General features: G+C 34.6%; 9 protein-coding genes, 1 long non-coding RNA gene and 1 pseudogene across 12 annotated transcripts; 5 read left to right on the forward strand and 6 right to left on the reverse strand.

Annotated features, from left to right (window-relative positions):
* Positions 1-28,435: 28,435 nt before the first annotated feature.
* On the forward strand, positions 28,436-30,503 carry LOC133288661 (isoflavone 2'-hydroxylase). The gene is made up of 2 exons (XM_061486477.1): positions 28,436-29,326; positions 29,716-30,503. The coding sequence occupies exons 1-2, from the start codon at positions 28,436-28,438 to the stop codon at positions 30,319-30,321; spliced, it is 1,497 nt and encodes a 498-aa protein (XP_061342461.1). The 3' UTR covers positions 30,322-30,503.
* A 9,257-nt stretch (positions 30,504-39,760) lies between these two features.
* On the reverse strand, positions 39,761-43,046 carry LOC133288660 (uncharacterized). Of its 2 annotated transcripts, none has more exons than XM_061486476.1 (4): positions 42,946-43,046; positions 42,110-42,377; positions 41,432-41,598; positions 39,761-40,134 (listed from the first exon to the last, which is right to left on the reverse strand). In XM_061486476.1, exons 2-3 carry the CDS (start codon positions 42,312-42,314, stop codon positions 41,447-41,449), a joined length of 357 nt encoding a protein of 118 aa, XP_061342460.1. In that variant the 5' UTR covers positions 42,315-42,377; positions 42,946-43,046; the 3' UTR covers positions 39,761-40,134; positions 41,432-41,446. The 2 variants fall into 2 exon arrangements, with proteins under 2 accessions (XP_061342460.1, XP_061342459.1); XM_061486475.1 differs by having other exon boundaries at positions 39,768-40,281.
* Positions 43,047-47,049: 4,003 nt separating this feature from the next.
* On the forward strand, positions 47,050-49,655 carry LOC133288653 (peptidyl-prolyl cis-trans isomerase FKBP13, chloroplastic-like). The gene is made up of 5 exons (XM_061486463.1): positions 47,050-47,496; positions 47,606-47,698; positions 48,229-48,289; positions 48,376-48,444; positions 49,442-49,655. The coding sequence occupies exons 1-5, from the start codon at positions 47,155-47,157 to the stop codon at positions 49,504-49,506; spliced, it is 630 nt and encodes a 209-aa protein (XP_061342447.1). The 5' UTR covers positions 47,050-47,154; the 3' UTR covers positions 49,507-49,655.
* A 2,000-nt stretch (positions 49,656-51,655) lies between these two features.
* LOC133288639 (CLAVATA3/ESR (CLE)-related protein TDIF-like) lies at positions 51,656-52,012 on the reverse strand. Its single transcript, XM_061486450.1, has one exon. The coding sequence runs from the start codon at positions 52,010-52,012 to the stop codon at positions 51,656-51,658; it is 357 nt and encodes a 118-aa protein (XP_061342434.1).
* Positions 52,013-54,188: 2,176 nt separating this feature from the next.
* LOC133288674 (peroxidase 7) lies at positions 54,189-55,854 on the reverse strand. The gene is made up of 3 exons (XM_061486491.1): positions 55,552-55,854; positions 55,124-55,466; positions 54,189-54,595 (listed from the first exon to the last, which is right to left on the reverse strand). Exons 1-3 carry the CDS (start codon positions 55,852-55,854, stop codon positions 54,189-54,191), a joined length of 1,053 nt encoding a protein of 350 aa, XP_061342475.1.
* A 3,697-nt stretch (positions 55,855-59,551) lies between these two features.
* LOC133288667 (uncharacterized) lies at positions 59,552-62,575 on the forward strand. Of its 2 annotated transcripts, XR_009748384.1 has the most exons (4): positions 59,552-59,648; positions 60,662-60,964; positions 61,705-61,795; positions 62,316-62,575. It is a non-coding gene; the product is annotated as an uncharacterized LOC133288667 (long non-coding RNA). The 2 variants fall into 2 exon arrangements; XR_009748383.1 differs by lacking the exon at positions 59,552-59,648 and having other exon boundaries at positions 59,687-60,964.
* Positions 62,576-66,281: 3,706 nt separating this feature from the next.
* Positions 66,282-70,216, forward strand: LOC133288640 (LRR receptor-like serine/threonine-protein kinase GSO1). The gene is made up of 2 exons (XM_061486451.1): positions 66,282-69,738; positions 69,840-70,216. The coding sequence occupies exons 1-2, from the start codon at positions 66,282-66,284 to the stop codon at positions 70,208-70,210; spliced, it is 3,828 nt and encodes a 1,275-aa protein (XP_061342435.1). The 3' UTR covers positions 70,211-70,216.
* A 1,455-nt stretch (positions 70,217-71,671) lies between these two features.
* On the reverse strand, positions 71,672-73,897 carry LOC133288668 (uncharacterized). The gene is made up of 3 exons (XM_061486485.1): positions 73,750-73,897; positions 73,512-73,649; positions 71,672-71,941 (listed from the first exon to the last, which is right to left on the reverse strand). Exons 1-3 carry the CDS (start codon positions 73,838-73,840, stop codon positions 71,925-71,927), a joined length of 246 nt encoding a protein of 81 aa, XP_061342469.1. The 5' UTR covers positions 73,841-73,897; the 3' UTR covers positions 71,672-71,924.
* A 4,344-nt stretch (positions 73,898-78,241) lies between these two features.
* On the reverse strand, positions 78,242-79,118 carry LOC133288641 (uncharacterized protein At2g29880-like). Its single transcript, XM_061486452.1, has 2 exons — positions 79,017-79,118; positions 78,242-78,910 (listed from the first exon to the last, which is right to left on the reverse strand). Exons 1-2 carry the CDS (start codon positions 79,116-79,118, stop codon positions 78,278-78,280), a joined length of 735 nt encoding a protein of 244 aa, XP_061342436.1. The 3' UTR covers positions 78,242-78,277.
* Positions 79,119-82,057: 2,939 nt separating this feature from the next.
* LOC133288643 (uncharacterized) lies at positions 82,058-85,894 on the reverse strand. Its single transcript, XM_061486453.1, has 6 exons — positions 84,818-85,894; positions 84,596-84,708; positions 83,387-83,962; positions 82,611-83,094; positions 82,303-82,523; positions 82,058-82,208 (listed from the first exon to the last, which is right to left on the reverse strand). Exons 1-6 carry the CDS (start codon positions 85,892-85,894, stop codon positions 82,058-82,060), a joined length of 2,622 nt encoding a protein of 873 aa, XP_061342437.1.
* Positions 85,895-97,732: 11,838 nt separating this feature from the next.
* On the forward strand, positions 97,733-117,904 carry LOC133288629 (uncharacterized; annotated as a pseudogene).
* The last annotated feature ends 12,364 nt before the right edge of the window (positions 117,905-130,268 follow it).

Here is a 130,268-nt window from a genome sequence, read left to right on the forward strand (position 1 = left end):
GAAGAGGAACTTTTACCTGCCAGCGAACTTAAGTCTGAATTTGGGGGCTTAAGCGTCCTCAGGCAGTGGCTTTTTGTAATTTTTGGAGTATTTGGAGGCTTAACTCAACACCTACTTATTTATTTGAGTTCAGAAATATTGTAGACACTACAAAAAAAAAAAGATTGTTTAGCCACATTTAAAAACGTGGCTAAATTTAACAAAAAATGTGGCTAAACCAAACTACCACACTTTTGCCAAATGTGGCTAATCTTGGCGGGGCATTTATTTGGCCACATTTCTTTCCTCACTTTGCCACTTGCTGTCATGAGTGTGGTAGCATTATATTTGCCACGGTTATTTTTATATTAGCCACATTATAAATGTGGCTAATTTGTAGGGAGAAAATAAAATAAAAAAATACATTCTTATTTCTTTTATAATATGCCTCTACCCAAATTCTAATTTTTTTTTTGGCTATCAAGTAAAAAAACAATAAAACAATTGAAGGCACTTAATACAGAGCATGGTTTAATTTCTATCCTGAAACTATCTAGCTTATAAGGAAACAAAATAAAGCCCTGCGAGAAAAAATTAGCATCAACTCGGTAAATTCAGCAACACGTCATCAACTCGGTAAATTCAGCAACACGTCAAATCTTCTTTATGGTTCTATAATAGCGTTGCATTGTCAACATTTCGATTGTATAGAACTCACCCAAAACATATACAAAAGTAATGGATCACTTGGACACTCAAAATCTATGATTCATGTAAAATAAATAAACAATAGCCATTACATTTAGAACAAATTATAAAAAATAGAAAACTTACATACTTAATTATTTCCAAGTTGTTGGTGTAATTTGATAATTAATTCAACTTTTTCTTGGGTGTAGTTCCCATGTTTTTGATCTGGCTTCAAGTAATTCAACCAACGAAGTCTGCAACTTTTCCCACACCTTGTTAAACCTGCAACAAAATAGAACCGAAGACTCATCCGCACGTATATATAACAGTGTTAGTTACTTATTAACTACACTTCAAATAATCAATCCCAGATTTTAGATTTCTTATTCCTTATTAACAAAGTTGAAACTATTCAGGAAGGGATTTCATGATCATGGTAATTCAAAGGCAAAGGTAGGCCAAAAAGGACTCAACTCTTGGCGAACTTGTAACATATGCACATCTCTTTATCAATAAAAGAATCTCCTATACACCTTGGGTAACAAAAAGGCTATATGAAACAGGGAAGAAAGAAATGGATACCGCCCAGAAAAAAAAATGAAGAAAAAAAATTCTTTTTACCCCTAAAAGAGGGAAACAATATATATCAGTGTCACATGTTATTACCGCTTCAATCACACAACATGTGCACTCAAATGGATAGGGCTATAAGGATCCATTAATAGGCTTATCTTCTAGCAAAACTTCCAACCAAGCATGTATTGATTTTGCAATGGAGTCAAGATTATATCCTCCTTCTAAAACCAGTACAATCCTACCTTCCGCCAAATTCATCAACTGAAATATAGAAGAGACAAGCATATATAGCAGTGATTGATATAGTCATCAGCATATCAAACTCTACACAGATTTTTTTCCCCAAAATTTAATATCAACGAGAAGCATGTTATAAATATTAAAAAAATGACAGCATAATTGAAGGAAAAATAATTGCCAATCATGATAACAAAATGAAAATAATCAATGCATATATATATATATATATATATACACTGTACACAAACATTTAATTTTCCCTTTTGCCACTAACTACTTTTATCTCCAGAATGTAACAGTTTTATCAAGAAAGTAGCATACTAGCATTGCAATAAATATACGAAGGAAGAAATCATGAAAAGTCAATCTTTAAAATTAACCTTTTTCGACATAACAGAATAACCAAATGGTGTGACACGACATCCTCCTAGAGGGTCACCAACAGCTGTAACATTAAAAAAAGTAAGTAGTTAATACACTTTAAAAAATATTAAATTAAAGGAAATTAAAGAATCATGCATTGAAAAAATAAGTGGGAAATTAAAGGAAACAGATCAATGGCTTTAATTACATTCCTTCCTTCTTTCATTTGATTTGTATATTCTTTCCTTCTTGAACATAATAATCATCTGATATTATATGAAAATTCCATCAGGGTAACTTCAATAGTACTTCATAATAATTCCACCAGCGTGACATTGACTTTAATAAAAATAAACATAAAATCATAAATTTAAGGAATAAAATAGAAGAAAATAAGCTCTTACAGGTTGTTGAGGAGTTTGTATGGCCTGAACGGAAAGTGTATTATGGAAAGAATCCTTGTAAATATCACCTCTACAGCAGAGCCAGCAGCAAGATAAGCAGCTTCTGATGAACCTTCATTAAAATACAGAAAAGCATAAATATATTTGAATACAGAAAAATAAACTTTATTATCTTATCTAAATAAATTTTCATATTTTTTCATTTCCTTTTTCACCTACTAAACATGATTTAAAGAATGTTATCAGTTTGAAACAGAACGTTATCTTCTTCTTCCTCTTCTTTTTCCCCTGGTCGATTGTCGTGTTTGTCCAATACATGACATGAATATTTTGAGAGGTAGAGGTTTCAGATATGACCGATTTCAGATTAAATCACACGTTATTGTAATTCTTTTTGAGGAATCTTACATTGTACCACATTTTGTTCTTAGTCCTTTGAGGACAACAAAATGCAAAATATCTTTTTGTTTCCACGTAAAAAGTCAGACAATTTCTTAGCAAACAAAAACTTTAATTTCAATATTTTATTTTATTTTATTTTATTTTTGGTCAATGCTTTCAGTATTTTTAACTCCAATAATTTGGTATTTATCACTTATAATACATATTGTACCCCTTTTCCCATTTCTCCAATTTCATTCCTCTCCCTACGAGGCTCCTCTGAGTCAAAGCAAAAGCTGTACCGATTTATCTTTAGTTTCGTTGGCCAATAAGTGCAAACTAACAGTAAGATCTACTTAGGTTTGCATCATTCTTTGTGTTCCTGAAAATTTCGCCAACCTTTAATAGCAATAATTCCTTCTGGGGTTTACAAATCCTGTCACTGTGACCACCTTTCTCACAAAATCAAAGTTGGTATTAGAAATTTGGCCAAAGAAAATTTTAGAAATGATGCAAATAGGTGGAATGGATTATTTGGTTTACGCACAAACCTTAAGTCCATTTAATCTGCAGTGAATTGTGTTTAATAAATATGAGATCGACAAGATAATGCAAGATTATTTGGTTTTTAACAATGAGGTTTTGTTAATAATTTCAATATCCCCGATATAGTTGTCTTTGCTAACACTTCAGCATCTACAGATCGAAGAGGATAGGAGGACATACCTTGACTCTCACGAAACTTTAAGAATTTATCTTGATCAAAGTTTAATCACTTCACTTTGAAACCCCGAAAGGCGACCTAGAAGGGTAATAAAACAGAGGTGCAAGCATTTGTTGAGTAAGTGGATAGCAGAGCTACCAAGTGGCATGGAAGATTCATCTACATACCAGGTAGAGATCAGCCAATAAAAAGTTTCTTCAATCTCTCCCATTCCTTTACACCAGATGCAATCATCATTTATAACAAAGGAGTTTGTTAACAATCTCCAAGAGAAAATAAGGAGACAAGTAAACAACCCTCTCCCAACAAAAGGAAAATAAACTTTGTTCAATAGAAAGATATGATAGCCCCTCCCTCTAAAGAGCAGTCGATTTGGATTAAAAAAATATTTCATGCTTGCATACCTTGAATATAAACATGAGAAACCCAACCACCTTTAAGTGGTAACAAGCAAGTGAAAGATCCCTCAATATACGCACGAGAGAATTAATTGCAATCTGAAATCATAAAGAATATATGATAAATATCAAAACAAGTGGGAACAAATCAAAACATTAACAAGGAATATTAACAGTCATCGTATGATGCAAAAGAAGGCCACAAGTCCATGGGAAATTTATCCATAGATTGAATCTGTTGATTTGAATCACTGGCAGGGCTGTAAACTTCTCCGTGAGACCCTGACAATGTTTTTGATTTTGTTTATGCAAATGAGGGTCCAGAGCACCCATAAATCCCAAGAACCTGGCAGAACCCAAGTATGTTTCCTGAATTATAAAGAAATATCTAACTTAATTCTTACTATTACCTTCAATATTTCCCGTCCGGTGGACCACACTAGTTGGTTACCAATAAATATAAAAAACAAGCATCCAAAAGAGACACAAATTTACTAACCACCCTGGGAAGATCTTCCACGGTTACAAGGACTCTGCTAACGATTCCAGTATTGGCATTAACATCAATAAGTTTGGCCACCAGTGCCTGATATAATTTGAAAACCACTGAGAAGATACCAAATAAAAAAGAACAAGAATGTATCTTTAACACTACAACTTGTAAAACCTTATGAATTGGAGCAATGTATGAAAGTATTAACCGTTCACAATTCCTTATCAAATAGCCAATTAACTTTGCACTTTCTTCTTTGCATTTCCTGTCTGCACTGCTGAAGTAGAAAGATAATAAAATGGACATGGAATAGAAAAGTTCTTTGTTCTACCAATGCAACTGATAACAATGAATCTTTTGATATATCTACATAATCTACCAATAAAATAAACACTTTAAGGTATTGCAAACATTAGTGATTTTAAACTGGAAAACATGTGCATGCCTTCAGTAATTTGTTTTCTTTTAGTTAATTTATTCTTTTGGACAAATCTTATAAGGGTGATTCGAATGCATGTCTTGGTGGGCTTGAGGCCATGTTTGGTTCTTTCTCGTGTTAATTTTGGTTTCTTTTTGTTAGTTACTAATTGGTTAAGGTTTACTAGCTTTCAACGGGCCACATATTCATCTATATTTGTTGAGAATGAGTTTTAAAGTTTTTGGGCTGAGGGTTCAAAGCCTGGTATGGCTTGAAGAATTTCTTATTTTTTATTTTTTTTAAAGTCCATGCAGCTTAGTAGTAAGTGTTGCTGACAAGTATCAATATGACGCTTTTATATGAACTCGTTAGGTATTCAATCTTGTAGCTAGGTACAGTGGTGGACCCACTCGCGGGTAATTGGCCGCAAGTGCTGTCATACAAAATTTTATTTCATTTTTTTTTAGTTGTAGTTGTTATTTGTTTCTTGGTTCAATATATATATTAGGAGTAAATACTATTTTACGTTTCTAGCAAAAAAATATGATCCCCATTTTAATCTCTTATAAAAAAAAAAATAGTCTCGAGGTCTTTAAAATTTTTAAAGTGAATCAATTTAGTTAACATCGTGGTCTCTCACAAATTCAAAAAAGACATATATTAATCTCTCAAAAGACCAAAATTGGTCCACTTTGAATTTCATAGAAACCAGGTGACTAATTTTTTATTTTTTTATTTTTTTTTTTTTTATAATGGACTAAAGTGAGGATCAAATCTTTTGTTAGGGACAAAAAAGATATTTATATTTATATTAGTTAGCAACGTACATAGATGATTAAACAACGTAGCAGCGCAAATTGATTAGAGAGAAAATTTATTCTTCCTCTCTTGTCATGTACCCATTCTCATGCTCTCTTCATCCTTTGTTTCTTTTTTTATTTTTATAAAAAGAGAGGATTGATTGCAGGTCTGACATTCTTAAATAAGTTAATATCTAGAGACGAGGCTTTCACTGTGATTTTGCTTGCCTTATGTACTAGTAGTGTTGACTTTTTTATTCACCACTATAAAATAGAATGATGACCCAATGGGTGCAGCTCAGTTGGTAACTTGGCACTGAGTTAGTGAGGTTGGATATGTGTTCGATTCCCGCTGAATGCATTCTTGGGGAGGGGGCTGAACCTTTAGCCATCATTGTTCCCCCGCACTCCGGATTAGTCTCATAGCCGGCTCAAAGAGTCGAAGCTCGTGGGGATACCGGAGGGAGTCAACTCGTCTCAAAGAGATAATTAGGGTTGGGTAACTCCAAAAAAAATAAAATAGAATGATGATGTATGGTAAGATTTAGGCGGAGAATAATTGGTCAAACTATTGCCTGCAGCTAGTTATGGAAGCAACTAGATTATGAGCGGGTTTAACCGTTGATTTAAACTTTTTTTTAAAAAAAATTTCGAGGTGTGCTGACATAATTTTTTTTTTTTTTGGGTTCGTCACTGACTAGGTAGATCTTTACGAAAATTGGTTTTGGGTTTAAACGTGTGAAATCAATTCAAGTTGGATTTGGTTGTGAATTTATTGGGCTATGACTGCTTTTCTCTTAATAGGATAATGAAAATTTTAAGGGCTAGGCTTGCCTTGCTTACTCAAGTTGTTGGGTTGAAAGTTGAAACCTATGTTACTATGCTTGGGTTTTTGTTATTTCATTAATTTGCAGCTTAAATTTGAAAGAAAAAATTAATAGAAATAGATAATAAAATAAAATAAAAATTAAAAGAATAAGTTCTTCATCATTAGTTCTTCTTTCTAGTTTTGGTGGGTAACTAAGTTGTAGAAAGAGAGAGTTGTTATCTCATGGGAGGAAAAATGATTTGCAAGAAAAAAAAAATCCACCTTGACTAAATTACGAATAAAAAAGGGTTCACTTCAATATTTCTTCCACAAAAGAAAATTTCATATTATTTTAAAGGATTCGTTTGTTATCATGTTATATAATAAGAACACTTTATCTGCACACAAAAATTAAGTGTGGGTCTCATGTTTAAAAAAAGTCATGATAAGAAATAGAATCCTTATTACAGGAAGAAACAGTGTCATTCCTACGACATGATAAACTGATATCTCTATTTTAAAAGTTTGTAACTTTTTTATGAGTTTGTAATTTACATTCATAAATTTGTAGTTTTTTATGTATAACTTTTCAATTTAACTTGTAACTTTTGTCTAAAATTTTATACATTCATTGATAAAAGTTATAAACTTGTAGATGAAAGTTACAAATTCAAGAAAAAAAAATAAAAAAGTTACAAACTTATTAAGAAATAATAATGCTTTTTTAAGATGAAATATCAAAGTAAATATCATAAAAAAAAGTGCTTGCCTATTCGCTAAACTATCCACAACTTTTTTATGTTAAAGAAAAAATGACCACTCATAATTGACCGTGATGTTACTTTTTTATTTTATTTAAAAGTTACTTTTATAACTACCAAAAAAAGAGAGTTACTTTTATTGACTAAGTACACTATGAAGTCTTATTTTAATTATTATATTCCTTTATTTTCCATGATGATGGCGGTTCTATGTTTTGCCAAAAATAATATAGCAGCAGTGCAGCACTGTATTTGACGAGAAATCCATTAGTATCCATAAATGGTAGTTGATACTAGTTGTTTTTTTGTCAGTCAAACTAACTAGCCACCAACCAGCGGAAGCTAAACCAAGGTTTTTAAAGCGTCGGGATGCATTGACACTTTAAAATTCCTAATATATCTTATTCAACACTTTTTGATTTTTTTTTTTGATATTTTGACATTTTCCGATACTTTAACATATATTACAGAGATTTAAAAAAAGATTTAAAGTTTACATTGCATTATTTTTAGTTTCAATAATTAAATTTGTTAACTTACAATTAAAGTTTTATTGAATTCAATATAAATATTTGAGATATTTTATATTTTTTTGCAAAATCAATGAGTATTATAAGTTTAACTTATTTTTTTGTTAAATTATTGAATATTAAATATAACATATTTTACATAAATTAAAAATATTATTTAATATCAAAATGTATCCTAACGTGTTAAAATTTAACATTTTTTAGAATTAACGTGTCGAAGTATAGTATCATATTATGTCTCGTATCCCATATACTTGAAAAAGGGTATTCTAATATATTATAGAATTGTAAATAATCTGTACAAAGGGTTCTCTATTTATAGAGAATATTTGACCTACTTTTAACCTAATGGGTTTGGCCCAATACAACAAAGGGCTTGGCCCAATACAACAAAGGGCTTGGCCCAATACAACAATAAATGACTAAATAAAAACTAAATAATAACTAAATCAATATTATTTACAACACTCCCCCTCAAGCTGAGGAATAAATATTTATCATTCCCAGCTTGCTAGTAAGTTCTTGAAATCTGTCTGAAGGAAGCCCCTTTGTTAATAGATCAGCCAATTGACGCCCAGTGGGAATGTATAGAGTGGTAATCAACCCGCTATTAAGTTTCTCTTTGATGAAATGGCGGTCAACCTCAATATGTTTAGTCCGATCATGTTGAACTGGACTATGAGCTATACAAATAGCGGACTTATTATCACATAGCAGCTTCATAGGTCCCTCACATTTTATTTTGAGATCATCAAGAACAATTTTCAGCCACAGTAACTCACAAATGCCTTGAGCCATAGCTCGAAATTCAGCTTCTGCACTTGATCTGGCAACCACATCTTGTTTCTTACTTCTCCATGTCACCAAGTTACCGCAAAGAAACATGCAATAACCAGTGGTAGAACGACGGTCAGTCACGGATCCAGCATAATCAGCATCTGTGTAGACTTCTAAAGATAGATTGCCATCACGTCGGAATAACAATCCTTTACCAGGAGTACCTTTAAGATACTAAAGAATTCTCTCTACTGCCTGCATGTGTTTTTCTTTTGGATCGTGCATAAACTGACTGACAACACTAACAGCATAAGCTAGGTCTGGTCTAGTATGGGCCATATATATCAATTTCCCAACTAGCCGTTGATATTGTCCTTTATCAACTGGAGGACTCTCTTCTTCATAGCCCATCTTGTGATTCTGCTCAATAGGAGTATTAGAGGGTTTACACCCGAGCTTTCCTGCTTCTTTGAGAAGATCAAGAACATATTTCCTCTGGCTGATAAAAATTCCTTTGCTTGAATGAGCTACTTCTATCCCTAGGAAATATCTCAGTTTCCCAAGGTCTTTGATTTCAAACTCAGAGGCAAGCCGTGTTTGCAGAATCTGTCTCTCCACAAAATCATCACCTGTGATAATAATATCATCAACATATACAAGGAGCACAGTAAGCTTCCCATTTTGGGAGTGCTTGAAGAAAAGAGTGTGATCTCCTTGGCTCTGTCTGTATCCTAAGGTCATCATAACCTTAGTAAATCTTCCAAACCAAGCACGAGGTGACTGCTTCAATCCGTACAAGGCCTTTTTTAATCTACAAACTTTATTTTCTCCCTTCACAGAATCAAAACCAGGCGGGATTTCCATGTAGACTTCTCCTTCTAACTCACCATTGAGGAAAGCATTTTTCACATCAAATTGATTTATATCCCAATTGTAATGGGCAGCAAGGGATAACAAGATTCTCACTGTATTCATCTTTGCAACTGGAGCAAAGGTTTCTTCATAATCAATGCCATAGGTTTGAGTGTAACCTTTGGCCACTAATCGAGCCTTATATCTCTCAAGAGTGCCATCAGAATTATATTTCAGGGTATAAACTCATCTGCACCCTACTGCTTTCTTTCCGTTGGGTCTATCAATAACCTCCCATGTTTTATTTTTCTCCAAAGCATTCATCTCCTCTTGCATGGCTTGAGCCCAATTCCTATCTTTCAAGGCTTCATGTACTGATTTTGGGATTGCAATAGAATCTAGTGCTGAAACAAAGCTTTTGTGCTGCACAGAAAGATTAGCAGAGGAAACAAAGTGAGAGATAGGGTATTGAGTACAAGAGGGACAGGAGGAACAAGTTTTCTTGTGACAAGATCTTTTTCCTTTTCTAAGAGCAATAGGTAAGTCATCAGAAGTAGAAGCAATGGGTAAGTCATTAGAGATATCAGAAGAAATAGACAAATCATGAGAGGAAATAATATTAGAATCAGAAACAGGAGATTCAGGACTTACCAGTGGTTCAGACGATTGAGGTTGCTGGTGAGACAGTATGGGTTGTATCTCAGGTGTATTTGAAGGTTCTGACACACCAGGAGCAGACACACTAGGAAGAGAGAAGATTGATCCAGACTCAAAGAAGGAAGGGGACGAGTCTTCTGAAGAACTATTCTCCCCCTGACGATGAGGACCCAGGAAATAAGATTCAGATTCTTGAAAGGTGACATCCATAGAAACAAAAAATTTCCGACTTGGTGGATGATAACACTTGTACCCTTTTTTATAAGGGTTATAACCAAGGAAGACACACTTAAGAGCCCTAGGATCCAACTTACTCCGATGTTGTTTATGAACATGGACAAAGGCAACACATCCAAACACTCTTGGTGGAAGGCTCTGCAATATGGGAACAGAAGGAAAGAAGGAAGTCATGGAATGAATAGGACTGATATTGTTAAGGACCCGTGAAGGTAAACGGTTGATCAAAAAAGTTGCAGCTAATACTGCTTCTCCCCAATAAGAACTAGGAACAGATGTCTGAAAAAGTAGTGCTCTAGCAACTTCAAGAAGGTGACGATTTTTCCTTTCAGCAACCCCGTTTTGTTGAGGGGTATCAACACATGTGAGCTCATGAATCATACCTCTGTCTGAAATGAATTGTGACAGGCGTTGATTGACGTACTCAGTACCATTATCAGATCTGAGTCTTTTAATACCCTTACCAAACTGAGTCTCAACCATGTGATGAAACCGAATAAATATCTCTGGTACTTCAGACTTGTCTTTCATCAAGTATATCCATGTTATCCGAGTACAATCGTCAATAAAAGAAACAAACCACCTAGCACCTGAAACACTGTGCACTTTAGAAGGGCCCCAAACATCAGAATGGATAAGAGAAAAAGGTTCTCTGCTTTTAATAGTGCTAGAAGGAAATGACACTCGATGGTGTTTTGCAAATTCACAAACATCACAATGAAAGGTCTCAACCGACTTATTGAGAAACAGAGAGGGGAACATAGACTTCAAAAGACTAAATGGTGGATGCCCGAGACGCTTGTGATGGAGCCAAATCATAGACTCTGCAGTAGAAGGATGACGTGTCATTAATAACTGATTTTTGCTAGCATGGTCTGGAAGGAGATGATACAACCCATCATGTTCATTAGCAACTCCAATTGTCTTCTTCGTGGTAAGATCCTGAATAAGACAATGAGAAGGAAAAAATGTGATAGAACAATTCAAATCAGTTGTAAGTTTTTGAGTGGAGATAAGATTAGTAGAAAGCTGAGGAACATAAAGAACATTTTTAAGAAACAAGGAAGGTTGAATTTGAATGTTACCAGAACCAATAACTGATTTATGGGATCCATCAGCTACGGATATAGTATGACTACCAACAGTAGGATGATAAGAACAAAATAACTCAGTACGACAAGCCATATGATCAGTTGCACCAGAATCCAAAATCCATGAGGTTTTAAAATCAGTGCAAGAAGCAAGAAGAGATATAGAACGTGTGCTCTTACCAGATAAGATCGAAGAACTATCATGCTCAGCCATTCTTTAACAAAAAAAGTTAACAACCAGCGATAAAATCAACCAAACAGAATATCAAATGACCTCTGATCAGAAAAATAATTACAGATCCAGACAGAAGACAAGAAGACGAGAAGAATGGTGGTGGTCCGGTCCAAAAACACGGCCGCACGCGCCTCCACGCGCCGGAGAAAGGAGCTGCGCGTGGGATTCACTCGCCGGGAAAGGGGCGGCGCGTGAGAGCGCGTGGATGGGCTTCGCCGGCTGAGATTTTTCTGGTGTGGTCGTCCGGTGAGCGCACACCTGTCTGTGGGTGGTCGCGGTTGAAAAGTCGCCGGAAAGTGGTCCAAACGGTGAAGACAGATCTGATTGGAGGCGATCGGAGGTGTTTCGGTCGTTTGTGGCGGAGGAACACTGCGTAGAATGATAGATCGGAGGAAAAATAAGGTCAACAATGGTCCCCTTGGTCCAAAAGGTCCCCGGAAAAATTTTCCGGTGGCGGCTAATGGCGGCAAGAGGCAAAGAAATTAGGGTTTTGTTAAAAAAGAAGATAATATGTGCGGAAGCAAAGCCCTCAGATCGAGAGCTCTGATACCAACTTGAAAAAGGGTATTCTAATATATTATAGAATTGTAAATAATCTGTACAAAGGGTTCTCTATTTATAGAGAATATTTGACCTACTTTTAACCTAATGGGCTTGGCCCAATACAACAAAGGGCTTGGCCCAATACAACAATAAATGACTAAATAAAAACTAAATAATAACTAAATCAATATTATTTACAACACATATTAACGTCACTAGGCCTTCACAATAGACCGGGAGTTACTAAGGATAACATCCCAAGTCTTGAGAGGAGAAAAATTTTGGCGCTCGTGGACCACCAACAATGGAAAAAAAAAAAAAATTATTTAAATTCTTCCATTTTTTTCATAATTCTTTCTCTATTTTTCTCATTTTCTATTTTTAACACAGAACATTCAACATAGTACTTCCGGAACAATAAAAAAACTCTCCTTGAGGAGCACGCTTCCAGTTTTGATTTCAGAGTGTGATTCAGTAGTCAAAAGCTAGGTGTCCCTCTTTGTCCTTTCATTCTTATGCTTGGACCATGTTTCGAGCCCATTAGCCCCAGCATGGCAATTTGACTCTATCATGGAAAGCAAGAACTTCCCCTTTTTTTGTGGTTTTCCTGAGCCTTGGGTTGTGAATGAAACTGATTGGAGTGACCATGTAAAATATGAAGATGGACATGCTATTTGGTGGTCCTCTGTTTATATGCTGCTATTATCTCTTCGCATGGCAAAATTGTGTATTTTTGCAAAATAGTTCTGTATTGAGATCCATTACTTGGTAGGGGTGACAAAATATATCAAAACCCCCAAAGTCAACTAGTGATACGACACATTAAAATGCATATTCTGTCGATTCATAAAATAAAATTTGTGGTATAAGAATTTGGGTAGATGATACGAATTATTATTATCTCATGTCACAAGCTGACTCGTGTGATTAATGTGTCAACCTGCAATTTTTTTTTCAAAGGGTCAACTGATCATGTATTTTATTCTATTTATTTTTTTTTAATTTTTGCTGGTTCATGTCCGATTTTAAGTTTTGACCCTTGAATAAAATGTGTCGTGTTAGAGTTAAACAATTTGATGTGCGAGTCAAACTTTAACAAAACATGAACCCTGATGTTGTTGACACATTTTGTAACGCCTACTATTTGGTCACGTGAAGAGATAAACTTCATAATTGTTAGTATTTATCTCTTGATCATTTTTTTTACTATTTTATAAAGTAATTTTGAAACTCAATTTTAATTAATTTTGATATCTTTTCCTCAAAGTTTTTTATGAAAATATTTGCATATAACGTTGATAGTTAATAATATCATTAATTACTTTTCACTCAATATAATTTTACAATTGATTTGATATATGATTTAAACTATATTTTTTTGGGTAATAACTATTGATTTTTTATTAGATGCTGAAAAAGTTCTCATATTTTAAATTTAATAATTATATGATTTGATTTTGTTTTATTTGTTTGCTATAAAATTTAAACGCATTTCTTAACTTGAAATACACATATTAAAGAAAAGAAGTTATTGTGAACTTTTTTGGATATATAAGTTATCGTGATTTTTTTTTTGGTATCCTAGTTATCGTGATTTATTTTGACATGTTAGGTGAATGTTTTTAAAATATAATAAATATATATAAATTTTACTCTCTTTTTTTAATATACAAAAATAGTTTATAATTCATTTATAATTATATTTTGATAAATTTTCTCTTAAAGCTATGATGAAAATTATTTACCTATAATGTTAATATTTAACAATATCATTAATTGTTAATTATTTTTAAATAAAGATAATTTTATAATTAACTTGATAATTAATAATTAATACTATTATTATATGCATCTCAAAATAATGTGTAAACATTACCTCATTTTTATCATTAATTTCATTAACATTCATTGAGTGCATTTTAACGTTCCCACAATTTTATTTTATTTTTAAGTTGGGAATAGAACTGATTAAAAATAATATTTGATAATTCTTTTTTTCAGATAATGAATCAATTATCCGGGAACACAAATTGACAGAAATAGAAAATAACTTCTTCTTTTTTTAATAGCACACTATTTATTAAATACGAACATCATTGAATGTGTTATTAACATCATATACACATTATTTATTAAAAGCACTATTTATGGATATAAGAATAAGTTATATATATATATTATAAAATATATTAGTTATACATTATTTTTAATTTTGACAAAAGCTAGTTTAGTTTTACTTCACAATCTATTTGAATAGTAACTTGTTTATATATTTTTTTTTTAAAAACAACATGCAAAAGTCCCCTTGTAAATATTTATAAACCTAAACATCTACCATTAATAAATTACTTAACTTTTTTTTTTGAGATACTCCAATTGATTCATCGCTTGACGACTAGTCCGATTTGGGACGAGTCCTGAAATTAAGACTTTAAACTCATATCAAATACGGTACTGAAAAGGATCGAATACAAGCTGTTACCCTTACGTGCTAAGCTACCATCATTTGGTAATTTAATTAACTTCTAAAACATAAGCTTCATTACTTTTTATCTATTTTATTAAAATGTTTATTATTATAACCAATAAAACAGTTCGATCTCTATTGAAAACTTAAAATTTATTTGATTCATCACATCATATACTAAACTAGATCTCTATTTATTATGTTATATATTCATAAAAATATAAATATGTATCTTTTGCTAATAATATCATTATAAAAAACAAAAACATATTACTAATTAAATATAAATGAATTAAATAAAATTATCATATATATGATTCCAATATTTTTATGATTATAATTTTCTAAATTAATACTAAAAAATAAAAGATTATAAATATATAAAATAATATTATTTATAATTCATTTTACTAATATAAAACTTAAGTTCAATATAAGAAAGAAATCTAATATTTTTATTTCTAATTTACTAAAATGAATATAGTTTTGAAAGGTGAACAAAGATTAAAGAAAATAAAAAAGATATAAATGAAAGGACTGAAAATAAAAAGCTATAATAAAAAAAATAACTTTTTAAAAGATGTCTTTTGACAATTGAATGGGAAAGCATTTATATTATAACGTAACTAGATAGTCCACACCAAAAAAAAAAAAAAATGTAACTAGATAGATAAATTACTCTAGTACTGTTAATTGATCACCAGCCTGAACCTACCTACCACTTGTTTTGGAAGTTAGCACGTTTATCGTGCCAAATTTTTTTTTATTAATTGTAATTTAAATAAAAATTACATATTTATTGTTGTTTTAAAATTATTTATGCATATATTATAATGTGTCAAGCTTAAGTTGGATGTGACCTACGAGACATTCATGCCTAACTTAGGTGTGACTCGTATGGTGTTAACACATATGGCACAAAAAGTTAACAGTTTAACTGTAAAACTTCGGAAGGTCATAACTTTTGACTCAGGTAACCAAATTAAGTATTTTTTTTATTACACGTAACATTTTGAGATCTACGCAATCACACATCATTTGTCATATTTTATCTCTTACAAATACGGTTCGAATTTGCAACAATGGTACTACTATAAAAGTGCCACAATATAAAAGTGTGCGGGAGATTGATGAAAATATAATGTTATTTAAGTTGCATTAAAATATGCAAAACTTTTGATGTATTGCATTATAAATATGTTCTTATGCTGTGAAACATGCTTTGATAAGAGGGTTTGAGGTAGATTATACTATTACAGACGCCGAATAATGCATTATTATAAACATATATAGCACTTCAAACTCACTTATTAAAGCATGTTTCAGAGCATAAAGTCCAACAGAAGAATCTAGGAGTCCCATGAAAAGCCTGCAATTAGATGCCCCTTTTGGTATATTTTATTTTTTGTGAATGATGTTATTTAAATATTTATTTCCCAACATTAACAAATAATCGTTTGAAAATTTTCCAGTGCATAAATATCGAAAAGTTATGTGGAATAAAAAGTCACTTGATTCGGACTTTCGAGCCAAAAAAAATCACCTGTTAATTTTGTTTTAAAAAGGGACTGCCAGAACGAGACCACGTTATGTTATAGGGAAAAGTGTGTACCATTTTATAGGACACAAAATTGTGTCATTTTAAGTGATAGAAAAAGATAGATCTCGAGAGAGAAAGAATGGGGGAAAAAGTTTTGAAGGTGGGGTCTACCTATTTGTGAGAGTGAAAAGACACAAGGTGTGTCATTTAAAATGACACACTTTTTTTTCTTATATTATATCATTTTTTAAAAATGTTTTTAAAAAAATTACTTCTCGCTCCCGCTCTCTTCCACTTCCATTGTTGTTCTCAACAAAGACAAATAACACACACATTCTCTCACTATGTGAGCGAGCTCCTATCTTTATTCAATAGATGTTTGCTTTTTGTAGTTTTTTTTACAATTTCAAGATTTTTTAAAAGAAGATTGTGTTTGGCATTGGTTCAAAAAGAACTCAGAGGCTTCTGAGTTTAAACGCTATTATAATACAATTGTTGTAAATTCGAACTGTGTTTGTTAAAGATAAAACATACCAAATGATGTGTTATTGCGTAGATCTCGAAAAGTTATGTGAAATCAAAAAAACATTTACCTGATTTGGATATCCGAGTCAAAAGTTATGGTCTCCCGAAATTTTTCGGTTAAACTGTTAACTTTTTGTGCCACATGCCAACACCAGAAGAGTCACACCTGATTTAGACGTGAGTGCCTTACGGGTCACGCCCAGTACACGCCTAAATAGTTTTAAAACAATAATAAATTCGTAAATTTTTTTTGCCAAAATATGATTTCCTCCTTCTTTTTTTAGTTCAGATTTCGTACAATTTCTTAATTTTATATGCTATTAACCTATGTTGCATCGATACCGACACGAGATACGAGATACGACACGACACGCTGACATATTAATTCTAAAAAATATTAGATTTCGACACGTTAAGACACATTTTGATATTAAATAATAATTTTAATATGTATAATATGATTTATATTTAATACATATAGCAATCCATAATAAGTCATATAACTAATCAAATATTTAAATTTTATAACATAAATTTGAAAAGATAAATTTCTATCCCTTAAAACATAAAGTCAAAAATAGAGTTATTAATTAAGCCACAATTAATGATCTGTGCAAAATTTTAAAAACACCTAAGAGCATGTACGAATTGGGTTAACGTGGCATACTCATCTTCCAACTAGCATTGAATAACAACTAATTTTTAATAACAAAAAAAGGGAGAAAAACTATGGATACCTCATTTTTTAGCATCCAGTGGACGAGGATAAGGCCAAATAATAAAAAAATAAACTGTTTTGTTTTCTTTCTTCGTTTTTTTTTTTTGTTTTCTTTCTTTCACTTCTTCTATTTCCTTCGTTTAGTTTGGAGGTTGACGATGGCGGTGGCATGTGCCTCTTTGTTATTTGATGTCTTGAAGACAGCGCAGGTGTCTGAGGAGCGGTGCAGTATGACAACGTCACTGTCGTCAACCAGTGGGAACAACGGTGTGTCGTTGGAGAGATCAATGGTGGATGATGAAAGTGGAGAAAACGAGGATGAGAGTGCCTACAGTGGACCCTTGCACGCTATGGAAACCTTGGAAGAGGTTCTTCCCATTGGCCCACATATTTTAATTTTATAAGAATTTCAAAAAAATCACCTTTTTACGCCTTGACGTGTTGAACACGGTCAAAATCGCGTGTCTAGAAAGTTAACGTGTTCCAAATTATTGACCGCGTGTCGAAATGTGTTGGTGTCCAACACGTGTCCCACACGTATTTGTTCTAAAAAAGAGCGTGTTGGTGTTAGGGGATGTCAATATAAGTTTTGACACGGGGGTCGACCTGCGACACGACACAAAAATTCGTGTTCGGGTTGACTTGTAAAAAAATTCGTGTCGTGTTCGTGTTAGAAAAAATGACACGTAAAAAATCCGTGACGTGTTCGTGTTGATGTATTCGTGTTCGTGTCGACCCGTATTTTTTTTAAATTATTTTATTTTTAATTTTTTTTAATATCGATCCATTTTTAAAAAAAATAATTGTCAATTACCTTTTTGACCCTATTTTGCGTGTTATTCGTGTCGTGTCGTGTCAACCCGCAAAAAATTCGTGTCGTGTCAGTGTTGAAGATTTTGACACGAATAAAAATTTGTGTCGTGTTAGTGTTTATGTATTTGTGTCGTGTTGAATTCGTGCCGTGTCGACCCGTTTTGACACCCCTAGTTGGTGTATCAAGATATTAACTATAAATTTTGAATTTTTTTATTAATATAATATATATATATATATATATATATATATATATATATATATATATATGGAGGTTTACATTTCTACAGCTGTTGTACGTGCAGCAATCAAATACTTGTCATATATATATTTGAAAGCATTAAATGCGAGGAATCATAACCATACAAAGGATTAAAACATTAAATGTGGAGAATCATAACCATACACTTGTTATTATTGTACGTAAAGCGGCTGCAGAAATAATTTTACCATATATATATATGAGGCAGTATCTTTTGACACTGGTGTCAAATTTGAAGTTTGACACCTCATCTGAGAGCCGTTAGATCAAAAAAGATCAACGACTCTGATTTGTAAGTATGTGACACCATTGATCTTTTTTGATCTAACGACTCTCAGATAAGGTGTCAAACTTCAAATTTGACACCGGTGTCAAAGGATCCATATATATATATATATATATATATATAGAGAGAGAGAGAGAGAGAGAGGTAGGATCCTTTTGCACCAGTGTCAAATTTAAAGTTCGACACCTCATCTAAGAGTCGTTAGATAAAAAAGATCAACGGCTCTGATTTGCAAGCATGTGATACTATTGATATTTTTTGATCCAACGGCTCTTAGATGAGATGTCAAATTTCAAATTTGACACTGGTGTCAAAGAATCTTTTCCTATATGATAGAAGGGAAATTATTGTCGCATTTTACACGAGATAGCTATCTTATGCTACTCTCACATAAAAAGTTGTGCCACTATTTTTTCCCTTTTTTTTAATAGATGGTGGGCCCCACCACATCATATGTATATGATAGGAGATACTTATCTCCAATAATATGATAAAAATAAAACTCGTAATAGAATAGTGTCTCACTCTTTATAATGTGATATTAGTTCATGGATTACTGGTCTAACTATAATCCATCCTCTAACCAAATCAAATTAACGATAATTACATATTTTTTTATTGTATGTAATATATATTATACTGATGGAGTAATATACATTTACAATTAAATATTATAATAAAATATTGAAATTCAACAACAAACATAACAGTTATTAGTCAATAACATTAAAAATTATACTATGAATAAGTGGAAACATGACATAATTAATACTTAAAATGATAACCTCTAGTTCTTAAAAAAAAACACTAAAACGACGTCGTAAAAGCCAATTTGTTTCTGTTAAAAATTTCTCCAATCTAGCTTGATTGGCTCTCTACTTCATTGGTTTTGGACTTATTCTCGACTACTTCTTTGCATAGTTTATTTTCTGAGTTAAATGAAGCAACCCATTGAGTAATTCACCATTTTTTTAGTTGGACTGGTCGATTCAATCAATTTTTTTAATCGTTAGTTCTTACATCTAGTTTCAATCGTTAGTTAAGTCGAAAAAAACAAGAGAGATAATAATTTGTCATCGGAAAATCTATTTGACTAAGCTACAAATAAGAAAAAAGGATTTTACTTCGGTACCGCCTTAAAAAATGAAAGAATGATGTCTCAATAAATTCGTAATTTTTTTTTACGAGTCTATAATTTTTATTCATAAATTTGTGATATTTATCCTTCATAACTTTTCAAGTTAAATAATAAATTTTATCTGGAATTTTATATACTTACAAAGAAAATTATGAACTTATAGACAAAAGCTATAAAATTATAAAAAAAATTACAATTTATTAAAACATCATAATTAAAACAGTATGATATTTTCTGTTTTAGAACGATAATAAAAATAGATCTTTGATTATTGACTATAAACTATAGACAACTTTGTTATATGAAAAAATGTTTGTCTTTTTAAATGATATAACTTGTGTCATTTCAGTCTCACAAAAAAGTGGAACTCACACCTTTATTATTTTTTGTCCATTTTTTCTCTCTCATGATCTATCTCTTTCTCTCACTTAAAATGATATAATTTTACTTTCTTTAAAATGACAAACATTTTTATCTTGTTTTGTTATATATATAGATAACTTTTTGTGCAATGTAAATTTTTTCATTTGATAGTTACTTTTATTGACCAAGTGCATTATAAATATTTTTTATTCTTTTATGTCTCCATTTTCCACAATGATGGCGGTTTTTTATTTTACTAAAAATAATATAAATATTGCAGCACTATGTTGACAATAAATAAATAAATATCTATGAGTGGTAGTTGCTACAAGTAGCCAAAACGGATATCAATCAATGAATATTTTAAACTAAATATCCTCCTACCATCTGAAACTAAAATGATCAGCTCAGAGCACAAATAAACTTGTATTAAAATGCACCACGAAGGCACCAACCGAGCGAGTCAGAGTGAGAGGTTTACTATTCAGATTTGTATTAGCTCTTATATGGATAAAATACAATAGTTTCGCAAAGGGTTAAAGTCCAAAGACTAAAGGTGAAAACAAATAAAGGCTTAAGCAATACACGATATTCCTATCGAGCATAAAAAATTGGAGCCATTGTGTTCAAACCGCCTTTAATATGACTTCAACGTGAAGGAAGTGATCAAATATGTAAAGAGCAATTGCGCCATAGAACCAATACATGAAAAACATCACCAGCTTGTCACTACTCTATTAAGATAGCTTGACATAATGAGATAGGGCCAGAGCGACACCAGTTGAACCTGCAGCCCATCTACAGCCAATCAGAAGACATATCTCTTGTCAAAGGCTGCTTCCGATTTTCACTATATAAGCAAAGGGTAGAAACCCAGGTATGATAATCTAATTCAGTAAAAATACCATATAAGTCTGACTTTGATCCTGACTTGAGCGTCAGAATGTCATTGCAAGTACCCCAGTCAGGATCATCGTGCCAAAAGAGAATCGTACTCATCGTATTATCATCAACTATCAACAGCCCAGAAAACATATAACCCAACCCAAAGTCTTCTCACATCAACCATGTGTGATTAGGCCCGGTACATATTGGCCAGCCCATATTGTACTGATCCGATCAAGCTCTTTAGGTAATTAAAAGTTTATTAACTCATGTACAAAATAAAAAAAAGTTTATCAACTGTGTTTAATCTTAACAATTGAATCAATGAACCTTCTTTAGTCACTAGACATTACAATGTTGTAGTTTGGAACAATACAGTTAGTTTTTAAGAAAAATAAAATCAAATAATAAATGGAAAAAATATGAATCGCAATAAAAAGTTAAAAAACCAAATTTAAGGCATGTTTGAATTCTGTTTTCAAAAATAATTTTTTGATTTTCAGAAAAAATATTTTTTTTATAAGACTTGTTTTGAAAAAATTATTTTAAAAATTAAAATATTTTTTAGTTTTTAAAATCAAATTAAAAAATATATCTAAATGATTTTCATTTGTGTTTTGATTTTTAACTTTAAAAAAAATATAAAAAATTTCTTTTTCATTAGTTATTCTACAAAATAGTTTTAAGGAAAACAAAAATACAGTCAAGCATTTACGAGCAAAATTCTTAAAATCTTGTAAATTGTGAGCAGCCAGATCCAATTTATTTGGCAACCAATGTCTAAATGTACGACAGTACGAGCCTGCTTTAAAACAAAGCATTTATGACTGAAGATTTTTTTCTTCGAGTTTCCAGAAGCAGGCGGCTCCGTAGCTACGCCTCTGTTATTTATTTTTATTTTTAAAAAAATATTAATTGTAGCGGGGGACAATGTCGTATAAATCATAGACCCGTTTTTTGTTTTTTTTTGCACATGCAAAGCCAGCCGTCGTGTCTAGTTTTACTTGTGAATACACTTAAGACACAAAAATTGACCTACTATACATGTGACAGTTTGATCCATTAGGATGGCATTTTTATAAGGGCTTCTTATCCTTAGTCACAGAAAATAACACAGAAAATAGTTGTTCAATGCATTGTTTTTCTTGGTGAGTGGATTCAGTTAATTTATATACTACCACAAGACACTCGGAAGTTTCTGAGTTGTGGAAGATTAAATTTTGTTAGAAGAAAAATATTAATAACAATGTGATCAACCAGTTCTTCATTTGTGCACAAGTTCATAATTACATAGCCTTGGCCATTATAATCAATCACAGATTCACTGTTTATTGTGATCTTACCTATATATCAAGAGTCAATCACAGATCGAACATGCTATATATTACAATACGGGAAAAGAATTGGATTTTTCTTTTTGAATAAGAAAAGTAATTTTAGGTTAGTATTAGTGGGTTAATTGAACACATTTCGTTGTTCTTATTCAGTATTACAAAATAAGATTCTAGATTTTTAGACTTTTACTATTACAAATATAATCTGGATTTATACACAACCTTTCGGTGGATAAACAGAACACAACCCTGCAAGCACTCTGTAAGAAATTTAAAAATGTGAGATTATTTGAAATTAGAACACCAAAAGAGTTTATGTTTACTTGTTGAAGACATAATTCTTGATTTCTAGAAGATTTTCTTATTTCTTACGTGTTCTTGATCAATGCTCCTGCAAGGCTGAAAAAAACATAATCTTTCTCTGCAATTCACACCATTCCATGATCATAATTGTTGATGGGGCGAGTTGTGAAATGACATAACAGTTGATGGAGTGAGTTGTGGAATGACAATTTTTCAACACGCTATGAATGCAGAAGGGACCTATCCAAACTTATTAACCCCTACTCCTCTTCCCATTATGAGCCAATGAGTTAAGCCTATACTGTTAGGCCACACTAATATTCAAACACAAAGCAAATGATAACTTAATTAAATGAGCTTTATACTTCACTCATATGGATCATGTCTTAATCTATTTTTATTAAAATAAAAAAAATTACAATTGATTGAAACTCACAAAAAATATAAAAATTCTAACACACTATGTATAAAGAAAGTCAAAAAAGAAATAAAAAGACAGAAAATATTCCAAACTATCTCGTATTTTAACATCAGCATTTGAAATTTATAATGAAACGGAGAAAACATGAATGCGGCAAAATTGGAATGTGAAGGCAATAACTTTGACCTTTCGTTGTCATGGATGTCATCTAGCTAGTAGACTCGATTGAAATGAGTAGATAGATAGAGTTGTATCAACTTGTGAATTGATACAAATTTACTTGCCAAATGCTTTGTAGGTTAAGACTCTTTCCACTCGCCTAATTAATCTTATATGTCAATTTTTTAATGATACTTCAATTTTTAGTATATTATCTTTTAGAGCAAGACATGACATTTTTTATTTCTATTTTATTTTACCAAGTCTTTTTTCAAGTTTTAAACTCATGGGTTTAACCCATTATAACCTAAATATATATAAGTTAAGTCAAAGGAAAAAAAAAATTACAAGCTCAACTGAACTCACATTTGTCATTAACAGGTTAGATTGAAAAATATTCCAAAACCTAAGTAACCAAAACCAGTTTATCCCTAGAAATGAATAAAAATCTTAACCTTCTGGAAATAAGAATTATTTTCAATTCAAAAAGAACTTTTATTATCCATTTTTTCTTCTCCTCTCTCTCTCTCTCTCTCTCTCTCTCTCTCTCTCTCTTTGAACTCAATGGCTAGTGATCCTTTCTAGAGTGTGAGAATATTTTCTAAAAAAGAGTTTATAAATTTCCTTTGTTCACTTTGCCAACGGTTTGGAGGCAACACTTAATTTAATATTGTCCGTTCAAACTATGACTGTTCAAGAATTCAAAGTATTTCCATATATTATTCACCAAAAGTCCCCACTTTGATTTACTTCACAACGTTTTAATTAATTGCAATGGAATTTGTAAATTCTATCCTTCACTTTGCCAACATTTGGGACCAACATTAATTGAGTTGTCCGTTCAAACTATGACTGTTGAAGAATTCAAAATATTTCCATATATTATTCACAAAAACTCTCCGGTTTGATCTACTTCACAACGTTTTAATTACAATAGAATTTGCATTGTGAAATAGGACGGAAGCTACGAGTAATCTGCTGACGCTAATGCATCTGAATCAGTGATTTCTTCTTTCTATAAATTCCAATTTCCTGTCTAAAATCGATTCCATTGTCTGAAGATATTTTTGGACGAAGGATACAAGAGTTTGAATTTAAAAAAAGTAAAAAAAAAAAAAAAAGAGAGTAATTTTTTTAATTTAAATATAAAACATTTGTAAAGAACCAATTCAATCTAAAAGTTTAAGTCGTTGGGTGATGTTACCTTAATGAATTTTATATTTTTTTAACACGTCCCCTCACACGAAAATCCACTGGCCTTGAAGAGTAGACAATGCACAGGCCCACCTACCGTGCTAAGAAATTCTACAAGAGAAAGTATAGAGCGGTGAGAATTGAACCCGTGACCACTTGATCACGGAAGCTTTGATACCATATAAATAATTAATTCAACCCAGAAGTTTAAACTTTTGGGTGAGGCTACCTTAATGATTTTTATACTTTCTGTTTAGTCCTGGAAAGACCGTATTGCTATACCGCAGGGTATGCGCTCAGAGATAGTATATATCAAGTGTATACTAGGCTTATAGCCGAGGTCCCAATTACTGCGCACAAGCAATAGGCTTATAGCCAAGGGGTGGATGTGTGCACAGTGTGGACAGTATTAGTAAAATAGGTTCTAAGTGTTTACCTAGGGTTCTTAGGCTCTTATTTATAGAATTACCTTCCTAGGATTGTGCCTTTTGAGATCCCCCAATTGTAGTAGGATTCCACCTACTTCTGTTGGGATGTGATCCTTATCATATACTCTTTGGCTGTTTGAAGTTGTTGAGATGTTGCTGATTCCATATCTCACCAGATATTCCAGTAGGTAGTTGGGATATGATATGCATATCCATAACATTTTCCTAACAACATTATTAATGCAAAGTTTTTAGAAATTTTATATAATAATATATTAATATATCATTAAAAAGGTTAAATTTCTTTAATAATTTAACAATACATAATTGATAATGGTGTAATCTTATATTGACAGTGTATTAAAATTAATATTAAATAAATAAATATTCACATATATAAAAATTTTAAATACAAAATTAAAAGGTAAAATTATCATTCTCTTAACATTCCACTTACATAAGCCATCCTTTTCCTATCAAAATTAAATGATAACTTCTATTGTTGAAAGACTTTATTTTAATTAGCGCTAACAGAATTTTTGTCAAAGAATACGTGTCCCTAGATATTCAGCATGATCTCGTAATATCTAAATTGTGGTAGCTCAGTTGGTAGCAAAGGAGCTGAATAACTGAAAAAGAAAGCACCTCGGTTTGATCCCCATATCACATGCAACCTTTGGGAGGAGTGTAAACATGTTCATTCCTGACTCACCTAGGAGAGTCAAGTCATCTCAAAGAGATAATTAGGGTTGAGTTAACTCCAAAAAAGAATATATTATGATCTTGTAACATCCCCGTAAATATTGCGTAATTTTAATTCTTTAACAGGGTGAGATTGCATAAAGATTGTAACTTTGTATGGATTCATTTTGATATAACTAGTGATTTGTATGGCTGAAATTTTAGGTTTTCCCAAAAACCGAAAACCAATCAAATTCAAACCGAATAAAATTGGATTAGATTGGATTGAATCAGATTTAAAAAAAATTCAAATCGAATGGATGATTAAATGAAGCAAAAAATATGTTTGCTTCAAACCAATCCAATCCAAAATGCTAACACCCCTATATCAAATCGGTGAAATATGTCTTTGATATCCAAAATTAACAAATGAATTATTGAAATCCTTACTCGACAGAACATTTTAAACCATGTCAACTAATTGATTTCCTAACTTAACAAATATCAACTGAATCATTTTATACTCCAAGTTTTCTTTAGTCAAATATCTGTTAACAGATATCGTTGAATAGGATGCTAGGACTAGGACATGTAAATCGCAACCTTGTTATTACAAAATAATTTCATTTCTGGTTCCAAACGATAATCCAATTTATGCAGAAAGTGGTAAGGTATTTGGGTTCGCTTAAGTAAGGACTCGAGTTCGAGACCTTGTGTATGCAGAAAATCTTCGTTGGGAGACTCACCTGGCAATGCTAGGTAACCTACCCGAGTCAGACTGGACATAGTCGGGGCGAAACTCCAGAAACCAGTGGAGCAATCCAAAAAAAAAAAAAACCCAATTTAGCAAGGAACTTTTTCAGCCACAAGAATTTACACATCTCAATTTTGCACTACTTCGAATTTGATCTTGACACTAGATAATAACATCACTTTTTTTATTTTATTTCTCCATGAAAGTATGTAACAAAACCCCATACTTTTGTAAGACACTTGTATGCAAATCCGTTATCACTAATCAACGTCAAAGAACAAGGTTTTCCTTAAAGATAACTTTAAGTGTTAGAGAATTCTTAATATTGCATCCATACGATTCTTCCATAGCGTATGCATGAATAGGCACATGTTGCGATCACGACAAATATACTGGTCGTATGAGTAATATAGTAAAAAGGAGTGGGGTTGTCGTTCCCGTAAGGATTGATGTACCAAACACTAACTAATCCATGCAACTAAAGTTGGATTGATCTTTAGGGTTCTCTTGAGAATATAATTTTAAATTAATTAAAACAGAATTATAAAACTAACAAGACCAACAATCAAGAAAGAGTTGAAACGAAATAAAGCAAGCGTAGCTAGAGTGTTCATTTCCCTAATTTCTTCCTAATAAATCTATCTTTTCCTTAATAAAACCTCAATCTCTTAGTAATTTAATCCTTTACTCTATTCAAAACCCTAATTCCTTAGTGATATTTCCTAGAGCAAGCATAAGAGTAAGGATCACACGTCATAGAATTCGTAAGCCTATGCCTAGATCATACAAACCCTAGAAATTAATCAATCATAATCAAGAACCAACATTCCTAATGTCATGTAAGATTCATGTGTTTATCAATGAGTGACCAGTTCATAAACAAAGCTAATCGTGGGAAAACAAATTAATTGTATAACATAAAATAAAATTACAAGAAAGGAATACATAAAATTAGGAATTCATTGGTTCCATCTAATTCTAACTACAAAAAAAACCTAATATAATATGGTCAGGAAAACTAAGAAAAAAAAAAAAAGCATAACAAGAACTCATAGACTGATCTCCACGCGAAACATTGACCGTTCTCTCGCCTCCTTCGCTTTAGAACTGTGCTCCTCTACCTCTCCCGTCATTTCTGCTGTCCAACAGTCCAAGAATCCATAGAAACAACCATAGGCACAAAGCCAGAGAAGAATTGTATATCACTATATATCTTCTTCGCCTATGCAATCGTCTTGAGAGATAGCTGCCGAATCATGACAACAATCACCCGCACACAAATGAAGTGTAAAAATGTGTTTATGGTATAGTTCATGGTCAAATTTATAATTTGTCGTTATTTTAACATGCCTCTCAGTATAATTGAGTAAACCAATTTACCCAAAATGATCAATATCAATCAAGTGCAATTAGTCTTTAGCAAAATTCTCTCTAATAACTAATAATGGATAATGACTCGTGTTTCTTTAGATATTTATAAATTTTGTTAGAAAAATAGCAAAAAAAAAGAAAAAGAAAGAGAGATAAAGTTTAACTAATTGGAATTTTTAGAATTTATTATCTTTCTGACAAATCTCTCTATATTGAACCTAATTTATTCAAACATAAAACATTACACGCCCCTATAATCACCACCATAATTATATTTATTTCTTTTACTTTTACTTTTTCATCCTCAATATAATTTGTGTTAAAGTTTTATGTCTATATAATGTTTTCCCACTAATTTTTTATCTTCAAGGAAACCAAAAAAAAAAACAAGTTCAACAGATTAATTGGTTGGGTTTCTAATTTTCCTGTTCAAGTAAGCCGTGCAAATGAGGAATAAATTGTTGGTGTTCCTGTCGTACTAAAGATTCAGTACATTCCATCAATAAAAATATTATATGTCAGCTAAAGTTTTTTTTTTTTTTGCTAATTTTTTTTTCTGGGCACCTAGGGAAGAAAACAATAAATGCAAAGTAGGCACGTGTTCTTCCTTTTTGGTCAAAAGCTGGACTCGTGGGTTGATTTTGAAGCAAAGATTGACTAGTCAAGCGCAGCCCAAGATTATGCTCTCTCTCTCTCTCTCTCTGTGTCTGTGTGTGTATAAATGCATGCAAGCTTTGGTATCACTCATCAGATGCATGCAAAGTGATTTTAGCAAGAATCAACTAAGCATTGCATTGCCACAACAAAAACACTAACTACAACAAGCATCATCAACCATGGAGATCCTTTCTTTGTTTTTATACTCTCTCTTTTATCTTGCTTTGCTTCTCATTTTCAACCTTCTCCTCCAAGCAAGAAAATTCAAAAACTTGCCACCAGGTCCACCTTCTCTTCCCATAATCGGCGATCTTCACCACCTGAAAAAGCCACTCCACCGTACTTTCAAGGGGCTGTCGGATAAATATGGCCATGTTTTTAAACTTTGGTTTGGTTCACGTCTTGTGGTGGTTGTTTCTTCACAATCCGAATTCCAAGAATGTTTCACAAAAAACGATGTTGTCCTTGCAAATAGGCCACGCTTTCTCTCTGGAAAGTACATCTTCTACAACTACACAACCTTAGGATCCACATCCTACGGCGACCACTGGCGCAACCTCCGCCGTATCACCTCCCTCGATGTTCTTTCGAACCACCGCATCAACAGCTTCTCTCCCATAAGAAGGGACGAGACACGGAGGCTGATAACAAAGCTATCTGAGGGCGCATCCAAGGACTTTGCAGAAGTTGAACTGTCTTCAAGGTTCTATGACATGACTTTCAACAACATCATGAGAATGATCTCCGGAAAGAGATACTATGGTGAAGACTGTGACATGGCGGATCTTCAAGAAGCAAGCCAATTCAGAGATATGGTATCTGAGTTGCTTCAGTTGTCAGGTGCTAATAACAAGACTGATTTCATGCCTTTACTTAGGCTTTTTGATGTTGAAAACTTGAAGAAGAGGCTTACCAATATTAGCGAAAAAACTGATGCGTTCTTGAAAGGACTCCTTCAAGAACACCGCAGCAAGAAGAAACACCCAAATACCATGATTGATCATCTCCTAAGTCTGCAAGAATCACAACCTGAGTACTACACTGATCAAATCATCAAAGGCCTTGCTTTGGTACGTAATTATTCCTAGTGCCATCACTTTTTTTTATTAATATTACTGTAACATTGGAATATCGATAAAGTTGTTCCTTGTGATTGGAAGGTCACAAATTTGAATAAAACACTAGGGTAAGGATGAATAAAATCGAGCCTCGCCCCTATCCTTGTATGTCCCTTTTATTAATATTTAATATTTATTAGGCTATTAGATATAAGGTTTATATGTATTGGATAAAAGTAATTAGAGGGTAGCATATGATATCCTCTGTTTATTCTTATTCCTATCCCTAATATGGTTGAGAGAATACTCATTCTTGTTTTCAATGCAGTCAGTCATATATAACTATCTATGTATATTTTTTACTTCATTTGAACAAGTTGAGTTGGAAACTTGCATTGCAGGCTATGCTCCTTGCTGGAACCGACTCTTCTGCTGTTACTTTAGAATGGGCAATGTCTAATGTGCTGAACCATCCAGAGGTATTGAAGAAGTTAAGAGCTGAATTGGATACCGAAGTAGGACAAGATCGCATGGTGGACGAGTCAGACATTCCAAAACTCACTTACTTGAAAAATGTTATCAACGAGACACTTCGGTTGTATACACCTGCTCCATTGTTATTACCACACTCGAATTCAGAGGAGTGTGTTATTGGAGGATACAAAGTTCCACGAGACACTATAGTGTTAATTAATGCTTGGGCAATTCATAGGGATCCTGAATCATGGAGTGAGGCCACAAGTTTTAAGCCAGAAAGGTTTGAGAAAAAAGGAGAGACAGAAAAGATAATTGCATTTGGGATGGGAAGAAGGGCATGTCCTGGAGAAGCCTTGGCTGTTCGTGCAGTTAGCTTGACTTTGGCATTATTGATTCAATGCTTTGATTGGAAACGTGTCAGTGATGATAAGATTGATATGGGAGAGCAAGATGGGTTCGTCTTGACAAAGTTAGTCCCATTAAAGGCCATGTGTAAATCACGTCCAGTCATAAACAAGGTTATAGAGTAATTCCTCATCCTCAGATCGAGTGGAGCTAGTTGTGTGAGGATATATATATCTATAATAGAATGAAATTTGTACCTTTTTTTTATAACCAATTAAGGTAGTACACATACATATGCACAAATACTGGGCGTGCTCAAATAAGTGTGTACCAGGGTCATCTTTGGGTACTGATTATGCAAATAGTGTCATGATATGAACTTTGTACTACTGGATTTAATTTTCACAAATAAATTTTCTTAGCTTCTTACTTTAATTCTGAAGTTTCTATTTGAGTTCAAATTTTTATTCCTTGTTTACAGAATAGGAGGTGATGTTTGGCAATTCTCTAATGTAGTGTTTGGTTCGGGAGAAATTTTTTTTTACTAGAGAAATGTAATTGATAGAGAAATGGTTGAAAAATGAGTTTGGTAGAAAAAGGTAAAAAAAAGTTATTTAGTTGACCGAAATATTACAGGGAAATTTATTTAAATATGCAAAATCTATGTTCGGGAGAAACTTTGCACCTGTTTTTTCACTTCCTCAGTTATCTCAAAATACCACATCTCAAGTGGTATTTTGTAACAGTGAATTTCATCCAAAAATCAACACAAAAGTCATTTTCCCATCTATCCTATTTGCCTAGTATTTTTTGAAGAAACCTGAACCAAACGTGGTATTTTCCAATATCCACTTACACTTTCCTATCAATCCCAAAATAAACCTTCAACCAAACACTACCTAAGTATATCACCAAGATAACTGTGAGGCAGGGAAACCCGCAGGTTCCACCACGTGCCACAAGTTGGGAAAATTATATGTTTTATCACAAAAAAATATCTTAAGACAATTAATATATTCAAGGGTTCTCACTTTCATATGGTCTAATTAACTCATAATCATGTACAATAACCATCATGGATGAGGTGTAATTTAAATTTACCTATGAACCTTAATTACTTAAATTTATTACTTAGTTAATGCGCTACGCCACTTAAAAAATGATGAAAAGCCTCATTTCTAGTTATCTACAAGATGTCATAAATAGGAAAGTGTCATTTTCCTTCTTAGACATTCTTAATACTTTTTATTGGGAAAATGCCATGTCACGAACATGTATACTTTTTCGATTTTAAAATTTTGGGTAAAATTCTTTTAATCCTTAAAGATACACTTTATTTCAGTCTTTTAAAATTTCTCATTAATTTAATTTCAGTTTAAGTTTTTAGTAGTTTAACCTTTACAGTTTCTATTCATTTCCCCATAAGGCCGTTAGTAAAAAAACTGACATTATAGCATACCAAAAAAAAAAAAAACTGACATTATTGCTTGGGTGGATTATTGGCGAGTGGTGGCTGGGACGCAAAGAAGTGGGAGGTGTGCTGGTTTGATTGGGTGTGCTCCAAGGGCGGACCTACATGCGGGGCGTGCATGGGCGGCCGTCTTTCTCTAAAATCTGAAAAAAATGTCTACATCTTCACAAAAATACATAGTATATTTCATTTTTCATAACTGGTGGGTTACTTTAGCAAAACTAGTATTGTGTGGCCTTTGGATCTGAAATGAGTTGCATTGATTTCATCTTGTTGATGATCAGTACAGTATTTTTGTTCAAAGCTTTCGACTTCACTTTCTGAGTCTCCTTCTTTTGCTTCATTTGATACCCAAAATTTGTTAGCATGAGAATTGAAGAAGCTTGATATCCATTTTCCTGTTGTGAGTATTTTCACTTTCTCTTTATAAAGTTTTGATCTTTTTGTAGTTTTATGCTGTTCGAATGCTAAAAAAAAAACCGAAAGTGAAAGAAAAAAATAGGTATAAAATAATTATAGTTTGCAATAATTTTTGGAATTTATTTGTTTAGCTTTATGGTGTTTGATAATTGAAGTATATGAGTCCGTAGTGATGTGGGCATTATGGATCTTTATGATGTTAGTTTTAAGTGCTCGCCTGATTTGGGTTCTACGAGTTTTTCCCTCTTTTTGGATTTATTTTAGTTATGTGATTATATTTGTTATTAAAATTATTTAATGGGTGCATCTCTTGAGACCGTTGTACATGTTTTTTGGTTTAAGATTGTGTGATTCTTCTACTTTTCATTGTTGACATGAAACATGACAATGAAGTAATTGATGTTAAATTCGTCAATTTAGTATACTTGTTAAATTATATTTTACTTAAAATTCTATAAGTTGGATTTGTTAAATTTTCGCCCCCCTCCGTATAATTTTCTGGGTCCGCCACTGGTGTGCTGTTGGCTCAACGTGCGTGTGGTGTGTACTGAGAGTATGACAGTGAAAATACATAAATGGTTAATTTATTTATTAATAATTAAGATATATATTATCATATGACCCATATGTTAAATGAGGCTCCCTCTACTTCATCAATCAATAGGTATTTTTAGATATAAAACATTTGTTGCTAGTGGATTTGTACCTACTTTTCTTTTCTTTTTCTTTTTTATGGCTAATGCAGCCCTCAACCGATGACCTGTAGAATATTTTCCAACCAACGGGTTATATATCAGAATTGTCGTTGCTCATGAGGCCAAGGGAATGGTTTATGTACGCGGTCACATGGATACTCTGCTCATTCCCTTAGTATAATATAAAACAATAATGTTTCTCATCCCAAGGAAAGACAAGATCAATGTAATATTTATGATTAACAGATTAGGTGCGAAGTTTTAAAGTAAATCTTGGTAAATGAATGTCATTGCTTTTATTTTAAAAGTTTTACAACCATAACATTTGAACTTCAGTTTTCAACCAAAGGTTTATCGACACTCCAAGAAATTATCATCCACTTATCTACTTTTCGCTATTCCGGGCGTTTGCTAAAGCCCACCGTAGTTTTCCTGCTTGTATTGCGTATGCCAACATAATGCTAGTTGGTTTGCACTTTTTTTTATCGCTTTCTTGAATATCGGTGGGCCAAACAAGAAAGAAACTATTTTAGAAGATTAATTGTATAGAGATTTGTAAGTTTGGTCTAGATTAATTGTATAGAGATTTGTAAGTTTGGTCTAGATTAATTGTATATAGATTTGTAAGTTTGATCTAACAATATTCATTTCTTTAACTTAAAAGTTTTACAAATGAACCAATCATAACATTTGAACTTCAGTTTTCAACCAAATGTTTATCGACACTCCAAGATATTATCATCTATTTACCTAGTTTTCGCTCTCCCTGGTATTTGTTAAAACCTCCCTTGACTTTCATGTTTGTATTGCGTATGCGAAATATGTTAGTTGATTTTCATTTTTTTTTTTTCTATCTCTTTCTTGAATATCATTGGGGTGGGCCAAACACGAAAGAAACAATTTCATAATATTAATTGTATCCAGATTTGTAAGAATGGTAATAAAATCTCTTAGAGTTGGTTTGATTAATTTTTTTTAATATTAAATATATATGTGCATGGCATATAGAAATAAATTGAAGTATGGTCACATTCAGAGTTTAATAGTAGCTAGGGATGTTATATGTTGTATGATAAAAGAGATAAAAATGGGCATTTTCCTCAAATCCCAATAATACTCTAATTTATCGAACATTTCCTTAGCTAGAGAATGTTTGCAATGAAGCTATGCATCCCGTTATTCGTATACCATTTCATTATATATATTCAACAAACGTGGAAGCTCTGGCGGTTAATATTACGAATGTTTCATTACAAAACTACTATACGAAAGGAAGCTCAACATTGTATATGTAACGATAAAAAATCAATCACATGCACAATCGAAAATAAAGTAAAAAAGGATATACAAAAAAAAAAAAAAAAAATAATAAAGTAAAAAAGAAGGCAAGAAAAGCAGGATACACGAGTTATCCTACTTCACCCCAATGTATAGTTGCATCCAGTTAAGTTTATTCCCAACTACACTTGTTACAATAAACTCTCTGATCAAAACGGAGAATAAATTCATATTTCTTTTCCATGAATTTTGTTCAAGACTAGGGACCAATTCATTGATAGAGAAACGTGTATATATATATATATAGATTTGGAAAATTCTAAACCGCAACTGTTATTTATGGATCCAAACCCAAACTACTAAGTAAATGAAATTACAAAAAGCTCAGGACCCACATTCATATTTCTTTTAACATTATTTTTTAAAATCTGAAAGAGTTGACTTTCATAACGTCTAATGTTCAATTAAAAGATTCTATCATATACATCATACTGATAAAGTTCCATTCATTTGCCGGCAACATCGTTGTATGGGTGAGGCATTAAATTTGAAGATAACAATGTGAGCAATCTATATCTCACATCTGTTATGGCCACGGGTAACGACATAATCTTCGTTGTACTATTGTTTAACTTTTATGATCATTTCAGTATCAGATATATGTAATCCTTAGCTCTGGCGATTGGAGTACTTCTGTTTTTAGCATATGTCTGTTATATATATTTCGTCATTCTTAAATATTTTACTCCCGGAAAATGAACCTATCTTGGCAATAGCAAAGTCAATCTATCATGTCACAATAGAAAATAGAGATATGGATTGTTTCGGTTTGCTTTACATTATTATTTTTTTGGTATAATCTGTAGGTATCCTTATTCAAATTTTTCTGGTCATTTTATCCTCGGAGTATGTACCTGAAGGCTATTCCCTTATTAGAATAGCGGATGCATTGAGCTTTGCTGTCAGAGGAAGAATGGGACTAATTCCTCATTCGAGGAGAGATGCACATCCTCCGGCCCCAAGAGATTTTTAAAGAATTTGCTTGAGGCAAGGTTTGAACCCCTGATTCAAGCAACCATTGGGAGCTCAACAAGGTTTAAATTATTTATATAAGTTTAATAAAATAAATTGTCCTCAACTAAATATCCAAAGCACAGACATAGCATGCAGATAATCAGTTTCAGAGCTACAAGTCCTTTTATCATCATCTTATTCCATTGTCAATTAAGAGCCGATTTATCATTTTTTTTAAAGTTAAAAGCACCTGATGCTTACCATGGCCATAATAGTCGCTTGATGATATAATAGCTATTATGCTCATGTAATTAACAAGTTATTCAACAATATGACATATAGTTATTCAACAATATGACATTATCTATTTTATATGACATGCTATCACATCAATCATGTTATCAATCATATAACTTATCTGTTCATAAGCAATTATAAAATGAACTTTAATCCATGGTTTTCTAGAGAAAAATAAAATTACAAGCCAATATTTGATGGCCAAAATATTCTGTGACTTGCACGATTATTTTCCTCCTTCATTCTGAGTCCATAAGGTTCTAGTTAAAGCCTTTTTGGAAACCATGGGCTTAAAAGCCCAAAATACCAAAAACTTGGCAAGAAACCATAATCTCTTTCTTGGAAACCCTAGCCGTTACGTCAGCTGGGGTGTTACCGGAACTAATCTCAGTAAGAAAATCTAGAGGTAGGACCGCCATGAAGAGATGAAGCTACAGCCACCGGAACCACCCTGATTAGATGTCACACGTGTTTCATCTTAACCGGTGTGTGGCTCCCACGCGCAGCCACTTGTGGCAGCACATGAAGCCTCCTCCTGGCCAGATCCGGTCGTCTTCTTGTTTAGTTTTCTGTCCTCTTTCATTTCATGTGGTTGGTTTCTCAAATCGACCACCAAAAACTCATGAACATACCCGAAACGGTGACGAACGTCTTTCTTTTTGCATCTTCTTGATCTTCTTTCGTTATAATTTTTGTAATACAATTAAAAATATATAAAAAAATTGAAATAAAATTCAAGGAAGAAATCAATCGATGGGATTAGCCTCCTTGTTACAACCTAAGAAAATATATTCAAAAATCTACCATGAATTAAAGTCAAAAACCAAATAAAGGATACACATAAAAATCATATGACCAACAAATATAGAATCTTAGGTGCCATATTTCATAAAACAAATTAATTACATGATAGTGAAACTAGATTCACATTCTTATGTACAACCAAGGCTCTGATACCAATTGTATGAACTATTGGATTTACGCAGAAGCAATTTAAGACCTGATACACTTATATGCTTACCGAATCATCATCGTCTCACAAACACACAGGTCATACCTCTTGGATCGCAGATCTATTAGCAACCATCTTGTGTGTAACTCCTTTTCACGAACTGATCTCCTCTGCATCATGGCAAGAACGAGCTTCTCATAGAGGTTAAACTGGGATAGACCTTCCAGATTATGTCTTAAGGGGAAATGAGTGATGAGTGGGCACTCTCTCATTTTCAGGGGAATCACCTTAGCTCAGCCTCTGCAATCACTAAATGAAGACCCTTGAGAGGCTGATGACTATAAGTGTAGAATATATGGGTTCCAACCCTAGCCTTAAGCTGAACGTGCTCTATGTTTTTTAGGCTTTTCTTACACACTAGGCCCAATTGGGTTTTAGTGAAAGAGCAAAACCTAACAATAAAAGTTGGACCGATGATCGACCTGATTGTGGTACCAGGTTAGATGATCATTGGTCTAACATGTGGGTCTTTGGTTGAACCGCATGATTTAAATTTAGAGTAAATATATTTTTGGGTCTTTAACAAAAAATGTGGTTTTCACTTTAGTCCTTTACACAAAAAAATTAGTCGGTTGGTCCTTATGAAATTCAAAGTGAACCCATTTTAGTCTTTTTGAGGGTCTAATATGAGTCTTTTTTGAATTTGTGAGGGACCACGATCTTAACTAAGTGGATCCATTTTGAATTTTTTAGGACCTTGAGACTAATTTTTTTTTGTAAAGAACTAAAATGGGGACCGTGTTTTTTGTTATGGACCAAAAATGATATTTACTTTTAAATTTATATAAAAATATATAATAAAAGTAACAAAATATCACAAATGAGTCATTGGCAAATGGTTGTTGTCTCTTATTTAATGCAAATGTTGCATGGATTCAACTCTTGTTTGATGCAGATTATGTGAAAATATGTTTTAAAAAATTCCAAACTGGTTCAACTATTAAACCCGCGGTCCGGGTTTTCACCAGTTGAACCCGGGTTGTATGACACTTTTCTTGTACACCTTGACACACCTTAAAGTTTGTTTTTTTTTTCAATGAAAAAACAGTATACAAAAGACAAATAACAATGAACTATTGTCAGTTGAACTAAAAAAAAAAAACTTTTATAATTGTCTTTCGTTAGGTAAAATTGAATTATCCAAAAAAACTCTATAAACAAATTAAAATTATAAATATCAATAGACCCAAATCATAAAAGCAAAAAATTCAAAGCACTAAAGACAAACAAACAGAAGCATAATTAGATATTTTCCACAAAGGCGATCATGAAAGGCAGAGTAGAGGGGAAAAATACAAAAAATACGCTATATAAAGTGAAGAAAATTAATACGGACAAACACAAAAGTAAAAAATAGAAGCTCCATGCTTAAAAGAAATTTAAAGTAATTCAAAAATTGTAGTTCTGGTGACGAGCCAATTAGATCCTAAAATTTAACTTACCCAAAGGGTATTGAGTTCGAATCCTCGAAGTCGTAATTCTTGAAGAGGGCCGAGAGACGCAAACTCGATATCAAATTACTCGGGTTCATTAAGACTTCAGACACTTGTTGGTATTTTACTCAAAAAAAAAAATACAAGAGAAAAAAAAATTATGTAGTGCCTATATAAGGGGGCGTTTGGTTGAGGAGAAATTTTTTGAATATTAGGGAAATGTAATTGATAGAGAAATGGTTGGAAAGTGAGTTTGGTAGAAAAATGTAAAAAAAGTTGTTTGGTTGGAAAAAAATTTACCGACCAAATTATGTAAGATTTATAAAATCTATGTTTGGTTTCAGGTAAAATATAGATGGGGAAATAAGTGATAATTACGAAAATATCTCTGTTTTTAAAAATTTTGGGAAAATAAAAAAATTGTAAATTAGAGAGAAACTTGAAATAGATAAAAAAAAAATGGATCCACTGAGGTGCATCACATGGTGGAGTTCTTGCTACACGAATTCATTTGAACGTTGCAGGTCTTTCAGGAGTACCAAGGCTTGATACTGGACCAACAACTGTGTTCATTTCAGGCCAGTTAAATGCAGCAATGGAAATCCTCTTGTTCTCTCTGAGTTGACAGTTGCTCTATGTTCAATGCTCCTGTAAATCCCATTTGTAAACATTTGCGAAATGATATTTATGATAAGGGACAAAATTTGTTGTGCGTGTAGTCCATGTACCTGTTCATGAAGATAAGCTTCTGCACTCAAACAAAGACAAGAGTGCTGCTGACCACACAAGAGCGTTGTAGTCCATGTACCTGTCTTCGAGAATCAGAGGGTATTTTGGTCTGTTTTATTTTGTCATTTTCCAATTTACCCAGCTATTCACATAAAACCACCACCAACTTCAGATTCTAAACAGTGACAATGACTAGCTTTCTATGACCAAATGGAGAAATGCTATGCAAATAGCATAGATGGGGAACTTCAATGAATCTCTCTACCAAACAACGACTTTCTGGATTGCTACCTTCATTTGCATGGGAAAATTTTCAGATCTCTTCAACCAAACGTCACCTAAAGGAAAGGAGGATATCAGTTGATTGGGGAAGGAGAGGCTCTTCATTCTTAGTCTGAGTTTTTATGTTGCTACCCTTTACAATATGTCATCTTAGTAGGTTTGATAAGCTTGAAAGAAAGTCTAAGTCTTGTATTTTTTAAAAACTGCCCAGACAAGACCAATACTTTGCCTAAAAGGATTGGGAATTTCGGAAAACCTTCTATCTATTAGATTGAAAGGCATGGAGGTAATATTTTATCTTTTTAGAGAACATTAAAGTCTTCTAGATTTTTTAATATTTATTATTTATTTATTTATTTGAAAGAATTTCAAGGGAAGCCTATTCTACTTCTCGTAACGTGGTTCGTCCGCTGATACGTACATTTTTATCTCACATTCTTATCGTGGTTAGAACTTAGAAAGATCACCACCGTCCACCACACGTACAAAAGTGAAAAAATAAAGAAAAAGAAAATGATAGATGATGAAGGGAATATCCAAGTGATAATATATGAGGGATGTAAAGCAAAATATGTGTGTATACTCTTACGTAACCTAACTCACTTTTCTCCAACTATATTACTGAAATGCAGGATCTTGATATATTTACTGCCTTAAAACTAAGGTTAATAACTTTGAATTCTTGTATATAGATTACATATTAATTCACGATAAAACTTTTTAACATGGCAAAAGCTAAATTATCCGCTTCATCGATTACCCAATTAATCAAATTCGAAATTTATCATATACCCACATAAAGGCAGACTAGATGACACACTTAAAAAGATCGTAATCAATGGCACAACAAAGTGAGAGAGAATGAAGTTGACAAATATAGTGAAAACAATTCTTATCAGGCATCAGGTGCATCATCAAACATCTCATACCATCCAGATAGTATTACCTCATACCACAAGAATAGCCAGTTGAATCCAAATTAGTAAGATGACAATAACACATTACTCAAGTCAAAAACTCTAAATTAATTCAATGTGATTATGAGGATGGAGGGACTTTAAAAGCAATCAGACCTCTCATTAAAATTACATTTTGATCTTCTCAAAGCTACTAACATCTAGGACAACGTTTTCAACTGATGATAAACATCATTAAAGTAACATAAGGCTGGCAGGTTCTTCAAGTTCACATTCATAAAGGAACAAAAGACTGAAAACTACAATCATGAGAAACGTAAACCAGTCCTATCAAATTCCATATTTAAGAACAAGGTTGGTGCAGAAGTTAAACATTCTATCCTTCGTGTTCAGAGCGAGTCATCAACATTAACCACATCCCCAAACTAAAATTGTGTTGTACCTCAATACCTAAGTCAACAAAAAGGTCTTCAGCTCATAATGAAGAGATTTGAATGGTCTTCATGTATTTTTTTGTTTTTTAATCAAAATTAGAACAGTCTTCATGAGTCAAGCTAAAAGCACAGGAGCTCTTAACTAGCCCACCACCACCACAACCTACATTAGCAAATACAAAAACCAAGTATCAAAGCATTAAGTGTCAAACAGTCAATCCTCAGATCTCATACTGAAAAAATTTGCATGATGCTAAAACATAAAAGCTGTGCACTGTTAAAGATGTTCATGACAGAAACGCCTCAATCATTAATTACCAAAATAAAAAGCAAAAGGATATATACATATACATATACACAGACACACACACACATATATATGTATAAAAGATTAAGGAAATAATCAAAACTGAGTACTTCAGTTAGATAAACATTTTAAAGCAAGTTCCAGATTTGATACGCAAAGTAATTAAGACCAAGAACACTAAAAAGAGATATCCTAAAACCTCCTACTGAATCAGCCTAATAATCCTCCAATTTACCTAAAAAAGAAAGTATCAAATGCTTTTTTGGGTTCCCATTCCCAACATATTAAAAGTCTCAAGTTTTTCAGTACTTTCTGATTTAGACAATCAGGAGGATTTTAAAGTGATTCTTAGGAGTATTTAGCATTACTCCACTAGTGTTCCAGATAAGCAACTCTAATGCATAAGGAGTGGGATAGAGGCATAGAGCCAAATGCAGTGCAATAAGGAAACACTGCTAGTTCCAAAAACTTGTATCTATTTCGGCTACTTAATTACATGATTCACATTGTCAATAAGTACTAATGATAAATGCAGTGCAATAAGGGGAAACTGAATGTGGTAAAGAATTATGTCGGTCACATACTTATGCTAAGCAATTTTGAGGTATAAATAGCAATAAACAGCTTCCGTAGACATTTAACTATTTCCAGGCCTGAGGCTCATAGCATCATAGCATTGTGGTATGGAAGCAAGGATACCAGTGTTTAGGTGTTATGAGAAAGCCATTGGAGGTCTAAGCGTGAAATCTTGAGCTATATCAATTTCTGGAGCTACATATGTTTCGGAAATTGCAATGGTCATAACTTATTTCACTACTTACTAGATGATGTTTATTACAATATTTGTTTCAGTGTTAATTATTAAAAACTAACCATTTGAATAACCAGACATTCCCAAATATAAAACTGATGGTTATATTACCAAAGTAAAAGGTAAAATCATTTAATATGCAAAGGCAAGATACAATGTAAGAATTCGTGTTGGAGATAAATGAGATATCATTACCATTCACTGTTGGAGTTATATTTTACGGTTTCTTCCGAGCTTTCCCTTGAATCCCTTACCATGGCGTTTGCTTTTAGCAATTTTCAGTTTCTTTTTTAATTTCTTCCCTATTCCACCAACAGGCTTCAAGGAAGCCATGCTTTGACTGCCTTCAGCCATATCCACATCTGGCAAATTAAAAGCAAATACAGTACATTAAATTGTGCTTGCAAGGCAACGAAATGCCAATACATGATTTATTTAAAATAAAAAGTATAAATTTAGGATTCTTCTTTCACATAACAATTTTCTTGTGCAAATTTTCACCAGAACGTTTAGTTGATTCTCAGAGAGATCACAAACAAGAAGCAGGTTAAAGCAAAACCATCTTTTAAACTTAGTTCCAATCAGCATATTAGTGGCAGTTCACCAAATAGCATAGCTCCTCTGGAGTTTGTAAGAACAGAGTCTACAGACTTAATACCAGGCTAACAAACGCATTGCAAACAGGAACAAGGCAGTCACAAATAGTATTATCATCAACTTCACTCCATTTAATGCATTTTGACATATATACAAATAATATTGTTTCAAAAAACCAACATAAGATTAGAACTTCTCATCAAAATTCACATCAATCGATTCAATCCACAGATTCCATATAAACAAAGAAGCAGAAGGATGATATAAAGTAAATACCGGCGTTGGTGCTGTTAATGGAGGTGGAGGCAGAGGCGTCCATGGCAGTATTTGATGGGGAAGAAACAAGTAGCTTAGGTGCAGCAAGGGCAGCTTCTTGGGCAGCCAGCTTAGCAGCTTCTTTCTTGTCATAGTAAGGCTCAACAATCTCCCTCCGAATAGCCCTCAGCCTCTTCTCCCTCTTTGATCTCAACGACTTTGCCATTCTATTGTTCTCACTTTCACCTTGCTATGTTTAAATGTGGGGTTCCAGGGTATTCCTTAGACCCTGTTTGGAATTCAATTCATCAGTATTGAACAGCAAAATTTATTCAAATTTTAATGTTTGTAATCGATTTTAAAATTTATTCAAATAAGTTTCAGACGTATTGAACAGCAAAATCAACAGGTTATCAAAGCAGATAAAAAGCAAAAGCAAGAATCACACCAAGATTTTGAATTTTGATTGCCAAAGTTCTTTTTATTGAACAAAATTCTGCATAATAACTTAGCTGCAGTTTGGGTAATTAACGAAAAAAATATTGCGGAATCCAAAGTAGCTCTCGTATATGGTCAAATGAATGAACCACCCCATATGATTAATCAAACTAAATTACATTGGCCACATGTGGAAAACCCATATGTAGCCAACATAAAATTTTAGTAGTAAAGCAAGAGAGGAAAACCCATGTACCCAAAACCATATCATCAAACTTTACACAAACCAATCTTAAACTCGCTCAACAGTGTGCAAATTAAAAAAAAAAAAACACAAACACAAACACAAACACGCACAAAAATTGAACATGAAACATAATAAAAAGAGAAAGAACAAAATTACAACGTTGTTTCATTACCTGCTTTGGTTTGAGGAGGTAAAAGGATTTAAACTGCGGCTATGGACTCTGCTATATGAAGAATGAGGCGCGTGGTTACCTAGGTTACATATCAAAGGAACTGTGTAGTTTGTTTGTATTACTAATAGTCGAAACCTAAGAGGGTAGAATAGTCATTTGAATCTATGAATTTTTGGTCAGTGTGAGATTGGGTTGGGCTATTGAGATGGCTTGGATCGGCCTCTTTATTTTTTTTGGGTCAAATTTGTTTCAGGAACTGTATTAGATTAGGATTTAAAAAAAAAAAAATTAAGATAAAAACTCTTATAGATTTTAAAAAATTATTTAATATTGGAGGAATTTTAAAAATTTTGTTAAAAGATTTTTTTTACGATCAAGATTTCATAAGATTGAATTTTAAAGGATTTTAATAGAATTTATAAGATCTGAAAGGATAATATGGATTTATAAGATTTTAAAAATATATAGGTTTTTAACAAACATTCAAAATTACAAGAGTCAATAAAAAAAATAACAAAGAAATGTAATGTAATCAATAAAAAAAGTAAATACAATATATTTTTCTCAATCAGTACAACATAATATACTTTTTAACAAACATTCAAAATTACTAAGCAACAACTTTTCACATATCTAAAGTTATATTAGTCCTCTATGCATTAGCATTTTCTTGTTCTTGCTCTTGGGTTTGACCAATGGGTTGAAAATTATCTTCTTCATTTGGTATCAAAGCTATGCATATATGATTATAAGATCCAATTTTTTAATTATTAAAATAATTCTAAATTTGCATATAGAATCTAAAGTTCATGATAAAATTTCGTTTGGAATTTTTTGCAATTGATCTTAAAAACTTTGGGATTTTTGTTCTACAGGGTGAGAGTTTTCTAACCATATATCATATGCATATTTTCATTGAATATTCTCAAAAAAATTTGAATCCGAATTTTTAGATTTTATTACATGAAAGCAATGGCGGACCTGCTTGGTCGCTTATGTCCGCAAGTGCAGACATAAATCCCTGAATTTGTTTTTTTTAAGCATAGTAGTAGTAGTAGTAGTAAAGTATAATGTTGGTTAGATTAGGCTTTATTTGGATATATAATGAGGAATGAAATGGAATACGGTGGGATGCAATGAGATGTCATATATTTTATTGGATATTTTATGATGTCATACAACAAATTATACGTGATCGTGTCCTCAATGTTAGGCACGCTGCAACACACGATCACCTCGATATGCCAGAGGATATCGAGTCGTACCCTAGGCAGGCTGGATTTTATCACGTTGCGCGTCTGCGCAACCACGAGGTTGATGTATTATTATTATATAAGCTGCATTCATAGTTGGATGTTTTATAAATTTTGGTAAATTATTACTATTTCGTAAACAAATTGATCACTCGCTTATATCAGCCCTTGTTGAGAGATGGCGGCCAGAGACGCATACATTTCATATGTCGATGGGTGAGGTGACAATCACGTTGGAGGATGTTCATCATCTACTGGGGTTGCCCATGAATGGAGAGGTTATCTGTGACCGCGTTGGAGCCCATCCTTTCCAGCAGCTGATTACTGATTTGTTAGGAGTTCAGCCCGGGCGGCAGCGAGATTTTCACAAGAACCAATTGTCGCTGACATTTCTTCGTCAGAGCTTTCAGCATTACGCAGACTATGCTGGCACTGAAGCTAGCCGCATGAGATACACGCGTGCCTTGATCTTGCGCATATTGGGGGGATGTTATTCGTTGAGACTGCATCCAGCTTCGTCCCGACACGATATTTATTATTCCTTGACAATTTCCAGCAGACAAGGATATTTTCTTGGGGTTCTGTCGTACTTGCTACCTTGTACAAGGAGTTGTGCAAAGTCACATAGCCCAGTCAATCCGCCATGGGAGAATGTGCTTTATTATTGCAGTTGTGGGCATGGAAGGGGTTCCCTACCATCTCACCTGGGGTCCCTGAGGTCATTGACCCCAACGCTATATATGGAGTCAGGTAATTGTTTGTTTGCATTACCATGTTTTTCTTGCAATCTGTATATTGTCTTTGTTTTATAACTGCATATTGTGTCCATTATATAAATTGGTAATATTGTTTGCGCAATATTGTTTGTTTGAATCGGTTCACACAATGCAGTAGACTGCTCCATTTCGAAATCACCATCAACATCTGTATTCGATGAGTCGCTGTCAGGGACAAGACCTTCATCAACCTCTTCCTCGGAACTATTAGTACGCCACGAGGGATCATATATGTCATCGGCAGGAATCACATATAAAGGAATTGTTAGTGGGGGTGATGGTGGTGGGGGTGACACATGCATATCATCCGAATTTACTTGCAGCTCTCTGTTAATGTCTATGGAGTAACTGGTAGGGACAGAACTTTGAGTACTTGCCTCTCCACCAGTGTTTAGTTCCGCATACAACTCGATGTATGAGGACTCTCCATGCTGTCGAAATGCATCAACTACTAATGAGACATCTTCATCCTCGATAACCTCCACAACAATCCACTGCACCGGGTTACCAGAGGCGCATCTAGCAATCAGTCGAGACAGGGATTGACCCTGTTGTAATCTCCACTTCTTGTATATTATTTTCTTCAGCTCATATTATTTGCATTGGGGACTTATGCGGAACATCTTCGTATCTCTTTCAAACACTTGACCGTTTGGTCCAAAATATCTTCTCCCATTGTAATATAAAATGCATATTAAATCATTGCTACTCTCACTCATTATGTACTGAAATTATAAAGAATAACAAAAAAACAGTGGATCTTTCAAAGAAAAACGCAACAGAATGACAAAGTGTGTGTGGGAGGGGAAGGGGTAGTATAAATAACACTGAGTTTGTTGTACAGGCCAGCAAACTATAACTGTCGGTAGGTAGTTCGCTATCTTATGCGGTGAACTTGTAGGGAACTGCCACGTGGCACAAAGTTCATTACAAGGTACTACGAACTGTGTCAGTTGTTGCCACTTGGCATCTAGTTCGCTGGCCCATTCAGCGAATTATGGGGCTGTTGCCACATGGCACATAGTTCGCTTGGACCCTCAGCGAACTAGGTGCATGTCAGACACGTGACACACCTAGTTCGCTCTAAGGGGCAGCGAACTTGTCAAAGCTGTCAGCATTTATTGCAGCCAAGTTCGCTACTCCAGGTAGCGAACTTGCTGTCCACCAGGAACGTGACACATTAGCAAACAAAGTTCGCTGCAGTGCCTAGCGAACTTGCTCACGTGACATATTGAAAAATAATACTGTTGACATGTTATTTAGGTAAAAAAAAATTGGAAACAGTGACATTTTGATCACGGTTCCCGAAAACCGGGTTGTCTAATATCCCAATGCTGGTTTAAATAATACTTGTTTGACTATTTGATTTTTTTTTTTAATTTCAGAATTTATTTTTAGAATTAAAAAAAAGAATTTTCATTGTTCTCAAAATATTTCTCTAATCTCACTCCGCCCTCAGTTTTCTAGACTTTGTTCTAATGAAATTGAAGGTTTAATTTGATCTTCTACCGGATCATTTATCGTCCTCTCTTATTCAAGTATTTGAACCTCTTATATAATAATAATAAAAAAATTATATTAAAAATGAAATTATTTTTTCTATGTCAGGATAATTTTGGAGATTTGATATTTTTAATAATATAAATTATCTCTTGTATAAATATAAAATGGCTTTACTTATCTCATGTTGTAGGAGAGAATTTATTTTATGTTATAAGATAAATTAAGTGGGGCTCGCTAATTTTTTAAAAAAGAAAAAAAGAAATAAAAATGAGACACATCTTTTTATGTGTGAGTGTAATAGGAGAGATGAATCTTATGTAACATAAGAGTATAATTTTCCATATAAAATATGAGTTATGTAAAGAGCAAAAAAAAAAAAGGAAGATTACGGCACTTAAGATAATTTTAATGAGGGAAAATTGTTTCTCTCTTGAATAATATAACTAATGTCATTTCATTCTCACAGATAAATATGATTCATATTTTTATTTTTATTATCTTTTCTCTCTTTTATATATATATATATATTTTTTTTCACTTGTTTGAAATCATAGACACTTTTCCATTTTAATAAACATAATTTTGGGTTTGTGATTGATATTTTGAGCAGTACGACGGAACAATTAGAGCCACAATCAGTCATTCCTTCCTAGCGAAATCCGTGCCATATCCTGGAGATGAAATCACTGGCACCATATTCACTTGGGACTTGCCTGACTTCCCTGCAACCCCAAAAGGGTAGTAACTATTCATCACCTCTTCCATTCTCTGCTGTCCAAGTCCAACCACTAGTACTCTTACAAAATGAGACCAACCCAACCACCCAGTTCAAGAGAAGAGATGCAATAGGCCTTTCCTTAAGTTTTGGCCTTCTTCATAATTTCTTGCAATCACAACCCACGTCAGCTTCAGCAGCTGAAGCAGTTCCATGTGAATTAACAGTAGCTCCTTCAGGCCTTGCCTTCTGTGATCAAATTGTGGGAACTGGTCCTCAGGCTCTTAAGGGACAGCTTATTAAGGTTACCAATTTTTTTTTTTTTCACATGCATGATACACATGGTGTCTTTGGGCTTGGACAATTTGGTCATTTGTTGTCACTGTCTTTTGTTTTGACCAATATCCTATCAGGCACATTACGTTGGGAAATTGGAAAATGGGAAAATTTTCGACAGCAGTTACAATCGTGGCAAGCCACTTACGTTTCGTGTTGGTGTTGGAGAGGTATGTATGATAAATAATTGTTAAACTTTCATCCACTATAATTGGTGTATTCAGTATAGAAAGCTCTTTTGGGAATTTAATTGGTGTATTCAGAAAAGGGATTGCTTCGGAAGAATAGTTAATAAGAACCATAGATTAAATTTTTATTTTTTTGAAATATATAAAATCCTCGCGGCTTAAGTTTTTGGGTTAAATTGGTTCTTTATATGGTATCAAAGCCTCGGTGTATCGGGTTCGATCATCACCGCTCCACTTTTTTTCAAGTGGAATTTCTTTCTTTACACAGGTAAGTGGTCCTATGCATTGTCCACCCTTTAAGCCTAGTGGGCTCTCGTGTGGGGGGCGTGTTGAAATATATAAAACCATTAATGTAGCCTCACTGTCCGCTTAAGCTTTTGAGTTGAATTGGTTCGTTACAATTTTATTTTTATTTTTATTTTTTTGTTTGAATGAGCCCTTCACTGGAAACCACCCATGTACACTTCTGCATAGCCATGTTCTGGATTAAAAATTATTCATGAATCGAATAGGTCATCAAAGGATGGGATGAAGGCATTTTAGGAGGTGATGGAGTACCTCCCATGCTTGCAGGTACATTATTTTTAAGGGAAAAAAAAATGTAAATTCGTTGTTTTATAACATGCCAATGTAAAATTACTTATTCTTTTCTAACATAGGAGGGAAACGTACATTGAAGCTTCCCCCAGAACTTGGATATGGCTCAAGAGGGGCTGGTTGTAGAGGAGGCAAGTAAATTTTTTATTTTTATTTTCCGTTTTGGTCCTGCTAATCAATACTTTTACTTTGACATTAATATCACAAATTTCCTTATGTATTTGTGTGGAAATTAAAGATGAAATTTTGTTTGCTCTTGGTTGTTTTGCACTGTGTGGAAGTAGTAGGTCTTATAAAGATGAGAATGATTATATTGACAAATTTTTTTTTTACAAACTTACAAATTACACTATGTCTGTCCGACCGATAATACTTTATTCAAGAGTATCTTACCGGCCAGACATAATATAGTTTGTAAACAAAGAATTTGTAAATATAACCATTCCATAAAGATCATGTTAGTGTTTTAACTTCTATTGGTATTAATAGTTGTTGGAATTCAAGTGTGAACGACAAAATCTCACATGAGGAAAAATTGAGTTAAGTAAGACACGTATAAGTGAAAGGACCGGAAACCTAAAGTCTTAAAAGTTATGAGGTGAGATGTAGTGTTAGGTAATAAATGGATATGCTTAATTTGAGCGTGACGATTGGGGCACTAATGAAATATGCGGCAAGTGACATAACAATGCAGAATAGGAGAATAGATGGATTTATTGTCCGAAAAAAGAAGAAGAGAATAGATGGATTTAATGGCAGATCTATTTTCTGTTTTCTTTACCTGTCCACTTAGAAGGGCAGGAGATAAACAAGAAAATTACAAACTCATAATGAGAAAAAGGAATAAAGAGCATTGAGACCGTAGAAAGATGATTATAAAACAATATAATGGAACTTATATACAGCAAATTCTGTATAGAACCTTGAACCAAGGAAAGCATGTCGATCTGCACTAGGCTAGCTATATAAATCTAAATTAGTACTGTACCCGTGGATGTGTAGCAGTTGAACAGAATAGTAGTAATCGAAAGAATTATGCATTGCCTTATACTACGGAGTACTTTTTACACCTTTTTTCTGCATGAATTATTCTTCACCAAGCAGAAATTTATACCTAATTTTATGCAGGTTCATGTGCCATTCCTCCTGATTCGGTACTCTTATTCGATGTTGAGTTCATTAGCAAAGCCTGATTTACAAAGCCACGCGCGTCAAACTACCTTCCTTTTTCTTGGAGACTCGGGCTTAGATTTATATTGTTTTCTAATTTATGTTTGTATGTGTGACTCTGTGTGTGTTTTCAATCATACAGCATTTATTTACTTTTTTTTTTTTCTTTTCATTTCCCTTAAGATTTACATGTTTGGTGGCTTTGATAATACATCCATTGCAAAGTGATAATAATTTCACCCCCTTGGAATCCATCCATTGATTTCATGGAGGGGCAATTCTAAAATTAAACATTAAAGTAAAACTAGCATGCTAAATTCATGACTGAATCGGCCCAGGCGGGAAAAGGGGTCCGATTAATCCCAAGTCAAGCCATGTGACAATTATCCATATCTGACCCCAAAGTTTCTCTTTAGAATTCAAATCTTTCTTTTTCATATTGTCACTTGAGGCAACCCTCCATATTATGATTGAGTAGTTAATGTAAAGAATCAATCCAATCCAAAAACTTAAGTTGTTTAAGGATTTCTTTAATGGTTTATATTATATTTTAACATGTCCTTTTATACAAGAGAGTCAATTTGGTTTGAAAAATGGATGATGTATTGGGTTTAGTCTAAGAAATTTCACAAAGAAAATAAGGGATGACGAGGATCGAACTTGAAACACCGTGGTTTAGATACCATGTATCATGCTTTGTATGTTTATCCATTGTTGATTTTATAAACTGTATAACCGGAAGTCCGACAGTTACAAGCTCCAGGAGATCCGTACTGAAATTCCTCCATAGTTTAAACAAAGAAGATGAATAAAAAAAAAAAAAAAAAGGGAAATAACCAAATAAAGATTACAGTCGGTGAAAAAAAAAAGCTGTCAAAGCACTATGATTGCTTTTGGCAAAGCAGACAACCAGTTCTTTTCGACTCTCTTTTGTTTGACAAACATTCTCAAGAGCCTTAGTCTAACAAAAACAGTGACGTTGAGTCCTAATAACAAACTAAAGTGACAACACCCCCTTCAAAACAAAAGTGAAGACCAAACAATGCCTTTGCCTGTAGAGAAGAGCGTATTTCCTATTTCTGTGTTCATAACTTTATAATTGAACCTAAATTTTGGGTTTGAAGTTCACAAGGCATTGAATTTGGTTGAAAATGTCCTTCCATGAATTGCATCCAGTACATTTAACATCTAGTTTGGTAAGTAGAACTGTGACAAAATGTTTGAAACGTGAATGTGTTTCATCCCACAAAGTGTAAAAGGACAAGTTATGATGATTATCACTTTGGAACTTGGTGGCTTTATACCAAAATTTGAAATCATGATTCTAGAGTGTACAAATGTAGCTACCAAAAATCTAATACGTACACCATCTCCTAGACAAGCAAAGCCAAGAAAAATTAGCCAACAATTATTCCAATTAAGTTTGTTGTCAGTTTCTAATGATAAACGAACAAGATAGGGGGTATGTACTACCACTATCTAACAAGAGGTAACAGACAATGTACTGATATATATATATATATATATATATATATATATATATATATATATATAAGAATTGGGTCACCCTGCCACGGTTTTAAAGGAAAGGGACAAACGGTACTAAGGGAGTTCCAGAGAAAGTGATGAGGGTATTTTGGGATATTGAGGAAGAAGGATTTAGACCCTTCAAACACTACTTTGGATGCCAAATCCTTATGAACTTTTTCACGCAAAACAATGGTAGTTGAGGGAGGTTTCTGCCTCCTTTTCTTCAATTCCATTTCTCCTTTTATTATTGTGTGCAGTGAGCAACCTCCTCGTCTTAAACAAAAGCACCAAAAACCATTGCAAATTTGAATCATCATGTCTCTTGCCTCGTTGCTTTTTATCCAATAACATAACATAATGATAACAAATATAGAAGATCATATACACATATGCTCTCATGTTTAAATAATTGGTGCATGATCATGCTATTAATTTAAGAACAACAATTGTGAACAGAGACTGCACTGATATCAAACCTCCTTGATGCCTTAGAAATCCAAACTAATCCTTTTCAATAGGACAAAAACAAAACCCAAAAAAAGGAAAAAAGAAAAAAGAAAACTTGAAAGCAATGGGTGGCAGTAATTTTTTTTTCTTTTTCCTTTTTCTTTCTTGTGGATCTTCTTTCTTCTATTACTGAATTTACCTGTTTGAAATGGGGTTTGGACCACTGGGGACTTCATGTGCACTGGCATTGAAGATCTTGTTTTGCCACTGAAATGGTGGCCTTGGGGATCTAGAATGTCCTCTCTTTGGACCCTGCTGTTGATCATGAGCATGAATGCCTTTGTTAGCATCTCTTAGAGCCATATCCTTGGAATTTTGTGTACTACCACCTTCTCTAGCTGAAGCAGTTACCATGGTGTTCCTCTTCTTAGCACCCTCCTTGGTAGAAGTTAAAGGAGATTCTAGCATGGCCATAGTGAAGTGAGAAACTAGGAGCAAAGAAAAGAAGATGGCCATGCAAGTGGAGAAGGAAGATGCTGTATCACCAGCCATGCAAAACTAAGTGCCTTGTAAAAATCATCCAAGAAACGTAGCTGGCTAGCTTATTAGGTGTGTGATCAACACTTTAAAGGGATAACGGTTGAGTATGTGACTATGTCAATATGGTGAAACTTTTTGGAGCTCAAGGTGACAAAGAGAAGGTAGATTATTGTTTGGGGAAGATAGTGGGGCTTATATATGACAAACAAGTTAAACTATATATAAAAGATGGAAAGAGAAAATCTCCAGATTATATGAAAAGGGAAAGCGAGGATTGATGAATATATATATATATATATATTTTTTATAGACAAAGGCCTAAGCCCACACAAACAGAAAAGAAAACAGCAACAAAGAAAACCTAAAGATTACACACCATATCACGTGGTCTACTAACAGAAGCTAAATCAGCCAGCCGCAAAAGCCTAATGCCAGGAGGAGGATTTGACCAAACCATATTAGAAATCTGTTGTGGAGAATCTAAAATATAGTTGGCCAACCAATCAGCACAAGAATTCCCTTCTCTAAAGGTATGCCTGAGAGACACAGACCATTTCTTTTGCAACCATATCCGTATAGGAGTAATCAGATGACACTCACGGATTGCTACACCAGTATTGGATAGCATAGTGATAATACTAGCAGAATCACTTTCAAGAATTATATTACGGTAACCAGCAGCCCAAGCCAACTCCAAACCCCTCAGGACACCCCAAAGCTCAGCTTTAAAAGAATTACAACACTCCAACCTATAAGCAAATTCACCCAACCACGTACCATGGGCATCTCTCATCAAACCACCACAAGCTGCAGAACCAAGAATACCACGGGCTGCCCCATCAGTGTTAACCTTTATCATTCAAGGAGGAGGAAAATGCCAAGAAATATCAATGCTCATAGATCTTTTCTTAACAAACCGATTGGGAAGATTACAGCCAGCAACCTTAATATCTTCAATTAAATTCTGAATTATCCAATTTCTATTAGTAACCGAGAGCAAAGAGGACCCATACAAGACCTCATTGCGCCAATTCCAAGATTTCCAACAAGAGACAAAGAAACATGACAATCAACTAACAGCGCCATTATCATACATTGCCATTTTGAAATTCAAATCTAACCACACATACAAATCACCAAGAAAGAAACAATGCAAATAATTATATGGAATATATTTATTATTGAAAAGAATATTTTTATTATTTATAAATATCCATTTTCTTATTTTATTAGGATTTAGGTTATGGGCTAAGTCTATTAATATTTTTATATATTGTAATCTCTTATATCAATTCAAGTACAAACTTTTTTTTCAATTTTTTTTTCGTCTCTTGTTTTTCTATAATTTGCGTCGGCATATTCGACTTCTTTGTAATGAGTGGAAATGTGATTGCAACCAGGGCATTGCCATCTAGATCTAAAGTAAATATATATACTACACACACAGGTGGCTCACTGAGACAGGACATAGCAAATGATATCTAAATATACAGAAATTCTTAGGTAAGTAATAAAAAATCTTGCTATGTCACCTCAATCATGACATTAAAATTGCTATTAAAGTAAAATAGAGTGATAATTCACATAACTAATATGATCCACATTAATTTATACAAAATGAGAACTTTTCTTCTTCTTGTAAATAAATTCAATAAGTAACAAGGAGGCAACAATAAGTTGTAACAAGAAGACACCCAAGAGCCACAAACCAATGCACCACAAAATCTAGGACGGTGAAACCCTTACATATATATAATTTTTTTTTCATGACCTTTTTTTTTTATCAAATTCATTCAGAGTTACCGCAACTTCAATTTCACTATTTTTATTTTAAATTATCATTCATCTTTTAAGTCCTAATTACTATACCAAATTCAGTTACCAAAATTTTAAATCTCAATACTATTAAAAGTGAGAAAAAGGTTAACCATTTAAACAATTTCAAGTAGGGGAGTGATACGTTTACAACTTTTTTTTGTTTATAACTCTTACAACCTCAACTATGTTCTCTCGGGAGAACATTCTCCAATAGTGTTCTCCCGAAAAAACATAGTTGATGTTGTAAGGATTGTAAACAAAAAAAAGTTATGAATGTAACCTACCCTTTCAAGTATTAGTAAAATGCATGAAAAAAGAAAGCAGGATAAAGACCCTAGTAAAAATAGTTGAAAGCAGAAACAGAGAAATATCAATAAGCATTGACAAAATTGCAGTTGGTCCTAATTTCCCCTTCATCCTGGCCCGTGAGAACTTCAATGTTACCAAGCTTTGCCATGGACACCGCAAACTGGTGCTTGAAAATGTAAGGCGCGGAAGCTAATGCAGAAACAATGGGAGAAGTCCTTGGATCAGAATATAACAACTGATCTGTTGATAACAACCCCTTTTTCTTCTTGAGATTTATGTAGTACACAGGATCAAAGGCCCTTGGCGTTGTAGCATCAAGATCCACAACCTCTGAGGCCCATCTACACTTTCTTTGCAAGAAGTTGAGGTAATTGGGATCTATAGATGGGTCTGGTTTCCCAGTTCCTTGGTAGTTGTATAACCTATCTTGAATGGATCCACATGAAGCCCTTCCAATTGTATGAGCCCCTATCACATTATACATACATACATAGTTCATAATAATTTTACAAGAAGATTTTGAAGGAAATTGGTGCCAATTCATGTACTTGTAACTAATAAATATTTCTTTCACATTATATATATGGGTCATGGTAAATCACACTATTAAATCTGGGTTATTAATCCTACTTTTATCTATCGATTCTAATTTTTTTAATTACGTGATTCATTAAATATAAATAGATCAATGACCAAGAATAAGTGTAAGACTTTTTATTCCTATACCAGCATAAGAAGAAGGTGCATATATGGGAAGGATATTCTTACGTCAGTATAAGAATAAGAAGTCTTACATTAAATCATTATTGATTTGCTTCCATCTAACGGTTCAAATATTTAATAAACCAAACCGTTAGATATAAATAAAAATCAACATCCAAGATTAAAAGTGTAATTTACACTGTTATAAATAGAGTAATAATTTGAGGAAGATTTTGCAGGAAAATTAGTGTCAATCCATGTAATTGTAATTAATAAATGTTTCATTTAGTTTACCTGAGAGAACAACTAAGTCAAGCACATTCAGGCCCTTGGATTGGAGAAACTCAACCAAATAAGTAATGTTTTCATGACCCATGGGCACCATTTCAGCTTCCTTGGCAATGGAAACCAGCCCATCTTTCCTGCCATAGGGAACTGCCCAATATAGACCACCCAACTTAACAGTAGCATCCCTAGTAGCAGCAGTCAGAATGTCTGCACAAGAAACAGTCTTGGGGCAATTCTTCTCCAACTCTGCCTTGATATCATCAATCACTTCAAATCCTCTCAGTGTCTTGCTTACTTGTGATGTCCTCTCACTTCCATCATGGTTCAAAAGAATGGAGGCATCACATCCCTGTATGAATATAGCACAAATGAGCACTACACAGAATCAAAATTACCCACTTTTGGAGAGCATAAATATATTATTACTTATTTACCCTGACAGAGCAATCATGGAAATGTAACCTTAGGAGACTAGCAGCTAAAGTGTGATCCTTTTGAATCCATTCAATCACTTTCTTGTGCAGGATGGATTCAAATTGCTGACAACTTTTTTGGTAGTAACCAAAGGATAGGAGATTATCCAAGTTGGTTTCCTCTAATGTTGGCACTTTGAGAGTGTAGATAATATCCCCTGGGGAGGAAGTGAATGGCACATCATAATCTTGAGGAGGATGTGCCGAGGCTGAAATGGTGTAAAGAAGCAAAAGAATGAGCAATGAGAAGGGTGAGTTGGACATACTCACTCTGTGATATTAACCCCCGACACCAGAAATTGGTTGCTGAGACAACTTGGGATAAATGTTGAGGTTTAGGTGATTTATATATAAAGGAAGACTTTGACTTCAACATTGCGAATCTGTGATTATGTTATTAGGCTGGACAAACGTGGGATGCACCCATTGAAACATAGACGACATGCAAGCATGTAGCAAACAGGTTCTTTTGATTGATCGTTCTCCCACTATTATTCAATGTTTATGACTTGGAATGGCTGCATATTGCATAATTATCATTTGGTTTTATTGTTTCATTCAATGCATTTAATTGATTTAGAAGTTTGCCCCTTTTTGTGTGTTTGTGTGTGCCTGTTGGTTGACATTGACTCAAGTGTTTGTTAATTTTCTTCTTTTTGTTTTTTTTTTTCCCTTTTTTCTCTAATTAAAAAGTATGCAAACTAGTGGAGTCCAATCTAAAGACATACACTAAACCAATGTTATAAAAATGGACCGGTGATTGATGGGATATTGGGTCAGTGGATCATTGATCTAAGAGGCAACATGGGACTTATGTATGTGCTGATGTCTGCAATGGCAGATATTAATATTTTTTTATTTATTTTTTTCGGTGGATAAAAGTGATGATTTATAGTGTAGACACAGTCTTGTTTGCCATCAGCAACATTGGAAGGATTGAAGAGGAACTGGAACATTTACGTGGCAATAAACAAGGTGAACGTAAGATCTTTGAGAGGATACGATTACGATGTGTATAATGATCTCGGAGAGCCTGACATAAGTGACCCGTTTTTGGTGGCGACCAACATCCATATACTAAACGTTGCAGAATCGAAAAATCTTATTGCAAAACATGTATATCTCTCACATGAATTCACAATTCATTTAGTAATATATAGATCAATTTTTTTAAAATAAAATAAAAATATATTATTAAATAATAACTTAAGCTTTTCTAGGCTTAAAAAATTAAACTTATTTTGAATATAATCGTTTTATTGTAATAGCTTATTTAACTCTTGATTACTATTTTTTTTATGTTTAGTTGAAGTTTTTGTCTTTTTATTTTTTAATACATTTAAAATTTTTATTAAAAAAAAATTCGGGACTGCACCCTCCACTAAATATGCACACACAAATACAATTTTCTGGATCCGCCACTGCTAATAGGTGAGTTACAGGTTTAACCGTTTGATTGGAATTTTAAAAAGTATGTAATAAATATTATAACTGTGATAAAATATCTCAAGTGAGGAATTATATAGTGGTTGTTGTCTTTTATTTCATACTATGTCACAAGGGTTCAGGTTCAAGTTTTTGATTTTTTAAAAAACACCAAAATCAATTCAACCATTAAATCAGTCCGGGTTTTCATCGGTTAAACCTGGGTCGCAGGCAGGGGCGGACCGAGGGGGTGCTAGGGTAGGCGGTCGCCTCCCTCAAAATTTGAAGAATTTTTTTAATATAAGTATAATGCAAGAAATTTCTATTTTTTCTCTCTATTAATGTGAAGTAGTTTTCTCCCATCGCAGAGAGTTTATAGAGTTTATAAGATCTGTTTACAAATTACACTAAGTATGACCAGTCATACACTCTTGATCAAAGTATGACGGTCAGACACAGTATAGTTTGTTTGTAAGAATTTCTAAACGAAAAGCTTGTAAATATAACCTTCCCGTTAAATTATAGTTTAAACCTCAACTTGAAACTTACAGTTTCAACTTTTATTATGCTTAGATGTTAACACAAATCTTCCCATCCATGAATAAAAATAAGAAGTTCGAGAGTCTTATGAAAGAACGAACCTTATTCTTTCGATCCCTCTCCTTTTCTGATGATTCGTGACAGAGAAGGAAGTGAGGGGCAAAAGGGTTTTGGTGATTGTGCTTCTTGTCAATTTGTCTCTTCTGATTTATCTTTGACTTTTTTTTCTCGTTGGGCTAACAGTGAGTAAATAGAAAAAGAGGTTAAGAAATGAGAGAGGTCTTCTTTGAATTATCTATTTAAATATAGTAATTAGTTAATATTTTTTGTGAAATCTAAATCTTTGCTCTCTTCTCTCTTTTTTTTGGTTTCTTTGCATAAAAAAATGTTCATTTTAGGGGTTGAAAAGTTGTAGTTTTTTTTTTTCAAATTGATAGTAGATTTTACTGTGACATCTTTCACCTCTCTCTCTCTGTCTCTTTCTTTCTCTCTATAACAAGTTAAAAGAGTATTTATGAGTTATGTTCTCTGGATTGGTGTTTCGGCCTCATATATATTGTGGTTGAAGAGAGGAACAAATATTTAATTTTTCGTATTTTGACCTCTCGTATATTAGAGAGAAACAAATGTTTAATTTTTAGCCCCCCACAAAAAAATTCCTGGGTCTGCCACTGGTCGCAGGCGGGTCACTCGTTATCGATTCATATGCGTATATGGTTGTCCATGACTGATTTTTATAAAGGTTATTTTCTTATTGAGGTTGTTAATAAATAGAAATATAAGTATAAATGGCTAAGGAGGAAAGACCTAACTAAATAGTAAGTGAATGGATTACCAAAAAAAAAATAGTAAGTGAATGAGATGAAGGTGAGTATCGAAATAATGAGATCTTCTTCTGTGCATAGGTAGTACATACATCAGTCCCAAAAAAGGAAAAAATGTGAAGACTCAATGGGAGAATATAAAAAAAAAATCCCTGAATATGGCATTTCACTCAGCCATACTTTGGGCTATTTAAGAGAGAATATTCCTCTTCATGTTGTACTATATGGGAGAAATTAAGAAACCCAATGACAAAAACAACCGAATCGTATACCATGATAATTGAAGTCCTTACATGAGGAAAAACGCCGCTTATTGCAGCTGTAACAGCCCAGTCATGATGAGATCACAAGGAAAAACATATTGTAGTTTTGTAAAATCATAGATACATATTATATTTCTTGGTTAAAAAATTCATATTCTCGAAAGCATTTTAGGTGATGTTGATATAAAATAATGGAAAAATGTTTGTTCTTTTAAACGACACAATTTATATTATTTTACTCTTATAAAAAAATAGGACTCGTATCTTTATTTTTTCTGGTCAACTTTTTCTCTTTCTTTATCTATTTCTTTTTCTCACTCAAAATAACATAATTTTACATTCTTTAAAATGACATACACTTTTTTCATAAAACAATATCACTCACAAAGGAACTTTCTTATAGATAATGTCTAAGGTCAGAAGATAATATCCATCATAATTTAGAATATAATGAAGAGCATTATTTATGTCCTTCCTGATTAAAAAAAGTCAAAGTATATATATATATATATAATATATATATATATATATATATATATATATACACGAATCTTACAAGAAACAAATTTAATCTTGAAAAAAATATAACTATATATTATGAATAGTATATAGTTATAATATTAATATTTTTTTTCTTTTCTCAGAAGACTATCGGTAGACACATGACAGAGAGAGAAAAAATAATTTTAATATTATAACTATCTATTACTTATAATACATAATTATACTCTACAATGAGTAGATTTTTCTTCCTACAATTCTTATATTTCCCATATATATATTATGTGAATTGAAAACTGTTTCAAGTTCAGAAATGTACAAAGGTTTTGTCATATTCTCTTGGATAAGCATCCACAACGTATATTTTGTCATTTCTAATCATAATTAGTCAACCGTTGATTTATAGATAAATATCTTTACTCTCTTTCTCTTCTCTTGCTCTAAGTCTTTCGTTTGTGAGAGCGGACGTAAGGGTCATCGTTTTTATCTAGGGGCAGTTTCACTGGTCTCTCTCTTTCTCTCTCTCTATTGACCTTTTTTTTTTAATAAATTACTTAGATCTATTAGAGCTTGAGTTTGTTTATTCAATTATGTTTATCTCAATGACAGATGTTATGTCTTTGTTGTCCTTTTTATGGGAGTTTCGATTTTTCCTTTTTAGGGTTTTTTTTGTTAATTTCCCTTTAGTTGCTTATATATTGATGCTCTTGCAAGTAAAAAGAGTTTCGTATCTACTCGAGGAAGAGGTATAATATACTCCTTTAGCTATGACAATTTTTGTACTCGTTAATAGTATTTGGATTAGAAACAGAGCTAGAGATCGTTAATATAATGACCCTAACTGGTAAATCTTAGTTAGAGATTTAATTTAAGGATTTAAATGCCATAATTAGATTCAGTGAGCGATTTCGAGTATTTTGACTGTAATCATGACTATGTTATGAACAGTGCGTTCTGCCGGAGAATTTACAGTTTTGTGAATTAACCGGTAGAGCTTAAAATGAGCAAAATAATTTTAGGAACATAATTTGAAAATTCTGATGACAAATATGAGTTCAGAACGAAAAATTGTATAGTCTGGCACTTTCCGTGAAAATCTCGTGAATAGTGTTTCTACCGGGTATTTTGTACTGCTGTTTAAGCAACCGGTAGAGTCCAGAAATAAATAATTGATGAAATAAGAATAAGAAAGTCCAATATATGCCAAGCAAGTCAATATAGGCCCAAGAAAATGATAAGTTTATAAGTGTTAAGTTTTAAAAGTAAATAAAGTACAATTAGTGATTCACAGTGCATTTCGTCAAAAACGGTGCAGAAACCATACTGTGAATTATGAATATTGTTTTGTAATAGATAAAAATTAATGTAAATGATTTTAGAAAAATAAAAATATGTTCGTAGTTTTAAGTTAGTTCCGGGTCTATTTAAGTTAAAATACGCGATAAAAAAACATCCGATGAAAATGGCCACATGTGCCTATATAGCCTTGTCACTTAAATGAAACACTATTCATTTCAGATTTTCTTCTTCTCTCTCTTGCATGGCCGAGCTGCACATGGAGGGGAAGGGGCTAGGGTTTCAAATTTTCCTTCTTTGATTTCTTCATCATCCATCCACCAAATCCAATGACCCACCACATGAAATTGATTGGAAACCACTCAATGAATCCATTCCACCTATCCATTTGAGCTATAGTTGAGTGTGTGAAGAGTTATTCCTCCTCTCATTTTCGAGTTACTATTCATTGGAGGAGAAAAAGTGAGTTTTTGGATGGAGCTTGGCTTGGAGATTGCTCTCTAGGCTTTGTACAAGTGTTTAGAGGTAAGAAACCTCTATTTCCATGATATTATTTTGATGATTTAAGTTATGAAATTGATGAGCATATTTTATTGGGAAATAATTGATGTTAGAATGTGAAATTTATGATGGATTATTGTTGTTTAGGAAGTTATAGTGTTGAGTAAGCATCCACATGTGATATAAAAATTTAAAAGTCCTATTGCATCTTCCTCCTAGGTTTCGGCCATCATGGAGTGAGTAGGAGTTATTGTGGAAAAAATTATATATGTATTGTGAAGGTATAGTGTGTTGGAAATGAGTGAAAATGGATGAGTTAGTAAGAATGCCTAAGTAAAAAGGACTTGGTGTCTAAACTCAAAATAGGAATTTAGTGGAAGCATTCCTAGGTGTTTGCAAGTTGTAATGAAGTAACGAAAATGTATTGTAAAAGAGAAGGATCTTTGGAAATTCCCCTTATAGGATTCGACCTATAGGGTATTTAGGGATATATCTTGTACATTTTATTTTAAATAAAATGTGTTGTAATAAATTGTATAAAAGTGATGAGTTTTGAAGAAAAGTAGCATGATTTATGTTGAAAATTCCTAAGGGAATGGTTGATTAAATTAAAGAACACCAACGGTTATAAAGAGGTCTAGACTTGTGTATTGGCATAGGATTGGCAAAAATGCAAAGAAAGGAAAATAAGCGATAAAATGTATGCTTATGAAATAATTATGGTATTGCATCATTTTATTGATGCATTGTAAATTATTCTCTAGGTGTGCCTAGGGATTGAGAAGGATCGGAAATCTCTTGAAGTGATAAAAGTAACTTGTTCCACAAGTAAGCGAATTGGTAAAGCTTCAAGAGGTAAGCTCTATGTTTAAGGAGTCTTTTCCTGCTTGAGTGCTCCACCATGGTTAGTGAACTATGGTTGGACTGTATGACTGTGATTTAGATGCTTTGTATAGATGCATTCATATAGAGTTATTTGATAACATGATATGTTTTGCTCTGATATGACTTCTGTAATATGATTTCTGTAACAATCTCTGGCCATTGATTGTATAGTACCCGGATGTCCGCTTTGGGGTCCTCCCTCGGGACTGATGGTGTACGCCTCTGATATGTCTGGTTCCGCTTTGGGGTCCTCCCTCGGGAACACGTGCGTTGACTTCCGCTTGGGGTCCTCCCTTGGGAATGACGGCGCACATCTCTGATATGATATGGATATATGCTCTGTTCTGTTATGATATCTGTTATATGTTGTATTTGTATACTCTGTATCTGACTTTCATGCAGGAGTGAGCCAGGGGTATGGAGAATTCTCTATAAACCTGGAGCTTACTGAGATTTGTAATCTCACCCCTCTTTGTGGACATATTTTCAGGTGCCCAGATTCCCAGTGAGTCCTCACTAGGCAGGGACACGACACGTGGCTGAGGCAGTTGACAGACCGGATTTTGAGTGGCTGTAGGCTACTACCTTTTTGGAGTGTTTGATGTATTTTAGTATTTTCGCATTTGATGGATCATGATATTGATCCTTTATTTTGTATATGGCCTGTATATGTTTTGTACACGTCTGTCGCTTTGATGCATGTACATTTGGGTATTCAGGCACGTTATGTGATGAGGTAGTATTCAGATATGTTTACCTGTTGGATTGCATGCTGTTAGATATAGTGGCACTGAGCCAAGTTATGCATGCGCCCATGGATGGGCATTTGAGTATATTTGTATAAACTGTTTATCAGGAAATGCTTCTGTGTGGGATTGGAAAATCCCCAGTTGTCCGATTTATAGAGGAAACTCTGCCCGATTTTCGTTTACGACGAATGAGAATTTAAAAAGAAAAAGAAAAAAAGTTAGCTCGTATTTTCAGAAGTTAAGTCTTCCGCTGTTTTCTGTTTTATCATATGTATGTTAATTGAACCGGCTCGAGACGGGGATGTTACCGTTAATTAGTTCAGAGCATAGACTATATTTATTTATTTTATCCAGATTTACATATTTTTTTATTTATAAATGTCATTATTTTTTTTTGTTATAAATTAATTTTCTTTCTTGTTAGTAACGTCAATCATTTTTTTCATCTACTTAATAATACATATTTCCAAGTTAAATGGATCACTAAGTTAAAATTTACACTTTTAGTTATGTTATGTCTCCCTAAAATATTTTCACTGTTAAAATTTACACTTTTAGTTATGTTATATCTCCCTAAAATATTTTCACTATAATTTTTATGGAAAAAATATTTCTGCTTTTGCTACATAAATTTTTCTTTTGCAACAAAAGCAGAAATATTAAACCCAATTTTCGTAATAAGAAATAAATTATTAAATGAAAAAGTAAATGCAGCCAATTCTTGAAAGCATAAAAATATTCAACATTTTATTCATTTGACAATATTTAGAAAGATTATTATTATAAATGATTAAGATGATTTAGAACTATTCTTACACTTTACATATCTCAACAACTTAGGGGTTAGTTTCAATGGATCAGAAAAATTTGACGTGTTAGACCAGCACTCGCTTCCTTTATTTGTTTGTATCTCTTATCACTAAAATTGGACACTCTAATTTCAAGTACATTTAATGTATTTGGGGTATGATGATTCCTATGAATATTCTATTATCGATGTGGATAGCTAGTATGTAATTGGATTAGTTAATCTACACCCAAAATGTTTGAACATTACCTAAATGCAATACTAATTAAACATACATATACACCACTGTTTGCACCCATTAGTTATAGAAGTTATTCTATCATGACAAGATGTTCAAATCACGCAAGGAAACTTTACTATGGATAAGAGTTACATCTATAACAATCAATAATACATAATGGTAAATTTTGGTTTTGTTGTTTAGAGTTTCTTCTCATACAAATTTAATTTTAAAAATAAAAAGTTAGAATTAGTCTAATGATTATTCTATTTAAATAAATTAAATAAAACTGAAAATTAAATTTTGAGATAATTAAAAAAAAATCCCTAATTCTGAAATATAGAAATAGATATCCATAATAATTAGAGAATATAATTTCGCATAACTTCTTGTTGTCTGTCACGGGAGATCTTTGGGGCATGACATGATCAACCAAAATATTCCTATTTGTTTCTTAAAGAAACCAAGCCAAACCCACCACACCCTTTTTTGTGAAATGCTGCAACAACAACATGGAAATTGATTGGTGAACCATACTCGAGAAAGACTAAATATATATTTTGGATAACTACTTTACAGTTAAGATATTAAAGGGTATACCATAAGATTTCAAAAGGGAGGGACCAATTAGGAAATGAAAAAGGTTCACATGCAAGACGCATATACAGAGAAGCTAGGCGTTATTATATATCCCAAGTGATAGAGGATAAATACGAACAACAGGCCATACATGCTATGAATCAAAACAAAAAGAAATAAAAATGAATGAACAAGTTGTATAAGTTCCTATAATGTACTATATCTGTTAGCTGCGGATAAGCCTTAATTGTAGGGGTCAATATACTCGTGTTTACGATGGGTAGGCTCGTGAACTATAGAGTAAGTTTTGAAGACAAAAGGGCTGGTTATACATTTTGTTGTATTATAGGCTTTTCCATCCCCAATTGACCTCTCTTTTAATAATATATAATGATTGTTAGAGTAGTCTTTACTAATGTTCATTTTGGTAGATTGGTTAATAATACGACAGATGCATCTAATTAATGATAAGACTTGATGATGCTCAATGGAATCATCATTCATCACTGTTCTAGAATGTTGGTCATATTAGTTTTCAAAGTACCACCAATAGAGAAAGATCAATTATATTCTTGTGTTTTCTACATATGTAGTTATCATAGCATTCTTTGTTTTTCCTTTAGGAGTTAGGACTTATGTGGTTAAAATTGATTAAAGGATTATATTAACCCTTATAAGGGTTAATCTCCAGCATTATTGAAGCCCATGCAGGTACATATTGCACTGGATGCATACTCTGGATGTACAAAAGTGTTCTACACTTCAATACCAAAGCTGAAATTCAATAGGCAGATCAGATACATTCCAAGAGATAGCATTAAGAAATAAATGATTGACTCATCCATCCAAATTCGGTTTGAAATTTTTGTTTAGCTTTGGATTGGCATGGAGCCATGGACATAAACAAATCAAGAGTATAAGAAACATTATTTTACAATTTTTTTAATCATTAATTAGGACAACAGTAACATTATTGAGTAGGCAGAGCAGAGAAAAAAGGAAAGCTTTTGGAGTAGGCAAAAGGTTTACGTGCAAACAATTAAAAATATGAAACGCTACAAAAGGACATCAGGTTTGGTAATTCAAACCAAAAAGATTGACAAGAAAGCAATACTACATAGAAATATAGAATTCAATTGATTTTTTTTTTTTCTTTTGGTCCTAGCATAAACTAAGCAGAGTTCTTTAATTTTTAATTTTTTTTGTATAAAACAGAAAAAGAGTGAGGATTAGTTGGAACTTAACAATTTACCTTGCTTGCTTGGGAATGATAATGCTTCGTGGCTCGTGGGGACTCCGTTGACATTGTAAAGCATAGAAAGTACAATTCAAGTTCCTAATCTCAAATCAGCAAGTTTTGAAAAGGAATATTGAACTGCTCACTTTCTCATTCATGTTCATCTAAGACACTATAGCAAGCAAACCCTCTACAACAACTATTCCTTTATGGCCCAACCAACAACTGTATCTCCTCCTCTAACCCCATATCTTCATGACTGCATAATATTGTTTTCTTTTCTTTTTTTGCTTAGTCTCAATCTCTGACCACTGTTGCATTGCATAATACATACTCTTCTCTCTATGATATTTTATTGGACCTTTTCTTTCGCTTTATATTTCCCATGCTCTTTTTTCTGACCCATGTTTGACCTTCTCAATATCAGCTTATCTCTGCTTCTTCATTGAAGTCCCTCTCTCTCTTGTCTCTGAATGACTTAACATTAATGGCAATTGCGGTGCTTGACTGCGAAGTTGTGTTCTCATTTATATTAGCTCATTTCTCATTTGTCACCCATTTTGACTCTTTCTAGCATCACACATGCAACAGATATCAACTCATCCCCAACGCATGCCTTGCCATGCATCCATTCATCCACTCTGCCTACACATACACACACTTCAAGAGAACCATAAAAGCAATAGCTCCCCCATGCAATATCCCAAGAACAACCACCCCCATCTTCCAACTCTACCATCAACACCATAAATTTACACTGCCTTCAACTTCATCATTTGGAACAATTTTTGGTGCAACTTGAAGCCAAAGAATCCTCACTTTGGTCAAGTTTGTGAGTGTTGTAAAGTTAAGTTTTCAACCAAATGGCAGCAATAATGAGGATTTCAAAACTTGCAGTGGTTATGCTCCTCTTGTGCTTTTTTTCTATGTTACTAGTGCTTGGCCAGAACAAACTAGACAGTGACACAACTTTGAGAGTGCTTTTGGAAGTGAAGAAGTCTTTTGTGCAAGACCCACATAATGTTTTGAGTGATTGGTCAGAGAACAACATAGACTACTGTAGTTGGAGAGGGGTGTCATGTGGATTGAACTCAAACTCAATCTCAAACACTTTGGATGATGACTCGGTGCAAGTGGTGGGCCTTAACCTTTCTGACTCGTCACTCACCGGGTCAATATCACCTTCACTCGGTCAATTGCAAAACCTGCTCCACCTTGATCTCTCATCCAACAACCTCAATGGTCCCATTCCACCTAATCTCTCTAATCTCATTTCATTGGAATCTTTGCTTCTCTTCTCTAACAAACTCACTGGTCACATTCCCACTGAGCTTGGCTCGCTCTCGAGTCTCCGAGTCATGCGACTCGGTGACAATGCACTAACGGGTATGATTCCCGCGTCTCTTGGAAACCTGCTTAACCTTGTCAACCTTGGTTTGGCTTCCTGTGGACTCGCTGGGTCGATTCCTCCTCAACTCGGTCAACTCAGTCTCTTGGAGAATCTGATCCTGCAGGACAACGAGTTGATGGGACCGATTCCGACCGAGTTGGGGAACTGCTCAAGCCTCACCATTTTCACTGCTGCTAACAACAAACTCAATGGCTCAATTCCTAGCGAACTGGGTCGACTCCAGAATCTACAAATTCTCAACCTTGCCAACAACAATCTATCAGGGGAGATTCCGAGTCAACTCGGTGATATGAGTGAACTCGTTTACCTGAATTTCATGGGGAACCAACTTGAGGGTGGTATTCCACCGTCTCTGGCTCAACTGGGTAATCTTCAAAATCTGGACTTGTCCATGAACAAGCTCAGTGGGGGAATTCCAGAGGAGTTGGGGAACATGGGTCAACTACTTTACATGGTTCTGTCTGGTAACAACCTTAATGGTGTCATCCCAAGAACCATATGTTCCAATACAACAAGTTTGGAACACTTGATGATATCACAAAGTGGAATTCATGGTGAGATCCCAGCTGAGCTGAATCAGTGTCAATCACTGAAACAACTTGATTTGTCCAACAATTCAATCAACGGATCCATACCTCTTGAGCTTTATGGTTTGGTGGGGTTAACTGATCTCTTGCTTAACAACAACAGTTTGGTTGGTTCCATCTCTCCCTTCATAGGGAACCTCAGTAACTTGCAGACACTTGCTTTGTTTCACAACAGTTTGCAGGGTGTTCTGCCCAGAGAGATTGGAATGCTTGGCAAGTTGGAAATTTTATATCTTTATGATAATCAACTATCAGGGTTTATACCTATGGAGATTGGTAATTGTTCTAGCTTGCAAATGATTGATTTCTTTGGGAACCGTTTCAGTGGGGATATTCCTATCACTATTGGAAGGCTGAAAGAGTTGAATTTCCTTCACCTTAGGCAGAATGAGCTTGTGGGTGACATTCCTGCCACATTGGGTAACTGTCAGAAATTGAACATCCTGGATTTGGCTGATAATCAGCTCTCAGGTGCAATTCCTGCAACATTTGGATTGCTCAAGGCATTGCAGCAGCTCATGCTCTACAACAATTCTCTTGAAGGTAACCTTCCTCACCAGCTGATAAATGTAGCAAATTTGACCAGAGTGAATCTTTCAAAGAACAGATTGAATGGTACTGTAGCTGTACTGTGTAGCTCTAGATCGTTTCTTTCTTTTGATGTTACCAACAATGAGTTTGACAGCGAAATTCCGCCCCAACTGGGAAACTCCCCCTCCCTTGAGAGGCTGAGATTAGGTGACAATAAATTTTCTGGTGAAATTCCAAGGACATTGGCAAAAATCCGTGACCTGTCATTGCTAGATCTCTCAGGAAATTCACTCACTGGACCAATACCAGCTGAGCTTTCTTTGTGCAATAAACTTACTTACATTGATTTAGACAGAAATCTTCTTTCTGGACAAATTCCATCATGGCTTGGAAATTTGCCTCTGTTGGGAGAGCTTAAGCTCTCTTTCAATAATTTCTCCGGACCTCTTCCATTTGGCCTATTCAAATGTTCCAAGTTGCTAGTTCTCTCTCTAAATGACAACTCTCTCAATGGAAGTCTACCAGCTGGTATTGGTGATCTTGCATACCTTAATGTCCTTAGGCTTGATCATAATAAGTTCTCTGGACCAGTCCCTCCTGAGATAGGTAAGTTGAGCAAGCTTTATGAGCTCCAGCTCTCCAGAAATAGCTTTAATGGTGAGATGCCAACTGAGATTGGTAAACTTCAAAATCTCCAAATCATTTTAGACCTTAGTTACAATAATCTCTCAGGTCATATCCCACCTTCTCTTGGGACTTTGTCAAAATTAGAAGTACTTGACCTTTCCCACAATCAACTCACGGGAGAAGTCCCTCCACAAGTTGGTGAAATGAGCAGCTTGGGAAAGCTTGATCTCTCATACAACAACCTTCAAGGAAAATTGGACAAGCAGTTCTCCCGCTGGAGAAATGAGGCATTTGAAGGGAACCTACATCTTTGTGGAAGCCCTCTTAAGCGCTGCTACAATGATGCTGCTACTGGCAGTGAGCACTCAGGCCTAAGTGAATCATCAACAGTGATAATCTCTGCCATTTCAACTTTAGCTGCAATTGCATTATTCGTATTTGCAGTGAGAATCTTCTTCAAAAACAAGCAAGAGTTTTTCAGGAAAGGCAGTGAAATGAATTATGTTTACTCTTCTTCTTCATCACAAGCACAGAGAAGACCGCTTTTCCAACTAAATGCTGCTGGAAAGAGAGACTTCAGGTGGGAAGATATCATGGATGCCACCAACAATCTAAGTGATGACTTCATGATTGGTTCAGGAGGTTCAGGGACGATCTACAAAGCTGAATTGGCCACTGGAGAGACAGTGGCTGTCAAGAAGATTTCTTCAAAAGATGAATTTCTGTTAAACAGAAGCTTCATAAGAGAAGTGAAGACTCTAGGGAGGATTAGGCATAGACATCTGGTGAAGCTAATAGGTTATTGTAGCAATAGAAACAAAGGAGCAGGTTGGAATCTGTTGATATATGAGTACATGGAGAATGGAAGTGTATGGGATTGGCTTCATGGGAAACCAACCAAGGATGTCAAAGTAAAGAGGAGCCTTGATTGGGAGACAAGGTTCAAAATTGCTGTTGGATTAGCTCAAGGAGTGGAGTACATCCATCACGATTGTGTGCCAAAGATCATTCACAGGGACATCAAACCCAGCAACATATTGCTAGATTCCAAAATGGAGGCACACTTGGGAGATTTTGGACTGGCAAAAGCACTCATTGAGAATTATGACTCCAATACTGAGTCTAGTTCTTGGTTTGCTGGGTCCTATGGCTACATGGCTCCAGGTAGTTATCAAATTGCTGATTTGAATTGACTTTGATCTTAAACTATTTTTAGTCTAACTTACACTGCTGAACAAACTTGTTTAATATTGTCTTGTTTTCAGAATATGCATACTCCCTACAGGCAACAGAAAAAAGTGATGTTTACAGCATGGGAATTGTGCTTATGGAACTTGTTAGTGGTAAAATGCCAACAAATGAAATGTTTGGAGCAGAGATGGGCATGGTGAGATGGGTGGAGTCGCACATTGATATGCATGGCTCTGCCAGAGAGGAATTGATAGATCCTGAGCTAAAACCTCTTTTACATGGACAAGAGTTGGCTGCATTCCAAGTGCTTGAGATAGCCTTACAGTGTACAAAAACTACACCACAGGAGAGGCCATCTTCAAGGAAAGTATGCGATCTTCTCCTCCATGTATTCAACAACAGAATGGTGGACTTCCAGAAGATGAATTTGGCTCATGGCAAGTGAATTTATGCAGACTTTTGTCCATGATACTTTTGAACTTCATTTATTGTTTTTTCTTTTCACCTTACTTGGATTTTGTGTAGAAAAACGCTGGCATAGTTGCTGTGATTTAAGAGTTCCAACTAACGGCCAAAATTGGTTGCACGTCCTACTAATTTTCAATAGTTTATCTGGACTACTCTTGAGCTAACTTCAAGCAGTAAGGAATCACATCAGTTCTTGCAGTTATAATTTTAAAGCCATCATTTTGCTTGAGTAATTTAGGCATTTCTATCGATGTTTCATTCCAAAACTACTCCACATGCTAAAAGTTAAAAAGAGACAGGTGATTTGGAATTGGATTTTTCATTTTATAATCATCTAATATTTTCTTATTGCGAGTCCTTTCAACAATATTAAATGTAGAAAACTTTTACATTGTGAGTTATGCCAAAATGTCATTATAATGCTCAAAAGAGAGGGGCGGGGGAGCTAATAAACTTGAAAAAAGAATCAATATATCAATGCAGTAGAATAAATAATGAAAGAAAATTCGGGTTAAGATAACGGAAGCGGTTGTGACAAGGTAAATTCACTGTCTTGGACCTGCACTTTCCGTTCACAGTTTCAGAACCTTCGCAATCACCATACCTCAGCACTACCCAGCCTTAAGAAAACAAAAATAAATAAACCTAATAAAAATAGTATTTAATATTTCTATTTTTGCTGCAGAAAAAAATTCTCTACCACTCACATAAAAATGAGTGAATCCAATTATAAAGAAAAGAGAGAGAATAGATTAATAAGACCCATTAACTTTTATGTGAATGTAGCAGAAAATTTTTTACTACAACAAAAGCTGAAACATTTTTCCCATAAAAATATTGTAAGAAAAAGAAAAACATAGATAAGTATAGAGCCACCGTGACTGTCAATTCCTGAAGAGCATCGGAACTCAGTTTAAAAAGTATTCAAGTATTCAAACTGAAAATGTCTACGCAAAATTGCCTCCGGTAATAACGTTTTTTAAAAACATTAATCAACAATGAAGCTATTGAATTCCTTTAAACCACGACAGCCAAAAGTGCCTTTTCCCTAAATAGTTAACAACCCAAAAACCCATCCACAGAAGTCACAACGTACCTGTTATTTCAAAATGCACATATACCTCAATTTACAGAGAAACCGTTCATTTCAGTGCAGTGGAAACAAATAGTAAAGCAATACAGCAAGAAAATTTTGATAAAACAAAACCGCAATAAATCAGAGACGAGAATTACTTATCTATCAAATAGTAAATACCAATGGGGGAACTAGCAATCTAGCATTTTTTGGAAACAAACTATGTAGGATCACTAAACCCCACAAGGCATCCTTTCAAAACCAGTGCTCGGCTGTGATTAGTATTTTACAAATGCCTGGTGCAATGGGCTGTTTTATTCTCCAAAATCACCAAACTCATGGCATGTACACATTAGATAAAAGATTTTGGAATCACAGTTACCACCAAGGAAGTTATCGGATAAAGTCATTATTATTAATGAAGCCATAAGCCCATAACATTATCATCTATCAGTTTCATTGCTTGTAGAAGCTTGTGCAGAAAACAGGTTGATTGGCATGAAAAAGCTTTAACAGCCTTACAAACATAACAACATGAAATCATAAAACAAAGGTAACAAGTTCAACACATTTCACGATTACTTTCACCAACTGCTGCAGTCCTTGAAGGCATGCACTAATCGTCCTCTGCATCTGCAATGTAATACCACAAATAAAGAAAATGCAACGAGGAAATAAAATGACAATCTAAAAACAACAGAGTAATGACAATAAAAGAGAAATATTGACAAATCAAATAAGCGCACAAGAAATAAAAAAGGACTACAAAACGCATCATAACAGCACAAAAAAGAATTCAATGAAAACATGAAGAAGTGTGAAAAGAATGGAATTTCATGCTGGATTAATCAGTTCTCTGAAGCATCAGATGAATCACATTAATTGGTGGGACTACTCACGAAAATTTCACCAAGCAACAATAAATTGGAAGTTATGCCACAGCATTAAAATAGTAGTAGCTACCTAAAGTTAAAAAATGTCTAGCACACTAGCTTCACTACAGAGTTCTAGTAAATCATATAACAGGAAACAAACAAAATCTTATTTACTACAATGTCAAACCCACTAACAGTTATATTCTTCTGCATAGATAGCTACAGTTTAATATGAAGCAACATCATGCTACTTCAAAATCATTATATTTAAGTGACTTTTAGAATTGCATAGGTAATAGGTTACATTATCCTCCTCTAATTAGTGTTTTCAAACACCAGAGAAATTTAGGAGCATCTGAAATATTAATATCTTCCTCATAACAGATGCCTCCATACATATACTCTGAACTGAAGAAAAGTGATAAAGGGCAAACCCCAATGCAAAAAGGCTCTCTGACTACGATGGTAGGGGTGATAGTCGATTGTAAGCAAACTTACCTTTGTATTTTTGTAAAGACACTATTTTCTAGACTCGAACCCATGAACTTCCGGTCATAAAGAAATAACCTTACCATTACTCGAAGGCTCGCCCTCTACCAAAGAAAAGTGATAGTGCACAAAAATCATTTCTCCAACAGTAAATGAGAGAGAAACTTTATTGTTGCATTTTGAGGCAAACACAACATCCACAACATGAATTATTATACTAGTTCATCAACTCAAAGTCTACACCCCAAACAACCACGAGAAAAAAGGATAGATCAGGGAACAAACTCTCTTTGGCTATGTTTGGAGGGGATGGTATGGAGTGGTTCATAAAAGAGTGGAGTATGTTGGTAACGATTTAAGATAGCTTTGTTTGGACAGTAAATTAGGGTAGGGAGGGAAGTTCCCTTTTCCAAAGTTTACATCCAAATCGCAAAACTATGTGGCACCTTCCCTCCTTTTCTCACCCACATATCTGACCATCGACATCAACCACACAGACTGATCAGCATCAACCATTCCTGCACAGGCACTGCCATCCACACTATCATTCTCCTTCTCCACCACATATCACATGATCTACAATCACAGACTCTCAATTTACAACCCTCTACCGAGTAATGTTGAATCCTCCTATACCATCTTCCTAATTGCTTAGAACATTAAAGTATTAAACGAAAAAGCAGATTAATTTAATATCTTGAAAACCTAAAATTCATTTCATACTTTTCTTCTTTAGGTAATTAGGAGGAAATGAATCAGCTTCGTGTTGGAGCAACCCCTAAATTTTGTACACAAAATTGAAAGATGAGAAATAAGAGATAGTGAAAGTGAGAGTGAACCTATATAACGTCTTTCGTTACATTCCTTGGCTCTTTGGAGCAACTTGTCAAGGTCTTGTTCTTGCTGAGCCTCCCATTTCAAAAGCGATTTCACAAACACCACGCCCAACCCCATTCCTACCACGTGCTCCCATGGATCTACACAGTAATAACAACAAAAATAAAGAATTAAAAAAAAAAACCGAAATTCTGGAGAAACAAACAGAAAATTGGAAAGATAGAGAGAACAGATTATTACGGCGACTGAAGGGAAGTTTGCGGAGAGCATTAGAGTACACCTGAATCCCCAAACCCAGTAACGCTCCGACCGCCGTCGCACTCAGCCCCATTCTTCTCTCTCTGTGTATGTGTGAGTGTGTCTCTCCGCAACCTTTCTTGTTTGTACATAAAACTTTTATTTTTTTTCCCAAATAAAAACGAAAAATATTTGTCATTTTAAATGACATAAAGTTATGTCATGTTAAGATTAAGAGAGATAGATACAAGAAAATATTTTTTTATTTAAAATTTAAATTAAAAAATTCTAAATGACATAAGTTATGTCATTTTAAGAGAGAAATGGACACAAGGAATGAAAATCATGGGAGAGAATGTGAGTGTTAAAATATTTTCTTGTGTCTATCTCTCTTTTAACATGACATAACTTTATGTCAATTAAAATGACAAACATCAGACCCATAAAAATATTACCTTAAAATACCACAAAAAAAGTTTACAATTTTTACAACTAACCTAATTACCATTGATTTTCGTTAATTTAACGGTTATAATTTATTGAAAATTATTGAGTCGTATTTATTAATTAATTATTAATTCTCAATAAATTATAACCGTTAGATTGACGAAAGTTGGTCGTAAAGATGGTAAACTTTTTTAGTGGTAAGTATATTTTGTCACTATATATATTTATATATATATATATAGGGCAATGTTAATCTTATGCAACATAAAAATTTTCTTATCTTCTACTCATACATTGATACTTGTGTCATTTCTTTTTTATTTTTTTTCTTTTCTTTTTTATTGGGCCCCACTTCAAGTTAAGTGTGTAGGAGATAAAAAAAAAATTCTGTCACATGAGAGTATATTTACCCATATATATATATATATAGGGAAAAATAAATCTTGTGTTGTAGGAGAATTTTAATCTCATGTTATAGATACATCAAGTGTGGGACCCACTTTTTAAAAAAAAAATAAGTGGCACATCTTTTTATGATGTGTGTAGGAAAGATTTGTTTTCTCATGCAACATGAGAAAAGCAAACCCTATATATATATATATATATATATATATATATATATATATATATATATATATATAGGGTTCGTTTTTTCTACAGTCAATGTAGATAACTTATCTACAGTAAGCCCAACGTCGTTTTGAGGCGGAAATCAAGGTATTTTTATAATTATAATTTATTTCAGGGTTATGATAGTCTTTTTCATTATAATTTTTTAACTCAAAACGACGTCGTTTTGGGAGCGAATGTAGATAACTTACCTACATTTACTTTAGAAACATTAAACTCATATATATATATATATATGGAAAAATTTTCTCCTACCAAAGACACATAGTATAAGTGGGGCCTACAAAATAGTGGAGAAAAAAAAATTTCAAAGTGGGACCCATTTATGATATGAGTCTTTGGTAGGAGAAAAGAATTTTCCTTTAAAAGGAGAAAATATTTTCCCATATATATAGGAAAAAATGTTTCTGAAGTTAATGCAGATAAGTTATCTGCATTTATTTCCAAAACGACGTCGTTTTGATATTGAAATCTTAAAAAATTATAAATATAAAGACTATTATAACCTGAAATAAATTAAAATTACAAAATCACCATAATTTCTGCCCAAAACGACGTCGTATTGGGCTTACTGCAGAAAAAGTGAACTCATACACACACACACACATATATATATATATATTACCTTTGTTATTAAAAAAAAAAAAGGTATAGTTATCATCAATAAAGTTTATTACTTCTTATTATTAAATTTTAACCGTTAATTTTTATTAATACAATAATTATAATTTATTGAAAATTAATAATAATTAATAAGTATCATGCAATAAATTATAATCTCATATTGACAAAAATTAACGATTAAAATTTAATGGTAAGAAATGAAAAACTTAATTGGTGATAAGTAGATTCATCCCCTAAAAAAACCATGTGATTTTTATTTTTTGCCGTAAAAGTTTAGGAGATGATAACGAGGGGGTGTTTCATACTCATTCTAAAAACAATTTATAGTTTTAAGAAAAAAAAATTATTTGATAAAGTCTGTTTTCTAAAAAAAATTGTAAAAATTATAACTATTTTTTTATTTTTAAAATTAAGGGAGGTGTATTGGATTAGAATTTTAAAATAATTTTTGAGATACTTTTTTTTTAAGATTTTAAAAGACTATTTAAAATTAGAGAGATTTTAAAGACTTTTTTAAAAGACTTTTATTACAATCAAGATTTCATGAGATTGGATTTTAAAGGATTTTAATAGAATTTATAAGATTTGAAAAGACAATATGAATTTATAAGATTTGAAAAAACCATATGAATTATTAACAAACATTCAAAATTACAAGAGTCAATAAAAAACAAAGACATGCAATGATATTAATAATAAAAAAGTAAAACATAGTATAATTTTCTCAATCAGTAAAACCTAATATAATTTTTAATAAACATTCAAAATTACTAAGCAACAACTCTCCACATATCTAAAGTTATACTAGTCATTCACGCATTAGCATCTTCTCGTTCATGCTCTTGGGTTTGACCAATGGTTTGAAAATTATCTTATTAATTAATTGGTGATACTGAAGATGAAGATGCATGAGTAATTATCATTTTCGGTCCTCAGCAAATTTTACGATGCTCACTTTAGTCCCTAGCAAATAAAAAGGCTATTCGTGGTCCCTAAGAAATTTAAAATGGACCCATTTTAGTCCTTTTGAGGGACTAATATGGGTCGTTTTTGAATTTGTGAGGGACAACGATTTCAACTAAATGAGTCTATTTTGAATTTCTTAGGGACCACGAATAGCGTTTTTATTTGCTAGGGACTAAAGCGGGTATCGTGAAATTTGCTAAGGACCAAAAATTGTATTTACTCAAGATGCATCTATTTATTCAATTGAAAATTCATCTGAACGACATTCTTTGCCAAGAAAGTTATGTAGATGCATCTATTTATTCAATTGAAAATTCATCTGAACGACATTCTTTGTCAAGAAAGTTATGTAGTGCTACACATGCTAACACAATTTTGTGTTTTAAATAGAAATGGAGGTGCTAACTTAAAAATTGAGAACAATGATTTAAAAATGTCAAATATCCTCTCAATTACATTTCTCAATGATGCATGACGAAGATTGAACAATTCATTTATATTTTGAAGGTTATTACCATGACATGTATAATCTTGCAGATGATATCGCACACCTCAAAATGAAGCTAAAAATTGGCATTGATTGGGAAATCCATAATCCACTAGAAAATATTTATTTAATTATACATACAATACATATAAAATTAGTATGAAAACTTAAAAAATAAATATTATTTAAAAAATAAATACTTACCTTGGGACCCTTCAAGTCTATTCCTCCCTGATAAAGTATCAGTTGGTTGTTCGGAATCATGAGTTAAACCCTCCCATCCACTGAGAGCATACACGAATTCCAAAATAAAGTTACAAGCTGCTAGTACATTTTGTGAAATCTTTACATGACGATTACGATAACTGCTTACATCTCGTCCCTCACCATTGCAAGAATATGTGTACCATCAATAGCTCCAATGTAATCCTAAATTTATTCATATATAACAATAACTATATTAATGAAAAATACATATTATAATAATGACAATTATAATATAATATTATTATGATTAGATAATTATCACATACCTTGAAATAAGGGTAAAATCTTGTGCTATCCCTTATTTTATTGGGCACAGTAGGTCCCGGTTTAGCCATCTAATCAGATGCTATTAAATTCAAGGCCTTCAAAATCTTGTGAAATTTTCACTTGCAGCAAATTGTCATCGGCCAAATGTATTACGAATTACACAATATCGAGTATTTTGGCCGACAATTTATAGGAAAGATGCAAGCATTTCTTCAATGAAAATAAATCATGTATATATCCTTCAAAGGTGTTTTTTCTTTAAGAATTGTGCATAACTTACGGAATACATCTGGATACATTCTATATACTTGTCGAAAGATATCAGGATCCTCTTTCAAATGCCTGATGTATATAGTCATATCTTATACTGGTAATTGGTCGTTGAGTCAATGGATGTTTAATATGTTCACCACCCATCATAATCAAAAATTGATTTAACATATGCATTAATGCGTAGATTGCCATCATCAACATGTACATGGCTTCATAAAATTCTTCATCTATTTCTTTATCAACTATTTCTTCTTCCTCTAAGTCATTATTTTCACACATGCTCCATTGTGACATTATATGTATATAAAAAAAGTATACTATATTGCAAATAATTAAAAAAATAAAATACCATATGAATAACTCAAATAATTCAATAAAAATACAACCAATAAATTGTTCAACCAAATTTTAACCTAAATACTTCAACCAAATTAGTTCAACCAAATTATAACCCAAATACTAAAACCAAAATAGTTCAACCAAATTATAACCCAAAAACTTCAACCAAATTACAACCAAAATAGCATAAAAAATGTAGTTCATGAAAGGACAATCTAATCAAAATATTAATCATCCTAGCTTGAAATTTATCCAAGAAAAGCGCTCTTCTAACGACATGCTCAAGAACATGTCCTTCTTTGCTTTAGTATTAAGCAAATCAATTGCCAAGAACCAAGTCTTATCCTCCAAATTTGGAATCTCTTTTATAGCATCCCAAATATTACTTTCTCTTTTTCTATCTCTTTCTCTTTCCTCCATTAGGTTAGATATTTTTTCAAAATTCCTAGCAATAGTACCAATGTCAATTGAAAGATTTTCTAGAACTTTAGCTTGTTTGTTGGTTCCAACTAAGGTAGAATTTCCTTCATATTTGGATCTACTTCGATTATTGCGACTTGTTTTTTCAGTGTGAACCTCCAAATCTAAAAGGGAATGAGATGGTGGACTACATTGGTGGGGTGATGGAGAATGGTCGAGTAGTTCATAGTGATTTGGTTCTATGAAGACATCGTTGATAGGATCATACACAAAGTCTTCCATCCTTGAATCCTTATTTTCTTCTCCAAAAGTTGTAGCATTGGTATCATTAGTACCTAATGCAATGGAATCATTCCTAGTAGTAGTTGCACCACTAAAGACAATCTTCAATTCTTCATAATCAACTGCACTCTTTTCATGAAGCTTACTGTGACTTGGATGAGACTGGGAAATAACAAAATTTTCATTGTTAATATATTACAAATAATGTAATTTACTAATCTAGTAAGATATTAATATATTAAAAATAATAATGAACTAATAAGTTCACCTTCAAGTAATCTTCCCATACTTCATCATCTATGGTCCAAGATTCATAGTTCTCTTTCTCTTTGCCATTTCCTTTCTTATTTTCGTGTTGTGAATCCCCCATTTATTATAAAAAAATTAAAACTAGACAATAATTAAAATAATTTTAAATGAGATTAATATCAACACAATTTAAAAATAGGTTTACTCAGATGAGTAAACCAAACCAACATTAAATAGTTCAATCAACAAACAATAAAAAAAAGTATTGAATAAGATAATGATTATGTAGGAGAAAAAAATATAGCACATGTTTACAAAAACAAAGCACATATATTGTTGTCCCTAATTGAGATAAGATACATATACAAATTGCAAACGATGCTTATTAAATATGTATGTGCTCTTATATATATATGGGTTCGCTTTTTGTCATGTCACATGACAAGACCATTTTCCTGCACATACAAATTAAGTGTGGGTCCCACGCTTAAAAAAAAAAAGTCAAACCAAAATCAGGATACGGCGCCGTATCCTCAAGATACGTTGCCGGATCCTTGTTGCAGGAATGAACAGTGTCATTCCTGCAACATGATTCTTATATTTCCCTATATATATATATATAGGCTTTAATAGCTCTCCTGTTGCTGCAGATCAGAAAATTTGCAACAACACTTACTTTCATCAGGATCCGGTTCCGTATCTTGGAATCTTTTATTATTTTTTTAATTTCAGGATCTGGCTCCGTATCTTAATATAAATATATTTGCTGCAAGTTTTTCCATCAGCAGTGACAGCAGAAATGAGAAACCCATATATATATTTGATATAGCTTTTCACCTGATTATTAGAATTTTTAATATGAACGGTTGCCAAACACGAAGAATATTAGGATTTTATGTTCATTATAATCCAAACAATATACAAAAGAAGAAGGTCGACAAAGAATGTATGCGGTAAGCTTATTAGTTCAATTTCAAATTGACGACATGAGCATATACATTATTTAGAAATCAGATACATGTTTATCGTCAACTCTATACAACTCTAGTAAAAAAAATGAAGCACATCATTAATCATGAAGGAGGAATACCAAAACCTGATAAATACATGCGACAAACATAACTATTAATCATGAATGAGGAATACCAAAACCTGAGAAAATATATGAGAGTAAAAAAAGAACATACCCTCGCTTTGAGAAAAGGCTAGAGTAAATTGTGAGATATTGCAATAGAAAAATCTCAAGAAATCCTAGTGATTAGGGTGAAATTATGAGAGAGAGGTCCTATTTATATTTTTTTCACTAAAAAATATCATGAAATTCACACAATAGAAAATCCATTAAAATCGTTAGATCTTTGAATACCATAGTATTGTTTTTCCTTTATTTAAAATCCTGATTGAATACCAATGTATTTGGACGAATTCTAAAATAATCTTTTAAAATTCTAATCGAATACCACATGATTTTTTTCAATCATTTAAAATTCTAATTGAATACCTATGGATTTTTTTATCTAAAAATAATCCATTAAAATCTCAATCCAATATACTCCCCTAAATTTAAAAAAAAATAAAATATGTCTGAGTTGTTTTTGTTTTGTGTTTTAACTTTCAAAACAAAAAAAACATAGAAAACACATGATTCTGTAATTATCCTACAAAACATTTAGAAGAACAAAAAAATTAGAACACAATCAAACAGACCTTAAGTATCTTCAAATTATTTACTTATTTTTGTCTTGTGATATTTTTTAATTTCAGGACTGAGTTTTTATTATTTATTTACTTATGTTTATTTTACATTCCAGACAAAATTGAAGGATAGATATTCGAATTTTGGATTTAGACATTGGAATGAACAGTCTCATAAATGTAAAAAAATATGTTTATAAAGAGTAGAATAAAATTTCTTGAGGGAATATGACTCAGAAGTTTTGATATTTCACGTTATTAATAAAGCTTGAACTCTATATGAATTACTTTGAATGGGTCAATTGAGACTTTTTTTTTTTTGTTTCTATTAACACTCTCTCATAGTTTCTTTAATTTTTTTTTTTTTTTTATTACCCTCAAGTGGTTTTCTAGCCAAGCTTAATGTTCTTCTCCTTCTCATTCTTTAATCCTTATCATTGAAGTCAGGCATAATCATTTTTCAAGGACCAGGAAGGCATATGGGGTTAGGGTAAAGATACTACTAGCAAATGCAAAATCAGATTGATCATTAAATTTAGGGAAAACATTTTCTCCTTTTAAAGGAGAAAATTTTTCTCCTATCAAAGACTCATAGTATAAGTGGGTCCTACTTTAATTTTTTTTTTCTCTCCACTATTTTGCAGGCCCCACTTATACTATGTGTCTTTGGTAGGAGAAAAATTTGCTCCTTTAAAAGAAGAAAATGTTTTTCCTTAAACTTAACTAAGAACCAAGACCTGTTATTAAACTTCAACTACATAAATATGAAGCACATGCATACTACTTGGATAAAGCTTATTTCTGTTTATTTATGTGTGCTTCTGGGGTTTCAGATAGGTGTTAATCTCTTCCATCCACAGAGAATCACCAAGATAGTGTAATTGAGAATGGGATTGGCTACAATGAAGAGTCCAACATCAGATACAGTAAACCATGTATGGGTTTTGTCTTAATTTATATCTGTTCAAATAGCTACAGGAGAACTATAATGCTAAAGCCACTAGAATTGGTAATGGTGAGAGATTTGGATAATTTGCATGAGTTCATAGATTCAAACCTCGGTAGTTTTGATCTTTGTAATAAAGCTTGGGGTTTAAATGTGTCATAAAGCATAGAGAAGGGCTTGTCTTGATCCGTGAGCAGAGCACTAAGTACATGTGGGAAAAAAAAAATCTCGTGCATTTCTCTTCAAAAAAAATCAATTACATAAAGTATATGTGAAATGGAGAAATCACAAATATTATCAAACTAGTAATATCTCGTGAACTGCACTAGATAAAAGGATTTGAATTTGAAAGGAACTAAGGTTAGTAGATAAAAGGTGGATTGCCTTCTTTGCTGTTTACCAAGTTTAAGGACTTAAGGTTAGTCCTCTACAGCGAGACTGTGTTTGAAAGATTCTGTGTCAGCATATACACGGACAACATCTATTATTGGTGCTCTACATATTGGACATTTTCCGTTGTTACATTGCAACTCATTGGCACACTTGAGACATGCACACATGTGCCCACATCTGTAAGAAATATAGGGACAAAGTGAGTACTTAGGTGCTTTAGAAGTAGAAACAAATAATTTCTAGCAAGATTGTTCCATTTAGAAGCAAATACCTGTATAAAACCGAGTTTACTTTCTTCTCATGGCAAATGCAGCAGTTTCCTTTCTTTGGTGTCCTCTTATGGGACTTCTTGTGAACCTCTTGGTTCTTGGATTGTTGTAATTGCATCTGCATCTGCATGTCCATGCAGCTCTTTATTGATTTCCTTAGCTCAGACATCTCATGAAAAAGTTGAACCATTTGTCCTCTCAATTCGTATATGAATTCCATTTCCTGTAAGAAACAACAGAATTGTGTTATTAACAAGAGATTTTAGACCTGAAGTCAGATATATCTATGTAAGAGAAAAATAAGACTCACAATTGAATGATGATTTGTGGATGAAGAGTACTGCCTACTATCTTTATAGAAAGACTGAGATTGAGAAGGTAATGATGAGGATATAGATGCAACTCTATCAGAATCATCCCCAGCATCAATGTCTCTATAACTCCATTTTGAGGAGGAAGATGAATGCATTGGTGATGATGATTGATTGAAATAATTACCAAGTTCATGATCCGAACCACTAATGATGCTTTCCTTTTCTTGCTCCTCTACCTTCACTTCCTCCTCTTCTTCTTCTTCTTCTTCTTTCTCCACTGCACTACCTTTTCCATCTTGAGGACTGTCTCCAAAACACAAGTGTTCCTGTAAAAATTCCATCACCTGGTCCATTCTCTCTTTTTGGTCTCCCTCATCGTATTGACCATTGATTAGGTGTGTTTGTGTTCCAATATGAGACTTCATCAATCTATCCATCCTTTCACGGAAGTCACTAGAAAGGAAAGTTGACACTGTTCTTCTGTAAACATAATTTACTTTGTGTTCATATCAGTGAAATCAAAGAATGAAAATATTTTCTTGAAGTAGTGTTTAATTCACAAAGTAAAAAAATATTTTGGGAGAATATTGCATATCTTCCGTTACTCAACAAAAGATTTATATGTAGGCATGCTAAAGGTATGGTAGGTATAACATAAGAAGTAGTATATGCATAATCGAATCAATTCATTTATAGTATTGAATTATCTTGAACTAAACATTCATGAGTACACAAAGAAAAGGTGAAATATATCAAAATAATATCTGTGTACCTTTCAAGAAGCTTACGTATCTCATCATTGTCTGAACCAAAGTCAAGCATCTCCCTATACCATTCTTGCCTTCGTTCTTCCCAATAGCTCCTAGGTCGAGAAATAGGACTAATCCAGTCATAACTAGCTTCATTATAATAATGGTCATTGGCCTCTTCCTCTTCTGTTTCATTGTAACTGCTTGCAGCATACTGCTGCTCACTTGCCTCTACCTCATAGGCCGTCTCATTTGCATTTGAATCAGCCATGGATGAACATGCTCCAACTGTTTCTTTTGGATCATCATTTTGAGCTTCAAAAAGTGTTCCTTGGAATGTGACATCTGAACTTGGAGGATGAGCTTCTTTTTTGTTATCTGCACTAGTTTGAGATTCTGGGTTCTGTATAGGTTCTTTACAGTGAATGTCAGTGCCATAAATAGTCTTGCAGCGAGTGTCTTTGCTGATCTGAATAGAGGTAGGAAAGTCACCCATTTGTTTGATGCTGCTTACTATTATCTCCCTACCAGGACTTCTTGGATCGGATACCTCTGCCAGGGATGAAGTTCTATGTTCATCTCCTGTGCTAAATCTTTCCCTGCATTCATATGAAAGATTGTGTCATTTTATATCACGCACAGAGAGTTAAATTATGGATCTTGCAGTTTTCATATTTTGGAAATCTTTATGTTAAATTAAGGATGATAACCACTAATGGGTTAAAGGGTCCAAAGCATATGTAGATTAGGAAGGATTGTTGCATTGTTTTGCTTCAAGACATCTAATTTACTTTAGATTATTCAACAGATTTCCATCCAAAGTGGTATTTATAGATGAGCACGGGTTCGCAGAATAATGCAACTCTATTTCTTGTGGCAACAAGAAGTAATAAAATGAAATGAATTTATCTTATAACTTCACTGTCTAAATGTCACCTTACAGAATGAAATTTTTGTAGTTCACAGACAGTGCATGAATAATAATAATTATAAAATGAAATTTTTGCCATACCTTGACATGTCATAACTTTCTTTTTTCCTTTTCTAACTATTAGGCCAGTTAAAGGTGTGGCAGTTGCAGAGACTTAATTACCATAGAAGAAAAGATGAGACAAAAAGAGATATTGGATTTTTATTTTTATTTTTATATATATAAAAATTACATTCAAGTGTTCTATATCAATCAAGAAAGCAACAAGATGTTGTTCGCATTTGACGAGAAATTATCATACCTCAATTGCATAATTGGTGATCCTTCTTCTTGTGTGTTCCCTTGATCTGATTTCTGGCGGGACTGATCAAAAGCTGCTACCCCACGTTGTAATAATCTAAGCCGAAGCAATGACTACATGCATTGTGTGATACAAAGAAAACGAATTACAAATGAAAAAGTAATGCAAAGGCAGGGATAAAGTTTTGAAGGAAACTAAAAAGTATAAAAAGAACTCTCATACCTGAATACGGCCTCTTTGTGAAAACATGGAAACTGCACCTCTCTCTGCAAGATGGTTGAGCTCTCTATGACGATCACTCTCAAACTGCACAATCAAATCATTGAATGCTTGGCGCCCCCTAATACGTGGTGAACTTATGACCTGAGCAAAAGCCTTGTGCTCTTGTTGTTTTGGTGTAGAAACACGGTCACGCTCTCTATATGGAGATCCAGTCACGCTACTACTACACATCTCATGATCATTTTCATCACTCATTTGATTTGTAACACTGAGTCTCTTGATAATATCTGCAACCCTTCCTTTCTCATCTGAACTATGATGCACTTGCGGTGAATGTGATTGATAACTTGGTCCTGTTTTATCAGATTCCCAATCTGAGAATGATTCCTCATTACCTGATGGTTCATAAGTGGAATCCCCTTCTTCTTCTGAGACCCTGCATTGTTCTTCCACAGAAAATGCATTCTCATTGCAACTTGGATTAGGACTAATCCTCCCAGGGGAAGCTGGTGCGTTTGGTTTATTGCAATTAGATTGGTTGAGCCTCTTTTCCCATATCTGAACAAGGGAAGAAGCACCAAGGTTTGAGATTTCACTTTCAGAGGTGCCATCAAGAGGAGGTGACACTTCCCTCCTAGAAGTAAAACTAGATGACCTTGAAGGAAAATTGTTCAGCACCTCAACCTCATGATTCTCAAGCGTTGACACCATTTCTCGAGCTTTTCTTGCAGTCCATCGATCAATGATCCGTGAGTGCCTCGGGCTCACCAATGCAGACAATGAAAAATCATCTTTGTGATCCCTGCCTTGTTGATCAATCATGTTGTGAAGTCTTCTTGTGAAACTTGGATTTCCAAGGTTGTTCTTGGCAACTCTTGAGACCCAAGTATCAGCATTGCTCATTGGTTTTTGAATGTTGTTGTTTGGTGCTGCAGAATCATTGCATGTGTTAAGGTGGTCTCTGAGGATGTTTTTATGGAAAGTAGCATGTGTAGTGCAAGGATCACGACAATTATGGTCCGTTAAAACGCAACCTAATGGCGAAGATGAAGCGATTTCAACTTGGGACGATGCCATTTTTCTCTTCTCTTCTATTAATTGGTGTTTCTTTGTTCTATAGCCAAACCTTCTTCAATGATCAATGGCTATGTGAATTTCCTGAACGTGAATCAATCCGAAAAGGAAGAATAACCCATTTCAAGATAAAGGGTTGCAAGTTTTCTTCCCTGAAAACCTCTCTTTCTCAAAACTTGGTCTTAGGCCTGAAAATGCAATACAAAAACAGAAGAGTAGGAGGTGATGGAGAAGGGGTCGTTATTACACAAAAACATAGGAAATATTTAAGGCTAATAAATAGTCAACGAATCATCATTAACTCATTCCCGTTTTCATTGCCTATAGTTAGAGCACATGTATAACGGATATGAACTAAGAGAGAGGGAGAGAAAGAAGAAAGAAGAGTAGAATATATTTTGCCCCCTAATCCCTCCTCCTATTCCTATATGTTTTGGTTGAAATTGGAAAAGAGGGATAAGGCTAAAATTGGAGGTACTGTTGGCTTCAGCAAGAGAGAACAAAGTTAGCAGCATGCACAATAGTAATATAACTTGAACAAAGGTTTATGAAAATTCATGTGTGGGGGTTAACCAATGAAACCAAAAATATTATGTACCAAATGTTGGTTTAAATTGGTTTGACTTTTTTAAGGTAAATAGGTCAAATTCAATGTTGGTTGAATTCTCTCATGTTATTTTATTTTATGTTTTTTTTAAGTCGATCACTAAATTCAAACCCAACGAAACTTGTTTTTTGGTAGGGGAGAAGTAGAGATCTCCAAATCATTTGGGGGTGTTTGGTAGGAGAGTTTTATTTTGTTGCTTGGGAAAGTGCACATGGGATTCAAAGAAGACCATGTTTGGTACGGGTTTGGAAAAAAATTGCCTAGGATTCTAATTTGCATGAGAATATGATATTGTGTGTAAAATTGCATCCAAATCACCACTAGAGAATAGAGGGTGGTATTCTGATTTTGTTGGCAAACCAAAAATTGGGTTGCAAATATTTGGACACTTAAATCGATTTTTTCGATATTATTTCGACCTACCAAATAATTTTTTTTTAATTTCCCAGAAAACTCATTTTATCACTATATTCTCAGTAATTGAGTTTTTCATGTAAAAAAAAATTCTCTACTCTACCAAACGTCCCCTTGGTTTCAAAGCCAAAAGTATGTCAAATAATCTCTTCTTCAAAGTCAAACCATCATTTTCAAGTGGGGAGTTGTGTGGAGTGGGATATTCCTCCTTAAAAGCTTAGATCAAAAATGGTGTTTGAGGATTTTGAGAGAGTTTGAGCTCATTGGTGCTTGGGAAAGCTTCCTCCAAGGATTCTTGTATGATTTGTGGTAAGTTTTCACCACTCAAATCAAATTTTCATAAATCTATGTTAAATGAATAGTAAAATTTGAAATTCATGGTATGAAAAATTAGAGAGTGATTTTGATATAGCTTCATTTGTTAAATATGCTTAGGATTGCTTCTTGATGAAAGACAACAAAAGAAATCACCATTTAGCTTACGATAGAAAATTATGGTTTTTGGCTATATGTCAATTTTGAAAATTTGATAGGTTGAATAGTTTAAGGGTGATTTGTATACGAGTCCTTTTGTTAAACATACTTGAGATTGTTCCCGTAAAAGAAAAAATAATGAAATCGCCATTTAAATACTTTAATAAATTGAACTCAAAATCAAATGATATTAAAGAGTGAAAACCTTGGTTTTGCATAGAATTCACATTGAGTTTATAAATATGAATATTGATAGATAGGGGAAGGATCCGTTCATAAATTTTTTTGAATTTTTTTTACAAATTACACTATGTTCTCCTGAGAGAACATAGTGTAGTTTGTAAACAAAAAAGTTTGTAAATATAACCTAGTCCTAATAGATATGTGTTTATTGATTATAGTGTGAAACCAAGTGAAGTACTGAAGTAAGAGTATGATTAAATAAAGCTATGGATATTGACCAAAACTCCTAGTTGTTTTGGAGTAAGGTAAGTATCAATAATAATTTTTTTTTCGTATAATCAGAAATCAATAATTTACATGGTGAAACTTGCTTGGCCAGTTGGCCTAAAAGCAACTTGCAGAGTAATTAATGCATTATGTGCAATTGTGCATGCATGGGGAATGGGCATAGTTATCTATTGGGCCAGGCACAATTTTTACGAGTTAAATGAAGATGGTACCTCGCTTAGCAACTCACCGTGAAAGGTTTGCTTTGATCAGGTTTCAATTCAACCTTGGTTAAATTAAAGTTTTAAAAGTTTTGGGGACAGAAGAAAAACCACTTTCCTTTCGGAGAGAGATTGAATTTTTTTTTCGGGTGAGAATGATCCAACACAACATATATTTCAAGGGTTTTATTAATCTCATGCAATAGGAGAAAACTCTTTCATGCAATAGAGATAATTATGTGTGGGACTCACTTATTATAGAAAAAGAAAAAATAAATAAAAAAGTAACACGGAAATCGATGTATGTGTAGGAGAGAAAAATTCTCTCATACAACATAAGAATATATTTTCCAAATTTCAATTAGAAACTAATTTTAGGATGGTACTCCAAGAACAAAATGTTATGGAATATTTCCATATCCTAACCACCTATTTAAGGATTCCTTAAATGATAACTACTCAATTATCCTAACAATATAAAACAGTAAGGCCGCTAAGGATAGAGTCCTTATCCCAACAGAAAGGAAGTTAAATTCTACTACAACTGGGAGATCTACACAAGGCCAAGAGGTAACTCTTATAAATAAGATATTAAAGACCCCAGGTACATACCCTTGAGATATCATTATACGGTTCAATAGAACCGAACATAAGTGATTGAATAAGAATACCTCTAAATTATTAGGAAAAAAATCATAACGACTTATTTTATTTTTTTTGGAGAATTACATAATAGTAAGTTAAATCAAACTAGGCCTGCCTCATTCTATTTCTAATGACAAGTTATCTGTTTGGTTTTTCCATGAGGTAAGTGGCGGAGCCACATGTAGCTTGGGTGTGGCTTTGCCCCGGATTAAATTTTAATAAATTGTACTTATTATATATAAGGGTTCATTTTTTCTGCAGTAAGCCCAATACGATGTCGTTTTGGGCGGAAATCACAGTAGTTTTGTAATTTTAATTTATTTCAGGGTTATAATAGTCTTTACATTTATAATTTTTTAAGATTTCAATACCAAAACGACGTCGTTTTGGAAAAAATGCAGATAACTTATCTGCAGTAACTGCAGAAACATTTTTTCCTATATATAATTATATAATTAATTATAATTTGGTCTGGGTTAAAATTGTAATTTGGCCCGGGCTACAATTTGTAATTTGGCCCGGTCTAAAACTTAAAATATTTTTGATGAATAATTTGAGTAAGTTGTATTAGGTTGTGTTCAATCTTCACTTATATAAAAAAAAATTAGTAAAATTAAAAAATATTTAATAAAATTATAACTCTTCTTAGTGTTATCTGCTCAAGTGCTCTGTATTTAATATAATTTAAATATATTATATATGAACAAACTAAAATTAAAAAATAAATACACATAATTTTTTAGCCTGGACTCGAATTGGAGCCCGGCTCGAATAAGGTGAGAGAAGAGGCATTCAACCCATGTGAATGTGTAGCTTGACTTACAGGGGAAAAGCACTATTTTAAAAATTTTGGGCAAAAGAATTGTCTAATTAAAGCTGATTAGATAAGTTTTTCCAAAGCAATGATATCAAACATGTCATATATGCTGACGGGACTAGTTCCGTCAATGATACTGACGACACTCATGCCACGTCAGCGCCATGTAGATTCAGTTATCGTAAAACTTCAGAAAGCCATAACTTGTGACTCGGGTATCCAAATCAGATGATTTTTTTTTTATTTCACATAACTTTTTCAGATATACGGAATGACACCTCATTTGACATATTTTATCTACCACAAACATAGTTTGAAGATCTTATGAATTTAAACGCTCTTGTGATTGTGGTACAATTGTTACAAATTCAAACTATGTTTGTGGGAGATAAAATATGCCAAATGAGGTGTCATTGTGTAGATCTCAAAAAGTTATGTAAAATAAAAAAAATCATCTGATTTGGATACCCGAGTCACATGTTATGGCCTTCCGAAGTTTTACGGTAACTAAACTGCCTACGTGGCAATGACGTGGCACGAGTCTCGTCAATATCATTTATGGGACTAATCATATGTGATATATTTGACTGCGTTATTTAAAAAAAAATTATCCTATCAATTTTAACTGAGCAATTCTTTTGCCGAAAATTTTTAAAATGATGGTTTAGCATGACTTAGAGTCTTCAACTCATGCGACTTTCTTTATTTTTATTTTCTCCGACAAGCCATTGCCAAAGACAGTAAAATTCAAGGTGTTGAAAGTTGGACCTGATGGGCATTGGGCGCTCTTTAAGATATAAATTTTTAATCCTACTGCTATATATTTTATTTTTTGTTATAAAAAAATAAGGTAATTTTATGTGTAATAATTTAAGAGAGGGGATATTTTTACTATTAAAAAAATTCATTATCTATCTAATCATCATTGGATTAATATTCTCTCTCTTATTTTTATTTTTTTAATACAGTGCTCTCTCTCTCTCTCTTATTTAGTGGCAATTAGATAGGTAGTGAGCTTTTTTTTGTAGTAAAAATATCTCCCTCATAATTTGAATAAATAATGTATTAGGGAATGTTTGATGTGTTGTATAAAGCTTGATAGTATAAGCTTATACTATATATTATAATATTTTCAGTTGTTTGGTATAACCATTGTATAGTATAAGCTTATACAACATGATTACTTAATAGATCAAAATGATGTATAGTTGCTTTAAGCTTTAATTTTTTTAATGACCAATTTTACGTGATTAGGTCATATGGATATAGATCCTTTTGAGATAGAGCTAGGTAACATGTCTATTAACGAAGAGATGGACGAAGAGCTACATGATAGCATAGACACCATTGATACAAGTGAAGCATGGAGTGCTTGGAGAGATGCATTGGCTAATGAAATGTCCTATGATTGGGTTGCTCATTAAGCCTATATGTGGTCTTTTTTATCTTTTGTATTTAAATTTAAATTGTACCTTAAAGTTATGCATTTTGATGTTTTAATTTGTTGAATGTTATTATATACATTTATGTTTAAAGGATGTATTGTATATTGTTCTTTTTTCAAATTAGCCATATTCTTTGCAACTTGTTCATTATGATTATTTAATTAACTGGCCTGTGGTATCATGAGGCTTGTCAACTTCTCCCTACCAATCCATATTCTGCATCAAAAGCAACTGCACAATTTTGTCAACATTATTGTTCTGGATGAACTTACGCATTTTTCTGTTGAGATGGCTAAAAGAAACTACAGGGTATTTGGAACTTTACAAATCTTGGTATTATGACGTACTTCAAAAAAAGGGTAAGCACGTTATGAATAGTAAAACCACAGTAAATTTGTTTTAATTTAATATATATATATATATACAGTAATGATTTTTTTTTTGGGAAAAGAGTTTGTCATTTTAAATGACATAAAATTATGTCATTTAAAGAGAGAGATAGACAAAAAGAGAGAGAGAGATAGACACAAAATAATATTTTTTTATTTAAAATTTAAATTAAAAAAACACTCACTTTCTCTCCCATGATTTCTATTTCTTGTGTCTATCTCTCTCCTAAAATAACATAACTTATGTCATTTAAAATGACAAACATCAAACTCTTTTTTTTAATATTGAAGATTTTTATTTTTATAAAAATTGTTTTTTTTTTTGGATATACTGGTCAAATAGATTTCTATAAAAATTATATCATATGACATATTTGCAAAAATTATATAAATTCTTCATAAAAGGGTATTTTTGTCAAAAATATTTATTTTTATTCTATCTAGTATTATACAGTGCATTACCAAATGCTTGATAGTATTATCTTATACAATAAATTATATTATACAATGTCGTGCCAAACGCTGGATAATATTAAAATTTAATCAGGCCTTATACAATTAAGTCTTATACTATCAAGTCTTATACTGTAAGAACCTGCACCGTTAATTAAGGTATTTAATTAATTAATTATGCAAAAATAAGAAATGATTCCATAATTGACCCTAATAATTATTTATGAGGCTTAATAATCATAATAAGTGATTAAGAATGCTGAAAGTCGCTTTTCGGAAGAAAAGTGCAGATACCGGTTCTGCTAGTCGGTATAACTGTGTACCGAAAAAGTATCCCAAATTAAAGTAAGTGCATGATAATTACTAGAATAATATGTAGGACTTGTAAAACGAGTTTCAAGTCCAAATAATGAGAACCGGTGCTAGAAACCGGTACTGACTTGGAAAAGCGCGTACCGGAAAGTTGCTCAGAAAATTATAAGAAAAATATGTTAATTATTAGAAAATTATGTAGTTTCATAATCCAAAGTTTGGGATTAAAATGCTAGCGTAGCAATTAAAGTTAATACTGCGTGCTTAAGTGAGTTTTGGCTATAAATACTCTCATTATGGGCACAAAACCCTAGGATCAGTTTTCTATACGTGAGTTAGGGCTGACCATTTGCTGGTTACTGTTCCATTGGCTTTTCCTTCCATTTCTTGAGCCAAGTTGTGATCTTTCTTGAGTTTCTTCACATTTCCACCTTGTAAACACTTGGGAGCAGCCTTGTGGGAGTGAAAGGAGGGTCTTTTCTGAGTCTTAGCCACTGTTTGAGTCAATCTTGGGGGCTGAGTTTGGAGGTTGAGTAGTGGAAGCCTTGGTCTTGCCATTTGTGAACTCCAAGTGTCTATCTTTATGGAGAAAGGAGCCATCTTGTTGTGCATTTTCGTGCACCTTTTTAGTCAGAATTGTGAGGAGTTGTGTTGAGCTCCAAGAGCATCTCCCTTTGCTGTTTTTGAGCTGTGGTATGATCACCAACCTTTAACTTGAGTTTTAAGGCTTAAAAATGGAAGCTTGATGCATGTTAAGGTTAAAAGATAATAACTTGTTGTTGGGTAAGGCTTAACACACCTAGAAATGCATGATTAGGTGTTTAAAATCGGTAAAAGGGAACCTTTAAGGGACATCTTCACGGAAATGCAGAAACTGCATTCTGTCGTGAAATATCCGGATATCTGCCCGTGGAATATCCGGATATGGGATATCCAGATATATGTATTCGGATATGGGGTTTTGGGATATCTGGATATTGTATATTCGGATATGGGATTCTGGATATCCGGATATTGAATATCCGGATATGTACAGTGAGATATCCGGATATTGCATATCCGGATATGGTCCCGAGGAGTATCCAGATATTCTGGTATTTCGCAGAACAGTAGCTGTGCTGTGCATACAGTAGGCTATTGAGGGTTTGTAGACCCTAGATTGATGAAGTTGAACTTCTGTATTTAATGGATTAAGCCAGAATCATGGGATTTAGGGCTTGTGGCTTTGTTAGAAGCTTTAAGACTTGAAAACGTAATGAAGGCGTTGTCTTTAGTTTGTATGCATGTGGTATATGTTATTGATTTATGTTTGGTCCATATCAGATTGTGATCTGCTGTGATTGGACTTTGAGCTTGTGGCATTGGATAGCTAGCTTAGAGGTAAGCTTTCGTGTCCTCGGTTTAGCCATGTTGTGGTTCCACCATGTCTCATGGGGAGATGGTATATGCATGCTGTGTTACATGCTTTTGATGTTTTGGAAATGCTGTTAAGCTATTGTATGTTAGTGCCTTGTTGATATGCATGGAGGTGTTCCACCTATACGGTAAGCCTGAGTATGTAGAACATACAAGAAGGTGAGGCTGTGGGTGAGGTGCAAGCGGTGTTCCTTGTACTACATGTAGGGAATAGACGTATTCCTGCATTTCTCTGGCCAGTAGATAGTGATAGACACACATGCCATATATATCTGTTGCACTACATAGTTTTGGAACTGATAATGATATAAATGCTTTTTGAACTTATATTGCACATGTAAGTGAGCTTGAGGTGGAAGATCCTTGAGGACCCCTTGTCTTACTGAGATTTCTAGTTTAGAGATCTCACCCCACGTTTGGGGAATGCTTATTTCAGGGTCAAGTAATGTTGAGACCTCAGGCGGCAGGAGGCCGGAGCTGAGTTAGATTGCTGTTATATTATGTTGCCATGATTGGATGCTGGATTTGCATGCTGCTTATGCTTATAGCTTCAGTTTATGTTTATGGAATTTTATGTTGAGATTTGTTGTTTACTATGTTATTTGGTGAGCATGGGAATTGTCCATGACACATAGTATTTTTATGTCTTGGTTATGTCTTGAGACTTTTGGAGTTGTATTAATGTATCAGGATATTGTCCGGATTACTTGATGTAATGCCGTGATTTAGATACACACTTTATCTATATATTGAGGTATTTCAGTAGATGTCTTATTGCAATTTACATACAGGCGATATTTTATGAAATTGATTAAGTAATCAAGTTGGTAATTGATAATGACGTCATAATTGAAAAGAAAAAAAGAATATTCCGCATTTTTAATTAAGCACCGCTTAATACGATGTAATGTTAATATTCCGGGTATACACGGGGTGTTACATATACTATCAGGTCTTATCCTATACTATATACCAAACATGCCCTTAGAGACGGTAAAAACTGGAATATCAACATTTTCCCTTCCTCTGGAGGATGACAGATGTAACAACTCTTGACGAGACTTCCTCTTTTAGGGTATGCATAACAATCTTTCCAGAGTCAATTTTTTTTTTAAATTTTGTTTCCTTGAAACAGAAATGGACAGAAAAAGTGTTTGACAAAATCAATTTATTTATTCTGTTCCCGAGAATGAACCGGTTCAATTTCTGTTCTAGGGAACAGAAAAACGTAAATTTTTTTTTGCTTTTTTGTTCCTGGAAACAAAATGAGAAATACTTGTCTCTCTCAATCACTATCCACCATCACTAAGCCGCCACCACCACCACCATCCTGACATGACCACCACTACTATTACCACCATCACTACCACCATGCCACTATTACTGCCACTGTCGCCACTACCACTACCACCATCACAACCATAACCTTCGTCACCATCGTTGCAGCCATTGCTATCGCCACCACTACCATCACCACACCATCACCACCACTATCATCACCACGCCACCGCCACCATCATCACCATTATCGCCACCACTACCACCACCATCTTTGCAGCCACTGCTGTCACCACCACCACCACCACCATCATGCCATCACCGCCACCGCAACTACCATCGCTGCCACCACCACCAAGTGATGATCTGAAATTTTTTTATGCTTAATAGGAATAATTTTTTATTCTATTATTTATTGTTTTATCACAAGCAATTCTCATTCTCGGAATAAGAATAGAATATGTTATCAAACATTTTTTTTTCTTCCTAAAAACTGTTTCAAAGCACAAAAATAAAAAAAAATTGTTTTTTTTCAGAAACAATGTCAAAAAACAGAATGATTATTATGTACACCCTTAATTTGCTTTCAAAGGAAATAATATTTGTATGTTTTTTAATTTTTTATTGTTGTTTCTTTATTTTTATTTTTTTAATACGAAGAATAAAGAAAAATTATGCTATTCTTTTCCTTTAATATCTTATCATATATGCCATACTTATCCTTTAATTTCTCATCATATATGCTATTCTTTTCAAATAATATCTTATCATATATGCTGTTCTTTTCCTTTAATATCTTTTAGTAAAAGGCGAAAGAATAATTCGCTGTCACCACACGGCTCCGTTATTTTTGGTGAGCTATGACCCAAATACTAACAAAAATTCTGTTTCTTTTTCCACCTTTACCAAATACTCATTTTCATCTTCTTTTTTTCGTATTTTAGATGATCCTGGTTGTTTCGGTGGTAGTGGTACTCCCCACTGTAAGAAGATTTGTTTGTTCGGTGGGGCGTTTGGTTGAGGAAATCTTTTTGGAATAGTAGAGAAATGTAATAGATAGAGAAATGATTGGAAAGATAGATAAAGTGAGATAAGGTAGAAAAATGTAAAAAAAAATTGTTTGGTGGGGAAAAACTTTACTGGGAAAATTAGGTAACTTTATGAAATCAACAGTGCATTAAAAATCAGATAACTGGTTTTCTAAAAAATCCCACCTTCAAATTGGGTTTCTAAACGGTGCGGATATCTATGTTTTTCATAAATCCATACAAATTGGATAGATGAGTTTTTGGTGAAAATACGTTGAAATAAACATGATATTTCTAAAAGCCATACTTGAGAAACATAGATATCCGCTGAAAAGCTCCCAACCAAAAGGTTTTGTCAAGTATAATTTCACAACCAACAATTCTTTTTTTAAACCACATGCAGTAGTTTATTTTCTTCCTCACAACTAGCTAGCTAAAATTTTTACTACTCGCTGGTCACTCCATTTTAAATAATTATCATTTACAAAGAATTATCTATTTTTTATTTTAAAAAAGGGTTTTATAAGAGTAATGTTGTAGAAAAAATGATTCTTTAATGTTATAGAGATTCGTTTTGCGTGCCTTAATTTTTTTTTTGCTTCAAAAAGTGCGGGCCCCACAAAATGTTGTGTGTGTAGGAAACATTTTTGTGTCATGTGACATGGTAGATGCAAACTTCTTTAAAAAATTAATAAAGTAATTTTTAAATTGTATTATTTTTCTTAATTTTTATTAAATAAAATAAAATAAAATAGTAATAGTTTGATTAATATCTCATAATTAAAAATCAAAGGAAAATAAAAACCAATCTATTATTAGATTTAAGTTGCATAAGAGAAATAAATTTTCAACACATACAGAAGAGGGATAGATTTCACCTCTATTTTTTCTTTTTCTTCTAACCTGTAGGTCTCACTTATAATTTTTTCTATTATATAAGATAATTATTTTCTTACAATATAAAACAATTATTTTCCCTTAAATATATATTGACAATAATAATAATTTTGATACTGCAATAAGAAAGTGTTTGGGAAGGAGATTTTAATTTGTTGCTTCGGAAAGTGGGGATGAGATTCAAAGGAGACACAATTTTTTTGGATAACATTTAGGCGTATTAAATAAATTTTTTTAAAATCTTTTCAAGAAAACTAACCTTTTCACTATATTCTTAAGGGAAAAACTATTCTTATGTCACATGACATAAGTTTGTTCTCCTACACACCCTTCGATAACTGTGCCACCTTTTTTTTTTTTTTTTTTCAGGTGGTGGAGCCCACTAGTTTGTCTCTATGACATGAGATAACTATCTCCTTTAACATGAGATTAATATAACCCTATTCTTAATGATTGTGATTTATAGGTAATTTTTTTTTTCTCTTCTGCTAAACGATGAAAAAGAGAAACAATCCACCAAAAAAAAACAAACAGACAGTGAAGTCGCTGACTTAGACTTTATGATTTAACCCGCTGGAAGGATAATGAGTTCGAATAATGAGAGTAGTAACTTGTGAAGAGGGTGAAAAAATACAAATCTGAAATCAAATTAGTGGAAGTCCAACTAACGTGACAAAGTAGTATCTCCCCGCGAATTTCTTTCGCTTCCCGTATGAAGCGAACCCGGTACCTAAATGCCAAGTACAAACGGAATGCTTTGCAAGCCCAGGAATCCGGTCCGATAAGGTAGGATGCTGTGAAAGGACTTTGCACACAGGTCAATGCATGTGTAGAGCATAGCATAGTACGATGATTTTTTTTCCTCCTTCCTTTCATCTTAAGATATCCATTTGCTTTAATTTAAACTGTATGCCTTTACATTTTTTAGTGTCTATTTCAAAATGGAATTTTGATCAGTTCATCAATGCATGTTGAGATTCTTGGCTAGGAAGGAAACATGATGAGTAGGAGTTCAAGCAAGAAGAAGTCCACACATGGTGACCATAGCTTCATTGACATTATATTTTCCTGGTCCCTCGAAGACATTTTCAATGAAGATCTTTACAAGGACAAGGTTTGGAGTTTACTACAACTTCCTTAACTTTTTTTTTTTTTTTTTGTCTTTTCTTTGGTGAAACCATTTATAAATTTCAACATTTAATCAAATAATCACCGTTAATTTGCTTTCTTAAGCTTATTGTCTTTGTGTCCAATGCCTTGAATTGCACTAGTGAGTTATTATTCAAGTCCTATTGGGTTGACCTTCACCTGATTGTTAATGTTTTTGAACCACTTGACTTGCAGGTTTGGTGTTGGTGTTGGTGTTAGGTTGGTAGCATTTACTTTAAGGACTATATGTTAAACTTGTTATTTACTTAAAGATTTTGCATGCCACTCAGAAAAGCATGTTGCTTGAGTCTCATCTTATTATGATTTCTATACTGTTTACATTTTTCAGGTGAAACATATTGATCGATCATTCAATTCTGTTGACCATTATTTTGGGTCCTTTGTTTACCCGTTGTTGGAAGAAACTCGAGCACAATTGTGCTCAAGTATGGAAATCTTATCCAGTGCACCTTTTGCAGAAGTAACTTCTCTTCAGGAGGCCAAATCATATGATAAGACACTCTATAATGTTAGAACTGGCACCTGGAAAAATAGGTTCTCTGGTAATGGAAAAGAGCTATACAAAACATTGAGTGGAGATCTTTTTGCTTTGGCGGATTTTAAACCTGAAACTGTCAATGATTTGCAAAGGGAAGGAAGCATGTGGACTTTTGTATTGTCATCTGGGTTTGCACAGGAGATTCCCGAGGATGATGATACTGAAGTTATGTCTGCCTTTAAAATCATTGCTTCTAAAAACATTGACCTCAATGAAGTGGGGCAAAAATCTTTGTTTATAGTATTTTTGAAAAATATAATCCCCAACAGAAGAATATGGAATGCACTGCACATGTCTGGAAATTCAAAGCTAATTGAGAAAATTTTATGTGCTGGAGATGTGGTAAGAAAGTGAATTTTACATTATAGCTTTAAGTCAGAATTCCGAAGTTTATATACTGTAATAAAATGATAAGCTGTTGCCATCAAACATTGGTATTGTGTTAATCTATACCAAAGCATCACACTGTAATAGTGTTCAGGTTATTTTAATATTCAGTGCTGATAGTCTATTGTAAATATTTGTATTACTGTTATAGAAAGTATATAGTGGGATATTCATGTATCAGAAGATTCACACCAACTAGCTTAATTGTTTATAAAATTGCAAATGCCATTTTCTTGTTAATTTTCATGGGGACTATGTGTCATTTCTAAGTAGAACATATTTTAAATTTTAAATTTAAATATTGTTACAACTAATGGATGTATGCTGGGGACAGGTTGAGGAAAGTTGTGATTACTGCTCTCTGCAGACTTATGCTCTAAGGGATGATATAACATGTGAAAGGTTATCATCTGAATTGAATGAGTCCCAATATAAGGCAATTTGTGCTTGCCTTTCTTCCTTACACTGTAATCATAGGTCTACTGTGGATCTCATTTGGGGTCCACCTGGAACTGGAAAAACGAAAACTTTGGGTACACTGCTTTTTGCTCTGTTGAAGATGAACTATAGGACTCTTGTCTGTGCCCCAACAAATGTTGCCATTAAAGAAGTGGCATCGCGTGTCTTGAGCATGGTGAGAGAATCATTAGATAGAAAATTTGATGCCTTGTCCTGTGCATTAGGAGATGTCCTATTATTTGGGAATCATGAGCGGCTCAAAGTTGGTGCAGACATTGAAGACATATATTTGGATTATCGTGTTGAGCAGTTGACAAGGTGCTTTGCACCACTTACTGGTTGGAGATGTTGTTTTGGTTCAATGATTGATCTTCTTGAAAATTGTGTTTCCTATTATCATATATACATTGAAAATGAGTTGAGAAAGGAGCAAGACAACATTGATGATAATAATATTTCCAATACAAAAGATTATGACCCTTCAGATTGCAGTGAGAGGATGTGCAAATCTTTTCTGGAGTTTCTGAGAGAAAGGTTTCTTTCGATAGCATTGCCACTCAGAAACTGTATTTCTGACTTGTGTACTCATATAGCCAGAAGTTACATTTTGGAACATAACTTTCAAAGTTTGGTCTGCATTATTCACTCTCTTGATTCGTTCAAAGCTTTGTTGTTTCAAAGTAAAGTCATTTGTGAAGTATTGGAAGAGCTTTTTTCTCCTCCAGAAAAGCAATATAGTTCTTTTGAGTCATTTGGGGGTGCCGAATACTTATTGTACAAGAACAGATCTGAATGCCTGTCTTCTTTAAGAACCCTTAAAGGTTCACTTGGTGAACTTAACCTGCCGAATGTTTTGAACCAAGAATCAATTAGAGAGTTCTGTTTACAAACATCCTCATTAATATTCTCCACTGCTTCTAGTTCCTTTAAGCTTCATTCTGTTGAAAGGAAGCCACTAAATGTTTTATTGATTGATGAAGCTGCACAGTTGAAGGAATGTGAATCAATCATACCTCTACTACTTCCAGACATAAACCATGCCATTCTTGTTGGAGATGAATGCCAGCTACCAGCAATGATTGAAAGTAATGTATGTACATGCTACTTTGTTTTCATGCACATTCTAAAAATGTTTCATTTAGTGAATTTAATATCCTTGTTTCCTACATCTCCACCTTCTGAAGCCTAGAAAGTTTTCCACTGCAAATTAATATTTATTCTTGTCCTCATTCTATTCAAGGTTTCTTCTGAAGTTGGTTTCGGAAGAAGCTTATTTGGGAGGCTGAGCTCATTGGGTCATCCAAATCACTTTCTAAATATACAGTACAGGATGCATCCAGCAATAAGTTCCTTTCCAAATTCACAGTTCTATTTAAACCAAATTCTTGATGCTCCAAATGTTGTGAGAAAGAACTATAGAAAGCAATATCTCCCAGGGCCAATGTTTGGTCCCTATTCCTTTATAAATGTAGTTGGTGGCAGTGAAGACTTCGATGATGCTGGGCGAAGCCGGAAAAATATGGTTGAAGTTGCAGTTGTGATGAGAATAATTCGAAATTGTTTTGAAGGTATATATTTATATGAGCGTGTGTGCATACATACATATATATATATATATATATATATATATATATATATATATATATACACACACACACACTAAATTCTCAGTGGTAATCTATCTTGCTATTTCTTTTTCTTTTTCTTTCTTTCATAGGAGTATACTAGTCAGTAGTGAAAATATTCATTTATTGTAAACCTACATGTTGTAAGTGGCTTAATGTTTGTTACTTGGTAACATTAAGTATTAGAAAAAATCATGCATCATGTAATTGCATTTTCTTTGTAAGTGCTGAGTATATTAATCCAAAGAGAAAATATTCATTGATTTTAGAACTAGATGGTTGTAATTGGCTTTAAAGTTTAACATTCCTTCAAGTATTAGTAGTATTAACTATCAAGTTTTTATAACCTGATTAAGTTTATTGGAAAATTAAAAAATATTTTTGTGATGTTAAATTGTTTCTACTGTCTACTACTACAAATGTCCGAAGAAAAGGACAGAAAGGTGAATGACAAAAATGTGAAATATACTAGTCACTAGATATTATGAATTTTTTTTTTTTTTTAAATACCTAGTTAATTTGTACATATTTTCTTAGAGTAATATACTGCCTGGTATGTAGCATGGCGTGTCTCGAAGGAGAACCTCAGTATAGGTATAGTGTCTCCATATGCTGCCCAAGTGCTTGCGATTCAGGATATGCTTGGACAAAACTATGCTAGGAATGATGAATTTGATGTGAAGGTGAAAACAATTGATGGTTTCCAGGGTGGAGAGCAGGACATTATTATATTATCAACTGTAAGAACTAATGCCAGTACTTCACTTAAGTTCATCTCCAGTCACCAGAGGACTAACGTTGCTCTTACAAGGGCTAGGTAGAGCTTACTACATACTACTCTTTTAAGTTTGCATTTGTTTTTGTTCCAAAAAAAAGTTTGCATTTGTCTTAATTATGTAAAGCTGGTGCTTTGATATTCAACAGGTACTGTTTGTGGATTTTGGGAAATGAAAGGACCCTCACAAATGAGGAAAATGTTTGGAAAGCTTTGGTGCTTGATGCTAAAAAACGTCAATGTTTCTTTAATGCGGATGAAGACAAGGATCTGGCTAAAAGTATCTGGAATGCCAAGAAAGAGCTAGATCAATCGGATGATTTGCTTAATGCAGATAGTGTCCTTTTCAGAAATTCCAGGTGGAAGGTATTTTGATTCTTGATCTCGAAATTATGCTCAATGTTCATGTTGTTGATATTCTGATCATGTCTTCAACCTTTAGTTCACACTCCCACTTTCATGTTTCTGCAGGTTCTTTTCAGTGATAACTTCCTAAAATCATTTAAAAAACTGCATGCAGAGCGGACAAAGAAGTTAGTTATTAGCCTCCTACTCAAACTTTCCGGTGGGTGGAGACCTAAAAGAATAAAAGTGGACTTACTTTGTGGAAATTCATCACAGATATTGAAGCAATTCAAAGTTGAAGGTCTTTACATTGTTTGTTCAAGAGACATAATAAAAGAATCACGGTATACCCAAGTTTTGAAGATATGGGATGTACTGCCTCTAGAGGAAATACCTAAACTAGTTAAGCGTCTTGATGGTATATTTGGAAGCTACACCGATGATTATATAAGTCGCTGTAGTGAGAAATGTTATGAGGGGTAAGTACTTTAAGATGTGTTCTATTAGATCTAAGCTGTTAAAGCTAACTTATATAATGTGTTTTGCTTCTTTTCTAGGAAAATTGAGGTCCCAATGAATTGGGAAAGGTCAGTAGAGATCATCAAATTTAAGAATCTTGATAGTAATGGAAATGAAGCCAAATTAAGTGGTTGTGATCAAAGAATTTACGTTGAGAATTCAAAGGTAGAGGAAAGTTTGTTATTGATGAAATTCTACCCCTTATCATCAGGTGTAGTTAGCCACTTGCTTTCTGATCGTGAAGGTAATGAATTGGATCTTCCATTTGAAGTATCAGACGAAGAACGTGAGATAATTTTGTTTTCTAAAAGTACATTTGTATTGGGTCGCTCTGGTACTGGTAAAACTACTGTTTTGACCATGAAGTTATGTCAAAAGGAGAACTTGCACCGTATGGCTGTTGAAGCCTCATATGGTATTAAGAGTGCTGCAGTTCCTTGTTTGAATCATGAAAAAGATTATGAAGAGAGTTCTTCTGTGAATGACAGGCCTGTCTTACGCCAGTTATTTGTAACAGTGAGTCCTAAACTATGTCAAGCCGTAAAACATCATGTTGTTCGATTGAAAAGGTGTGGAACTTCTACTATAGACTCTGCTTTTCTTGCTCCTTGTTAGATGAATGTCAGGCAAAATGTCTTGTTGAATTTGGCATAAGCTATCAATCTTTGGAATAATCTCTTGGAGTCTATCTTTTTTTTTTTTTTTCGGTAAACCTCTTGCAGTCTATCTTACCATTATCTATCTATGTGTCTACCTGTTTCACTTTTCAAATACTTGGATAAATTGAAACTGAATGTTTAATATTGGTATATTACATATATGCAAACTGGAAAATAATTTATTAGGAGCACTTTGTATTGTTATATTTCTCCGTCTTTTTTTATAGATGTGGATTGTGGAAAATGTTTTCAGGTAGAAAGAGAATTAGAGGGAAATTGGAAGTATTATAAATTGAAAGATATAAATCTATAGATGTGTGGTAGGTTAGAGAAGAGTATTTCATTGAAATATGACAGTTCAATAATTTTTTTTTCTTATTTTACTTTATTTTGTTACTGTAAAAAATCAATTCAATCCAAGAGCTTAAGCTGTTGGGTGAGATTATATTAATGGTTTTATATATCTCTAACACGCCTCCTCACACGAGAGCCCATTGGGCTTGAAGGGTGGATGATGCAGTAGGCCAGCCTACCTGTGCTAAGAAATTCCACAAGAGAAAGTGGAGGTGGTGAGATCAAACCCGTGATATCGAGGCTCTGATACCATCTAAAGAACCAATTCAACCCAAAAGTTTAAGCTGTTGGGTGAGGCTACATTAATGGTTTTATATATCTCTAGCAGTTACAAAAGTATAATCAAAGTTATATATATATATATATATATATATATATATATATATATAAGAGGGATCTTTTGACTCCAATATCAGAATAAGTCTTGTATATTTAACATGCCTTTTTACACAAGAACCCGTTGAACTTGAAACATTGTCTATGCATAGGGACCAATTTTCCTTGCATTGAAATTCAACTTTTATATATAACAATTCCTTGCAAGGATTGAATTCTTGACTCCTAAAAGAAAAAGCTATTAGGTGAAATCTGATGAACAATTTTAAATCTAAGGGAAAATAAATCAACAACCTATACTATTTTAGACTAACTTACACAATAAATTAAATTAGTTAAGTTATTTGGTTGTCAAAAGCTATCTGTCATCTACTGGTATTAAGGAAGACAAATAGTCATATTTTTCACCGGTAACTATTACTTATTTGTTTATACTTGAAATTTATTATTGAATTGTAATTACAATTGTATAAAGGGTTCTGTATTTAAAGAGATTAACAGACCTATTGGGTTAAGCCCAAGGAAGATTCTAAAATACAACAATAAATAATAAGTATCGTAAGTAAATTGCTCCCGGTTGTTCAATCATTTGATAACCAAAGTTATTCTTTGATAAATGATCACTATGAGTCAGACTCAATAGAATTTGATCAATCTTTTTTTCTATCGTTAAGGTAGAGAACTAATAAATAAAATAATAACTATTTACAACACTCCCCTTCAAGCTGAGGAATAGATATTTATCATTCTCATCTTGCTAGTAAGTTCTTGAAAACTATCTGAGGGAAGTCCCTTTGTCAAAATATCAGCTAATTGACGCCCAGAGGGAAGTATGGAGTGACGATCAACCCGTTATCAAGTTTCTCTTTGATGAAATGGCGGTCGACCTCAATATGCTCAGTTTGATCATGTTGAACTAGATTATGAGTTATACAAATGGTGCACTTGTTATCACATAGCAGCTTCATGGGTCCTTCACATCTTATTTTGAGATCATCAAGTGTCATTTTTAACAATAATAATTCACAAATGCCTCGAGCCATAGCTCGAAATTCAGCCTTTGCACTTGACCTGGCAACCACATCATGTTTCTTACTCCTTTACGTCACTAAGTTACCACAAAGAAACATACAATAACCAGTGGTAGATCGACGGTAAGTCACAGATCCAGCATAATAAGCAACAATATAAACTTCTAAAGAGAGATTGTCATCACGCCGGAATAACAGTCTTTTACCCGCTTTAAGATACTGAAGAATTCTCTCCACTGCCTGCATGTGTTTTTCTTTTGGATTATGCATAAACTGACTGACAATACTAACAACATAAGCTAGGTCTGGTCTAGTATGAGCCCAATATATCAGTCTCCCATCTAGCCGTTGATATTGTCCTTTATCAACTGTAGGACTCCTCTTCATAACCCATCTTGTGATTTTGCTTAATAGGAGTACTAGAGGGTTTACACCCAAGTTTTCCTGCTTTTTTAAGAATATCAAGGACATAATTCCTCTGGTTGATAAAAATTCTTTCTTTTGAATGAGTTACTTCTATCCCTAGGAAATATCTCAATCTCCCTAGGTCTTTGACTTCAAACTCAGAGGCAAGTCGTGCTTGTAGAATATGTCTTTCTGCAATATCAACACCTGTTATAATAATATCATCAACATACACAAGGAGCATAATAAGCTTCCCATCTTGGGAGTGCTTAAAGAAAAATGTGTGATCTCCTTGACTCTGTTTGTATCCTAAGGTTATCATAACCTTAGTAAATTTCTCAAATCATACAAGACACTTTTTAACCTACAAACTTTATTTTCTCCATTCACAGAGTCAAAACTAGGTAGGATTTTCATGTAGACCTCTTCTTCTAACTCACCATTAAGGAAAACATTCTTCACATCAAATTGATTTATATCCGAGTTGTAATAGCAGCAAGGGGACAACAAGGCTCTCACAGTATTTACCTCTACAACTAGGGCAAAAGTTTATTCATAATCAATGTCATTGGTCTGAGTGTAACTAACCGAGCCTTATATCTCTCTAGAGTACCATCAGAATTATACTTTAGGGCATAAATCCATCTGCACCTGACTGCTTTCTTTCTATTAGGTCTATCAACAACCTCACATGTTTTATTTTTTTCCAAGGCATTCATCTCCTCTTGCATGGCTAAAGCCTAATTCTCATTTTTTAATGCTTCATGTACTGATTTTGAGATTGAGATAGAATCTAGTGCTGAAACAAATCTTTTGTGTTGCACATAAAGATTATTAGAAGAGATAAAATGAGAGATAGGGTATTGGGTACAAGATCTTTTTCCTTTTCTAAGGGCAATGGGTAAGTCATCAGAGGCACTAATACCACGTTCAGAAACAAGAGGTTCAAGACCTATCAGTGGTTCAGATGATTGAGGTTATTGGTGAAGCAGTGTGAGTTGTTTTCTCCTGTGATATATCAAGTCAGGTGTCACAATCTTCCGTATTTCCGATGTATTGGATGAATCAGACACAGGAGGATCGGAAACAAAAGGAAAAGATGTAGGAGTAGACACGGAAGATTCAGACTCAAAGAAAGAAGGTGATGGTTCTGCTGAAGAACTACTAGAACTGCTCTCCCCCTGAAGATGAGGACTTGGGAAAAAGGACTCATATTCATGAAAGGTGACATTCATAGAAACAAAAAAAATTCGACTGGCAGGATGATAACACTTGTAGCCTTTCTTATCAGGAGCATAACCGAGGAGGACACATTTGAGAGCCCTAGGATCCAACTTACTGCGGTGATGTTTATGAATATGAACAAATACCACACACCCGGACACTCGTGGCTGAAGACTCTGCATAGTGGGAACAGAGGGAAAGAATGAAGTCATTGAGTGAATAGGACTTACATTGTCAAGGACCCGAGAGGGTAAGCGGTTAATTAAGAAGGCTGCAACAAGAATGACATCTCCACAGTAGCAGTTAGGTACATGTGTATGAAAAAGTAAGGCACGAGCAGCTTCAAGAAGATGACAGTTCTTCCTCTCGGCCACCCCATTTTGCTGAGGGGTGTCTACACAAGTTAGTTCATGAATCATGCCCTAATCTTGGATAAATTGGGAAAGACGCTAATTGACATACTTTGTACCATTATCGGACCTTAGTTTTTTTAATTCGTTTACCAAATTAGTCTCAATCATTTTGTAAAATTGAAAGAATGATTGTGGTACCTCAGACTTTTCATACATTAAGTAAATCCAAGTTACACGAGTGCATTCATCAATAAAAGAAACAAACCATTTATTACCAGAAGCACGGGGGACTTTAGAAAGACCTCAAACATCAGAATGAACAAGATCAAAAGGTTCAACACTTTTAATGGTATTAGAAGGAAAAGACACACGATGATGTTTTGTAATTTCACAAACATCACAATAAAAAGACTCAACAGACTTAGACAAAAATAATGATGTAAATAAAGACTTAAGCAAACTAAGTGGAGGATGCCCCAAGCATTGATGATGAAGCCAAATCAAAAAATCAACAGTAGACTAGCCATGAGTCAGTAAGAGGTGATCCTTAATACCTTCTGAGGAAGATTCTGGAATCAGATAGTATCAGCCCACCCCGCTCCTTAGCACCCCAATCGTCTTCCCTGTGGCAAGATCATGAAAAACATAGTGAGTAGGAAAGTAGGTTACATTGCAATTCAAATCTTTGGTAATTTTATGAATAGAAATAAGGTTAGTGGGGAGCTTGGAAACATGAAGAGCATTTTCAAAATGTAAGAAGGACTGTAAGTAGGGGTGAAACTCGACTGGGTCAGCCTATAGGGGCCTACGGCTCGGCCTACGTCAGACCAAACTTGACCTAGTATATTTCGTAAAATAGGCCGGGCTTGTACCTTGAAAAAGCTTGTTTAATAAATAGGTCGTAGACCCATTTTCACAAGGCCTAGCCTATAAGCCTACAGGCCGACCTATATTGTACTATTTATTTTAAATAAAATAAAATAGAATAAATATGCCTTGAAGAAAAAGCAAAAGATATAAATTTAATCAATTGCAATTATTTATAACTTAATTATATTCGATTATATTTTAATAGAAATATGACTTTATTTCTTATGGAGGAGGAACCAACATCTCAACATGTTAGATTGTGTATATGAATATATTAAAAGGTTTTTGAGAGAGGTTATACTTACTACAAGCATCATGATGTGTTTGTTGAATTCATGTAGTTATTTTAATTTACATAGTATGGATTTGTTTGTTGGATTTGATGAGATATATGTTATTTAATTTGAACATTTTGCTTTTGAAAGTGACTTAAATGCAGATTGCGATGAGTTTTGGTGTGATTTATGATTCTGTTTGGACGTTGAAATTGTGATTTTTGGTTTAGCAACAGAATTTGAATATTTTGTGAAGTTGATTCATGGTTCTACTTGGAAGTTAAAACTTAACATGCTAACGGGCTAGGCTAGGTCATTTGTTTTTTTATAAACGAGCCAAACCAGGCTAACAGTTAGACCCGTACTAGACTTGGGCCAGGTCAAATTGAATTTTTTTGGCATAGGCTTGGGCTTTTCGCGGCAAAGTTTGGCCCAGTCCACTTTCACCCCTAACTGTAAGAATATGTTACCAAAACCCGTAACTGATGTATGTGAGCCATCAGCTGCGACTATTGTATAGGTGCCAACAGTAGGGTTATAAGAAAGAAAGGAGTCAGCACAACAAGCCAGATGATCAGTAGCACCAGAATTGATAATCCAAGAATATTTAAAATCAACACAAGAAGCAAGAAAAGAATGAGTAGTGGAGCTCATACCAGTCATTGCCAAAGCATTAGTACTAGATGTCTTACTCAGAGAATCGAGCATCGTCTGAATCCGCTCCAACTCATCTTAGCGTATAGAAGTAAATTCCGAAGATGTAGGCTGTGTCTCATTAAGAGCAGCAGTCACACCAGAGGAAACTAAATGAGTTTGACCATGCATCTTTGCCATCTTGTCCAATACATTTTTCTTTCCATGGTGGCGTAAGCATAGATCCTTAATATGACCTGCCCTTCTACCATAGGAACACTAGCGATCATCTTTCTTGGATTTGGAGGATGCACCATCAGCAGATTTGGTGAAGGAACCGCCTTGAGAAGATCCATCCCTTTTTGTTAAGATCATAACAGACCCATCAACGGGTCTAGAAACAACAACAATGTCAGATGATGATAGCATAATAGACTTATCTGATGTGTTGGGGTGCATCATAACTCTCCGATGAGTCTTCTCACCCCGAACTATATTGAAAACAGCAGAGAGGGATGATAATGTGTTTGTTAGAGAATAATATAAACCATTAAAGAGGCCCTCACCCAACAACTTAAGCTTTTGGGTTGAATTGGTTCTTTACATTGTATCGGAGCCTCGGTGTCTCGGATTCAATCCTCGCTCCCCCCCCCCCCCCATTTTCTTTGTGAAATTTCTTAGCATAGGTAGGCTGGACGTGATGCATCATCCACCTTTCAAGCCCAATGGGCTCTCTTGTGAGGGTGCTTATTAGAGAATAATATAAACCATTAAAGAGGCTTTCACCCAACAGCTTAAACTTTTGGGTTGAATTGATTATTTACAGTATCATTGCCAAGTATCTGAACCCGAATAGGATCATATTCGGAATTTAACCCAGCAAGAAAACCAAAGTACGCTCATTTTCCACCTCCTTGGCTAAGGCAGTAGCATCCGTAGTACATTGCATCTTCAAACTCTGAAATTTGTCAAGCTCAGTCCATAATTCCTTCGCAACACCATAATAAGCTGTCACAGATAAGGATTCATGTTTAGTAGAAAAGATTTTATTGCGCAATTCCTAGCACGCGGCCATATCTTGTTTCAAAGATTAGGTTGAGTGGACAGTTTCCCAAATCTCCCTAGCGGAAGACAAAAACATGCAATGACAACCGACTTCAGGAGTCATCGAGTTCCATAACCAAGTCATAATAAAGGAATCCTCATTATCCTAGACAGCAAATTTAGGATCATTGGTTGTAGGATCAGGGCCATCAAGATGAGCAATCTTATTGCGACTCTTGATGGTAGTGCGAATAAGCTGAGACCATGACAAATAATTCGACCCATCAAGTTGATAACTTTGATGTAGAGTACGAAGATCATTAGTACCAAGTGGGGTCGCAATAGGCTGTGCAACAGTCAAATCATCATCGGAGTTGGCTATAATGCAAAAAATAGATCAAATACAGCAACAGGAGGCACAAAAACACACAAAAGCACACCTAAACGACTTTTGACTCCAGATACGAATAGTGTTTCCAGCGATGAACAGTAGATCCGACGGCGATGAACAATAATGCTCTGGTCGTTGGTTGATTGGGAAACGTCTGTAAACTGATAGATCTAGGAAAAAGAAGTCAAACAAAGGTCCTCTTGGTCCAAAAGGGTTCTGATACCAACTTGAAAAATGGAAGGAAAATATATTATTGAATTGTAATTACAAATGTACAAAGGGTTTTCTATTTAAAGAGACTAGCTGACCTATTGGTCTAGCCCAAGGAAGATTCTAGAATACAACAAAAAGTAATAAATAAAACAATAATTATTTACAACATTTATTTTATTCGTGACTGTTGCATTTTTATTTCAATCAGCATAGATTTCATTATCTTGTATAATCCATATTGAATAATTTTAGCATGATATTATTTAGTCCATATATGATATATATTAATTCTCAAATTTTTATTTTTATTTTTTCTTATTACTAATTTGGTTAGGCTTTTTTTATAGTTTGTGATGTTGTATAGTGAATAGTAATACTACTATAGTTTTGTTATTACTGTTATAGTATATTACTTTTTTTCTGCTTTTTCTCTTTTTATCAATGCTATAGTTTTGTTATTTTTTGTCATGCATATTTGTGTACATATTTTTGAGATAGATGTTTAATAAAAAAAAAAAAGCATTCTCTCATTTTTTTAAGTTGAAAGATTGATTATAGATGAAATCTACCAACAACCATTGTTCTCGAGCCCAATAAGATAAAATTTATGGCTCCAGCCCAATATGAAAAGCTTCTTCTATCAGGTTATAATTTTCATATTGTTATCTGTTTAAGAAATTATGTAATGGTGTTAAACTTACACTATTCAAGTGCTTAAATCTAGTTATCATTGTGGTGTAAGTGCATGCCTTCTGAAATAATTAAGTCCTTATGTACTTTTACTTAAATTTCGTTGATTTCATAGTTTTTACGCATGCCTTTGATTGGTATCTAATATTATTAAATCTTGTTATGCATACAGATCCATATGTGGTGACGATATTTCTACTGAAAGCAATTCAATTGAGGAAGATATTGTAGATGTTGATACATCAATACATTTTAAGAATATACCAGATTCTTTTGTTAATCTTCCAACCAACTCATATCCACTTGTAATAACGTTTCAGAAGTTTCTAATGATGCTTGATGGGACTTTGGGGAATTCCTTTTTTGAAAGATTTAGTGACCAATTTTCTCATAGTCAAAACCTTGGTCTAAGATCTGTTGCTTTAGAGACCTTCATAAGGAAGAAGGAAGTGACTTATGACAGATTTGATTCATTATATTGGCCCCATTTCAATTCCCAATATACTAAGACGCTAGATTCTTCCAGAGTGTTCACTGAAATCATTTCTCATATAAAAGGTGGTATACAAGCTGTTGAGTCTGGTGATGGTAAGCTAAGCCGTCAGAATTATCTTTCCTTATCTGTAAAACGAGCCTCAAGTTTAGGCAAGCAGAAAAGAGAGATCATATATGACATTTATCAGAGTTATGAAAAAATGAAGATGAATAAAGGAGATTTTGATTTGGCTGATATTGTAATAGACATTCATCGTCGACTCAAAATTAAAAGATATGAGGGTGATGAGATGCACTTTGTGTATATTGATGAGGTGCAAGATCTAACCATGAGTCAAATTGCTTTATTTAAATATGTGTGCCAAAATGTTGAAGAAGGTTTTGTTTTTTGCGGTGATACAGCACAAACCATTGCAAGGGGAGTTGATTTTAGGTTCCAAGATATAAAATCTTTGTTTTACAAGAAGTTTGTGCTAGAATCAAAGAGAAGCACATATAGCCAAGAAAAGGAGAAAGGGGAAATTTCAGAAATCTTTTTGTTGAATCAGAACTTTCGTACTCATGCTGGAGTGCTGAAATTATCCCAGAGCATCATTGAGCTTCTTATTTGTTTTTTTCCTCATTCTATTGATCTTTTGAAGCCTGAGACTAGTTTGATATATGGGAAAGGTCCAGTTGTTCTTGAATGTGGAAATAGAAAAAATGCAATTGCTACTATTTTTGGCTGTAGTGGACATGTGGGTGGGAAAATTGTTGGCTTCGGAGCCGAGCAAGTAATTTTGGTACGAGATGATTTTGCTCGTAAGGAGGTTTTAGACTACATAGGGAAACAGGCTCTTGTTTTAACCGTTTTAGAGTGCAAGGGCCTTGAGTTTCAGGTTGTCACAAAGTCATCTTATTTAATATATTTCTATGGTGTATGATATGTCATTTTTTTATGGTCTTCTGTATCCTTTTCCAGGATGTATTGCTGTACAACTTTTTTGGCTCTTCACCCCTGAAAAATCGATGGAGGGTGATATATGAGTATATGAAGGAACAAGATATGCTACAACCTACAGAACTTAAGTCTTATCCAAGTTTCAATGATTCCAAACACCATATTCTGTGCTCTGAGCTTAAGCAGCTATATGTGGCTATAACTCGTACGAGACAGAGATTGTGGATTTGTGAGAATACAGAGGAGTTCTCTAGACCTATGTTTGACTATTGGAAAAAGAAGGGTCTTGTACAATTTAAAGAACTGGATGATTCACTTGCTCAGGCAATGAAAGTTGCAAGTAGTCCAGAAGAATGGAGGTCACGGGGCAAAAAGGTTGTTTTTATATTTGATAAATATATTCATTGAGCTATCAGAGTGATAAATTAAATTAACACTAACACATCATGTACTTTTTTTTATTTGATTGGTTCATTGTTCAGTGGTGACTTGTAAGGTATTATAAATTGCTTAGCTACCTACAATATCTAAGTACCTCATGGATCATATCATGCTATATTAAAAAGGATACGGATCAGTTGCAGTTGCCAACTTTACCTGATGCAGTTATTATACAATATATGAAAAAATTTATAGATCATTAATTTTTAACATTTTATCATAAAATCGAAATATTTAAGGGTGAGGGCATGGAGCAAATTTTTTATATCTACCATTTCTGTCTCGCAATTTTTCCCTCTGAATGATATTATACCATATTGACTGTTCCTTTGCAGCTATTTTATCAAAATAATTACGAGATGGCAACAATGTGTTTTGAAAGAGCAGGGGACTCTTATTGGGAGAGAAAGTCTAAGGCTGCTGGTCTTAGGGCAGGAGCAAATCGTTTGCATGATTTGAATCCTGAGGATGCAAATGCAATGCTTAGGGAAGCTGCTGAAATTTTTGAAGCAATAGGAATGGCTGATTCTGCTGCGCAGTGTTTTTCTGATTTGGGGGATTATGAAAGAGCTGGTATGAACTTGAGCTTTGTCATCTATGCCTATACTTTTATGCCATTTTCCTATGATCTATTTTATTGGTTTTAGAGCTTCAAGTATTTGTATATTAGGCATTAAGTAATTATTTAACAACACAAACAGTGAGTTTACCTACTTGGTCATGTCCTATGTTCATTTGCTGGGGTTACCGAGGTTGCAGATTGAAACTGCTCAAAAATAGAATAAAAAATGAAGAGTGTTTATTTCACTAATGAATATAAAAGTTGAAACCCATAAATTATGTGGTCCTATCATATGCTTCTTAAACACTAACATTTTAAGGTGTGTTCCATTGATAGAGGAGACCTGTATTTATAGGTGAGAACTTCCTTAATTCTCTTCTACACAATCAATCATGTCAATTATGTCTCCTTCAAAGTCAAAAGTTGACAATCACCTTTACTTTATTGTCTCCCTCAAATTAAAAATGACTTTACCTGTTTTTTTACTTCTTCTCATTTTTTACTTTACATTGGGAAGCTTTGTTCCATTCATTTAACTTATTTTTTCTTTCTTGTTTTCTTTTTATTCTTTTGTTTCGGAGGATTCTTTATGCTCCTTTCTCTTTGTATTAATAAATTTCTTCTTTTATTTAAAAATAAAACCATCAACAAAGATATCACATTTATATGTCTCATATTCGGCAACCATCGCTGTGTGCTAAATAGAGTTTATTTTATAGATATACTGTTCTTGCCCTATCTATGCTTAATACATATTTTACTTCTGCTAGAGCCAGCTTACCCATTTTTGTGTACATTTATGTTTTTTTTTTTTTTTTTTAAATTTGCACATTAGTGAAACTGAATAAATACCTGTTGCTTGTTCTTGTGATTTTTTTTTTAATGTATCTATAGGAATCTACTAATGCTAGATCATGCTACTGACAACTGTATATAAAAACACAGAATTGCCATCTGAGCTTGCTCATATTTTTAACGCATTCTCATATATAGGCTTCATCTTTAAATTGTGAACTTTTACTCTACGAGATTAATATTGTGTCTGCTAACAGGGAAGCTTTATTTGGAGAAATGTGAAGAGCCTGATTTGAAAAGAGCAGGGGATTGCTTTTATTTAGCTGGATGTTATGAAATTGCAGCTCAAGTGTATGCTAGAGGCAGTTTCTTCTCAGATTGTTTGACTGTTTGTACAAAAGGAGGATTGTTTGACAATGGTTTAGCTTACATTCAGCACTGGAAACAAAATGATAGTGCTGGCCATACAGCTAGAAGTCATGAACAATACACAATAGAACAGAAGTTTCTGGAAAGTTGTGCTCGTAATTATTTTGATCGCAAAGATACCAGATCCATGATGAAATTTGTTAGAGCTTTTCATTCGATGGATTTGAAGCGTGAGTTCTTACGACAAATAAGTTTACTTGATGAGCTTCTTGTGTTAGAAGAGGAATCAGGGAACTTTACGGAGGCAGCAAGCATTGCTAAGATGATGGGTGATATTCTATGTGAGGCTGACCTGCTGGGAAAAGCTGGTAAATTTGTGGAAGCTTATGAACTTGTGCTTTTCTATGTACTTGCACATTCTCTTTGGTCTGCAGGAAGCAAAGGATGGCCCTTAAAGCAGTTTGCACAGAAGGTTGAGCTTTTGGGAAGAGCATTGTCATTTGCAAAGGAAGAGTCAAACAGCTTTTATGAGCTTGCGTCTACAGAAACTGAAATATTATCAAATGAGCATAGTAACATTTTTGAGATACTGATTCATTTGAAATCTTCTCGCATGTATGGGAGCGTCAGAGGTGAAATATTATGTTTATGGAAACTCTTGGATGCTCATTCTCGACTGAACTCCTCCAAGTATGTCTGGCAAGGCAACATGTTACGTGATTCTGTGGAAGAAATGATTTTGAAGAATCAGCTTTCTGTGGGGACACTCTTTTACTGTTGGAGATGGTGGATGGATAACATCGTTCATATATTGGAATATCTTCCAAGTTTAAAATCCCATGATATTCACCAGCACAGCAGTTATGGGAAATTTGCATTGAATTTTTTGGGTGTTCAAAAGCAAATTTCTAATCGAAATGACATCTACCTTTTGCTCATCCCTGATGCTAACTGGGTGATAAAATTGGGTGACAGATCTCTAAAGAAGAATGGAAGGATGGTTTCTGTTGATGTTCAATCTTTAGTTTCTGCTGCTGAGAGCTATTGGCGTTCAGAATTGGCTTCTGTGAGCATGGATGTCTTGCGCAACCTCGATGAACTCTACAAGTTGTCAGTTAATGAAGTTCTTTCTGAATTTTGTCAATTCACACCTTTGATCCTTATCTATGAGGTCTCAAAATTACTCCTTGAATCCAAATGTTTTAGCCACAGCTTTAATAACTTAGAAATATTGGAGAATTATCACAGACATCCAATTGATCATTTCTTTCGCTACATAGTACCTCTGGACTGGAAGAAATCACTGTCAAAAGACATGGTTTCCCTTAGGTTAAGTGAGGCTTGTCAGGATTTGGGGAAAGAGGCCATCTATGAAAACATTAAACCCGAAGGTAGGTTGACTTTTGGTCAAATTGGAAGGGTGGCAGTTTTGATTCTTGGTACAGCTAATCCGAAAAATGAACTGTGCGTGGAGATCATGAAAAGATTGGAAGATAAACCTCCCTGGAAAGAGTTCATTCAGAGCTTGCAATGGAATTCAGCAACTGAAATTTCACAAGGCAATGAAGCAGTTAAAGAGCTGCATCGCATATATAAGTTTTATGAAGCTTTGCAGTATACTTACAATGTGAACTGGACAATGGAAGTTGACTTTATATCACCGCGTTGTTTTGTGTATCTCATTGAACGCCTTCTGCTCTTCACATCATGCTGGAAGGGGTTCATTTTTGCCACAGAGTCATCTTATGTTGAATGGCTCATTTACCACGAGGAAAATTCCCTTCCGAATTTGAGTTTATTGGCTGAGGTGCATCCAGATTTAGAAGATGTCCATGAGTTCATTGCCTATGTCCTCCGTGAGTTTCTTTATAATCAAAGTGATACCAAAAATTGGATTAGAAAATCAAACCTAAATGTGAGGTATTATTTTCCATTGTTTGTTCTGAGATTGGTTGTTTTGATATGTTTGCTTCATCTCAGCTCTGGTAAATATTTAGAGTTACTTGAGGAATTGTTGGGGAATAGCCAAGTGACTACTCTACTGCCATTTGAATTTTATAATGTTCTTCGGAAAGGAAGGAAGCGCCTGGGTTTGAAAGTCTTTGCTGAGGCCTTTAAAATGATTGACAATCCCTTGGTAGTTGTCAGGTTATGGAACAACTCTTCAGAAATTTTGTCTCCAGATGCTGTGTTTGTTGATTTCAAGTCTTTGTTGATTACAAATATTGTTTCCTAATACTGTTGACAATGTGGGTGGGGAAACTGAAGCAGTTATATTAGGAGCTTCTGGCTCAACATCTTATGAGTTTCCTTCAACGAACTGTTCCAGTGTTCCAAATAACAGTTTTACTCCTGCTTCAGATCAGACATCTGATAGTCGGATGAAATATGAAATTAACATGTCTACTAATGCTGACTACTTTTGGGATATGTTGGAAAAATATGCAGTTGGCAGTTGATGAATCATGTCTCAATATGGTGTCGCGTAGTTCCATTATAATAAGGGTAATCCAGTTTTTATTTTTTATTTTTTACTTTTGGATTGTGTTTAAATACAAAGTCAAAATGGCTTCAATCAAGGGTCCAGTGTCTAAAATAATTTTTTGTTTCTTCACTTTTTTCATTCTCTCTTCAGGAATTTTTGGATCCTTGCATTGAACTTTTGATTTCTTCAATATCTTGAAGCTTGTCAGAGAACCCTGTTAACCTTAAAAACAAAACTGAATTGGAGGAGGTGGTAAGCTTGCTTGATGAAATGAAGCAACTTTCTTCAGCATTGAGTGTGAAGTAAGTTATATAAGTAACTTGTTCATGTCATAAATTTTTTTATGAGTTTTCTGATTGCTCTTTCCAATCAGCAATTTAAGATTTAATATAGTAACAGATATTGCAATATTTTTACTACTTTGGTCGTTAACTTTTTTCTCTTGGATCTTCTCTAGTGATTCGTTGATTGAGAATCGTATTCCAGTGATTGGTGAACTCGCTAAGAAAATTCTTTTAAGACGACCAAAAGTAGCGCACGTCTTGAATAAGCTGGTTTTGATAAACAAGAATACCAGTGTTGAGTATGAGACGGCATCACAAGCCAGCATTGAAGCATGCAATGATGACCAAGGGAAAAATGATTTGGAGGAATCAAAAGATATCATGTCCAAGAATTCCCAAGGTGCCATCAACTCAGGACGTGGAAACATGAGGGAATGTTGTCTCGGCAGCAATATGTGGCAGCGGTATTGACACGAATTAGTTTCGTGTCCTGTCACGTTAAGGGTTGACCCATGTGACTCGCTCGTCAACTTGTAAAAAAAATTTTATCCAAAAAATTAAAAAAGTTAAATTTTTGGTTACTTTTACATACTCTATTGTGAACCCGCGTATTTTATTCGTTTTTTCCTTTTATTTTTGATTTTTTTGAAAAACTCAAATTATTAATTTTTACGGATCAACTTATGCGACCCGCAACCTACGATGAATTGTATTTGAGTTTTAAATTTTGACCCATAAATTAAAGGGTTCGCTTATTGCAGATAAGTCTAATATGACGTTGTTTTGGGACAGAAATCATTATTTTTTGTAATTTTAATTTATTTCAAAAATATTATAGTCTTTATTATTATAATTATTTAAATTTTCAATCTCAAAACTATGTTGTTTTAAGAATAAATATAAATAACTTATTACAGAAATATTATTCTGTAAACTAAAATAAGTTGTGCATGAATTTAATAGTTTAACCCGTGGGTCAGACTTAACACCACACGGTCACCACCTCTCAATATATTTTGCCACCCTAGTATAAAAAATTCTAACAAATACTCCTTTTATTTTGGCGAACTATGTTCCAAATATGAACAAAAATTCTGTTTCTCTTTCCATATTCCTTTGAGTCCTTTCCCGTATTTTAGATGATTCTGGTTATTTATGCGGCGCTCCCCACTTTAAGAAAAATTTGTTTGTCCCCGAAGGTTTTGTTAAGCATAACTTCACAACAATTCCTTTTTTTTTTAAAAAAAAAAAAACGACTGCAGTAGTTTATTTTCTTCCTCACAACTAGCTACCTAGAATTTTTATTACTCACTCCATTTTAAATAATTATCATTTAGAATAAAAAATATCTTTTTTATTTTAAAAATTAATATAGTATTTTTTAAATTTTATTATTTTTTGTAATGTTTTTATTAAATAAAATAAAATATTAACAATTTCATCATTACTGTGTTACCTTGCCTTCCTAGTTCTGCCCTTCCCAATGATTATGATTAAAAATATGTCTGTTCGATCCTGGAAAGACCGTATTGTTATACCGTATGGTATGCGCTCAGAGATACTGTATAACCTGATGTATACTTGGCTTATAGCCGCTGTCCCAATCACTGCGCACAAGCAATAGGCTTATAGCCAAGACGTGGGTGTGTGCACAGTGTTGGCAGTATTAGTAAATAGGTTAAAAGTGTGTACCTGGGGTCCCTAGGCTCTTATTTATAAGGATTACCTTCCTTGGCCTGGGCCTTTTGAGATCTCCCAGATTGCATTAGGACTCAGCTCCCTTTCTATTGGGATGAGATCTTTATCTTAAGCTCTTTGACTGCCTAATATTGTTGAGATACTCATGTATCTATCTCTTAGTAGATTCTTAGGTGAGTAGTTGAGATATGATATTCATATCCATAACAGTTGCCCCCCAGCTCATTATCCCGAAGCTCGGAATGCCGGGGTGATCATTGGTTATCTCAGACTTGCTTGTGTCGAGGTACTCCTTCTTTCTTCAAGTCGGCCGATGTGTCGTGGCTCTGAGGTCCGACATGGGTGATTTTAGAATTTTTCACTGCCTCTGGCAGTCCCTATTGTCGTGTTGGGTCCTAGTGTGGACCTCGGTTCTCACGCTGGGGAATGAGATCACTCCTGACCCCAGTCATATTAGCATGACTTTTGGCTTGCTTGTGACGGTTACGAATTCCACCTGTCTTATGCCCATTGGAGGTTCGTGCATTGCGGGCAGTGAGCAACTCTGTACCCGAGTAGGTGATGATTGTTTGCATTTAATGGGTGTCAGGTGATATTCCCCTTTTAACCCTGGATGCTTAACCGTTTGTAGTCTTTTCATCTTCGCACCTAGAGTGTTTTTACTCTTCAAATACTTCTTCCCCCATTATTCACAAGTTTCACTTCGTTTTGAGCTTTTTCTCAGTATTTCCTTTGGTGTGCCTCTTCGAGTTTTTCTGCTTCCCTGCTGTTGTCTTTGGTCTGAACTGTCAAAGGTTTCCAGGTTCTAAGTTCACCTGCCTTCTCTTCATTCCTTTTGACCAGGTATCTTTCTTCTTTCGTTTATTTTCTTCATTTACTCCATCGCCTCGAGTTTTTGCCTGGTGAATGTTTTGCTGTTTGTTTGGCTATATAGTCTTGAGATTTTAGAGTGTAGCATTTTGCTTTTTATTGAACTTGCGTTCTTTCCCTCCATTTTATTTGGGGGCTCTCTGTTCTTGGGATTTCTGATGAGTGCCCCTGGTTCCTCTTCTGGTCCGGCTTTTGGCCGAGGTTGTGAAGAAAGTGAGGATTTAGTGAAGCAGTTGCCTCGAGCAGTTCAGTACTGGTTTTATGGTAAGGAATATACCGAGGAGGAGAAGCTTCAACAACTTCTCTGCTGTCCTCGAGGAGGTCGCCAGAATTTCCGGGGTGGTCGTGGTAGGAGAGGGAGAGGTCGGAGAGGAGGGGGTCGTCAGACTCAACTTAATTTTGGTATGGACGGTCCTCCTTTGGTCTCGAGCCCTTCTGCTTGGGGGTTGAGCTCTTCTCCTGATCCGGTCCATTTATCCTACATCTTGCCGTCATCTCAGGTAATGGTCTGAGGTTCGTATTGGATCGAATCCCTCCTCTTGGGTTGGATGATAGTTCTTCCAGCCTTTCTTCATCCGAATTGGGTTTTCCGGAGTTGAATTCCCCTTCTTGTTATTTTGGTGATTCGGCTTCAAGTCGGATGCCATTTGTTGATCTGGTCAGTAGTTCTGATAGCTCCATTCCTTTTTCCTGGAGTCCATGTTCGTTGCCGTCCGATCTCGGTAGTCCAAGATCGGGTTTGGCTGATTTTTGTACTGATCCTCATCCTTCATGTTCCAGGGTCGTAGCTATGGAAGAGTCCGATGTCCAAAATTGGGTTCTTCTTGAGATTCTCCACATACGATCTACGATGTCTCCTACCGACGTCGCCCAACTTCCAGTTGGAGACCCCAGTGGGGTCGATATACTTCCAGCAGGTGATCATCCGGTGTGTGCAGGTCCTAATTTGGATGAGCCCCATTTCTTCTATCTATATCGGGATCTGATTACCAAGTTAGGGATTCGGTTCCCCCTTAACGAGTTTCAGATGACCGTGATCCGTAGACTTTGGGTTGCCCCTTCACAACTTCATCCCAATTCATGGGCTTTCATCCGGGGTTTCGAGCAAGTTTGTGCATATCTTTGTCTTCCTTGTACAGTCTGTCTATTTTTCTTTTTATTTGACGTATATACAACCCGGACTGGTGCCGAGGTTAAAGAAAGGAAAGGTTGGGTTACCCTTCGAGGCGTTCCGAACCGGGGTATTTTTATTCCCTATTCCCAATCTTTCAAAGGTTTTAAGGACGCCTATTTCAAGGTAGCAGCTCGTTCTGATTGCCTCCTCTGGTTTGCCTCGTCTTGGTTAGACGGAGGGGATTTGGCGTGTCGGTTCGAGCTTTATTGGACGCAGAATCATTATCAACGACGTCCAAGGGATTATGCTACCCCAGGAGTTTCTCTTTCCGATTCGGAGAGGTTGGCAACGTCCGTCCTGATTGGTTATGCCGATGAATATGGCATTATTGATTTGAGTCGGCTTGTAGATAAATTTGGAGAGGATCTCCTCTGTGAGCTCGGTATGTGATTTTCCTTTATGATTTGTTTTCGACATATCTTATGATTTGAGTTCTGATCTTTGACCTTATTTTGTAGTTAGCATGAAGAGTGCTGAATATAAGAAATTCTTACCCAAGAAGACTCTGAAAGGAAAAGCCAAAGAAGTCCTCTCTTCCGGGGTCAAGGTCTCGAAAAAACAACGGGTTGATGCCATGTTCGGCAGTAGTTCGGTGGACGGTGAGGTGATCATAACCGATGTTTCTTCTCCTTCATCATCGCCACTTCCTCCTCTCTCCCCGCTCCTCAAGGGAACGCGATTGCCTTAGAACCTGGGGAGTTGTGGAAGGTCGGGGTTTCTGACCGTCTTAGGGTTGCCCTGAAGCCTCCTCTGGAACTCATGGGTGGTTCATCCTTGACTTCTGACCTGAGGGCTTTCCTATCTCGGTTGGAGGAGGACTCTTTGAAGGCCGCCTCTTTGCTTCAATCCTTTCAGGACCTCCATCAGAGGCTCGACTTGTCTGCTGCTTCCAACTCGTCTTTCACTGTTAAGGTAGGTGAGCTTTTGGGGAAGCACGAGGAGCTCAGCAAGTCTAAATCCGAGTTGGAGACAAGGATTCGAGAGTTGTCCTCCGAGCTGGACGAGGCGAAGAAAGCTTTGGAGTCCGCCACTGCTAAAGCAAATGGCTTGAGTGCTGAGAAGGAGACCTTCTCGAAGTCTATGGCTGATAAGGATGCTCAGATCCAGAAACTGCAAGCCAACTTTAAAGAGGCTAAAGCTGTGGTTGTGAATGCCGCCACCCAAGCTTTTGACAATGCAATTGCTCAAGCCCAGGTTCTGAACCCTGGCCTCATTACCGATGACATGGATGTTGCATATGACGTGAAGGATGGCGCTATTGTTCCTAGGACTCCGGGTTCCGGCTCTACTGATGAGGAGGAGACCGAAACCGAGGTTCATGAGGCCATTTCTCCATATGCTGTGGAATGAAGGGGTCGGAATGCCGACTTTTATTATGTTTTTTTTTTATGCGGAGCTTTTGATGCCCTTTTTGTTTTCGCATGAACATATTTGCCGTTTTAGGTCGGCTTTAAATCCTGCATTTGGGTTGCCTTTGATTTTCTGAGATCGTTGCTTTGATTTACTTCTCTTTTAATTGCATATTCGAGGTTCGATTCCGATCTCTTTGTGTTGTGTTTCGGCTTATGGTTTGCTGAGGTTGTTTTGATTGATCTCGGACATATTTTGTTCGTCAACAAAACTGTATTCCTCATTAGATCGTTAAGCTCGAGGGCTTTTATTGCTTGAATAGGAATCTATATGCACTAACAAGATTGAGGTCAATACTCATTTATTTGCATTTCAAATGAAATCTATTTACAATGTCGAACTTAAAAGCTCGTTTTATTTGCTTCAAAATAAATCTACCTACTGACTAAGCTTAAGAGCTCGTCTTGTTTGCGTAGAAGTAAATCTATCTACTGACTGAGCTTAAGAGCTCGTCTTATTTGCAAGAATTGAAAACTCATTCACAAATTCTCGGAGGTCGGAGTTCAGGCTTAGCTATAGTAGACCTTCAGTTTGTCCGCGTTCCAAGTTCTCTTTACTGGCTTCTTGGAGATAGTTTCCAAGGTATAGGCTCATTTCCCCAAGTTTTCCTTAACTTTGTAAGGGTCTTCCTAGTTTGCGGCGAGCTTCCCATCTCTGGCATTTTTATTGCTAATGTCCGCTCTTCTCAGCACCAAGTCGCCGCTCTGAAATGTCCGAGGTCTGACCTTCTTATTGAACCTTGCCGTCACTAGACGTTTTGCCATCATATTCTTATACATGGCGTTCTCCCTGCTTTCATCTAGTAGGTCGAGTTCTACAGTAAGTGCTTCACTGTTTTGTTCTTCAGTTCCCTGTAATCTTTGTATCCTCTTCCAGGACAGTTCTTTGATCTCCACTGGAATCATAGCTCCACACCCGTATATCAGTTTGAAAGGAGTTTCCTCTGTGGCAGATTGGGCACTTAATTCTGTAACCCCACAAGACGAGGTGTAGTTGTTGCACCCAATTTCCCTTAGCATCGAACAGTTTTTTCTTTAGCCCGTTGATGATCACATTGTTAGCTGACTCGGCTTGTCTATTTGTCTGAGGGTGCTCCACTGATGCAAACCGGTGTGTGATCTTGAAGTCGGCCATTAATTCTTGGAACTTTTTATCAGCGAATTGTGTTCCATTGTCTGTAATGATCTCGGCAGGGATTCCAAATCGGCTGATCAGGTTTCTTTCAAAGAATCTCTGAATCCTGGCCGAGGTTATGTTGGTGAGGGGCTCGGCCTCGATCCATTTGGTGAAGTAGTCTACTGCTACTATCAGCCACTAGAGCTGACCTTCAGCCGTAGTGAACGGTCCCAAAAGGTCCATCCCTCATTTGAAGAATGGCATGGCGCCGTGATAGTTTGCAGCTCTTCGGGAGGTGCACGAAGGATGAGTGCGTGTTTCTGACACTGTTCGCACCTTTTGACGTGCTCCTTTGAGTCTGCCTCCATGGTAGGCCAGTAGTATCCTGCCCTAAGTGCCTTCCTGGCTAAGGCTTTTCCTCCCATGTGATGTCCATTTATGCCTTCATGGATCTTGGCTAGCGCGTATTCAACTTCATTTTTATTCAGGCATTTTAGTATGGGTGTATAGAAACCTTTTTGGTAGAGTTGCCCTTCTACTATGGTGAAGCAGGCCGAGTTTCTTACGAGCTTTCTGGCCTCCTTGGCCTCGTCAGGTAAGACTCATTTTTCAAAGTAGGCCACTATCGGCCTTCTCCAATCCTCAGTCTCAGTTATCACCATGATGCAGGTCGGTTCAGGGATACTTTGCTGTATCACAGTACGATGATTTCCTGATCCCTTCGAGCTGGCGAGCTTTGACAAGATATCTGCCCTACTATTTTCATTTCGAGGTATGTACTAGACTATCGCCTCATCAAACTCGGCTAGCAGCTCCTTGACTTGTTGGAGATACTTCATCATGAGGGGCCCCTTAGCTTGATATTTTCCTTCAACTTGTGAAGTTACCAGCTGCGAATCACTGAGGATTTTTATCCTTCTTGCTCCGTGCTCTTTCGCCTGTACAATTCCTGCTATGAAAGCCTCATATTCAGCTTGGTTATTTGATGTAGGGAATGCCAGATGAAGTGAGTGTTCGATAGACACTCCCTCCAGGCTTTCAATTATCACCCCAGCTCCGCTCCCCTTAGAGTTTGAGGATCCGTCGACGTATATTGTCCAGAGATCTTCATCTCATTTTCCCTTTTCTTTGGACGGGGTCAACTCCAAGATGAAGTCAGCCAATGCCTGAGACTTGATTGCCTGTCGGGGTTCATATGATATGTCGAACTCTGAGAGCTTAACGGCCCAATTGATCACCCTCCCAGCTAGATCTGGTTTATGCAACACTTGTCTAATGGGCTGGTTGGTTCTCATGACTATTCGGTGCCCTTGGAAATAAGGTCGGAGCCTCCTTGTCGTGGTAAGCAAAGCGAACGCCACCTTTTCGAGCTTCTAGTATCGGAGTTCAGGTCCTTGTAGTGTCCGACCTACAAAGTAGATCGACTGTTGTAATTTGTCAGCCTCCCTTACTAGAGCGGCGCTAATGGCTTCTTCACCCACAGAAAGGTATAAGATCAGTGTTTCTCCGGGCTCTGGCTTCGACAGCACGGGTGGGGTGGCTAAGCACCTCTTGATTTCTTCGAACGCAATTTTGCAGTCTTCTCCCCATCCGAACTCTGCCTCCTTCTTCAGGAACTTAAAGAAAGGCAAGGCCTTTTCTGCAGACTTAGGCAAGAACCTGGTTAAGGCCGCAAGGCGACCTGTGAGTTGTTGAATCTCTTTCTTGCTTTTCGGTTGCTTCATCTCGAGGATGGCCTTGCATTTGTCGGGGTTGACTTCAATTCCCCGATTGGTGAGCATGAAGCCCAAAAATTTTCTCGCCGGTACTCCGAAGGCGCATTTGGCCGGGTTCAATCTGATCTTTCGAGCTCTCAGTTGCTCAAAAGTCTCTCTGAGGTCGGCTATATGTGCAGTTATGTGCACTGATTTGACGATCATGTCGTCTATGTACACCTCAAGGTTCCTTCCGATTTGGTTTTGGAAGACACGGCTCATCATCCTTTGGTAGGTCGCCCTGGCATTTTTGAGGCCGAAAGGCATGACGTTTTAGCAAAAGTTTCCCTTATCAGAGATGAATACGGTCTTCTCGTGGTCAGCTGGGTGTAGTGGGATTTGATTATACCCAGAGTACGCGTCCATGAATGATAGTAGCTGAAATCTGGATGAATTATCAACTAGCTGGTCAATGCTTGGCATCAGATACGAGTCCTTAGGGCAGACCTTATTGAGGTCGGTGTAATCCACGCAAATTCTCCACTTTCTACTTGACTTTTTTACCATCACAACGTTGGACAACCAAGTGGTGTATTGATTTCCCTGATGAAGCTGGCTTCCAACAGCTCGTCCACATGTTCGTTCAAAGCCTAACGTCGGTCAGATCCTATCTTCCTATTCTTTTGGGATACTGGCATCGATTCAGGGTACATAGAGAGCTTGTGACAGCAGAAGGTTGGGTCTATTTCTGGGATCTCCGAAGCCTTCCATGCAAACACATATGAGTTTTCATTCAGGAAAGTGACCAGCTCCTTTTTGAACTCGGCCTCCAGGCCTTTTCCTACCTTGGTGTGTCCTTTATCATCCTTCCCAATATTGACGTTTTCCAGTTCTCCTTGGGGTTCTGGACGAGGTGCTTGGAGCTCCTCCCTCATGTCTAATTCCACCAAGTTTACCTCTTTTCCGTATGGGAATATCGACTGGTCTCTGGCGGAGGCTTTACCTCCACTTGTGAGTCGAGGGGGAGAGGATGGACCTCCGTGATTGACTTTTAGAGTTTCGTAGTAGCACTCCCTGGATTCTTTCTGATCTCCCCTTATGTGATGACCTCGTTCTTTGCCCCCGGCATCTTCAGTGCTTGATGCTTGGTGGAGATTAACATGTCCCAGTCATGAATTGTAGGTCGGCCAATGATCACGTTGTACGAAGAAGGAGTGTCTACTACGACGAACCGAACCCTTCCAGCTCGAAAAACGTCCTTTGTTCCTAACGTCAGCTTTAGGTCTATGTAACCCTTTGGAGGGGATGGCTCTCCGTTGAATCCAATTAGGTCGGTGGCACATGGTTTCAAGTCTTTTTCATTCAAGTTCATCCTTTAAAAAGCGTTCCAGAAAAGTATCTCCACGCAGCTTCCGTGATCGACGAAGATTCTTTTGACCCGGCAGTTGACTAGCACTCCAGTGATCACCAGACCATCGGTGTGTTCGGGTACGACCATTTCTAGATCCTCTTGGGTAAAAAAGAATCTTGGGGGAGCCGGGCTGCTGGCTTTCCCTTTAAAGGTCGCCCTGTCTCTTACCGACATGACCTCCTTCAGGTACTTTCTCCTTACATTGGTCGTGTTGCCTCCTCCACCTAGAGCTCCGCTTATCACGTTGCATTCAAATTCGGCTTCTTGGAATTCGTGGTCTTTATCTTCGACCCTTTTTACCCTTCAACGGTCGATCTTGTTCCTGGTCTTTCGTATCCTCTCTCTTCGGGCTGCGACTTCTACTCCGGCTCCTTTGCCTTCGCTAATTATTCTTTTTGCCCTGAGTTCGGATGATGTATTGCTTCAAATTGTCATCTCTGATGTGCTTCTCAATGGCATCTCGGAGGTCCCAGCAGTCATTCGTGATGTGACCGTTCTGGTCATGGAAAGTGAAGTACTTGTTTCTGTCCAATCCACTCTTGCTCATGAGGGGTCGAGGTCTCTCGACGTTACATATTTATGTTTGAGCCACCTCTTTCCATATCCGAGATCTGGACATGTTCAAAGGCGTGTAGTTGTCATACTCGCTCCTTAGATATCGGTCATCTGATCCTTTGTTACGAGTGTCGTTTCCTTTCTTCGACCCCCGCTGATCCCGGTCTTTATTTTTCTTGCTTGGACTCCTGCGATTCGGGCTTCGTCCTTTGGATTCCCCATAAGCCTTCTGCATGTCCTCCACGTCAATGTATTTGTCCGACCTTCGTCGGAACTCCTCTAGGTCATTGACCGGGTTCTTGTAGATTGACTTTGCAAGTGGAGAATCGCCATCTAATCTCGAGATGATCAGATGCAGGTGTACTGGCTTAGTTAAATTCTGAACCTTGAGGGCAACATCTTTATACCTATCGAGTTATTTCCTCAATGATTCGTTCTCCTTTTGCCGGAATCTTCCCAAAGCGTAGGCTGGCATTGGATGCGCCTTGCTTGTTGCGAAATTCAGCCGGAAAGTTCGGGCTAGGTCCTCAAACGAATCAATCGAGTTCTTGGGAAGCCTAGTTATCCAAGACATTTCCTGACCTGTCAATGTCGTCGCGAAGATTCTGGCCTTAATAGGTCCAGTTATCCCATTGAACAGCATCTCGGACTTGAAAGCCTCTAAGTGGGCCTCCGGGTCTTGACTTCCGTCGTACGGTGGTATCTTGGCACTCTTGAATCTCGGTGGTATTGCCAAGTTCATGAGCCTTTCAGTGAATGGGCTATCGTTAGCCTCCTCATCAAGGAGATACTTATCTCCTTGGTTGTTGACTGGTCCTCCGCCCTCCAGGTGGTTGTCATAGCGGGGATTCTGCATATTTCCTTTTGTTGTGGCCGCATTTTGATGTTGTGGCCCACCAGCTTGGCCTGCGCCTTTACCTCGGCCTGGTCCTCCAGCTCGGCCGGCAAGGTTTTGATTTTGCAGCTCAGCCTCCAGTGCCTCCATCCTCTGGGCATTCAACCCTTGTTGAGCTAGGAATCTGTTCTTCATCTCCTGCATCCTTTGAAGGATCGCATTCATGGCCACAGTGGTTATGTCCCTGGGCTGTTCATTATGTAGAGGTGGGCGCATTGGGCCCGCTGTCGTGTTAGGCTGGGATATGGAGGGCGGTCCTTGAGTGCTGACCTCGCCGACCTGGACCTCTACCAGCACAGGGGTCGCAGCTGATTAGAGTTGTTCCAATGCAGGTTGGTGTAGCAGCATACCATAAGGCTGAGGCTGAGATTGGTGTGGCGGCATTTGGGCAGTGCTGGACGTCGAACGGGTGTTCGTCATCGTGGAATGGGAATCAAAATTTATCGTTCTCCACAGACGTCGCCAATGTTCGGTCCTGGAAAGACTGTATTACTATACCGTATGGTATGCGCTCAGGGATACTGTATAACCTGATGTATACTTGGCTTATAGCCGATGTCCCAATCACTGCGCACAAACAATAGGCTTATAGCCAAGACGTGGGTGTGTGCACAGTGTTGGCAGTATTAGTAAATAGGTTAAAAAGTGTGTACCTGGTGTCCCTAGGCTCTTATTTATAGGGATTACCTTCCTAGGCCTGGGCCTTTTGAGATCTCCCAGATTGCATTAGGATTCAGCTCCATTTCTGTTGGGATGAGATCCTTATCTTAAGCTCTTTGACTGCCTAATGTTGTTGAGATACTCATGTATCTATCTCTTAGTAGATTCTTAGATGAGTAGTTGGGATATGATATTCATATCCATAACACTATGTATTCAAAAAATAGAAATCCATTTGCTTTATGGGAAATAATTATCTCATGTTGCATGAGATAATTATCTCATGCAACATGAGATTAATATATCCCTTGTTTTATACTGTATGCTTTACATTTTTTAGGATCTATTTCAAAACGGAATTCTGATCAATCCATAAGTAGATTCAGTACTGAATGCATGTTGATATTTTTGGCTAGGAAGGAAACAAGATGAGTAGGAGTTCAAGCAAGAAGTCATTGACATTATATTTTCCTGGTCCCTCCAAGACATTTTCAATGAAGATCTTTACAAGGAGGAGGTTTGGAGTTTACATGGTGACCATAAATTCATCCATAACTTTTTCACTAATAAACCCAATAAAGGTTGTATGTTTGCTCACCAAAAAAAAATTAAAAAGTCATAGGTTTAAAGTTAGGGAAAAATGTTTGTCATTTTAAATGACACAAATTATTTCATTTCACTCTCACAAAGAGGTGAGACCAACACCTTTATATTTTATTATCCACTTTCTTTCCCTGATAATCTATCTCTTTCTCTCACTTAAAATTACATAATTTTATATTCTTTAAAATATACACATTTTTCCTTAAAATTAATTGCTTATTTTGAAACCTTAACCCATTCAATATTTTTTAATAAATCATAAGCTTTGTCGAATGTAAAATTATTGTTTAATTTTAAAAATTATCTTTAATAACTTAGTATTACCGAACGATGGGCCATATACAATAATTTATTAAAATTTAAAATTATTTAGGCATAATAAAATCCAATCATGTTTATCTGGTGAGGCTTCACATGATTATTTTATTAATACTCAATGTGTCTAGAGATTAAATTAATTTTTTAATTTAAATATGCTCTTATGATTATTTAAGTCCAATATAATAAATTCAATCATGTTTATCCGGTGGGGCTTCACATGATTATTTTATTAATAGGCCTACATATCACCTAGAGGTTAAATTAATTTCTTAATGTAAATCTCCTCTCATTCAACATAAGCAATTTTTCAATTTTTTAGAATTGTTCAATTGAAAGTAACTTTTGTTTGATTTCAAAACTGTTTAACTAAGTAGTAGTCGACGAACTTGCATGACTTATCAATATTTTGAAATTATTAAGGTCGATATTAAAAGACAGCATGTGTGGCACACAAATA

Source organism: Gastrolobium bilobum, unplaced genomic scaffold, assembly GCF_033153095.1.
Source record: "Gastrolobium bilobum isolate Gb01-03AN ecotype WA unplaced genomic scaffold, APGP_CSIRO_Gbil_v1 utg12205, whole genome shotgun sequence".
In the NCBI taxonomy this organism is placed as follows: Eukaryota; Viridiplantae; Streptophyta; class Magnoliopsida; order Fabales; family Fabaceae; genus Gastrolobium; species Gastrolobium bilobum.

Coding starts and splice junctions, on each gene's coding strand:
- LOC133288639 (XM_061486450.1), bottom strand. CDS start 52,012: ATGGCTGGTGATACAGCATCTTCCTTCTCCACTTGCATGGCCATCTTC.
- LOC133288653 (XM_061486463.1), top strand. CDS start 47,155: ATGAAATCACTGGCACCATATTCACTTGGGACTTGCCTGACTTCCCTG. Junction 47,497..47,605: donor TTAAGGGACAGCTTATTAAG/GTTACCAATTTT, acceptor ATATCCTATCAG/GCACATTACGTTGGGAAATT. Junction 47,699..48,228: donor TTCGTGTTGGTGTTGGAGAG/GTATGTATGATA, acceptor TGAATCGAATAG/GTCATCAAAGGATGGGATGA.
- LOC133288661 (XM_061486477.1), top strand. CDS start 28,436: ATGGAGATCCTTTCTTTGTTTTTATACTCTCTCTTTTATCTTGCTTTG. Junction 29,327..29,715: donor TCATCAAAGGCCTTGCTTTG/GTACGTAATTAT, acceptor CTTGCATTGCAG/GCTATGCTCCTTGCTGGAAC.
- LOC133288674 (XM_061486491.1), bottom strand. CDS start 55,854: ATGTCCAACTCACCCTTCTCATTGCTCATTCTTTTGCTTCTTTACACC. Junction 55,467..55,551: donor TCCATGATTGCTCTGTCAGG/GTAAATAAGTAA, acceptor ATATTCATACAG/GGATGTGATGCCTCCATTCT. Junction 54,596..55,123: donor TGACTTAGTTGTTCTCTCAG/GTAAACTAAATG, acceptor ATAATGTGATAG/GGGCTCATACAATTGGAAGG.
- LOC133288640 (XM_061486451.1), top strand. CDS start 66,282: ATGGCAGCAATAATGAGGATTTCAAAACTTGCAGTGGTTATGCTCCTC. Junction 69,739..69,839: donor CTATGGCTACATGGCTCCAG/GTAGTTATCAAA, acceptor TCTTGTTTTCAG/AATATGCATACTCCCTACAG.
- LOC133288668 (XM_061486485.1), bottom strand. CDS start 73,840: ATGGGGCTGAGTGCGACGGCGGTCGGAGCGTTACTGGGTTTGGGGATT. Junction 73,650..73,749: donor CAAACTTCCCTTCAGTCGCC/GTAATAATCTGT, acceptor ATTACTGTGTAG/ATCCATGGGAGCACGTGGTA.
- LOC133288643 (XM_061486453.1), bottom strand. CDS start 85,894: ATGGCATCGTCCCAAGTTGAAATCGCTTCATCTTCGCCATTAGGTTGC. Junction 83,095..83,386: donor ATACGTAAGCTTCTTGAAAG/GTACACAGATAT, acceptor TTATGTTTACAG/AAGAACAGTGTCAACTTTCC. Junction 82,209..82,302: donor GTAAACTCGGTTTTATACAG/GTATTTGCTTCT, acceptor TATTTCTTACAG/ATGTGGGCACATGTGTGCAT.
- LOC133288641 (XM_061486452.1), bottom strand. CDS start 79,118: ATGGGGGATTCACAACACGAAAATAAGAAAGGAAATGGCAAAGAGAAA. Junction 78,911..79,016: donor TATGGGAAGATTACTTGAAG/GTGAACTTATTA, acceptor GTTATTTCCCAG/TCTCATCCAAGTCACAGTAA.
- LOC133288660 (XM_061486476.1), bottom strand. CDS start 42,314: ATGGCAAAGTCGTTGAGATCAAAGAGGGAGAAGAGGCTGAGGGCTATT. Junction 41,599..42,109: donor CATTAACAGCACCAACGCCG/GTATTTACTTTA, acceptor TTAATTTGCCAG/ATGTGGATATGGCTGAAGGC.